Below are 121,896 nucleotides of genomic sequence, written 5' to 3'. Positions count from 1 at the left end.
TACCCCATTCCCAGGCTATAACAATCTGCCCCCAGCTGTCGGCTTTCCCTCTGCTTGTTAACAAAATTAAGCGGGAGCCCACACCATTATTTTCAGAAAAATAATCTTTTATTAAATACATGTACAGTATGCTGCACACACTGCACTAATTGTATTTGTCACAGACATACATATATCTATATACATACATACGATTTTTATTAATCTGGGTGTTTCAAAGTTTAACAAATTCACTCATCAGGGAAAAAAAAAAAATGCGCAATTCATCAGATTTTTTTTATTTTACTGATGAGTTTCTTCATCTCTGAAATTCTTATATTATTAAAACTGCTCTTTGTTCAACATCATCATCTCCATTGGCTATCTTCTTGACCCAGATGCGCAGAAGAATGATAAGTATATACTTTCCTACTATTGCTAAAGGAAATCATGGCTCACAAAAATATATACACTGTTCATCAAAGGTGCATTAAACATTATTATGCATTGTGAATTTAGATTTAATTCAAACGGTGGCGGTATGCACATGTAGGTTATAAAAACTGATGTATGCAAATTAATTTGGCAACAAATGCACTGTACTACAATTATGCAAATTAAAAATGAATCTGTCAGCAGGATTTCACACCGCAAACTATTTATATGTACATGTAGCTTTTTTAAAGACCAGCAATACTTTTACATGGCCAATCCTTTCCTCTGTTACCCAGAAATAAGGGCTTGAAGTGATATGCAAATGAGGCTGAAGAGCTATTGTAGATCTGAAGCCTGTGTCACTCCAGCTCTATTCCTAGCCCAGCGTTGCATCCTCCTGTTTGACTGATGGCTCTTTTGCCTGAAGTCAGTAAAGCAGGAGGAGGCGGCATTGGTGTAATGACAGAGGCTTTAGATCTACAGCCTTTATTTGCATCAGTTCAAACACGGAGTTCTCCGTAATGGAGGAATAGACTGGTCATGTAAAGGTATTGCTGGATTTGTGTTTGAAAGAGTTAAACGTGTATATAAATGGTTGGTAGGGTGAAGTCCTGCTGACAGATTCCATTTAAAGGAAACCTAAAACCAACAGATTAAAGGTGGTTTACCATTAGTGATTTAAAGTCTATGTCCACCTTTGCAGTCAACCATTTTGTGAATTGCTCCAATGCATCTAATATTACATTGTCACTATTGAAGCAGCAGGGAAGACAAGCAATTAAAACATAGCTATAAAGTATATACAGTCCAGGAGGGTATCTTTTATAACTTAGCCTATGTACACCAACATAACAGATATGTAACAAAACCATCAAGATGTGACTGAAGTATTCAGTTTCTGCTTTAAAGGGAATCTGTCACCCTTTTTTTTGCCCTATCAGCTGCCGGCATTGACATCAGGGGCTTATCTACAGCATTCTGTAATGCTGTAGATAAGCCCCCAATGTAATCTGTATAGCTACGAACTCCCTTTGGATTTCTCAACAGGGCAGAGCAGTGCGCCTGCGCCGGAGCTACTACAGAAAGGGAAGAAGAGGACGGCATCGTATGAAGGTGGGAGGAGCCGGACCAGACCGCCCCCTCCAGTGAGTATAATCTAACATGTTTTTCTTATCTTTCAGGTTACATAGGGGGCTTATCTACAGCATTACAGAATGCTGTAGATAAGCCCCTGATGTCAATGCCGGCAGCTGATAGGGCAAAAAAAAGGGTGACAAAAAAAGGGTGACAGATTCCCTTAAATTCAAGGGGTTTTACAAAAATATTGCATCAACCATTCAGGAATTACATTTTTTACATAGTCAATCTATACTATCAGCATGAAAAGTAACTGGACAATTGACCGATAAGATGTTTTATGGTCTGATGTGGCATGTTATCTAATATTAAGGAGATAAAGAGTCTGCAGTTAGCTCTAAGTGATGAAGTGGCATTGTAGCTTGTGGGAACTCTCCATATGCTATACAAAGAGGTTGTCAATGCAAACAGTTCCTAAAAAGAAGGAATGAACTGGAAAAAAAATCCTGAAAGAATAGCAAACAGAACTACAGTCACTGAGGTCCTTGGATCAGAAAAATAACATCTAGTCAAGAAGACTCTAAAAAGGGGGTAGTATGCTTGACAAAATCTAGAGACACCTTAACTAATGTACAGGTTTTCTCTCAAGATATAAACCCACTGGTAACTTTCAAGAACAGAAAGGCAAGATTAGACTTTGCTCTATGGCATATAAAAAAGCCACCCTGTTCTGGAAAAAGGCTCTATAGACAGATGAAACAAGGCTGACAACAGTACTACGAAGCAAAGGAAGAGCTCATTATCAAAACCATACCACAATGTGTCAAATGTGGTGGATGCAGTGTTCAGACATTGTCAAAATAAGTACAAATGTTACCCAAAAAGGGGGAAAAAGCCTTTACTTGTGAGATACATTTCATCCAGTATGAACTGATGATGCAATAGCTTTCTTTTTACAAAGATGCACATTGTGGTTGACATTTCCAACCAAAGGCGTCATTCTTAATTAGGGCTCATGACATTAAAATTTATATACCATTCGTCCCGATTTTCCAACAACTTTAGACAAACTGATTCTTAACACAAAAATTAAATGAATAAAAAGTATAAAACTCTGTATATACATAGCCTTACTGAGAAGCTCTTCAATAGATGCATATAGGTACAGTTGAAGCAGCGTGTCAAAGCACTTGTACACTTTGTATGGACAAAGATAAGGGGATCGATTGTTTTTACACAGAATCTTCAGTTAAGTCAAGTGACTGAACCTTAAATTTTAGCCTCCTGAATTTCTGCTGGGTGATCTTCAGCCTCCTTTTCACACTGTGGAGGCTGCTTAAAGCTTCATCAAGCCTCTTTTTTAGAGCCTTTGGACTGTCTGTAATGCAATAGTCATGTTCCACTATGACACGTTTGTCGGCTGACTCTGGAGTCGGGGACTTCTCTGGAAGGGAAGTAGGTGGAATGGAATACTTTTCCTCAACATCTTCAAGCACTGGAGCAGAAATGTGGAATTTTCGATCCTATAAAAGGCCATAAACAAAAAAAAAAAAAAAATCAAAATCGGAGTACTGGAATTACAAAGTTGCAGGTATGCAAGACAAGAACTTCATACTAGGCATAATATGGACATGTACAGAGTTATTAGTGGTTTACTTTTCAAGGGTAAATGCACACGTCGTTAAGACACTGGAAGAACTGCCATATTTTCCAAAGTGAAAACACTCCAGGAAAATGCTGGCGGTCCTTTTCTGCATTGTGCCCAAAAAGAAGCTTCAGGCCAAGTACAGTGGCATGTAAAATGTTTAAAAAACCTGTTATTGAGAACAGTTATGCAAGCTGAAGCTTAAATGATCCCTAAGGCCTCTTTCACACATCAGGTTTTCGCCGTCAGGCGCGATCCGGCGCTTTTGACAGAAACCGGATCCGGCGAAATGTAATGCCGGATCCGTTTTCCCCCCCATTGACTTGCATTTGCGCCGGATCGCGCCGGATGGCCATGCGTTTCATCCGGTTTTCGCCGGATCCGTCAATGTGTCTCGATCCGGCGTCTGGAAAAAACGGTGACTGTAACGTTTTTTGTCTCCGTCGAAAAAGCTGGACACGCCGGATCCGGCGCGTCCGGCTTTTTCACACAATGAAAGCCTATGAGCGCCGCAATGCGCCGGATCCGGCGAAAGCCGGATCCGTCGGCCGGATCCGGTTTTTTGGTCTGAGCATGCTCAGTAGCTCTGCCCACAAGACATATATAAAAGCAAGACAGTGGGACCCACAGCCACACCCAACATGCCACCCAAGACAGCAACCAGGCGCAGGAGAAGGCAGGAGACCACTGCAGCACCATCCGCACCACCACCACCCCAAATGGAGCAGCAAATAGAACATGCTGAGGAGGGGAGGCCAGCAGCAGATGAGAGACGGTAATTATCAAATCCCCCATTCCTCCAAACTAGGGCTATTGAATATCATGGTATTCATTGGCCCTTTGTTTCTCTTTATTCAACAGCCGCCCAAGAGATGCAGCAGCAGCAGCAGCAGCACTGGCTTCACTGGCAGCAGCTGTAACACCACCCACAGCCATGGAGTCTGGCCAGCAAGAGGACAGCACATCTTCTGGGAGCCCTCCCTCGCATCGTCAGCGTTTGACGGTAAGTTTTTATTTCCAAAATCCATCTTCTCTGTAATATATGTCTATTCATTGCCTTTTATTTCAAAACAGGAATCACAAGATGAAGAGGAGCTCCCAGAAGAAGAAGGAAGGGGTGGACAGACACTTGGAGTGGGCTCACAATTCGTAAGTTTTTTGCATCAAACGCAGAAACACAACATCACACTACACACAACACATAGAAAACAATGTTCTGCAGACCACACACAGCAAACAAATGCCTACATCCAAAGACATAACATTTTTTGTTTTCTTCTCTAGTCTTCCCAATCTGGTGCTTGGCCAAGAGGTCCTCGCAGTGCCTCCCAGGGTCGTCGGCAACAGCAACGCGGCGGTCACCAGCGTGTAAGTATAAATATTTTTGCTTTGTTTTTTTGCACTTTTTATTTCATTTCTTTTGTGGAGGCTAATTATGTTATTTTTGTCTTTTTCTTTAACAGCCTTCACAGCGTGCTCCCGACTCTGACGGTGAGGATGGAGGGATTGATGTGGACCGCCTCATCGATCTCGTCAGAGAAAGGGAGCCGCTCTGGAATATGGCTGACCGCCGCCACGCTGACCTGATTGTTACCCGACGACTCTGGGAGGAAATCTGTTCTCTCCTTGTGGGCCGCTGGGAGGACCTCGAAGCTCGGGCCCAGATTAAAGAGCGTAAGTATATACAGTACCGGTTGCTTGATGTAAACCAGTGTTTCCCGAACTCCAGTCCTCGTGGTCCCCACGGATCATGTGTTCAGGATTTCTATTTACTATAGAAATCATGAAAACATGACCCCTGGGGACCATGAGGACTGGAGTTTGGGAAACACTGATGTTGTATACTAACCACTCCTTTCTTGTTTCAGGGAACAGAATTGTGAATCGGTGGCGGTCTGTGAGGGATCGTTTCAAGAAGGAGTTCAATAAAGAGATGCGGGCCCCGAGTGGATCTGGAGGACGCAGGAGCAAGTACAAGTACGCAGAAGCCCTGTCGTTCCTCCGGGAAACAATGCTCACCAGAAGGTAAATATTACACACCACATGTGAAAAAAAATGTTATATGTAAAAAATTTTTTCAGCCAGGGCCATACCATGTCAGTATTTTAATTGTTTTTTTTTCTCTTTATTCCACAGCACGGTGAGCAGCACTCGGGAGCCGGCACGATTGGACCCTTCTGAGGCGATCCCTGAGGAGACCGGCACCGAGGGACACTTCGACCGCCCCGGTACATCTGCACCTTCCCACACATTCGACCCATCTGTCCCATCCACCAGCACAGGAGCATCGTGGCCGCCTACATTACATGAAGCTGCTGGTGAGGAGATCGCTTTCCCTTTACCCCACCCTTCTGCCCCTGCCACCTCTAGTACACCTGCGGGTACTGGGCGGCAGCGGCAGAGGGGTCAGGAAAAGACTTATGCGCCAGAGTTCTTGCATCTGAATGCATCTTTCCAGAACTGTCTCAAAGTCTTGTCAGAGCAAATATCCGCAGGCTATCAGCAGATCAACTCCAGCATTCTGGAGGTGAAGACACTTCTGCAAACCATGCATTCAGAAGCAAGATCTTCGCCAAACCACACCTTTTTCAGGTCTGTTGTGGAGCGCATGGAAACGCTCTCTCCTGCCCAGCAGATGCATGTAATGCATTCATGCCACGCTGCTCTCCAGCAAGTTACCTCCCAACCTCCTCCTCCTCCCACCACAGTAGTTCCTCCACCTGCACCCCCTCCAGCCACTTTCCATCCTCCCCCTCCTATTACATCTACACCCCCTCCAGCCACTTTCCATCCTCCCCCTCCTATTACATCTACACCCCCTCCAGCCACTTTCCATCCTCCCCCTCCTATTACATACCATCCACCTCCAGCCACTTTCCATCCTCCCCCTCCTATTACATACCATCCACCTCCCCAGCACCATCCACCTCCCCAGCACCATCCACAGTACCTGCAAACTCCACAGTACCAGCAACCTGCCCCGTACCAGACATCTCCCCACTTCCAGCAACCTGCCCCGTACCAGACATCTCCCCACTTCCAGCAACCTGCCCCGTACCAAACTCCTTCCCCATACAACTTGCCATCAACATCATCTGCTCCTACAGTCCCTGCCCAACCCTCCACTCCACCACCCACCACCTCTTCTGCTTCCCACATGTCCACCCATTCTGTAGTTTTTTCCACACCTTCACCTCTAACTGTTCCTTCCCCACCACGATCCCAGTCCTCTCTCCACACTCCCAGTGTCGAAGTGTCCCGCAGCCCCTCCAGCAGTATTTCCACCACACACTACACAGATTTATAATGTGTGTATTTAAATAAAAATGACCAGTTTTATGGTTTCAAAGCTTTATTAAACAAGTTTATTAAAATTTTTAAAAAGTTTACTAAAAAAAACATTTTTCAATAAAAGTTAAATTATTTTACACTGGTTGTCTGTCATTTCTTTCTGCGGCGAAAAAGGTTAAATACAGGGTATTTAAAAGGTGAAATGGTATTCAAAACTAGGTATATAACTGTGGGTAAATTTTAGCTTTTTGCCACAGTTGTGTTCCTGGTTGTGTTTGAAGCAAAGTATTTCACCTAAAAAGTTGTGTTTATTGTTTGTGATTTCCTAACAATGTACACAACTTTTGTTAAAAGGTGAAATACTTTGCATAAAACACAACCAGGTACACACCTGTGGCCTAAAGCTAAAAATAGAGACCATGACAAGATAGCCAACTTTGGTTGGCAAAGGTATATACTGTTGGTCCAGAAGGTACACAAGTTTGGTTAGGGCACAAATCTTTCACACTCTGTCATCCTGCCAGTGTACTCTGCCTTGAGGTGACAAAGTATAGTGCAAAATTGTCCCTCATTACTGAAACCGTCACAGAACTTCTAGTGGTAATGTCATGGTAATCTTGCAAGGTGGTTTCTTCAGAGGTGTCCTCAATGGAAATGGGTTCCTTGCAGATAACAAAATTGTGGAGTACCACGCACGCTTTGATCACCTCGTCCACAGTTTCTGTCTTGAGGTTGATCGCAGTCAATAGGACCCGCCATTTGGCTGTCAGAATACCAAAGGTACATTCAACCATTCTTCTTGCTCTTGTGAGGCGGTAATTAAAAATGCGTTTTGGTCTTGTCAATCCTCTGCTAGAGTACGGTTTCAAAAGGTGTTCTGACAGCTGGAAGGCTTCATCCCCTACACAGACAAATGGCATAGGTGGACCAGATGTTTGCGGCAGCGGTCTAGGTGGTGGGAACTGGAAGGTGTTTCCATACAGTTTACGCCCCATGGCAGACAGTTTGAAAACTTGAGAGTCATTGGAGCGGCCATAGGCCCCAATATCAACCGCAATAAATTTGTATTCCGCGTCAGCGATGGCCATGAGGACAATTGAAAAATATTTCTTGTAATTGAAATATTCCGATCCCGATCCAGCTGGCTTTACAATGCGGATATGTTTCCCGTCCACAGCGCCCAAGCAGTTTGGAAACTGACATATCTGTTGAAACTTGTCAGCAATTTCAATCCACCTCTCTGTTGTGGGCTCTGGTAAAAACTCTTCAGCTAAGGAGTCCCACAGTGCACGGCATGTGTACTTCACAATTCCAGATATGGTGGAAATCCCGAGTCTGTACTGGAAATGCAGTGACGAAAGGGATTCTCCAGTTGCAAGAAATCTGTGGGGAATTAAAAAACAATAAATTAGTTTTAAATCACAGCATTACATACCAAAACTGACCTATAACACTTGGAGATACAAATTACCACCAACAAGATTGCAGTGAAAGTGTGCTCTGATGCGATCACATCCAATAAATGTGGCTTACCTTAAAGTCACCATCAGACGCTCAGTGGGTGAAACAGAGAAGCGGCAATAGGTGTCCGCTTTTCTTATGAGGTGTGCAATGCGCTCCACCAAGTAATCAAAATTCTCCATTTTCATCCTAACATATCCAAAAAATTTATCCGGGTTTCGTCGAAGGTCCATGCATAGTGTAGAATAGACCCCACGCGTCATTCTCTTGGCTGTGATGGGGTGGATCCACAAACGTCGTCTACGATGCCTGATGCGCTGCTGTCTCGCTCTCTCCTTCTCCAGAACAATCACCCTCAAACGATTCGCCTCCACTGTAAAATCCGCCAAATTCTTCAAAATATTTCCAATCACAACATCCATCTTCGCCAGTAACTTGCTCTTCTCTCCAACCTGCACTTTCTCCTCTACAACCTGTCAAAGAAGGGCTGTAGGAACACGCTATATATAGTTTTCCAGTAGCCAATCCCGTTCGGAAGGCCACAAGGGTCAATTTTAAAAACCGGATCCGGCGTAATCCGTCGAAAAAACGGATAGAAAAACGGATGAACCGGATGAGACGGATCCGGTTTTGTCTGTCCAGAAAAAGACGGATCCGGCAGAAAACCGGATCCGTCACATCCGGTTTTCAGAAACATTTGCCGGATCCGGCGTTCCGGCACGACGCCGGATCGCGCCTGACGCCGAAAACCTGAAGTGTGAAAGTAGCCTTAGAGGCCTAAAGTAAAGATGACACACTTCCTTTGTATTTTAGGCAAAAAAAATTTTTTATATGGAAATTTATTACCGTATTTTTCGGACTATAAGACGCACCGGACCATAAGACGTACCCCAATTTTCAGAAGGAAAATATGAAAAAAATAATGTGTCAAATGGGGGTCCGTCTTACAGTCCGAATTCAGCTTACCTGGGAAGGGATCCGGCACAGGTGGAGGAGTGGTCACAGGGGTCATTCAGTGGTCCAGGCTCGTGCGGTGGCGGCTCTGTGCTGGGGCAGGTTGGTTGTGCTGGGGAAGCTGGGCTGTGCTGGGGCAGCTGTGCTGGGGCTGGGGAAGGTGGGCTCTGTGGGGTGAGGGTGGCGGCTCTCTGTGCTCCGGTGCAGGGGCGGCGGCTCCGCCGGCATTTCCTTCAAGCCCGGAGGCCCCCGCACATCCCTTGCTGGCCGCCGAGGTTCAAATCTCGGCAACGAGATCTCGTCTCCCGAGATCTCGGGACGAGATTTGAACCTGTGCATGCGCCGTCCCCGCACCGGCGACCATCTTCCCGGCGTCCATGTTCCCGAAGGCCACCGCAACATGGAGGCAGTCAGCAAGGGATATGCGGGGGCCTCCGGGCTTGGAGGAAATGCCGGCGGAGCCACCGCCCCTGCCCCGGAGCACAGCCCGCTGCCACCACCGCACTACAGAGCCCCGCGGCACCTGCACCAGCCATGATCGGAGGTTAGTATATTGCGACCATAAGACGCACCCCCCCCCCCCCCAATTTCCCCCCCAAAAAGCAAAAAGTGCGTCTTACGGTCCGAAAAATACGGTATATTATATAGATTTTATTTTTGCTTAAAATGCAAAGGAAACGTTATCATTTCATCTTCAACTTGCTGAATTGTGCACAATAACAGCAATTGTGACCAGGGATGCCTAAACTTTTACATGCCCCTTTATGTGGTTTTGGCATACCTAGGAGGTATTCTACAACAAGTCGTGGGGGCCATTTTGTCCAGTTACTGGTGACTGAGAAATTTGGGTCTAAAACATCTTCATGGACAAAAAAAAAAATCCCCCAAAATTTCATTTTTCACTGCCAAGTTTTATAAAATTCTGTGGGTTCAAGATGAATACTACACACTTATATGATTTCCTTGATGTGCATAATAACTACAGTAGGGTCACTTGTCATTTTATGCTTTTGGGGCATCTCAGGGGCAGTTCAAATGCAACACTGCTTCCAAAACTTTTCCAGCTCAAATTGCATGCCAAAATTTAAATAGTGAACCCTCCTGTCACGATCCATTTTTGGATCGGTGTCAGAGTCTGGATTCTCTTTTATAAACCTTTTTCCTTTCAGGCCCTCGGGGTTAATATGGGTTTTTGCCCCCGGTGGCCGCTGGTGTTACTACATATTTAATTAGTCAACAGGTGGTGACCATCCTTCCTATAAAAGCTCATCAGGTGCTGTAGCTCACTGTTGGTAATACTGGTCATTTGGAAGCCAACCGTTCTGGAGAGAAGCTATCTTGAGCAGTGGTGTTTGCAGCTAAGTGTGGTTGTTTTACCCTGTCTGTTATTTTTCCTGGTGTCTCATTAGTACAGTGGTGGTACCAGTGTTCGCACTTGCCAGTTCCCTAGTAAGGGATAGGTGCAGAGCAGGTGAGGGACCTAGGCATCCTGTTCGGTGACAGGTTGAAAGAACCTGTATAGGGAACATGAGGAGAGTTCAGGGCTCTTCCTTAGGAGAGTGCAGGAGGTGTCCACTTCCCCGTTCCCTATTGTGGGGCCCACCGTTGTAATTGTGTCCCCGGTGTCCCCTTGTCTGTCTTGGTTGTTTTAGTGACCGACCGATCGGGTCGTGTCACACAGGGCCAAGTCACATCGTGACATTATTACCAACCACAATTTTTTTCTGGTGAGCCATGGCCCAAATGCAGACCTTTGTCCAATTGCTGCAGACCCTCACTGAGGAGCGTGGGCTGCTGCGTGGTGTGGTGGAGCAGCAGCTGCAGCAGTTGGTGGGGATCAGGGCCTCAGCTCAGGTGCAGGCTCAACCAGAACCCAAGTTCTCTCTCTCAGACAGGTTTTCTGGAGGGAGAGATATTTTTTTGTTTTTTCAGGAGGCCTGCAAGCTACACTTCAGGCTCCACCCTCATTCATTAGGGAGTGAGGAACAGCAGGTGGGATTCATCATATCCCTCCTTCAAGGTGATCCCCAATCCTGGGCCTTCTCCCTGCCGGCCGATTCACCATCTCTACGGTCGGTGGACGAGTTTTTTGCGGCTTTGGTGAATATGCCCTTTTATGAATGGGTCACCGAGGAGGATGGCAGGAACAGACTGATCCTATCCACACAACTTGCAGTAGCCGTGGAGCGTACCTACGATGCCCTAGACGCCTTGGCACAGCCGGAGAGCTAACTCAGCCTAAAGCAAGAAAGGTGAAATCTAAACTGTCCCGGAGCAGACCCCAAAGGAATAGATAGCCCCCAAACATATATTGTCGGTGAGACAAGATGAAAACACAAACTCAGGCAGGAAAATAGACTGAGCGAACGATGGGGCGCAATCTGACTAGACAGGATAGGAAAGACACTGTCTGCAATCACACAAAAAACCCTGAAAAAGCCAACACATCTGATGTACAAAAAACACAGAATTCATACTACCTCCAGTAACCACCGTAGGGAGCAGGGGGGAGCTTCGGCTCAGAAGTCTGAGCCAGGGAATTCACAACAATGCCCCCTGTAGTCCTTGCTAGGGGGGAGGACTCACTGGTGCAGTCGGACGAGCCCAGGGAGGTGGGAGGAGTTGGTTCCCCAATGGTGTTGCCTGCGATTTGTCGTGGTTTGGGGGGCATGTTTTAGCTGTGGGCAGACTGGTCATTTTATCAGGGTCTGCCCGGCTCGAGACAAAATTTCTGTACCACCTAAGAAGTCGTGTCCCCCTGGTCGTGTGGAGGGAGGCAACCAGGGAGTGTATATTTCCTTCATTTTGCTCTCTCAGTGTACTTTGTCAGCTGAAGTGGTGGGTGGCGGGGTACTTGAGGACATACCAGTGTTTGTGGACTGTGGAGCGGGAGTCAATCTGGTGGATGCTCATTTTGTCCAGACCCATGGCCTGAGGTGTAGGACGCTGGCCAAACCCCTAAGCTTCCAGGCCATTGACTCTATCCCACTGAGCCAGGGGAGGTTGACCCAAGTCGTGGAAAATATACATCTGCGTATAGGGACTCATCATGTAGAGTCCCTGTCATGCTACGTCTTGGGGGGAATGCCATCACCTATCGTTTTAGGCCTCCCTTGGTTGGAAAAACCCAACCCAGTCATAGATTAGCAGTCTAGGGAAGTAGTCAGCTGGGATCAGTCGTGTGAGGGCTGCTGCCTGGGGGCTACTATCTATGCCGTCTTTCTACAACCGTCCCCTTCTTCTCCAGTGGGGGCAGCAGAGGTGCTGCAAGGGAGTAGGGGCAAGTCTCAACCCTCGCCATTAGCCAACCCTGAGAGGCGGAGTCCTCATAGGAGGAGGGGGTCGGAGGAGGGTGGTGGTTCCCTGTCTGAATTGTGGGGGTGTCAGTGTTGTGACACAGGGGGACGCCTCTGTTGTCAGTTCCGTGAACAGTTCACAGTCTTATGGCAAACGTGTGTTTGGCAATAAACGTTCAGGTCCAGACCTGTGTGTGAATAAGTACGTATGGGTGTCCACCAAAAACATCCAGTGAAAGTGTGCTTCTGGGGTCTGGAGTTCTCGGGCCGTATCGGGTATCAGCCATTCTCGGACCGGGGACTTACCAGCTGGAGTTACCCCCAATTATGGCCCATATACAACTTGTTACCCAGGTCGGCGCTCTGGAGATTTTTGGAGCCTCCGAAGCATACATTGCCACTTCCATCTGCTCACGTTTGCCATAAACCTGAGAGAGTCAGGTCTTTGCTGAAGTGAACTCTGGTGGATCTAGGCGTCCTCACTGTAGGTGGTTTTCTGGTGAGGTGCGGTGTTGAGGGTCCAGAGGCCCCTCATTGAAGGAGGGGTGCTGTCACGATCCATTTTTGGATCTGTGTCAGAGTCTGGATTCTCTTTTATAAACCTTTTTCCTTTCAGGTCCTCAGGGGTTAATATGGGTTTTTGCCCCCCGGTGGCCGTTGGTGTTACTATAAGTTTAGTGAGTCTGTTGCTGGGTTCCCCCCGGTGGCCGCTGTTGTTACTACATGTTTAATTAGTCAGCAGGTGGTGACCACCCCCATCCTTCCTATAAAAGCTCATCAGGTGCTGTAGCTCACTGTTGGCAATACTGGTCATTTGGAAGCCAACTGTTCTGGAGAGAGAAGCTATCTTGAGCAGTGGTTTTCCTGCTGGAAGCTGTGTTCGTGTGCCTTACTCTGCGGTCCAGTGCAGCGCAAACAAAGTGTGGCTGTTTTTCCCTGTGTGTTATTTTCCCTGGTGTCTTATTAGTACAGCAGTGGGACCAGTGCCTGCACTTGCCAGTTCCCTAGTAAGGGATAGGTGCAGGGCAAGTGAGGGACCTAGGTATCCTGGTCGGCGACAGGTTGAAAGAACCTGTATAGGGAATGTTAGGAGAGTTCAGGGCTCTTCCTTGGGACAGTGCAGGAGGTGTCCACTTCCCCGTTCCCTATTGTAGGGCCCACCATTGTAATTGTGTCCCCTTGTCTGTCTTGGTTGTTTAAGTGACCGACCGAATGTAATAAATTTGGGAAGCACCTGTTGGCCCAAAATGGAAACCACACTCCTAGATAAATTCCTCGAGGGGTGTAGTTTATAAATTGAGGCAGCTAGTTTCTGCTCTTTTGGCACTCCAGGGGCTCTGCAAATGCAACGTGGAAACCGCCATCTATTTCAGCCAAGATTGCTGGAACAGGGAGCTCCTTCCTTTCTAAGTCATAATATGTGCCCAAACAGTAGTTTCCGAACACATATGCAGAAGTACAGGCATACTCGGTGAAATTGCACAATAAATTGTGGGGTCCAATTTCTCCTGCTGACCTTGTGAAACTTAAATTGGGTCTAATGTAATGTTTTTGTGCGTCATTTGCAGTGACACACCTGATGGGTTAACAAATTTCCAGAAAGGGATTTAGAATGCTTTGAGATGTGCAGATATTAAAATAAAGTCTTGTATAAAAAGTATCCTGACATACAAGCACCTCAAAAGTAACTCCTTCACGATGCGGCTAATTTTCATTTTTATTTTGTTCCTCACCTTCTTCCCAGAGCTATAACTCTTATTTTCCAGTCCATATGGACATAAATGAGGGCTTGTTCTTTGTAGAACGACATTTTTTTGCGCTTTACATTTTTGTGTTATTGCAGCGAACAAAAACGTAACTTTGGCTTTCTTGATTTTTTTTTTATTTATGCTGTTTATTGATCGGATTAATAATTTTTATATTTTGATAGATCTGACTTTACTGAGCGCGGAGAAAACGTGTATTTTTTAAAATTGTTTATCATCTTTTTATATTTTTATTGGAGGCGATTTGAATGTTTTTTTTTTTTTACACTTTTCACCGATCTGGCTAGTCCCCTTAGGAGGGCTTGAAGTTACGATCATCTGATTGCTTGTGGTATATACAGCGAAGCCACAGAATTGCTACATACAGCAAAAATCATATTTCCTTTGAAGCCTGGCCACAGGCAGGTTTTCAAGGGAGCTCCACAAGAACAGAGGGTTTTATTACAGACCCCCTGCTGTCATAGTAACCCATCGGTGACCTACGATCATGTCATTGGCATGCCGATGGGTACTTGGAATGACACCCCCCATGCCGGCATGTGTTATTTGCCGCTGTCAGAGTTTGACAGGTTAACAATCACAGGTGACCATAACAGCCATAAACTGCCGAGTAGGAGACGAACTCACCCCTTGATCCCACTCCAGACCTGCGCCGTACATGTATGGCGGATGTAGTGAAGGGGTTAAAGGTGAAGTGATCTTTAAAAATATAAAAATATATTTTTGTTTAACAACCCTTTAAAGAAAAAGCAAAAACAAAAATGATGCGGATGTAAAGTAGACATGTGGTACATGTAAGTTATAACACAAAATAGTTAATAAATATCTGTCTTAATAGCATAACAGTTTGAAAAGTGAACTTTGCCTCATTACAAACACATTTGCTGCAACACTTCCACTCATAGTGCTGTCAGCTCAAAGCTGTGCCTGATTATAACCAACACAGTACAGCACAGTTGAGCTTTGTCTCATTAAGTACAATAACAAATTTGCTGTTGTCCTCTCAGAATACTTCAGCTTCCATTTCACAGATTGGCTGTCTGTAAAATGGAAGCTGAAGTATTCTTGCTCATGAGGGAGGAGCTACTGTACATCAGAACTGACAGCACTGCGAGAACAACTGCAAATAAGTTTGTTGTGCTAGTAATGACGTCAGACTCATCTCTGCTGTACTGTTTTAGTTATAATCAGTACTGCAGCAGAGATGACAGCACTATGAGAGGACATGTGCTGCTGCAAAAGTTTGTAATGAGACCAACTTAAATTCTACTGTACTATATTAGTTATGATAAGGCACAGCTCTGCAGCAGTATGAGAGGACAACTGCAAATTAATTTGTAATGAGACAGTTCACTTCTGTTGTACTGCATTAGTTATAATCTCACTCCTGTGTGTACTTATGAGAAGAGACTATTGATTTAAAATAAGTTCTGGAGGCAGATTCCCAGAGAGCGTTATGTCTGGCACACAGAACTTACCAGCTCACATGGCATCGCAGATATTAAGGTATTATTTTATTCAGCTTCCTATGAGCTGCATGACCATATAGACGGCTTAGGAGAGTTGATCCCCCTGACTGATTCCCTTTAGCAGACTGGCTACAGTGCAATGTCATACATCTCTTCTCTGCTCCCTTTTTTCTGCTACTCCTTCCATTTTATTAGGATTGTAGGCTCCTCACCAGAGACTGCTCTCCTTTTAACCTCTTTGTTCCCCACCATTACCATTTTAAGACTCTTGGCTCTTCTGGATTAACAGTTTGATAAGATGATTTAAACTAATATATATATATTTACATACCTTTCTTGTTTTCCCAGGGAAAGCAAACACCGTTGGCACAGCATCAACCCTCAGGCGAATGGTCTGACCAGTCCGGTCAAAGCAAAATTCCTCAAAATGGTCAGAGCACAGTACTGCTTTACAAGATGGTTTAAATGTGTCCCGTCGCATGTTTGTTACCCACTTTTTCAGAATTTCTGGTCGCCCATGTGGAAACCTAAAAAAAAATAAAAATAAAAATTGTATTATGGGTGTACTACACAGAAATTCTGCAGGTTTAAGTAAAACAGGGAGCTTAACCTCATAGTGACCACCAATATGTCTTTTTACTGACCTGACATACAAGAGACTTGCATCCCCCAATGGGTGACAATCCAGCAGCTGTCGGCTGTCCACTATAGCCGACAACTTGCTGCATCAACCACGACCATTGTTAGTACCGACACTAGTAGTTTAACCCCTTAAATGCTGCTGTCAATAGAGACTACAGCATGTAGATGGTTATGAGTGTGGGGTCTCCCTCTCTAACCCCTTCATGACCCAGCCTATTTTGACCTTAATGCAACAAATATGAACCTAGCACTCAACTGAAAGGTATTTGTAAGGCGGTTTATTGTAGTACACGAAAAAAGACGTTTCGGTCAATGTGACCTTCTTCAGTTACGTGTGGTATATAGATTGTGTCCACCGCATCTGGAGGCACGTTTGCCCCTCTCCTATATACTGACAAGCTCATTACCTTAAAGAGATCATTCTCCTCAATGCCTAAAGCACCATCGTCCTTTCTGATAGATGCCTTATAAGCTCTACACAATCTATATACCACACGTAACTGAAGAAGGTCACATTGACCGAAACGTCTTTTTTCGTGTGCTACAATAAACCGCCTTACAAATACCTTTAAGTTGAGTGCTAGGTTCATATTTGTTGCTTTAACGGTTTGGGAACCTAACCTTAGCACCATCTTAAGTTGTGCTCACGGTGTTCTTTCTATATTTTGACCTTAATGACCTGGCCATTTTTTGCAATTCTGACCAGCGTCCCTTTCTGAGGTAATAACTCTGGAACGCTTCAACGGATCCAAGCGATTCAGAGATTGTTTTTTCGTGAAATATTGGGCTTCATGTTAGTGGTAAATTTAGGTCAATAATTTTTGCGTTTATGTGGGGGGGGGGACAAACAAACAAAAAAAAACCAAACGGAAATTTAGCGAAAATTTTCGCAATTTTCAAATTTTGAATTTTTATTCTGTTAAACCAGAGAGTTATGTGACACAAAATAGTTAATAAATAACATTTCCTACATGTCTACTTTACATCAGCACGATTTTGGAAACAAAATTTTTTTTGTTAGGAAGTTATAAGGGTTAAAAAAGCTGACCAGCAATTTCTCATTTTTACAACAAAATTTACAAAATCATTTTTTTTTTTTAGGGACCACCTCACATTTGAGTTCAGTTTGAGGGGTCTATATGGCTAAAAATACCCAAAAGCAACACCATTCTAAAAACTGCACCCCTCAAGCTGATCAAAACCACACAAGAAGTTTATCAACCCTTCAGGTGTTTCACAGCAGCAGGAGCAACATGGAAGGAAAAAACGAACATTTAACTTTTTGCAACAATTTTTTTTATTTTCTCAAGGGTAAAAGGAGAAAGTGGACCCCAAAAGTTGTTGACCAATTTGTCTTGAGTACGCTGATACCCCTTATGTTGGGGGGAACCACTCTTTGGGCACACGGCAGAGCTCAGAAGGGAAGGAGTGCCATTTGACTTTTTGAATGGAAAATTAGCTCCAATCGTTAGTGGACACCATGTCGCGTATGGAGCGCCCCTGATGTGCCTAAACATTGGAGCTCCCCCACAAGTGACCCCATTTTGGAAAGTAGCCCCCCCAAGGAACTTATCTAGATGCATAGTGCGCACTTTGAACCCCCAAGTACTTCACAGAAGTTTATAACGCAGAGCCGTGAAAATAAAAAAAAAAATCATTTTTCTCCACAAAAATATTTTTTTTTTAGCCCCCAATTTTTTATTTTCCCAAGGGTAACAGGAGAAATTAGACCCTCAAAGTTGCTGTGCAATTTTTCCTGAGTACGCCAATACCCCATATGTTGGGGTAAGCCACTGTTTGAATGCAAAATTGGCTGGAATCAATGGTGGCGCCATGTCACGTTTGGAGACCCCCCTGATGTACCTAAACAGTGGAAACCCCTCAATTCTAACTCAACCCTAATCCCAACCCACCCCTAACCCTAAACCCAACCATAACCACAAGCCTAACCCTAATCCCAACCCACCCCTAACCCTAATTCCAACCCTAATGGAAAAATAATAAATATATTTTCTTTATTTTATTATTTCTCCCTACTTAGGGGGGGTTTATTTACTTTTTTTTTTCATTTTGATCACGGTGATAGGGATCACTGCGATAGCAAATACTGACAGTGGCGATCCGTCAGTCAGTACAAAGCCTCCTGTACATGCGGGTCGGATAACCTTTCAGTGACCCCAGTCACTCGACCCGCAGGAACGCGATCTCCCCATGACGCCACATACGCATCACAGGTCGGATTGGCACAGACTTTCATGACGCTTATGTGGCGTCAAAGGTCGGGAAGGGGTTAACCACATCGGCACCCTGAGATGTTGAGATCTTGATTCTGTGGTCCGGATGTTTGCCAAGGCAGTTCATGGCAACGGCCTTAGAATCTGCCAGCTACAGTGGCCTGTTCAGAAGTTAGCAACCCTTAGGCGATAATACATTTCTTTGTTCCTGTTATGCCACTTTGCATTAATTCCTGAAAAGCATCTGAAGGGTTAATAAACTACCTGAAAGCAATTTTGAATACGTTGAGGGGTTTTGATTTTAAAATGGTCTCACGTTTGGGGGTTTTCCAAAATATAGGACCCCAAAGTCACTACAAAACTTAATAGGTCCCTAAAAAATAAATTTTGCAAGTTTACATGAAATAATGAGAAATTACTGCTACATTGTTAACCCCTTCACGACTGTCGATACGCTTTTAAACAGAGGCAGTTAAGGGTACTTAAACCAGAGCGCCATTGAAGAAAAAGTGTATAGTGCCCCCCAGAGTTGGAATTTCTCTGGGGTCTCGGTTGCCGGGGGCAGCCGAGACCCCAGAGAGCCGGTTTTTACCGACCCCCGGTGTTGCGATCGCCGTTATTAAAGATCTAACGACGACCGTAAAAAAAAAAAAAAGTCTGATTTGTCTAAAAATCACTAAAATTGACAAATCCCCGGGCCTGGATGGGATACACCCCCGAGTACTGCAGGAATTAAGCACAGTCATAGATAGACCATTATTTTTAATCTTTAAAGATTCCATTAATAACAGGGTCTGTACCACAGGACTATGAAGAGGAGGATGAATGAACTCATGGAGATCAACATCTGACACGGCGGAGACACCATCACGTGTTTCTCAACGCAGTGATGCTAGAGCAATGCCCGATGAAAGACCTGGCTAGTCATTGCTTGCGTTGTGAAACACGTGATGGTGTCTCCGCGGCTTCTGTTTTGCATGTTTTACATATTTCCCATAAGGGATGGGGGCAGTGCTCTAGAATCACTGCGTTGAGAAACACGTGATGGTGTCTCCGCAGTGTCGGATGTTGATCTCCATGAGTTCATTCATCCTCCTCTTCATAGTCTTTTTACTAGGCATTGCTCCTACCAGCCAGTTTCCTACTCCACACTGATGAGGGGCAATACACCGAAACAGCTGTATGTGGATGGATACCATGTTTTGGCATAGGTGGTTTCCTTCATTGGAGACTGCCCTTCCCGTGGTTGCTCCTTCCCGGGCAAAGACCTGGCTGGTCATTGCTTGCGTTGAGAAACACGTGATGGTGTCTCCGCGGCTTCTGTTTTGCATGTTTTACATATTTCCCATAAGGGATGGGGGCAGTGCTCTAGAATCACTGCGTTGAGAAACACGTGATGGTGTCTCCGCAGTGTCGGATGTTGATCTCCATGAGTTCATTCATCCTCCTCTTCATAGTCTTTTTACTAGGCATTGCTCCTACCAGCCAGTTTCCTACTCCACACTGATGAGGGGCAATACACCGAAACAGCTGTATGTGGATGGATACCATGTTTTGGCATAGGTGGTTTCCTTTATTGGAGACTGCCCTTCCCGTGGTTGTTCCTTCCCGGGCAAAGACCTGGCTGGTCATTGCTTGCGTTGAGAAACACGTGATGGTGTCTCCGCGGCTTCTGTTTTGCATGTACCACAGGACTGGCGTATAGCAAATGTGGTGCCAATATTCAAAAAGGGGACAAAAACTGAACTTGGAAATTATAGGCCAGTAAGTTTAACCTCAACTGTGGGTAAAATCCTGGAGGGTTTTCTAAGAGATACTATACTGGAGTATCTGGAGAAGAATAACCTCATGACCCAATATCAACATGGGTTTACAAGGGACCGTTCCTGTCAGACTAATCTGATAAGCGTTTATGAAGAGGTAAGTTCCGGACTGGACCAAGGGAATGCAGTGGACGTGGTGTACATGGACTTTTCAAAAGCTTTTGATACGGTGCCTCACAAAAGGTTGATACATAAAATGAGAACAATGGGGATAGGGGAAAATATGTGTAGGTGGGTTAAGAGCTGGCTCTGGGATAGGAAACAAAGGGTGGTTATTAATGGAGCGCACTCGGACTGGGTGTAATGTTTTCGGACTTTTATGCTAGATCCGTTATCTTCGCTTTTAGTGTGTCGGCCATCTTGTTTCCTGGACTGTGCATTGACTTTTGCCCTCAACCAATATGGAGTCCTCAGCTTGTCGTTGGCCATCTTGTTTCCTGGCATGTGCAGTGACTTTGCCCTCAAAGAACATGGAGTACTCAGCTATGATGTCCCTGCCCTGTTTCCTGCCAATTGTCCTTTTAATCAGCTCCAGCTGATTCACCTGTGCTCCTGAATCAGCTCTATTCCCAGTTTGTGACTTGGTCTGTGAAGCCTGGATCTCCTCTGCTTGGAACCATTTGTGGACACAGAACCCTTCTGCTTGCCAGCTACTTCTGACAGGAAAGTAATAGACTCTGAATATCGTTGGTTGTTTGCCTAGCTCTGCAACTATCCTGCTACTGCACTACTTGTATGGAGTAATACAAGAAATGCTTAAGAAGCTTATGTCTCATGTGTCTTATTATACCCATGCGTTAGACTCTAGATAGACTGTATACCACATGACAGATTCAGGAGCCATGATAGAGTCTGCTGGGTCTGAGACACCGCTGCAACCTGTATAGAGATTTTTTTTTTTTTTTTTTATTTTTATTTTTTTTGGATCTTTGCCGTTGGGGAGCCGCTGCAGGCTGTGGATCCAAGATATCGATATATGTGATAGTGGTTGTGGCTTCTCACAACCTTTCCAGGTGAGCACATTCCCTTCTTTTAAGTCAGGAGTGTTACCACAGGTAAACACTATTGTGCTCCTTTTCTTTCTTTCCAGCCTCTCTGCCATACATCTTTGGGGAATATGGAGGACTCTGTTAAACATCTGTGCGAAGTAACCAATTCAATCCTTGCCGATCTACAGGCAGTAAAGGACAGCTTTGCAAGTCTGCGGGATCGGAGTGATCATAATCTACAGGTGTTCGGACAAACCACTCAGGACTTACGAACCCGGATTGAGGTTCTGGAGCGACAAGTCCAAACCCAAACTTCCACCCCGGCAATGGGAATCCCCAAGCTACCACCATTCCGCTTTGGCGGTGAACGGGAAAGATTCAGAGGATTCATTAATCAATGCAAACTGTTCTTTGCGGCTCATGCGCCTCAGTTCCTTACTGAGCGATCTAAAGTATTAACAATAATTATGCTACTCTCCAACAAAGCTCTCGCATGGGCAAACCCTCTAATTGAGACTGACGACGACTGTCTAAATAACCTTGATGCTTTCATTTCAGCTATGGGGAAGGCATTCGATGATCCGAACCGCGGTGCTACAGCGGAATCAGCTATGTTGACTTTAAGCCAAGGTAAGCGCTCAGTAGCAGAATATGCTCTGGATTTCCGGAGATGGGCCCTCGACACCACTTGGGATAGCTCCGCTAAAAGATCGGTTTTTCGGAGAGGATTATCCTCTGTAATTAAGGACGAACTTGCTCGTGTCGACCCACCTACAGCATTAGGAGATTTTATCAACTACTGTATTCGGATCGATGCTCGGCTTACTGAACGCAGACAGGAGAGGTGGTCGGAGCTAAGGCACTCTAATCATTTATTCTCTCCCTCTCCAGCCAAGGAGTCCTTGAGCAGGATTATACGAGAACCAAAACCCGAGCCTATGCAGGTGGACTCTTTACAGAGACGGGTCAGTGATGCACGTAAGGAACAACGACTAAAGGAAAATCTGTGTTTCTATTGCGGTAAGTCAGGACATTTCATCATCAACTGCCCCAGTCGTTCTCGTAAGACAACTGCAGCCATCATACACTGCGAGTGCTGTGAGAGGGGTTCTGTCAGGTCCGCACTACAGACCCCAGAGGGAGTAGAAGATACAGACATTGATTACTCGGACTTGAACTCCGTTATCTCTGAGCCCGATGCAGGTGTTACTGCAGCAGTTTTTCCGGTCCTCTCAGCGGTTTCCCAGCTGAGCTGCAAGAACAACAATTCTCATTGCTTCATTCCCCTCAAACTCAGGGTTCACTCCGTTTGGGTATCTACCTCCGCTATGATTGATTCAGGGGCAAGCGGCAATTTTATGGACATCTCCTTTGCCCAGAGACATAACGTACATTCAGTAAAGAAGGCTACTCCTGTACAGATGGAGACCGTGGATGGCTCACTGTTAAACTCGGGACCAGGAGACGGAACCCCTGAAGGTCCTCATGGGTAATGACCATCAAGAGAGTCTGTCCTTTATGCTCATCTCTTCTCCTCATTTCCCTATTATTCTAGGACTGCCTTGGCTGCAGGCTCAGAATCCTACGATTAATTGGGAGACTAAAGAACTGCACTTTCCGAAGACACAGATAAGTCCAGAAGCTTCAGTCTGCTCCATCCCTAAGGGACCACCATCAGTCTCAGAGCTACCAGCAATATACCGTGAGTATGCTGATGTGTGCGACAAGAAGAACGCAGACCTACTACCCCCTCACCGTCCATATGACTGTCCAATAGACCTATTACCAGGTGCAGGGATACCGTTTGGCAAGATTTACCCTTTGGCAGGGCCAGAGCTAAAGGCGCTAAAGGACTATATAGATGAACAGCTAGCCAAGGGCTTCATACGCCATTCTTCATCTCCCGCTGGTGCACCAATCTTCTTTGTGAAGAAGAAAGACGGATCTCTTAGGCCCTGCATAGATTATCGGGAGCTCAATAAGATCACGATCAGAAACCGTTACCCACTACCTTTGATTCCGGAATTATTGGAGAGAGTACGGCATGCAAAGCTCTTTACTAAGTTGGATCTCCGTGGGGCCTATAACTTGGTCCGCATTAGACCTGGGGATGAATGGAAGACTGCTTTCAGGTCACGCTACGGACACTTTGAATACCTGGTAATGCCATTCGGTTTATGTAATGCCCCAGCAACTTTCCAACATTTGGTGAATGACATTTTTAGAGATCTCCTGGATACATTCATTGTAATTTATTTGGATGATATCTTGATTTTTTCTAACTCCACAGAGGAACATCACAGACATGTGAAGATGGTCTTAGAACGCCTTCGACAAAACCATCTGTATATCAAACTAGAAAAGTGCGAATTCCATCGGACGAAGATCCAATTTCTGGGGTATGTAATGACGTCACGAGGAATTAGTATGGATGAGAGTAAGATCCAAGCCATTAAGGACTGGCCGGTCCCCAAGAATGTAAAGGAGGTCCAGCGCTTTATAGGGTTTGCTAATTTTTATAGGCGTTTTATCAGGAACTTTTCTGAGGTAGTGTCTCCCATCACACGGCTTACCCGCAAGAACTCTGCTTTTACCTGGACCCCCCAGGCTCAAGAAGCATTTTCCCGCCTGAAACAGAAATTCACCACGGCACCTATTCTGGTGCATCCTAACCCTGAACGTGCCTTCATAATAGAGGTGGATGCCTCAGACAGTGCCATTGGAGCTATCCTCTCCCAGAGGACAGGCGAGAAAGAAGTCTTACATCCCTGTGCTTTCTTTTCTCGGCGGTTGTCTCCTGCAGAACGAAACTATGACGTGGGTAATAGAGAATTGTTGGCCATCATCGCAGCCTTCAAAGAATGGAGACACCACCTTCAGGGAGCTGCACAGCAGATAATCGTCTTGACTGACCACCGCAATCTCGAGTTTATCAGATCGGCTAAGTGTTTGACTCCTCGCCAGGCTCGTTGGAGTCTTTTCTTAAACCAATTCAGTTTTGTTATCTCTTATAGACCAGGATCGCGTAATGGAAAGGCCGATGCGTTGTCTAGACTCTACTCAGATGAAACTATCCCACTCACGTTTCATAAGACTGTTATCTCTGATTCCAGGTTCCTGGGGGTGATCCATAATCAAGACTTGCTTAACGATATCAAGGAAGCATACCATACGGATCCCTGGTTGGCACAACCATCTTGTGAAGTAAGTCTTGTATATAAGAATGGTGTGTGGATTCAGGGGCAACGCCTGTATATTCCTGAAGCGGCCAGAGGGAAAGTACTGCAACTCGTCCACGATTCTAAAATAGCGGGGCATAGAGGAGTTCTGAAGACTCAAGAATTCCTGTCTCGCTTCTTTTGGTGGCCCACGTACAGAAGAGACGTTCTGGATTATGTCACTTCTTGTGAAGTCTGTGCTAGATGCAAGACTCCACGTTCGTCGCCTACAGGTCTTTTACAACCCCTACCCATTCCCACCCGTCCATGGGGATCCATATCAATGGACTTCATTGTGGAGCTGCCAACCTCTCAAGGGAAGAACACAGTTCTAGTGGTGGTGGATCGGTTAACAAAGGCAGCCCATTTTATTCCGTGTGTGGGTTTACCCACTGCGAAACACACATCGGACTTGATCATCCAAAATGTGTTTCGTCTGCATGGCGTACCGGATGAGGTTGTATCTGATCGAGGGGTGCAATTCACTTCAAAGTTTTGGCAGCACTTCTGTGCTGCGTTAAACATCAAAGTTAATCTATCTTCTGCCTTTCATCCGCAGACAAATGGACAGACTGAGCGGACTAACCAGACCTTAGAACAGTATCTCCGCTGTTTTATCTGCCACCTACAAGATGACTGGGTGGATTTGCTCCCACTGGCTGAATTCTCTTACAACAATTCGCAGAGCGCTTCCACTAAGCTGTCACCCTTTTATGCCAATTTGGGTTATCATCCTAACATCCTTCCTCGATTTCCCATAGACACACCTCTCCCAGCTGTAGCCGACAGAATCACATCTCTACAACAGAACCTTGATCTACTTAAGAGGAATCTGGAATCTGCTCAGGACAGGTATAAAAAATCGGCAGATAGGTTTCGTAAACCTGCACCAACCTTCAAGGTAGGAGATTTGGTTTGGCTGTCAACTAAGAACCTTAAGATGAGAGTACCATCATCCAAATTGGGTCATAAGTACATCGGGCCTTATAAGATTACTAAGCTTGTCAGTAACGTCGCCTTCAACTGCCGAGATCTATGAGGATTCACCCTGTGTTTCATGTTTCTCTACTGAAGGCTGCAACTCCCAATTCTTTCCCTGGTCGTTCTTCTTCCCCTCCTGCTCCGGTCCTCATCGATGGCCAGGAGGAGTTTGTCGTGGAAAGGATCCTGGACTCCAGGTTGCGTAGAGACGGGGTGCAATACCTGGTACAGTGGCAAGGCTATTCTTCTGAGGACAACTCGTGGGAACCAGCCTCCAATCTCCATGCGCCTCGTTTACTCCGCCAGTTCCAACAGAGGTACCCGGGAAAGCCTGGACTGGGGCCATCCGGAGGCTGTCCTTAAGGGGGGAGTAATGTAATGTTTTCGGACTTTTATGCTAGATCCGTTATCTTCGCTTTTAGTGTGTCGGCCATCTTGTTTCCTGGACTGTGCATTGACTTTTGCCCTCAACCAATATGGAGTCCTCAGCTTGTCGTTGGCCATCTTGTTTCCTGGCATGTGCAGTGACTTTGCCCTCAAAGAACATGGAGTACTCAGCTATGATGTCCCTGCCCTGTTTCCTGCCAATTGTCCTTTTAATCAGCTCCAGCTGATTCACCTGTGCTCCTGAATCAGCTCTATTCCCAGTTTGTGACTTGGTCTGTGAAGCCTGGATCTCCTCTGCTTGGAACCATTTGTGGACACAGAACCCTTCTGCTTGCCAGCTACTTCTGACAGGAAAGTAATAGACTCTGAATATCGTTGGTTGTTTGCCTAGCTCTGCAACTATCCTGCTACTGCACTACTTGTATGGAGTAATACAAGAAATGCTTAAGAAGCTTATGTCTCATGTGTCTTATTATACCCATGCGTTAGACTGTATACCACATGACACTGGGTCACGGTTAGCAGTGGGGTACCACAGGGGTCAGTTTTGGGCCCGCTTCTTTTTAACATATTAATGACCTTGTAGGGGGCATAGAGAGTAAAATTTCAATATTTGCAGATGACACTAAACTCTGCAGGGTAATCAGTACAGAGGAGGACAATCTAATATTACAGGAGGATTTATGTAAACTAGAAGCTTGGGCTGATAAATGGCAAATGAGCTTTAATGGGGATAAATGTAAGGTCATGCACTTGGGTAGAACGAACAAGATGTATAATTATGTGCTTAATTGTAAAACACTGGGCAAAACTGTCACTGAAAAAGACCTGGTTGTATGGTTGGACGACAAACTCACATTTAGGCTATGTGCCCACGGTGCATGTTAAAACGCACACCAAAAACCGGACTCCTTCCCAGAAATCGCGCGTTTTTTTTCCGCGCGATTTCACCGCGATTATGATCGCGATTTTCGCGTGCGATATTCAAGCACTTTCCAAGCGATTTGAAGCATCGCTTGGAAAGTGATTGACAGGTTGGTCACACTCGTCAAACATAGTGTTTGACAAGTGTGACCAGGTTTTTACTATTGAGGCTGCCTATGCGGCATCAATAGTAAAAGATAGAATGTTAAAATGCTAAAAAAAAAAAAAAAAAAAAAAAAAAAAAAAAAATCGGTGTATATTTACCTTCCGGCGTCTCGCGCTGCATTCCCGGGCCACAGCGTTCCCAGTAATGCCTTGCGAGACCTGTGATGACGTAGTCTCGCGTTGCTATAGCGATCTCGCGAGACCACGTCATCACTGGACTGTGCCGCAAGGCATTACTGGGAACGCTTAGGGCAGGAATGCAGCGCGGGACGCCGGAAGGTAAATATACCCCGATTTTTTTATTCTTTTTTTTTACAGGGGTATGGTACCCAGGGCCTGGAGGACAGTCTCCTCTCCTCCACATCGTGGGTACCAACTGCACATGAGACGCTTAACTTCCCGCATGGTGGGCATAGCCACATGCGGAAAGTAAGCAATTCTCATGCATTCCTATGGGTGCGGAATCGCGGCAATTCTTTGCGATTCCGCACAAAAGAATGAGCATGCTGCGATTTTTTTTTTTTCCGCGATGCGATTCCGCTGCGGAAAAAAGCGCAGCATTAGCACAGCATGTGCGGAATGTCATAGGAATGCATGGGGGGCGTTCTGTACACGATTTTTAAACGTTTTCGCGCCGAAAATCGCGGCAAAAACGCTTAAAAAAAAAATCGCTACGTGGGCACACAGCCTTAGTGGCCAGTGTCAGGCAGCTGCTGGAAAGCTGCTGGAAAGGAAAATAAAATAATGGGATGCATTAAAAGAGGCATAGATGCTCATGAGGAGAACAGAATTTTACCTCTATATAAGTCACTAGTGTGACCACACTTAGGGTGGTTTCACATTAGCATTTCAGGGCGCAGCAACAGCCTGCGCACGGCCGCCGCTAAGCCATGCCCCCTGCCGCGCCTACTCCGGTAGCTCCGCCTACAGGCGCATGACGTTGCGTGCGTCCCCTATCTTTATCACTGGGGACGCAGGCCGTGCGCAACCTGTTGCAATTTGGTTGCGCTCGGCGCAACCAAAACCGCTAATGTGAAACCACTCTTAGCATACAGTGTACAGTTCTGGTGTCCGGTGTATAAGAAAGACATAGTTCAACTGGAGCGGGCGCAGAGAAGAGCGACCAAGGTTATTAGGGAACTAGGGGGTCTGCAATACCAAGACAGGTTATTACACTTGGGGTTATTTAGTTTGGAGAATTCAAGGCTTAGGGGTGATCTTATTACAATGTATAAATATATGCGGGGACAATACAAAGACCTTTCTAATGATCTTTTTACTCTTAGACCTGTGACGGGGACAAGGGGGCATCCTCTACGTCTGGAGGTAAGAAGGTTTAAGCATAATCACACGCGGATTCTTTACTGTAAGTACTGTAAGAACAGTGAGACTATGGAACTCTCTGCCATATGATGTTGTAATGAGTGATTCCCTACTAAAATTTAAGAAGGGACTGGATGCCTTTCTTGAAAAGTATAATATTACAGGGTATATACACTAGTTTCCTTAATATTGCGTTGATCCAGGGAGCTAGTCTGATTGCCGTATGTGGAGTCGGGAAGGAATTTTTTTCCCCAATGCGAAGCATACTGTTTGCCACATGGGTTTTTTTTTTATGTCTTCCTCTGAATCAACATGTTAGGGCAAGTTAGGATAGGATATGGGTTGAACTAGATGGACTTAAAGTCTTCCTTCAACCTTAATAACTATGTTACTATTTAATTTCTATCTCCTCCGATGTGATCGCACATTAGGGGAGAAAGAAATAGCCCCCCCCCACAGTACCTCCCGGTGTCCCTGGACCCTCCTGCTCCCCCCCACGGGTGCCGGTGTCTACTTCCAGGAAGAAAATGGCGGGCGCATGAGCATCGCTCCCGCTGAGATCTGCCGGCCGGCACCAATAGGAGATTTTTTCCTATTGGTTCATTTTGATCACTGTGATAGGGTCTATCACAGTGATCAAAATAAAAAAAAATAGTAAATTAACCCCCCTTTTATCACCACCTTCGTTAGGGAAAAATCATAAAATTAAAAAATTCCATTTTCCCATTAGGATTAGAGTTGGGCTTAAGTTAGGGTTATGGTTGGGATTAGGGGTGTTTTGGGGCTAAAGTTAGTTGGGATTAGGGATGTGTTGGGGGCTAGGGTTGGAGTTAGAATTGGGGGGGGGGGGGGGGGGGGGGTTTCCACAGTTCAGGCACATCAGGAGCTCTGCAAATGAAACATGACGCCCCACAGACCATTCCATCAAAGTCTGCATTCCAAAATGTCACTACTTCCCTTCCAAGCCCTGAGGTGTACCAAAACAGTAGGAGAGCAATGATTAAGAGCTTCTAAGCTTGAAACGCGTCTGTTCTGTCCCACTTTCAGTGGTGAAAATATGCTGATATGAAGTTGGATTTTATATACTTAGTCCAATAAAGGAAATTTCTCTAGGAACAGGAAGCTGGATTTCTTCTATTCATTCAAACAGTAGTGTTCTCTCACATATGGGGCACCAGCATACTCAGGACAAATTGGACAACAACCTTTGAGGTCCAATTTCTCCTGTTGCTCTTGCGAAAATTAAAAAAATGGGGGCTAAAAAAAAAAAAAAAAATCACGTGAAACATTTAGGGGTTCAAAGTGCTCATCACACAGCTAGATAAGTTCTTTGGGGGGTCTAGTTTCCAAAATGGTGCAACTTGTGGGGGGGGGGGGTTCCACAGTTTAGGCACATCAGGGGCTCTCCAAATGCAACATGGTGTCCGATTTAAATGCCAGCCAATTCTGCATTGAAAAAGTCAAAACGGCGCTCCTTCCCTTCTGAGCTCTGCCGTGCGCCGAAATAGTGGTTTACTCCCACATATGGGGTATCGGCGTATTCAGGAGAAATTGCACTACAAGTTTTGTGGTTCATTTTCTCTTTTTACACTTGTGAAAATAAAAAAATTGGTTCTGAAGTTTGTGAAAAAAAAAAAAAAGTTAAATGTTCATTTTTTCCTTTCACATTGCTTCAGTTCCTGTAAAGCACGTAAAGGGTTAATAAACTTCTTGAATGTGGTTTTCAGCACTTGAGGGGGTGCAGTTTTTAGAATGTTGTCACTTTTGGGTATTTTCTGGTATATACACCTCTCAAAGTGACTTCAAATGTGAGGTGGTCCCTAAAAAAAAAAAAATATGGTTTTGTAAATTTTGCTGTAAAAATGAAAAAAAAAAAAAAAAAAAAATCGCTGGTCAACTTTTAACCGTTATAACTTCCTAACAAAAAAAAATTTGTTTCCAAAATTGTGCTGATGTAAAGTAGACATGTGTGAAATGTTATTTATTAAGTATTTTGTGTGACATATCTCTCAGATTTTAGGGCATAAAAATTAAGCTTCGAGTAGAGCCCAAAATGCCAAAAGCACTGATTGTACAGCACAGCAACCAGCCAGTGCCAGGCACGGGCAGCAGCGGCTCGCCAGGGGACCTGGGGAACGCGAGAACATGTAAATAAAGCCCCTGTTCATCTTATTAAGTGACCAAGACACTAGGAATGAACTGACAAGACGCGACATTTTACTCCAATCATTCCACCTTCTACGAAAAGGTGAAAAACCAGATGAAGGCCTACATACGCATCAGATAAAAGTCACCCAACCATGTAATGTGTATAGTGACTACTGTCTCATCACTGCCAGGTTACGTTTGGGGGACATAAGGATCAGGCAGTTGGAAATCAATCACCTGAGCCTTTTTTCAGGATGAAGCGGAGCCAATGCCAGAATCATCTCTCTCATAGGCAACAAAGGAGTGTTTGGCCTGTGTGTGATAGTCTGGGCATCTATTCCTATCCTGTGTGATGCAGCTTTAGGCTACAATAGAATGGCGCTGGCTAACCGCAAAGTCAGGACATACTTTGTGGGCACCGTTTGTGCGCAATATGTACGGCCCCTTAAGGAAGGTATAAATAACCAAATTGCCTTTGGCAGAAAAAGATTCCCCACACTGGCCATAGAGGCTGATGAAAAAAAAAAAGTTACCAACAGGTGGCATGGTGGCTCAGTGGTTACTACTGCAGCTTTGCAGCGCTGGAGTCCTGGGATGAAATCCCACCAAGAATAACATCTGCAAGGAGTTTGTATGTTCTCCCTGTGTTTCTCTGGGTACTCCATAAGACATACTGATGGGGATTCTAGATTGTGAGCCCCATCGGGGACAGTGCCAATAATGTATGTAAAGCGCTGTGGAATTAATGGCGCTATATAGGTGAGTAACATAGTAACCTAAATGAGGTATCGCTGTAACCGTACTGACACGAAGAATAAAAGGGCTTTATCAATTTTACCGCATGAAACGCTGGTTTTTGTTCATTCTGCGTCCCAAAAATCGGAATAAAAAGCGATCAAAAGATGTCACGTGCCCGAAAATGATACCAATAAAAACGTCAACTCGTCCCGCAAAAAATAAGACCTCACATGACTCGGTGGGTCAAAATATGGAAAAATTATAGCTCTCAATATGTGGTGATGCAAAAACTATTTTTACAATAAAAAGCGTCTTTAAGCGTGTGACAGCTGACAAATATAAAAACCGCCATAAATAGTAAATCAAACTCCCCGTTATCACCCCCTTAGTTAGGGAAAAATAATAAAATAAAAAAAATGTATTTATTTCCATTTTCCCATTAGGGTTAGGGCTAGGGCTGAGATTAGGGTTAGGGTTGGAGTTATAATTGGGGGCTTTCCACTGTTTGGGCACATCAGGTGCTCTCCAAATGCAACATGGCGTCTGATCTCAATTCCAGCCAATTCTGCGTTGAAAAAGTCAAATGGTGGTCCTTCCCTTCCAAGCTCTGCCATGCGCCCAAACAGTGCTTTACCCCCACATATGGGGTATCAGCCTACTCAGGACCTTAGAAAAATAAAAAATTTGGGGCAAAAATATCATTTTTGTGGAAAAAAATGATTTTTTTATTTTCACGCCCGGGCATTGTAATCTTCTGTGAAGCCCTTGGGGGTTCAAAGTGCTCACCACACATCTAGATAAGTTCCGTGGGGGGTCTAGTTTCCAAAATGGGGTCACTTGTGGGGAGTTTCAATAGTTTAGGTACATTAGGGGCTCTCCAAACGCACATGACACCCGCAGACCATTCCATCAAAGTCTGCATTCCAAAACGTCACTACTTCCCTTCCGAGCCCTGACGTGTGCCCATACAGTTTTCTCCCACATATGGGGTATCAGCGTACTCAGGACAAATTGGACAACAACTTTTGGGGTCCAATTTCTCCTGGCACCCTTGGGAAAATAAAAAAAATTGGGGACTAAAAGATCATGTTTGTGGAAAAAATACGATTTTTTTATTTTCACACCCGGGCGTTATAAACTTCTGTGAAGCCCTTGGGGGTTCAAAGTGCTCGCCACATATCTAGATAAGTTCCTTGGGGGGGGGGGGTCTAGTTTCCAAAATGGTGTCACTTGTGGGGGTTTCCACTGTTTAGGTACATCAGGGGTTTTCCAATCGCGACATGGTGTCCGATCTCAATTCCAGCCAAAAAAGTCAAATGGCACTGCTTCCCTTCCGAGCTCTGCCATGCGCCCAAATAGTCGTTTACACCCACATATGGGGTATCAACGTACTCAGGACAAGTTGCACAATAACTTTTAGGGTCCTGTTACCCTTGGAAAAATAAAAATTGGGGGTGAAAAGATCATTTTTGTGGAAAAAATATGATTTTTTAATTGTACCGCTGTACGTTATAAACTTCTGTGAAGCCCTTGTGGGTTCAAAGTTCTCACCACATATCTAGATAAGTTCCTTGGGGGGGTCTAGTTTCCAAAATGGGGTCACTTGTGGGGGGTTTCCACTGTTTAGGTACATCAGGGGCTCTCCAAACGTGACATGGCGTCCGATCTGAATTCCAGCCAATTTTGCATTGAAAAAGTCAAACGGCGCTTCTTCCCTTCTGAGCTCTGCCATGCACCGAAACAGTGGTTCCCCCCACATATCAGGTATCAGCGTACTCAGGACAAATTGCACAATAACTTTTGCAGTCCAATTTCTCCTGTTACCCTCGGTAAAATAAAAAAAATTGAACCTGAAGAATTTTTTTTGTGAAAAAAAGTTAAATGTTCATTTTTTTTAAATATTCAAAAAATTCCTGTGACGCACCTGAAGGGTTAATAAACTTCTTGAATGTGGTTTTGAGCACCTTAAGGGGTGCAGTTTTGAGAATGGTGTCACTTTTGGGTATTTTCTATCATATAGACCCCGCAAAGTGGCTTCAAATGTGATGTGGTCCGTAAAAATAAAATGGTGTTGTAAAAATGAGAAATCGCTGGTCAATTTTTAACCCTTATAACTTCCTAACAAAAAAAAAAAAATTTGGTTCCAAAATTGTGCTGATGTAAAGTAAACATGTGGGAAATGTTACTTATTAAGTTTTTTGTGTGCCGTATCTCTGCGATTTAAGGGCATAAAAATTCAAAGTTGGAAAATTGTGAAATTTAAAAATTCTTTGCCAAATTTCCGTTTTTTTCACAAATAATCGCAAGTTATTTGAATGAAATTTTACCACTAACATGAAGTACAATATGTCGCGAGAAAACAGTGTCAGAATCACCGGGATCCATGGAAGCGTTTCAGAGTTATTACCTCATAAAAGGACAGTGGTCAGAACTGTAAAAATTGGCCCGGTCATGAACGTGCAAACCACCCTTGGGGGTTAAGGGGTTAATACAAAAATACATTCCCTTTAAACACAAGTTCATTTCTTTTTTTTTTTTTTTAAAACACATAATCTGCAGCTGTGCCTGAAGAGTTTTAAAAGGGGTATTCCCATCTCCAAGATCCTATCACAATACGTAGTAGGTGTAATAATAATAGCAAATGCCTCCAATTAGAAATGTTCTTCTGATTTGCTGTCTCTTTCCTCATATGAAGGCATTGCAGGAACTTAGGTATCCATGGATACGACCACTGATAAAATGACAGTTAGCTGGTTGCTAGTGGTCATAACCATGGATACCTAAGGTCCTGCTATGCCTGCACAAGGGGTAAGCGACACAGCTAATCAGAAGAACTATACAACATTTCTAATGGGAGGTATTTGCTAATATTATTAGACTGACTACATATTGGGATGGTATATTGGAGCTGGGAATACTTCTTTAGGGCAAAATGTCTTATGATAAGAGATATGGAAGAGAACTGTGGGAGTCTGTTTAACGCAGTGTGAAGGCCACATTTTCAATAGTCAATTGTCTACTATTTTAGCCATGCAGAACTCTCCAGAACAAAAATGATGGACAAATAAATGCAAAATGGGGAGAGTCTTAAAACAAAAATGTACTATATGATGTGAAGATAATGTTTTATTGCATATATTAAAATTCTACGATTGGATGAAGCCAATGAAATTCCTTTGGGGTACTTTTTAGGTAAAGGTAAATAGAGCTCTGTGGACTTCAGAGAAGTCTGGAAATCACTCAAAATGTGAATTATTTTAATTCCTAAAATCTGAATCCCAGAAAGTTTCAGCTACAGGGAATCTGTCACCAAGTCTTTATTACATCATTGGACAGCACCATGATAAGGGTAGAGACCTTGATGCCAGCAATGTGTCCCTTACTGAACCACTGGATGCAGTTTTGATAAAATCACTATTTTATCTGCTGCAGCTCTACCACTTCCCTGAATGTTAAGCTCTGTACACCCCCGCCCTCACCAATAAGTGACAGCTTTTTATGTTCACAGTGCATAGACTGAAAGCGGCCAATCAGTGGTGGGGATGGGGTTGCACAGATCTCATGAATATGGAGGACTACCTGGCAGCAGGTTTACTAGTCCTCTAATGACAATCATCTGTTACTAAAACAGTGATTTTATCAAACTAACAGTAAGCAGACCAGTAAATGACATAACTGGAATCAGGGTCTCTGTCCCTATGTTATGCTGCTTTCAGATCAGGTGGCAAAAACCTGACGACAGATTCCCTGTAAAGTGATCTATACTGCAACAGATGGGAATTTAATGCAAAACGGTTATACTTTTATGTTTAACATTACACATACCGGTGAAATGACTTTCCACATCCACGAGTCTGTCGGCTTGTGCAATTGATGGCAGCACATGCGGGCATTGTTAGATGCCATATAAAGCAACCTGCAGTGCAAATGTAAAATGCAATGAACACTCAAGTAATCATTTTTGTAAAAGTTTATATGAATCATTTTGCATTAAAAAAAAACAATACAAACAGTACATGCACTTGTCAACAGCAAAGAAAAAAATAATGAAGTCTGAGATCTTAAAGGAGCTTTCCAGTCTTTGACAATTGATGTCTCATCCCATTGTGCTTGCTCATCGGGTGTGTGGGCTTCTCTCTGACTGCATGATACTGATCGCCATGGTCATCTGCTGTCTGTAGGCCGGCATACACATTAGAAGCTCAGCTGATCCCTCCAAAATGGGCAGATATACAATTTACAATTGAAGATATTTCGAGTTACTGAAAATGCACTCCACTAATCTCTATCCACAGGAGGTGTATGGGTTCCCGCAAACCCCATTCATATAGATGAAAGGGTCACAGAAAGTTTCCATGTCGGCCATGTATGAAGATAAGTGCGACAGTCTGTGTGAATGAATGCCATATGACAAACGTGCTGCATTTCAGATACTAAAATTTAGAGTTCCGTCTGCTCTGTCCCAAAATAAGTCATACCTATTACTCCATTATCTATTCCTGTGGCGAACCCCGGCAGCACAAATCTAACAGCCACAGCATGGGAAAGGTGGCGCCTGCCACAGTGAAAGAGAAGCATATTACAGGAAACGGATCTGAACTGGTACAGAAGAAAAGTCACATCATTTTAGTCAATGGAAAACCTGTAACAGGCGCCTCCACCTACCAGGTGCAATACTGATGACTTATGTAGCAGAGGGACCACTTTTAGACCCCCTCATGCAACCACAGCCTGGGAGGGATTGGCCTTTCCCTTCCCACATTCCAAGCAGAACTAATGATTTGCTTTTTGTCAGTCGCAGCCCTAAACCTGATAACTCCTAGGGGCGCAATGATCAGCCAATGACTGAACGAGTCTCTCCTCTCCGGTGGGATGGTAAAGAGGCACAATGGCCGCATGGATGACTTGGGCTCACTCTGCAGTACTCCATGTGGCACTCTGCTTCTCTTCTATTACCAACTATGAATACCTGTAGATTAAGCTTTCCTAACACGATCCGGCCACCCAGAGTGAAGACTATTACTGGGAACCCGACAGCTAATTATCGCTGCTCAACAACAGGCAGCACAAATCCCACACTGGCTTCATCGCTGAGACCAGGTTCCCTTCGCTCGGAATTGCAGAGGGGGGGTTCATTGAAAATACGCTTTAGGCCCTGTGCACACGATGCAGATTCTGTGCAGTTCTGCAGCAGATTTGGCCAAGCAGAACTGCACGTGATGTACAGTACCATTTAAGGCTATGTAAAACAAAGAACGCTGTGCACATGCTGCAGATTTTTCCGCGCAGATTTGGTGCAGAATAAGGCTATGTGCACACGGTGCGGATTCTGCTGTGGAGTTTTCCACACAGATTTTGCTAAATCTGCAGTTAAAATGACCTGCGCTTTAACTGCAGTTTTAGTGCAGATTTAGTGCGGATTTCACCTGCAGATTACTATAATGGAGCAGGTGGAAAACTGCAGCAAAACCGCACAAAAGAAGCGACATGCTGCTTCTTTTATTCCGCACCAAATATGCGTGGAAAACTCTGCAGCATGTGCACAGCGTTTTTTGTTTTACATAGCCTTAAATGGTAATGTACATCACGTGCAGTTCTGCCTGGCCAAATCTGCTGCAGAACTGCACAGAATCTGCACCGTAAGCACAGGGCCTAAAAGCAGCATGTCGCTTCTTTTGTGCGGTTTTGCTGCAGTTTCCATCTGCTCCATTATAGAAATCTGCAGGGGAAATCCGCATAAAAAACTGCACTAAAACTGCAGGTAAAATGCATGTCATTTTACCTGCAGATTTACCAAAATCTGGGCGGAAAATTCCACAGCAGAATCCGCACCGTGTGCATATAGCCTTAAAGAGGACCTGTCAACACGATGTTGTGTAAAGTACACATCTAGATGAAATGGCGCTGTTACACTGATCCCTTTGGTGGTGAAATCCACTTTGTGGTTCTTCTTTAATCCCCACTTGAAGTTTTCTGCTAATAAGATTTCGGTGCACAGAGACTGGACTGTACATGGGGTCTTCTCCTGTCTGTGATTTCTTGGACCCTCTGCTGCCTCCTCTGTTTGACATCTCAGCAGAGACCTGTCATTTACACACTAGAGGCAGGCGGAGGGGCTGGGGAATCACAGACAGGAGGAGAAGATCCCATGTACTGTCCGGCCCCGGTGTACCGAAATCTAAAAGAAAACTTTAAATGGTGATTAAAACAGATTCACAAAGGGGATTTCTTCATCAAATATATCAATTTATTCAGTATAACAGTGCCATTACAGTAAGGGCTTCACTTTTACAAAATTGTGCTCACAGGTTCTCTTTTAAATTGCTTCACAGTGATCATGTGTATGAGTGGACTAAGCCAAGAGGCTGGTTACTGGGGGCTTCGCCCTGCTTCGTTCCCCTTCACTGACAGGTTTCTCCCTACGCAGGTTTAGAATAGTCTTGGACAGTGGTCCCCAACCTTTCTCACCTTGTGAGCCACATCCAGTCCCCCACACACACACTCCGCAGTGACACCCACAGCCCCCGCTACCTGTGTAAAGCGCTTCCCCACAGAAAGCATGGAGTTAACATTGCAGAGGTAGGGAATCTAGACTGTGAGCCCCAATGGGGACAGCGATGCTGATGGGTGCAGAGCCGTGGAATAATGGCGCTATAGAAGGACAATAATAGGGAACGCAGGATGAAATCCAAGACTGGGATCAGAGCTCCCCTGCCCCCGCACTGCGGCTGGGCTGTACCTCTGTAATGATGACGACCCCTGCGGAGCTGGCCTGCACTGGGGGCACAGTAACTTAGTATGCCAATGATGGAACATCACATGCACATTACTAGCACTAGTGGGGTCTGGATCTGTGGGGGTAGACCCCCTGATGGGTGCAGAGCCGTGGAATAATGGCGCTATAGAAGGACAATAATAAATAGGGAACGCAGGATGAAATCCCAGACTGGGATCAGAGCTCCCCTGCCCCCGCACTGTGGCTGGGCTGTACCTCTGTAATGATGACGACCCCTGCGGAGCTGGCCTGCACTGGGGGCACAGTAACTTAGTATGCCAATGATGGAACATCACATGCACATTACTAGCACTAGTGGGGTCTGGATCTGTGGGGGCAGACCCCCTGATGGGTGCAGAGCCGTGGAATAATGGCGCTATAGAAGGACAATAATAAATAGGGAACGCAGGATGACATCGCAGACTGGGATCAGAGCTCCCCTGCCCCCCGCACTGCGGCTGGGCTGTACCCCTGTAATGATGACGACCCCTGCGGAGCTAGCCTGCACTGGGGGCACAGTAAGTTAGTGTGCCAATGATGGAACATCACATGCACATTACTAGAGCTGGTGAGGTCTGGATCTGTGGGAGCAGACCCCCTGATGGATGCACTGCTCACTCCCCCCTGCCAGCTGCTGCACTCCGCACACACGGCCGAACATGCCCATGTACCCTGGCACAGAGCCGTGCTGCGGCACCCAGCCACCTCACCTGCTCCACAGTGGCCTCTCACACCCGCTTTCCTCCTGGAGTACCACAAGGGGTTACATTTTGGGGAGCCTCGGAGCAGGGTCAGGGTGTACCAAAATGGCGCCCGAGATCAACTTAAAAAAAAGATCCAAACGAGACGTCACCGGCGTCATCACGTCACCTGAGCAGGACAGCGCGTTAGGAGAGCGACGTGTGACGTCACTAAGCAAATACACTTTTTTTCTCCCTCAACAAACTTTATTAACAAACTTCGACTGAAGATACTCCCACCTGATTGCGCGTCTGAGGTGGGAGCGAGGCTGCAATGGGCAGAGGACAGAGGTGAGTGTACACCATGTAATATGTGTGCTGCTCGTGGGTCTGGGCTGGTACGTGCTGCTATCTGGGCTCTTTAGTTTTGCTGGTTGCACACCTGAATAAATGGCTCTGTGTCACTGTGCACACAGTCTGAATCCAGGCACACTTTATAATGCTGCATAGTCCCAGGATAACCATTGCAACCAATCAGATTACAGCTTTCATTTTTGTCAGGCAGGTTAGAAAGTGAAAGCATCAGCCTGATTGGTTGTCACAGGCATCTCCTCCTTCAGTGTTGTCATTATATTTTTTCCATTTCCGGTAGTTCTATATAAGTAAAAATGCCAATAATTTCACCTTTTGTTTACGGTATTGACCCTTACAAATGGTGTTCCAAAGCATGCCACGTCCAAAATGCTAAAGGGGTTTCCCCACTAAGTGCATTATCACTTGTGATGAGCGAATGTGCTCTGATAAGGTGTTATCTGAGCATGCTTGTGTGCTAACCGAGTGCGGCGTGCTCGAAAACTATGTTCTAGTTGCTGCGTGACTCACAGCTGTTTGACAGCCACAACACGTGCAGGGATTTCCTGTTTGTCAGGCAGTCCCTGCATGTGTTGCGACTGTCAAACAGCCTCGAGACATGCAGCCATGGGGACTCGAACATATTATTCAAGCATGCCGAAGTTACTCGGTTAGCACACAAGCATGCTCAGATAACACCTTATCTCAGCATGTTTGCTCATCACTAATTATCACCTATCTGTGCCAAGGGTCCAACCATTGCGACCCCCCCCCCCCCCAAGGGTCATGAAATAGAGTCCCAAAGCTGTCTTTGTGAATGGAGTAGTAGTGTACATGTACGGCCTCTATGTTCACTCCTGATGCAATGGTTACCTACATTAGTCCTTCAGAACATTTCAATCTTGGACCCTTTCAATGGAATTGTGGGAAAGCGACGGGTACCCCCCCCCCCCCATAACTACCCTGTTAGTCCTCTACAGTGGAATTGCAGTCTAGTATGGGCAATCGGATGATCATAGGTTCAAGTCCTATAAAGGGACCCCAAAATATTAATTACCCCCTTTTCCCCTCTTCAAAAATGCTAAAAAATAAACATATTTAGTATCATTGTGTCAAAAAAAGTCTGATCTCTCAAAATGTTAAATTATATAGACTATAAGTTTAAATGCCAAAAAGAAAGGGATTGGAACTACAGAATTGCCTTTTTTTCAATGGAAACCCAACCATCCCCTTTCTCTCATCCTGCCCTCTTCCCTGGAAAATACAATAAAAAGCGATTTTAAAATGTACTTAAAAATTATATAATTGAAACCTTCGGCTCAGGAGAGAAAAAGAAAAAAGTTATTGGTCTCAGAAAATGAAAACCCTAACTATTTTTCTTTGTCTTTACAAAACTCAACATTTTAAACCACTAAATCAATCATAAAAATCTGTTCAGTTTATTTTTTATCGCTTTAACAACAATCAGGTCTCTCAATGTCACTTTTACTGTAGAGTGAACGGTGTAAAAACAACGTCGGACTAGTGTCGTTTTGTTTGCAATGTTAATACACTTGTAATGCTTTTCCCATTTCCAGTACGTTATACTATAAAATAAGTGGTGTAATAAAAAAAGCAAACCCTTAAATGGCTATGTTGACAAAAACATTAAAAAAAACCTTATGACTCTTGGAATAAGGGTAGGAAAAACCAAAAACATAAAAGATCGAAAAAAAATTCCGAAGTCCATAAGGGGTTAAAGTATTGTTTGTTTTTTAACAAACTTTTAACGTATTTCAACAGGATACCTGTAAAGATTAGTATAGTTGTCAATATTTTAAGGGATGTTGGGGACATCCCACACCTACATCTTTGCCCACTCCCAGAAATGCCCCTGCCCCTGGGAAATCTGGGATAGTTGCATGACCTAGTGACATGTATTGCAAAAGGGCAGAGCAGAAATCCTAGGACCTTAGGGTGTCCACCTGAGTCCCCCAATTTACATCTTCTTTCATATATGCAATTTGAGCTTGTTCCTAGTATTAATGAACTGTTTCATGGCATTGAAACCACTACGCATGACAATTTCAGAATTATATTTTCCATATTGATATTTTTTCTTTTTGTATGAGGCCAAAATAACTGAGTCCATTTGTGGAGTCAGCACCCTTGCTCTGTCATTTCTTAGATCAGTGGTCTGAAAAGCAAATTTCCCTCAGTAACTGTGTACATGACCATTATCCTGGGGCACCATTTGGAAAGTTGAGCACAAAACAAAGCCTAAGGCCAGTTTCACACGTCCTGATATTACTGATACCGGAAAAAACTGTACAGGAGATGTCCGTGTGTCAATTTGCCACATTCGTGTGGCATCCGTGTGCTATCCGTGTGTCCGTCTATTGAAACAGTTTGTTTCAAGGTTAACCCTATGACTTTTAAAGCGCACTTGAATGCCACACGGACGCCATCCGTGTGCGGTACGTGTTTACACGGACCCAGTGACTTGTATGGGTCCGTGTGATCCGTGCTGTCGCTCAAAAACGGACATGTCAGAGTGTTTGACACACGGTCCGTGAAAACACGCTGACATGTACATACCAGGGCTGTGGAGTCGGAGTCGTGGAGTCGGAGTTAGTTTTGGTTGGAGTCGGTAGAAATGTACCGACTCCGACTCCAGCTTTAAAAAAAATGTATTAATATTTCATAATTGAACTTTCATATGAATTTTATAAATGTTACTCAAATATATATGTTCTATCAAACTATGAACAACAGTGATAAGCAGTTCTGCTGGAGATAGAGACATTTCTTACTTCTTGTGTGTCACTGTTCTCCACTGCCCTTATCTAATCTTATACTTGGTTAACCTCATGCTGCCCCAACCCCCCTACTTACAATGTATGAAACTGAAAGTGAAAATGTGTTGCAAATTCTTAGTAGTAAAGCTCCTCCTCTAGACTAGATCATACTAGGTGTGCGTCTTCCAAGCATCTCACAGCTGCCTGCTACTCAGAAGAGGAAGACTGTAAGAAGTATTATCCTTTCAACAAACTTTGCATCAGTTAACTGTGAGTACATGAGGAATAATAACAGTATTACTGACCACTATATCAGTTGTACGACCTGGCAATAATTTTGCACAATTGTTTTTAGGAAAAACAATTGTCATTTGGACTGTGAATGCAGAATTAAAAACCTGAGAATGTCAAAGAAGCATCACATTAAATCAGCTGTATTTGAACATTTCACCATCACTCAAGATAGAAAACATTATGTCTGTCAGTGTATGACAAATGATCCAGACGAAAACAAATGCTGTGAAGCCAAGATGAGTGCATATTCAGGCAAAGATAAAAATGCTCCTACCAGAGCTTCTAATCTAAAGAGACATTTACAGTGCTTTCATCCAGAAGTACTGAAAGCAGTGGATGAGAAAGACTGCATCCAAACCAATGAACCAGTGCCCAGCTCTTCCAGCCAAACAAAGGAGCAGAGAACTTTGCAGCCATCAGTTGCAAGATATTTTGTCAGTGACAATGTTACTGTGACAATGACAGTAGATACATTTAAAAAACATCATAGAGCTTGTTGTAAAGGATAGTGTGCCTATTTCATTATTTTCACGACCAGCTTTTATGTGTCTGAATGGGGAAATGGCCCGCAAGCTTGGTGTTTCTCTGGAGAGAGAGTATTAGAAAATTAGTAATCGAAGAAGCTTTTAAACAAAAGGAAGAACTTAAAAAAACTCTCAAGGGACGCTTTCTGTTTCTTAAAATGGATGCCTGCACACGTCACAGAGTGAACTATTTTGCCATCAATGTCCGATTTGTTTGTGACAAAAATGAAATAGTTACCAAGACATTGGCAGTAAAAGACACCAAAGCTCATCACACCAGTGAGTTTCTCCAGGTCTCGGTGGAAAAGGTTCTGCAAGACTATGAACTTAAAAAAGAGCACGTTCTTTCTGTCGTAACTGACAATGCTTCAAATATGATAAGTACTATTAAGCTAATGAATGAGAGTAATGATGGTGACCAGCAGCTAGAAGAACATTCTGGGTCCACAGACACAGAAATGTTTGAAATAGAGGAACACAGTATTGTAACTGAGGAGCAAACTGAAGTTGCTTCAGATGAACAGCAACATGATAGTTTAGATGATCTTGTTGAAACTGTGTCAATATGTTCTTTCATTCATCACATGTGCTGTGTTGTGCATACGCTACAGCTGCCTATAAGAGACAGTCTGCAAGAAGGACATGCTGCTGCACTGATTGGCAAGGTGAGAAAATTGGCTACTGTTGCCAGAACCCCTAAAGTTGACTCAATTTTGAAGAGACGTGCTGGAAAAGGGGCAACTATTGATCAAGCCACACGATGGGGCAGTACTTAATGATTCAGCGCTTGGTTGAACTGAAAACCTTTCTTGTAGACATGGCTAACCCTCAACTGACGCTAAATGAAAGTCAGTGGAATCAGGTGACTGGGTGCTCTAGCAATTTTTCCAGCTCATTTACAGTGACTAAAAAATTACAAGCAGAGGACTTAACTCCAGGTATTTTCTTAAAGGAGTGGAAGAACCTGATGTTTCGCCTGTCCCAAAGAGGAGGGTTAATTGCAAGTGGCATTGCTACATCAATGAAACGGAGAGAGGAGCTACTATTACAAAATAACATTCTTTTGGCAGCTGTTTATGTAGACCCAATGCATCGGATTCTTCTAGATGATCAACAGCTAAGTAAAGGAAAAGAAGCTCTGTTTGAAATAGCAGTAAGGATGAAAGGGTTGCAGAACAGTCAGGAGGAACAAGAAGAATTTGGTCGTCCTGCCACATCTTCACCCTCATCATCAACTGATGAAGAATTTAATTTCGAAAAATATTTGGATCACAAGGACCGTGCAAAGCGTTCCCGCATAGAAGAAGAGTCATCCCCATCAAGGAACACAGCCAGTACATTTCAGCAGAATTTTTCATGTGCACTAAAAGAAATTGAGAAATTTGACCGTTCATCAAAAATAACAGTGCAACAAGCGATTCCTCTGTATCCTGACATTGTCAGAGATGTTGCCCGAGTGGTTACTGCTTTGCCACCAACACAAGTTAGTGTAGAGAGGTTGTTCTCTGCTCTCAAAATAATTAGATCAGATTTGAGGGCATCCATGAAGGAGGATCTGACAGAGGCAATACTTTTTCTGAGGACAAATTTATAGATTTCTTCTTATTAACTGCATAAAAGTGTTTATTGCATATTTACTTACAGTTTAGAAAAGTTATTTGCTATATTCTAATTGTATTCTAATAAATGTAGTTTTTGCTCTAAGTGGTCTGATTACTTATATGATGGTGAGAAACTGAATAAGCACGATGTTTAATATTTTACAACAGTAAATTTGACACATCCATTTGAATGGGTCTACGTGTGTCAGTGTCTCCGATATGTGAGAAAACTGTCACCACACGTAGCGGAGACACTGACGTGTGAAACTGGCCTATCACACATAAGTTCAAACGCTCGCCATTCAGTGGTAAATGGCAATTGCTGTCGAGCATATCATTGGCTGAGAATAAAGATTGCAGAACAACCACAGACAGATTCATGTGGTGCTCTGATTAGGTATTCATCTGTATGGCTTCCCTCAGTGACCTGCCCCTAGGATACATAATGAATATTACAGCTCTGGCAAAAAGTAAGAGACCACTGCAAAATGTTCAGTTTCTCTGATTTTTCTCTTTATAGGTATATTTTTGAGTAAAATGTAAATTGCTCTTTTCTATAAATTACTGGCAATATGTCTCCAAATTTCCAAGCACTAAATTTTGTACCGTATATACTCTAGTATAAGCCGAGATTTTCAGCCCATTTGTTTATGCTGAAAGTGCCCCTCTCGGCTTATACTTGAGTCATTGTCCCGGGGGTCGGTGGGGAAGCGCGGCTGAGAGATCATACTCCCCTTCCTGGAGTGGTCTCTGCAGTCCCTGCTTCTCAGATGGTCTCCGGCACCGCAGCTCTTCCTATGTTCAGCGGTCACGTGGTACCGCTCATTAAAGTAATGAATATGTGCATATTCATTACTTTAATGAGAGATACCACGTGACTGCTGAACACTGGAAGGAGCTGCCAGTGACCATCAGAGAAGCAGGGACTGCAGAGACGCGCCAGGAGGACGGGGGCAATGATGTGATATTCACCTGTCCCCGTTCCACTGCCACGCGATGGTCTGTCCTCCGCACCCTCTGGCTATGACGTTCAGGTCAGAGGACGCGATGACATGGTTAGTGCGTGCCCTCTGCCTGAGCAGTCACTGCAGGGAGCCGGAAGACAGAGCGGCGCGTGGCGGTGGAAAGGGGACAGGAGCAGCATATGGGCATATTCTGTGGCACATCTTATTGGGTCTTCAAGATATATGGAGCAGCATATGGGGCATATTCTATGGAGCATGTTATGGGGCCATAACCTTTATGGAGCATATTATGGGGCATTTTATGGGGCCATCAACCTTTATGGAGCAGCATATGGGGCATATTATTCTATGGAGCATCTTATGGGACCATCATGAACTTTATGGCGCATTATATGTGGTGGATTTTGTATTGAGCATCTTATAGGGCCCATCATGAACTGTATGGAGCATTATATGGGGCTCCTGATTCAATATGGATATTCAAAAACATGTAACCTACTGATGTCTCAATTAATTTTACTTTTATTTGTATCTTTTTATTTTCTCTTTCCCAAGACAGCACCCACTGAGACAGGGGATCCGCCCCTAGGAACAGGAAACCTACAGAGAGATAAAAGGGGTGGTCCCCCTCGCTCCCTCAGTTGGTTTCTTGTTCCTAGAAGGAACCCATAGAGAGAAGAGGATACCTGGCCTGGTTGTCGCCTATAGAGCATCCATATGAGCTACAGGGGCCCCAGAGCTGGAAGCAGCGTCGGGGGAGATCTGATATTCAATTCCCCCCCTCAGCTGGTAATGCAGCGTGAGGCTTGGTAATGGTGTGCCTGGCTCACGTACGGTGCATAGAGCGGCAGGAGACGGCACATATGGAGACTCCCCTTGGGGGATGCAGCATTACGGACCAGAGCATCCTGGCTCAGGGTGAGAGCGCAACTCAGCGTCAAGGCTACCGGCATCCCCAGGTATGATGCGAGGCCAGGAATGGAGCACCGAGCTCGCAAAGGACGGGGTAAGATGCTGAAAGCTGATTCCATACCTGACTCCTTGCCGATGGTCAGCGGTATGGTCCGGTCCGACAGCACAGACCGGAAGAGGCCGTCCTGGCGTGTATGAGATGCACAGAAGGCCAGCAGCCGAGGGACTGGCATGGTGGGCCTGAGTCCCAGAGGGACGATGAGAGTCGCAGCAGTTTGGCTCCCCCCTCGGTTGATAATGACTGCGTGAAGCAGGGGTCCGGATAGGGCTGTCCTCGCTCACGTACGCAGCATGGTATGACTGGAGTGGAACTGACGCGCGTTTGCGTAGATGGTCTGCAGTTGAAGCCTCGTATGGCAGTGCAAGGTACACCCACATGAAGTGGTGGAGGTGCCACTGCAGAGCAGCAGAAACAGTGGACGCTCCAGACAAAGTGGTTCCATGGAAAAAAGTGGTAAACGGGAAAGCGAACCACGTCTTAGGTTGAGTTTCCACAGCCGGTACCATGTGTTAATCATTAAGGAGACGCTGGGCTGCTCTCTTTAGATGGCTGCTGAGCGGATGAAGGCCGGACAATTACCGGAGTGGGAGAACAGCAGAAAATCCCTGGTCCGGTTGATGTGTGTAATAATAAAAATAAAAAAAAAAAAAATGCACAGGCCGAAGGTCTACCCTCACCCTGCTCCCTGGAGGGGAAGCTCAGTATAGCTGGACCCTCAGCTTGCAATTGGTGGCTACAGCACCTGGCAGGGGTCAGTGAAGCAGTGTGCAGGAGTTCACTCCTCCTGCTCTCCGAGGCCGGCAGCCATTCTAGGCTGAATGTGACTGCTCTAGTCAGATGGCGGCAGCAGCTGGAGGCCAGGCAAGTAACAGAATGGAATACTAGTTTTAGATCCTGGTAAACAGCAGCATACTGGTAGCAGTCCTAGCGCACAATTTCATGTGCTGAGGTATGCTTACAGAGATGGGCTTCTAGGCCTTGGTAAGGCTACATCTTTTGATCTGACTTCAGTTAATTGCATGTTTCTCTGCACAGAGCCTTATGGGTGACTTCAGAATGACTCTGTGAAGTGTATGTTTCAATTTTATAGTTCAGACCTTTTCTTGCAAGTTAACTGCTCCACCCATAAAGGACATAATGGGTTGATCCAGCACATTGTCTCCATGAAGATTGCCCGCTGCGGCGCGTTAATTGGCTCCTTCGGGTGAGGTCACTCTCACAATTGAGATGTACCATTCAGAGTAGAGGTTATCTGGAACTCTGAGAGGGTGTCCCCTTAAATGTAACTGTGGGCCTGGTCTCTTGTTTGGCACCTTCAAGCGGGGCCGTAAGTCTATCTGTACCCCATGGAGCCTATGTATATCATATGGTATAATAGAGTCTGGATACATCGTATTACACCATAGCGCCTCTATGAATCATACTGCATCATAGTATGTCATAGTGCTTCAGAATACTTCATAATACGAAAGATATGCAGTGAAACGTGGACACCACTGTATAAATTACCAAATACTACGGCTGGTGCAAACATGTGCCAAAGATGAATAAAAAGAAAAAAAAAAGCGCAACTAGTGATGCACACACAGCCAATGATATAATTCATTGTACGTCATGATATGTCATAGTACTTCATCGTATGTCATAGTACTTTATGGTACTTCTGCTTGCATCATAGTGCATCATAGTATACCATAGCACATCATATTGCTTCATGGTACTTCATGATATGTCATAGTACTTCTTGTTGCATTATAGTACATCATAGTATGTCATAGCGCATAATATTGCTGCATGGTACTTCATGATATGTCTTAGTACGCCATCGTATGTCATAGGACTTCATAGTGCTTCAGGGTACTTCATAGTACTTCATCATATTTAGTATTGCATCATAGTACTTCATATGGCATCATAGTACTTGAGATGGCATAATAGTACTGCATAGTGCTTCATAGTGCATCATTTTGCCTCATAATACTTCATATTGCTTCATGGTACTTCATAGTACTACGTCATACTTAGTATTGCATCAGTACTTCATATTGCATCATAGTACTTCATATTCTTCATGGTACTTCATAGTGCTTCATATTACTTCATGGTACTTCATAGTGCTTCATATTACTTTATAGTACCTTCACAGTACTTCATAGTGCTTCATAGTACTTCATGGTACTTCATATGGCTTCATGGTACTTCACATTGCCTCAGAGTACTTCATGGTACTTAGTGCTTCATGGTACTTCATATGGCCTCATATTACTTCATGATGCTTCATGGTACGGTATAGTACCTTCATAGTATGAGGAGGAATGCGGTCAGGAACTCTGATATCTACCGCAGAGAGAATCCTGCAGAGAGCCAAACCACACCTGTTGGCCCTCCTCGTCAGGGTAATAACTTCAGAACCTGTCCCTGTCTGCTCTCCATGTCAGAGGAGTGGACAACTCCAGAACACACTTCCTCAGCCACCGTACCCTGCATCAAGGGGAATGGGTGCTCAGCCAGCGAATCTTCAGGATGATAGCAGCTATGTGGGGCATGCCGGATATAGACCTGTTCGCTACAAGGCGAAAGGTTCGCTCCACTGTACAGAACAGACAGTTCGGATGTACTCGACGCCCTTCGAACCCCTTGGACGGTTCACCAGACCCTCCGATGTTACTGTCACTGACTGTTACCAGGATGATAAGGTAATAAGGAGCGAGAGTCATCTTAATAGCCTGTTTGGGCCTAAAAAGCTGTGGGTTTCATGGCTGAGAGCCATGTCATGGGTTCTCCCTCTTGATCGGGACCTACGCTCGCAAGGACCGTTACCACCCTCAGGTCAAAGGTCTACGCCTCACGGCATAGAATTTGAGAGGCAGTTACTGAAGCTAAGGGGATTCTCATAACTTAATCGGCACCCTCTTGCAGGAAAAATTTTAACTTTTCATTCAGCAGGCCTTTCCGGGAAGGGTCCTATCACTGCCATATTAGAGTTCCTGCAGAAAGGGCGTGAGTTCGGACTTGCAGTGAACATAATAAAAAAAACAAGTTTCGGCTCTGGAGGCCTTGTATAATTATGATGTGCGGGCAACGAAGGGGTAGATCGATCTATCTGCCTGCCAGCAAGCAAACCCGGTTCACATTCTTCAAAAAACCACCTCGGGACCTTAGCTTAGTCCTAGATGCTTTCACACAGGGTCCATTCGAGCCCATACACTCGGCCTTACTAAAGTGCGTTTCATTGAAAGCCGCCTTATTGGTAGCTTTAGTATCAGCAAGGAGAATGCATGATCTCCAGGCCCTGTTAGTAGATCCTCCTTCCTGACAATATTTCAGGACCGAATAGTGTCAAAGACGGACCCGTCCTACCTCCCTAGAAGGGCTGCTAAATTCCATAGATCCAAGAAATCTACCTACCCTCTTTTTTATGATAGACTAGCAACACCAGAGGAGGAAGGATATCATTGCCTAGACGTAAAGGGGTCCGTCTAAGTCTATATAGATAACTCTAAGGCTGGTTTCACATTCGCGTTAAAACAACGCTGCGCCCTGCGTCGTTAAGCCCCGCCCTGAGCCGGCTCCCTGCCCGCCCCATCCGGGATCACCGCCTACTTTCGCATTTGCACGCATGCGATCGGCGCACCCTATCTTTAGCATAGGGTGCGCAGATCATGCGCTGCCAGTGTGAAAGTAGCGTGCTGCGCACTTTTGACGGTGCGCCGTGCGCGCCGAAATGCAACATGCTGCATTTCGGCGCGCACGGCGCACCGTCAAAAGTGCGCAGCACGCTACTTTCACACTGGCAGCGCATGATCTGCGCACCCTATGCTAAAGATAGGGTGCGCCGATCGCATGCGTGCAAATGCGAAAGTAGGCGGTGATCCCGGATGGGGCGGGCAGGGAGCCGGCTCAGGGCGGGGCTTAACGACGCAGGGCGCAGCTTTGTTTTAACGCGAATGTGAAACCAGCCTAAGCCCCGGAGACAGAGCAGGGTTCCTTTTTGTCTCTTTTTGTCTCTTTCCAGGGTAACAAGAAGGGGTGGAGAGTTACGAGAGGCACACTGTCCCGATGGATCAGAAATGCAATTACATTGGCATATTCGGCAAAGAGCAGAAGACCCACCACAGGGCTTGAGGGCACATTCTGCATGAGCCATATCTTTCTGGGCCGAAAGGGCGGATGTCCCAATCGAGCTAATATGTATGGCCGCAACCTGGTCTTCTCCTTCTGCCTTTTATAGACATTGCAGGCTAGATTTAACTTCTTCCGATGACAGCCTTTGGTAGATCTGACCTTGACACGGTGGGCCCTCCCAGGTGATTATCTCTGAAAATCTCTCAGTGGTTGCTGTCGTGGCAAAGAGAAAAAAACGGATTACTTACCGGTAATACTCTTTTATAGAGCCACGACAGCACCCGCTCACTTCCCTCCCTTAGTATATGAACACGTGGTTCACTCTGGTGGGTGAAGGATAGAGACTGTATATAAATATGTGAAATGTATACAGCAAAAGATAGATGTGTGTATGTATGTATGTATGTATGTATATATATATATATATGCTAGAATTGCTTACTGAACAAATTGACTAAAGCATGTGTGGCGGTTCCTCTTGTTCTCTGTAATTCAACTGAGGGAGACCGTCCCTTTTATCTCTCTGTAGGTTTCCTGTTCCTAGGGGTGGATCCCCTTTCTCAGTGGGAGCTGTCGTGGCTCTATAAAAGAGTTTTACCGGTAAGTAATCCGTTTTTTTTTTAAGTTTACCAGTAGCTGTTGCATTTTACACCCTAGGCTTATACTCGAGTCAATAATATTTTCCCGTTTTTTTGTGGCAAAATTGGGGGCCTCAGCTTATACTCGGGTCGGCTTATACTCGAGTATATACAGTATTTTCAGAAAATGAGAAATGATGATAATAAAAAAATGCAGTGCTTGCAGACCTCCAATAATGCAAAAAAACAATTTCATAATCCTATAGAAACAACAATACTAATGTTTTAACTCGAAGAGTCCAGAAATCAATATTTTGTGGAATTACCATGATTTTTAATCATAGCTTTCATGCGTCTTGGCATGCTTTCCACCAGTCTTTCACACTGCTTTTGGGTGACCGTTTGCCACTCCTGGTACAAAAATGTAAGCAGTTCTTCTTTGTTTGATGGTTTGTGACTATCCTTCTTCCTCTTGATTACATTCCAGAGGTTTGGAATGGGGTTCAGGTCTGGAGATTGGGCTGGCCATGACAGGGATTTGATGTGGTGGTCCTTCATCCACACATTAATTGACCTAGCTGTGTGGCATGTCGCTTTGTCCTGCTGGAAAAACCAGTCCTGAGAGTTGGGGAACATTGCCTGAGCAGAAGGAATCAACTGTTTTTCCAGGATAACCTTGTATGCGGCTTGATTCATACGTCCTTCGCAAAGATTAAGTTGCCAAATTCCAGCCTTGCTGAAGCATCCCCCAGATCATCACCGATCCTCCACCAAATTTCACAGTGGGTGCAAGACACTGTGGCTTGTACGCCTCTCCAGGTCTCCATCTAACCATTAGATGACCAGATGACTCCAGTCCTCTGTGGTCCAATCCTTATGGTCTTTGGCAAACTTTAGCCTGGCTGTCCTTTGCTTCTCATTGATGAAAGGCTTTTTTTCTAGCTTTACATGACTTGAGCCCTGCCCCCTTGGAGCCTGTTACAAACTGTTCTTGCCGTGCACTTCACCCCAGCTGCCATTTGTCATTCCTTTTGTAGGTCACTTGATGTCATCCTGCGGTTGCTGAGTGACATTCGAATAACATGACGGTCATCCCGATCAGTGGAGAGTCGTTTTCGCCCTCTGCCGGTCTGTAACTTTGTTGTCCCCAATGTCTGCTGCTTGACCTTGTTGTAATGGACTGCCATCTTAGAAATTGGAAGTATGGAGGCATCATGACGCTCACTACATCCCTCTGCTAGTAAAGCCAGAATTGAGCCCTTCTTTTTCTCACTGAAATAATAATATCCTGTTACTTTTGGGATATTCCGAACATCCAGCTTGTCCTATTGTAAGAGAATTGTGAACACCACAGCAGGGTTTTTTTTTATACTATCCTTTGTTAAATAAGATTTGGTTCAGGTGATCACCTAATCAGAAGCACATTAAGTAGAATGAGATGTAGAATTCAACTGACGCTGGAATGGAATGGCTGTCAGACATGTAGAGAAGCTGATTTTTATAAAACTGTGCAGTGGTCTCTTAATTTTTGCCAGAGCCGTATATACATCTTGGGGGGGGGGGGGGGGGGGGGAGCATGAATTCTGCTGTCTTCCAAAAAATCCTGAAGGAGAATGCCCTGCCATCTGTGACCTCAAGCTGATGTGTACTTGGGTTATGCAGCGGGTCAATGATTCAAAACACACCAGTAAGTGAATGGCTTAAGAAAAACAAAATTAAGCCTTTGGAGTGGCCCAATCAAAGCCCTGCCTTTAATCTGATTGAGATCTGTGGAATGACCTTTTGAAACGGTTCATGCTCAGAAGCCCTCCAGTGTGGCTGAATTACTACTCTGTAAAGATGAATCGGCCAAAATTCCTCCAGTGCATTGTAAAAGACTCATTAGCAGTTATCACAAACAATTGACTGCAGTTCTTGCTGCTAAAGGCCCCGTCGCAGATTTTATGACGCCACAGCAATCTCGCCAGCGAGATCGCTGTGTGTGACGGGGATCAGCGACCGGCCCCCCTGCCGGGTATCGCTGATCGTGCTCGATCGGCCTGGGCCATTTTTCGATCGCTGGTCTCCCGCTGGCCACGCATCGCTGCGTGTGGCAGCGAGAGACCAGCGATCAGCGACGCTGGTTTCTTTTTTTTTATTTAACTGTGTATTTTATTAACATTTTTAAACAGATACAGAAATAGTACATGAATGTATAGATATGTCTCACAAGCTTGTTAGCAATAACTGTAAACCAGAAATCAGTATACATATCCTAATATCCACTAATACAATGAAAACAGGGAATATGACAAGACGAACAATACAATACTAGACAGGGAAATATAAGGAGGGGGGGGAGGAGAGGGGAAGGTGAATATTTCATGCTTCCATCAAGGCCAAACTTCACTGTTATTCTTTATTGGCCCAATAAGTGTCCCAGAGTGACCAAACACTTTCAAAAAGATCAGCGACGCTGGTTTCTAATGTAAACATCGGGTATCCAGGAGCTGTGGCTCTTGGATACCCACTTTTTACCTTGGAAACCGGCGTACACGCTGGTTTCCAAGGTAAACAGCGGGTATCCAGGAGTCTCGTGGCTCTTAGATACCCGATGTTTACATTAGAAACCAGCGTTGCTGGTCCTGATTGCTGGAGGGGCTGTCTTGTGACAGCTCACCCGTGATCATCCTAACAATGTCCCAGCGATCCCATCATGTTGGATCGTTGGTGGGATCGCTGGGACATCGTTATGTATAACGGGGCCTTAAGGGTGGCCCAACCAGTTATAAGGTTTAGGGGGCAATCGCTTTGTCACACAGGGCCTTGTAAATTTGGATTTCTTTTTCCTTTAATAATAAAGACCTTCATTTAAAGACTGCATTTTGTGTTTACTTGTTATCTTTGTCTAATATTTAAATTTATTTGGTGTTAAAATATACAGTGGGTACAGAAAGTATTCAGATCCCTTTACATTTTTCACTCTTTGTTTCATTTCAGCCATTTGGTAAATTCAAACAAGTTCATTTTCTCAGTAATGTACACTCTGCACCCCATCTTGAAGGAAAAAAACAGAAATATAGAACATTTTTGCAAATTTATTAAAGAAAAAACAAAATATCACATGGTCATAAGTATTTAGACCCTTTGCTCTGTACTGAGTAGAAGCACCCTTTTGAGCTAGTACAGCCATGAGTCTTCTTGGAAAGTGTTTGATATAGATAGCTGATTTTGGTACACTTCAACTGTGAGAGACAGTACGTAAAAATAAACTGAAAATCACATTTTATGTTTTTTACCTAATTAACTTGCATTTTATTGCATGAAAATAAGTATCTGATCACTTACCAACATAATCCCAAAAACATGGTCTCAACCGGGAAGCATGGTTGGGGAAACATCATACTTTAGGGGTGCTTTTCTGCAGAGCGGAGAGGACGACTGCACCGTATTAAAAGGAGGATGGATGGGGTCATGTATCGTGAGATTTTGGCCAACAACCTCCTTCCTCAGTAAGCATTGAAGATGGGTCATAGCTGGGTCTTTCAGTATGACAATGACCCAAAACACACAGCAAGGGCAACTGAGGAGTGGCTTCATGAGAAGCATTTTAAGGTCCTGGAGTAACCTAGCTAATCTCCAGACCTAAACCCAATAGAACATCTTTGGATAGAGCTGAAGCACAATATTGTCTAGTGACAGCTCTGAACCCTGAAAGATCTGGTGATGATTTGTATGGAGGAGTGGACCAAAATCCCTGCTGCAGTGTGTGCAAACTTGATCAAGAACTACAGGAAATGTCTGATCTCTGCAATTGCAAGCAAAGGTTTCTATACTAAATATTAATTTCTGTTTTTCTATTGTATCAAATACTTATTTCCTTAAATAAAATGCAAGTTAATTATGTAAAAATCATACAATGGGATTTTAGTTTTAGATTCTGTCTCTCACAGTTGAAGTTTATCTAGGATAAAAATTACAGACCTCTCCATTCTTTGTAGGTGGGAAAACTTGCAAAATGTATGCTTGTTTTCCCCACTGTATGGGATATTGCCTTGTTTGGTAGAAATTGTGTAACCAATTTATTGGGCCACTTTCATCTATTTACTGTATTTTTGGAACTTTTTTCCCCCCAAATTTAGGAAGAAATGGGGGTGCGTCTTATAGTTCAAATGTAGCTTACCGGGGAGATGGTGGCGGTAGGTCAGAGTCGCCTCTGAAGGAAGCCGTGGGCCCTGGGCTAGGAAGAGGCGTCCTGGCAGTGCAAGGCAGGAGGGGAGTCCCTGTAGCACACATTGACCTCGTGGTAAGCCTCAGGAAAATGACGCCTGTTGGCGCATGCGTAGATTTAGAGCTCAACTCGATAAAAAGCTGAGAATCTCAATCTGCGCATGCCCCTCTTCTGGCGCCATTCTTCTGAAGACTGCTGGGAGATCAATGTGCACAGCCCGGACTCCGCTCCTGACTTGCACAGCCAAGACACCCTCGTCTTCTAGACCAGGGCCAGCAACATTGCACCACTCATGCTGTGAAATGACCTAAATGTGACCCTACTCACTCCTCCTGGGAACCCATTTCTACTGCCGCTGATTCTTCCCGGAAAACTACATTTGGACTGTCATCTCTGTACTTGTGAAACACTTCACAACGACTTGTGTTTTTTTTTTTTTTTTCTTCTTTTTCTTTTCCTTTTGTTAGCTTTGTGAAAATAACCTATTTGTGGCACAAGGAACATTTTAGCAGGAAAAAAAACATTTTTTTTAATTCTCCCTCCCCAATGTTATAAAACTCTATCAAGCACCTGTGAGCTGAAGATGCCCATCAAACCTAGATGAATTTTGTGAGGGCTGTACTTCCTAAATTTAAGTCACTTGTGATGGGTTTCTACTATTTTGCTATGTCAGAGGTTCTGCAAGCATGACATGGTTCAATCTAGTCCAGCCAAAATGGTGTTCCGAAATTAAAATAGAGCTCCTTTCCTTCCAAGCATTGCCATGTGCGCAAACACTAGTTTCTGACCACACATGGGGTATTATCATGTTTAGGCAAAATCGGCTAACAAATATTGGGATCCACTTTGTCTTACTACTCCTTGTGAAAATAATAAAAAAAGGATGAAAAACATTTTAGTGTAAAAAAATTTTTCAAAAAATTCGCTGAAGCACCTGTTGGTTCAAGATGCCTACCAAAACCCTAGATTAATTCCTTGAGGGGTGTAGTTTTTAAAATGAAGTTGGTTGTGGGGGGAGTTGTGCTTATTTTTGTATATCATGGGCTTTGCAAAAAACCGACATGGCACCTACAATTCACTAAAGCTAAAAGTTGTGCTTCTTCCCTTCCATGTGCTGTGCTAAACAGTAGTTTTCGACCATATATAAGGTGTACTTAATATAAATTGCCCAACATTTTTTTTTTTGTTGCCTTTTTATATTTGTGTTACCCTTGTGAAAATGAAAAATTCAGGGCTAAGGCAACATTATTATTTATTTTTTTTTTTTTTCCTTTTTCCTTCCACTTTTCCATTGTTTTCTGTGATGCACCTGAATGGTTAAAGGGAGTATCTGGGAATTTATTAAAAAACAAAAAAAATATCTAAGAACTAACAGGCAAGTACCGTAATTGCATCTTGCCTACCTGTTGTGCAAGGCAGTGTTCTTCCCCGGCACAGAGCGTTGACAGAGGCTGAAGAGCGGAGGCTTCATTTCCGCTGCGCTCTGAAGGGACAGAACTTCTGATGTTTTCTGATAGGCAGCGGGGATCCGGCTATCAATCTGGGGAGCTGGATGTCAATTAGAATGACATCTGAAGTCACGCCCCATCGCGTCAGCTGAATCCCCGGCAGGAGCGATTTGTGACTGCTCTGTGCTGGGGAAGAACGACGTTGTGCACAACAGGCAAGTAAGTTTCAATTACCTGCCTGTTAGTCCTTAGGTAATTATATTATTATATATATATATATATATATATATATATATATATATATATATATATATATATATATATATATATATATATATATATATTATATATATTTTTTTTTTTATATATAAAGGACTGGATAAACCCTTTAAACAATCTCCCATGAATGAGGATTTGAATACCTTTTTAAGAGTACAGTTTTTAAAATGAGGTCAGTGTTATTAGGTTTTTATGTAAGCCCCTCAAAGTCACTTCAAATGTAAAATGGTACATTGAAGAAAAAAAAAAAAGAAAAAATGTTTTGTAAATGTCTTTAGAGTAATGAAAAATTGCTGCTAGACTACTTCTAACATGTTAACAAAAATTTTTTAATGCTGCTGTAAACTAAACATATGGTAAATGTTAGACATAATGCACAAAATTATTAATAACTATCTGTTTAAAAGTACTAAAAATTCAGTGACTTAGAAAGATGCCTGGTTATCGGTGCTAAATTACATGAGGCCTGTAATTCGTTTACTGGTAGTCTTGAGATGTTGAGCATATACCGAGAATTATGAGATCACAGACTTAACATCCAACAAAAAGGGGATAATGTGTATGTAATTAACCCTCATAAAAGGGGTCAGGAGGATGTCCACAATTGTTTTAACACAGGCGGTACACTGTCAAACAAATTGCTGCTGAGTACAGCACTGGTGCTCCAACTAACAATTCATCGTTCCTTAGCAGAGCTGGTCAAGGGAGACAGGAAGGATAGCGTCCAATGGGCAAAAGGAAACAAAATTTAGATTGATAAGCAGTGGCAAAATATTGCTTGGTGAAAGAAATTCAGATTTCTGTTTTAAACCATGCTTATGGGAGGCAGTGGAGCTCTGCCATGTGGCAGCAGTCTACGTGACCTCTCTCGGGGCCCGGTGCTGAAAACCATCAGGCTGGCATCCTCCCATTTCATATAAGTTGGAAGGATCTACGGTATACAAAGTGGTTTCACATGCTGAACCAACTCCAAAGCTGGTGTGTACACCCTATTTTACACCTTAGACTCCTGTGGGCCAACAACGACCATGGCATTTTCAGTGATTAATAACCAGGGTAAGAGCCCTCTGTTACCCTCCATTGGGGCCTCCCGCTAAAGTGAGAACCCAATGGCACCTGGGAGTGCAGTGCATCCAATTCAAATTTCTATGTATGTCCGTGATGGCAGCTTCAGAAATTTGTACATGCTGCATGAATCTATAAAACCCTCCTGCTGGGTGTTTGTTCAGACTCGATAGAGTCGATAGAGTAATTGCATGTAGAATATTTTCTTGGCATGAAATTGTGGTCTGGTTCCAATAACATGACAGTGAGTATTCCCCCTGTGGTGGCCTTTACAGTCCCCAGATCTTAATCCTTTATCGATATCTCTGAAATGAGGTAGAATAGGTCAACATTCCTACTGAATGACTTCAACAGCTAACAAAATCTTATGTAATGACAAATTGTTGCGGAAGGCCAAAGAAGGTGCAACATGTTACTCTGAGTGTCTGTCACAACTCAGCTGTCGGGTGACCTGGGACCAGGGGCTCCTTCCCTGGCCCTAACACTAGGGGGAGCCCTAGCTCGCCCTATTCTCCAGGATACTTTTGAAGGTGAAGATGCCGGGGCCTCCACCCTTGCCTTATCTTCTGAATCAGCCATCTGTCTGTACTCTTCCCCCACCCAGGGAAGAGGGGACCTGCTGTGCACCACAGTACACCAACCCAACTAACAAGGCAACACAAACAAGGTAAATTGAAAATACCAGAAATACAAATATTCACTCACATATAACAGAAGTATGCACCAGGGAGTGGAGGATGGGGAAAACCAAAGTAAGAGGAGAGAAGGGAATTATCACACTTACAAACCCATGCAACAGTCACAGATAACTCCTTCTCGTATAACACCAAAACACCTCTTCTCCAAGCCATGCAGCATAAGCTAGCTCTGACGGTGTCTCAATCAGGACCCAGATTATTATGGGGATAGGATTGGCTAACCGAGCTCCCAGCATGGCCGATTAACCCCTGTTCTGCCAAAAGAAATAAACACCATTTAAAAAGGTGAACTGCTTCTTCTCGGGGCAGGAATAGGAGCAATTAGACGCTGCGGTCTTCTGGCTCCTCTGTGTTGCGGTAACCCCGTGACAATGTCTCTAATAAAGTGATCTTTCAGTGCATGTCTCGATCTGAATGTTTCTCTAGAAACCTATGATGGCAAAGAAATGTGTAGAAAAACATACATACACAAACATCAATATATATTTTATAAGAAAAATGTCTAAAAATGTTTTCTGTTTTTTTTTGTAGGTTTAGTGCCTCAATTTTTAACTGAGTGACGGTACTTTTAACTTGTCCTTTTCAAATTGCACAAACAGCATGGATCCTATGTCTCCAGAAGCACATGGGTGGTCTATTCTCCAGAAATTGAATGAACAAAAATCTATGGGCCTTTTTTGTGACGTTTCCTTGATGGTTGAGGGTAAAATTTTTCTTGCCCATAAAAATGTTCTTTCAGCGTGTAGTGAGTATTTCTATGCAGCACTAAGCAGAAATGAGCAGCAGCAGTTTTTGGTTTTGGACAATGTGAGCTTGGAGGGTTTTAGTCATCTTCTAGATTTTGTATACACCTACAAAATCCCTACTTGTCATGTACAAGACTTTATGCAGGCTGCCCAGCTGTTGCAAGTTAGTCTCCCGCTCACAGTTCAAGTGGTCAATGTATCCAGCAGTCCACATAACAGTAGTCCAAAGGAAGAAATCTGCGTCCCAGATGATGATGATTATAATGTGCCAAATCAAGATTTGGCACTGAGAGAAATTGAGAGCCAACCAAGACGAGAGAGAATCCGACAGGATAACCTTCAGATTAATAACAGTCTTTATAAAGGGGAAAGAAGACTGATGGAAACCATGACTTCAATAAAAGACAAAACAAAGATACAAAAAAGGCCGACGTTTTATAAAGAAACATATGTTGTTCGAAAGCCTGGATACTATATGCGAACACAACTTTCAAAGCCTGGACGGTTGGGGAGAGAAAGTCCTGTGGTTGACAGTCCAGAAAACTCCTATAGGAACCCTGGCTATACCAGACAGGTGCCTATTACAATTCACAACGATGGTTCCTCAGAAGAAGCCGATGATGAAGCCGCAGATATTTGCATTAATTTATGTGATGATGCTGATACTCCTGATGGTTCAGGACCTTTGAATGATTTGAGGTTACAAGAAGAACCACTCAAGCCTACTATCTATTCCACCATAGTTGGATTGGAGAATGCTAATGCAATGGAAAGAGTAGATGGGAGCGAAAACCTTGCCGGAATGGTACACAAATGTGACCGATGTGAACTACTATTGACGTACTCCGAGTTTCTAAATCACCAGGATGATCCAGGAGTGAATCTTCTCCAGTGCAGCTTCTGTGATAAACAGTTCAATTACAGGTGAGAGCAGTGTGTCATTGATCATTGCGTTGACTTGTTATGGACATGTATGTTGTACTTTTGGATTCTTATGCTCTTTATGTGGTAAACGGAGTCGGTAGCAGTATTAGCCATTTCCTGCATCTTTACATATCTGTACTAAAAAAAAAAATGGGGCGGCAAACATGCTGATCATTTATGAAAACTGTCATGCAATGGAGAATTTTGCATAGCAATATTTTGCATTTGTATGAATGTACAATAATTATAGCTAAGGTCATAGAAAGCTTACATTCCTATCTAAAGTTACCATCCTCTTCTATTTTTTTTTTTTTTTTTTTAGTAGGAGATAAGTTATATGCCTCTCTAAGTTGTGGCATCATAGGGTTTGGGGGGGGGGGGGGAATAGAGTATGACAAGAAAATGAGAGAGCAAAGACAACTGCAAGTTTGCAGATGCACCCTAAGGACTACTTGGATCATTAAGTGATATATTGGTAATGAATTTAGATGAAATTTCCACCATGTCCTGTGAATCATTCTTGAGTTATCAAGCTTATTCCAAAATCGTGGATGGTAACTGTATACTTTTGGACAGCTTTCCAAAAACCATTCTGACTGCCGTTTCTGTCTCAAGGAGCTACGTTGTAAATTCAAGGTCAGCTTTTGTTAGTAGGTGAGTTAGCAACTTTTGGATTAGCTAGTCATCTCTGTGAGACCCCTTCATTGTGTAAAGCCCCCTTCACACATAGCGAGATCACTAGCGATATCGCTAAAGCGTCACCGATTTTGTGACGCAACAGCGATATCGCTAGCGATCTCTACATGTGACACGTACCTGCGACCCGGCCCCCCGCTGGATATCGCTGATCGCGCAAGATCGTCCTGGTCCATTTCTCATCGCCGGCTTCCTGCTAGTGCCGACGAGCGACACATGGACGCGGGCGGAAGATGTCTTCAGAGCTGCGTGTGACAGGTAAGTAACGACTGCCGACCGCTGCTACATCGCTGGTGAGATCTGCCTGTTTGGCAGCTCACTAGCGACCATTTATCAATGCAGCAGCAATCCTGATCAGGTCATATCGTTGTTGGGATCGCTGGTGCATCGCAAAATGTAACGGTACTCGTGTCTCCGCAAGATAAATAGACCTGCTGCGATCGGGAAAGACGCGCCGCATGTCCGTCTCTGCAGGTAAGCCGCGGGCGTCTGGACACATAGAGCAGTGGATGGGATTTCAAGAAATCCCATGTCCACTAACATCTGGCCGCTGCAAGTTGGACGCTGTGTATGTATGTCCAACCCGCAGCGTTTACTGACTGTGGGAACATACCCAAACAGTTCCAGTGTCTGATAACTTTTTTTTTTTTTTCCCCCTCTCATTGCACAAAGACACTTTTCCACAACAGTGCAATTGTACTACACTGCTCAAAAAATAAAGGCAACACTTAAGCAACAGAATATAACTCCAAATAAATCAAACTTCTGTGAAATCAAACTGTCCACTTAGGAAGCGACACTGATTGGCAATCAATTTCACATGCTGTTGTGCTAATGGAATAGACAACAGATGGAAATTATTGGCAATTATCAAGACATACTCAAAGGAGTGGTTCTGCAGGTGGGGACCTCAGACCACATCTCAGTACCAATGCTTTCTGGCTGATGTTTTGGTCACTTTTGAATGTTGGTTGTGCTTTCACACTTGTGGTAGCATGAGACGGACTCTACAACCCACACAAGTGACTCAGGTAGTGAAGCTCATCCAGAATGGCACATCACTGCGAGCTGTGGCAAGGTTTGCTATGTCTGTCAGCGTAGTGTCCAGAGGCTGGAGACACTACCAGGAGACAGGCCAGTATACCAAGAGACGCGGAGGGGGGCTGTAGGAGGGCAACAACCCAGCAGCAGGACCGCTACCTCAGCCTTTGTGCAAGGAGAAACAGGAGGAGCACTGCCAGAGCCTGCAAAATGACCTCCAGCAGGCCACAAAAGTGCATGTCTGCACAAACGGTTAGAAACCGACTCCATGAGGATGGCCTGAGTGCCTGATGTCCACAGATGGGGTTTGTGCTCACAGCCCAACACTGTGCAGGACGATTGGCATTTGCCAGAGAACACAGTGTTTGGCAGATTTGACATTGACGCCCTGTACTCTTCACCACAGCCCTCCATGTGCTAACCAGAAATACCTTGGCTGCATTAGGCACCAGGATGAGATCCTAAGACCCCTTTTGAAACCACATGCAGGTGCTCTGGGTTCCTTATGATGCATGACAATGCTAAACTTGAGGTGGCTGTAGTGTGTCAACAGTTCCTGCATGATGAAGTCATTGATGCTATGGATTGGCCTGCCCTTTCCCCAAAATTGAATCCAATCGAGCACATCTGGGACATCATGACTCGTTCCATCCACCAATGCCACTGTGCACCACAGGCTGTCCAGGAGTTGCCTATTGCTTTAATCCAGGTCTGGGAGGAGATCACTCAGGAGAACACCCGCTGCCTCATCAGGACCATGTCCACGCATTGAAAGAAGGTTGTACAGGCATGTGGAGGCCACACACTACTGAGCATCATTTCCTTGTCTTGAGGAATTTCCACTGAAGTTGGATCAGCCTGTAATTTAATTTTCCACTTGGATTTTGAGTATCTTTCCAAATCCAGACCTCCATGGAATATTAATTTTGATTTACATTGATCATTTTTATGTTTTATCATTCTCAATGCGTTCCACTATGTAATGAATAAAGATTTATAACTGGAATATTTCATTCAGTGATATCTAGGATGTGGTATTTAGTGTTCTCTTTATTTTTTTGAGCAGTGTATGTTAGGCCTCTTTCACACTTCCGTTTATTTCCAATACCGGAAAAAACGGTACTGGAGATGTCTGTGTGTATACTACGTGTGCTGCATCAGTACGACACAGACAGCCCCCGGTGGCAGGAGCTGTGACCGGCTTTCATCATTCTCCCCTGCTCTGCCGGTGCGCAGAGGAGAATGATGAGTGTTATATTAAAGTCCAAACGATAGCAGGTGGGGGCTGTGGAATACTCCTATCATCCACACCTACTGTCACTGTTATTAGCGGCAGCAGGTGTAGGTTTAATGGGGGTAAGAGTCCCAAAAGCCCCCCCTTCTGTTATTCAGACTTTAATATAACGCTTATCATTCTTCTCTGCTCGCTGGCAGAGCATAGTAACATAGTTTTGAAGGCTGAAGGAAGACCTTATGTCCATCTAGTTCAGCCTATTTTTAGTGCAGCTGTTCTGCATTGTTGATCCTGGGGAAGGCAAAAAACCCACAGAGTAGAAGCCAATTTTCTCCATAGGGAAAAAAATTCCTTCCTCTAAGCTGGGTCAACCATCTACCTATAATATTCTGTTATTCGTAACCTTCTATACTGTTACTCACAAGAAAAGCATCCATTCCTTTCTTAAATTCATTCAGTGAGTTGGCCATCACCACTTCCTCAGGAAGAGAATTCCAGAGCCTCAGAGCAGGGTAGAATGAAAACAGTTTTCAGCACCTGCCACCGGGGAACAGCGCTTACTGTAGCGCTTCTTCCCCGGAGCTGATGCATAACACACTGAGGACATCAATGTGTGTTCACCGTGTGCACATGTGTGGGACATGTCAGCATGTTTTGCCCACGGACAGTGTCCCTGGAAACACTCTGACATGTGCACAGACCCACGTGTTGTGAACTCCCTTGCTCAGATTTCTGAGCCGAAGCTCCCTCTGGTGGTTACGGAGAGTAGTGGAGCTGGCCAGGTGGATGGAGGTTCTCCACCTGATGATAATTGGCAATCTGGGATTGCTGGCTGGGAGCATATAATGGAGCTGGCTGCTCTTTAAGGTTGCTGGTGATTTTTTTTCCTCTGTGTGCATTTGGAGCTCTTTTGTCCCCTGCCTGATCTGCATGTTCAGCTAAGTGATTCTTTTGCTAATCCTTTGCATTTAATCTGGTAGTGTTGTTTTTTTTTTTTGCTTTCCGTTATGCTGTTAGGGTTCAGCGTGCTCCCTGCTGGGGGCAGCGCTGGGCCCTGCATCATATGTTTCAGCTTGTTCAGTCCCCTGTTATGTTAGTATCTTTTTGCTTGCTGCCAGTTTATACCAGAGTGCTGATCTAGCGGGGGTGAGATCGTGTGATCTCAGGTTTTCTTGTATACCATAAGTGTTGGACTTTTTCAGGGTTTTGTGCGTGATTGCAGATAGTATCTTTTTCTGTCCTGTCTAGACAGCTTGGGCCCCACCGTTTGCTCAGTCTGTTCTCTGCCTGTGTTTGTGTCTCATCTTGTCTCACCGACGATATATATTTGGGGGCTGTCTATTCCTTTGGGCATCTGCTCTGGGGCAGTTTAGATTTCATCTTTCTGTTTTTAGGCTTAGTTAGTCCACCGGCTGTGACGAAGCGTCTAGGGCATCGTAGGAACGCTCCACGGCTACTGCTAGATGTGCAGCTAGGATCAGGGGTCTGCAATCCGCTTAGTTACCAAGCTCTCTGGTCTACTGGTGGCTTAGCCTGTTCTTGGCATCTTCCTCGGTGACCCATTCATAACACCCACGTGTCTCCGGTACATGTGAAAACTGTCACCACACTTACCGGAGACATGGATGTGTGAAAGGGGCATTATGGAACTCTTCCTGGAAAATGACAGTGAGCTTTCACAGCTTTGCTGGCCTTCACAATCCCCTTATCCTATTTGTATAGAGGGATGTGGTGGAGGAAACTGCTCAGAGCATCATAGTACCTCCATTTAATTTGTGTCAACTGTGATTAGCTCTCCTGTCTGCATGGGCCATGACAATTCCTGAGGCTCTGATGGCCAAAGGATCCAAAAAGTGTACTAGAGGAGTGTCTCTAGTATTGTGCCCTTTCTGTCTGACTTATGTTAAATATAGACACCTCATTTTACGTATCCTTTTCATAACTATTTATTCTGTTTTTAGATTGTCCATCTGTTAAATGGTACAATTTTAAGAGTGGAAAGGATCTATCTGTATTGTAGGTTTTTGGGTTGGTGGGAAGATTTTAACTCGTAGATATGCAACTTGAGGGTTTTTTATAATACAGCTGGCCATACACATTAAATTAATGTCAGGCCATCTAATGTGTGTGGGAGCCTCCCGTCTTTACCCTGGGAGTGTTGTGAATGGTGGTGGTGAAGGTGTAGGCATCTGAAATGTTAACATCCCATCATTTTGTTGTTTAGCCAGATAAGGTTATGTACACATCACGTTGTGTATTCTAGTCCTTTTCAACAGTATCTGGCTACTTGGGCGGTCACCAAATGAAGTCGAAACCTGCCTCGCATATCTGGATACTTCAGAAAATGATTTCCAAGCATAGGCCAGGGTCACACTTGCGAGAAACTCTCACGAGTCTCGTGTCTCAATACCCGGCACTGCCGCTGGCACTCAGACCAGAGTGTGCGGCTGCATGTATTTCTATGCAGCTGAGCGCTCCGGGCCGAGTGCCAGTGGCAGTGCCGGGTATTGAGACGCGAGACTCGTGTGAGTTTCTTGCAAGTGTAACCCCGGCCATAGAGTGACTCTGTCTACTTCATTAAAGATGGTGGCCCTGGCGCAAACCTGCAGTTCCCACTTTTCAAAGCTTCAGACATCAGCTCAAATTGAGGGACTGATGAGGATATAATGTGATGTGAACATGTATTGCCTGAGCCACAGCAAGTAGATGTAATAATATTAGCAAATACCTTCAGATAGAAATGTAGTTATCCATGGGTATGACCAGTAGCAACTAACTGTCACTATATGAGTGGTCGTAACCATGGATACCTGAGCTACTGCAATTCTCTGCACATGTGATAAGCAACATTGGTTATCAAGAGAACTATATAATAATATAATAGTAGTGTTTCATCTGCCCATTTTGGCAATGTCATGCTTATTTTGTATTGAGTGATGCGATTTTTTTTTTTTCTTACCTGGATTATAACATGATTCTCGCAATGTGTTTCCCTTTCTACCTGCATTGGGGAGTGTTTAGGGTATGTGCACACGTTGCGGTTTTTGATGCATTTCCGCTGCGTTTTTGGACGCGCGGAATTGCATCAAATCCGCAGTGCGTTGTGCACACAATGTAAGTCAATGGGAAATCCAAAAACGCTGTGCACACGCTGCGGAAAAAAACGCGCAGATTCGCAGCGTTTTATTTTCCGCAGCATATCAATTCTTTGTGCGGATCTGCAGCGTTTCTGCACCCATTGACTTGCATTGAGTCGGTCACTTCCGCAGCAAAACAGCAGGTCTAAAAAAGATCTGTGGTTTTGCTGCGGATGAAACGCTGCAGATAGGCAGGAAGGAAGAGTGTGGGTGGTGACTGTGTATGGGGGGGTGTCTGCGGGGCTGTACGGGGGGGGGTGTCTGCGGGCTGGGGGGGGTCTGCGGGCTGTGCGTGGGTGTGTGTATGCAGGCATCGTCCGAAGGGACTACAAGTCCCATCGGGCTATACCTGCTACAGTGACAGTGATTGACAGATTAGCCAATGATGGGACTGTAGTAGTCCCATCATCCGGCTAATGTGTTGAATGTAAAAAAAAAAAACATACACACACATATAGTACATAGTTACCATATACTGCTAATCCTCGAAGCCATTGATCACCTGAAAAAAAAATAACAAACACTATACTCCCTGTCCGACATAATCCAATTAATACGATTGTCCCACGACAATCTCCCGTGGAGAGCTGTCCCATCAGCTGATGCAACTGCTCTCCAGGGGCTCCAGAGATAAATGACAGAGATAATCCTCCGCATTGTATGATGCCCCTGCCGACAGGTCATCGGAGTTCACCTGTCACTTTGCTTCACTACAGAGTGAGAATTTTCTCACTCTGTAGTGCTGTAAAGGGAGAGGCTTATCTCCTTTCAGTGTGTTGTCGGAGGCCTATAGAGTGAACACATCTGCTGATGTGAAAGCGCTATAGGGGAGATTGTCCCACAACAATCGTTATTAATGGGATTATGTCAGACAGAGATTATATTGTTTTTTTTGTTTTTTTTTTGCAGGTGATCGAGGGCTTCGAGTGGCTAGGCGTGTAATAACAATTATGAAAAAAGTGTTGTGTTTTATTTAATTAAAATTCTTTATTCTTATGTGTTTTTTTTTTTAACCCTTTATTACTTAGATTAATAATGGATAGCAAGGTGACATTATCCCCTTATTACCCCATATGCCACCGCTGCACGGCATTGGGAAGAGAGGGGATAAGTGCCAGAATTGGTGCATCGTACAGATGCGCCATTTCATGAGCACCTGCGGGCTGGTATTTGTAGCCAGTGGGGGGACAATATCCATGGCCCTTCCTAGGCTATGAATATCAGCCCGCAGCTGTCTGCATAGCCTTTCTGGCTATAAAATATAGGGGGACCCCACGTCTTTTTTTTTTTGGGGGGGGGGTCCAGTAAAGGCTATGCAGACAGCTGCGGGCTGATATAGCCTGGGAAGATCCATGGATATTAACCCCTACCCAGGCTACAAATATTGGCCGTCGACTTTCCCCCCCCCCCCGGCGCAGAAAATTGCACGGGAGCCCACGCCATTTTCTTTACTGTGTGTGTTTTGTTTTTTTTTTTGTTTTTTTTTGTTTTTTTATAAATTTCAACACATTGTTCAGTAATAAACATCGGCGTTGCTATTATTTATCTATCTATATTTATCCATAGATATATCAAAAGATAGATGTCTATGGATATATTTATCTTTTGCTATATCTAGGGATAGATATACACCATGTTCCAAATTATTATGCAAATTGGTTTTAAGTGTCACATTGTATTATTTATTTTATTTTTTTCAATGAAACCCATTGATGGTATTGTGTCTCAGGGTTCTTTAGATCACTGAAATCAATCTCAGGTACCTGTGATAATTAGTTTGCCATGTGAGCCCAATAAAAGGAAAACTGGATGTTCCACACTATTAAGCAGGCCAGAGTTTTCAAGTAACATAGGAAAGAAAAAGTATCTCTCTGCTGCTGAAAAGCATCAAATAGTGCAATGCCTTAGTCAAGGGATAAAAACATTAGATATTTCCCTAAAACTTATGCGTGATCATCATACTGTTAAGAAATTTGTAGCTGATTCTGAGCACAGACGTGTTCGTGCTGATAAAGGCAGAATGAGGAAGGTTTCTGCCAGGCAAGTTCATCGGATTAAGAGAGCAGTTGCTAAAAAGCCATTACAAACCAGCAAACGGATATGTGAAGCTGCTGGTGCCTCTGGAGTCCCTCGAACCTCAAGGTGTAGGATCCTTCAAAGGCTTGCTGTGGTGCATAAATCTACTATTCAGCCACCCCTAAGCAGTGCTCACAATCAGAAACGGTTGCAGTGGGCCCAGACATACCTGATGAATAATTTTCAAACATTCTTGTTTATTGATGAGTGTCGCGCAACCCTGGATAGTCCAGATGGGTGGAGTAGTGGATGGTTGGTGGATGGCCACCATATCCCAACAAGACTGCGACGTCAGCAAGGAGGTGGAGGAGTCATGTTTTGGGTTGGAATCATGGGGAAACAGCTGGCAGGGCCCTTTAAGGTTCCTGAAGGTGTGAAAATGACCTCTGCAAAGTATATAGAGTTTCTGACTGACAACTTTCTTCCATGGTATAAAAAGCAGAAATGTGCCTTCAGGAGCAAAATCATCTTCATGCATGACAATGCACCATCTCATGTTGCAAGGAATACCTCTGAGTCATTGACTGCTATAGGCATAAAAGGAGATGAACTCATGGTGTGGCCACCATCTTCCCCTGACCTCAACCCTATAGAGAACCTTTAGAGTATCATCAAGCAAAAGATCTATGAGGGTGGGAGGCAGTTCACATTAAAACTGCAGCTCTGGGAGGCTATTCTGACTTCATGCAAAGAAATACAAGCAGAAACTCTCCAAAAACTCCCAAGTTCAATGGATTCAAGAATTGTGAAGGTGATGTCAAAGAAGGGTTCCTATGTTAACATGTAACTTGGCCTGTTAGGATGTTTTGGAGTTAAATAGCTTTTTTTGTTCGGTGAATGTGACCTCCTAATGCTGCAAATTCCACAAATGAACATTTTCAGTTCTTTAAAACATATCAAATGTTTAGAAATTCTACTGTGCCTAATAATTTGGAACAGTGCATTTTGAGTTTTTATTCATTTTGGAGATTATACTGTTATAATTAGGAGGTTTTATCAATAAAATTCGATGTATACTCTAAGCGGTGATGACTTTTATTAGACTGACTGTCATTTGCACCGACCACTTAGGTAAATCAGAGAAAAATATCATTTGCATAATAATTTGGAACATGGAATGTGCTGGTCAGGTTTTTTTGTATAGCTATACCAAGTGTGAATAGGTGCAAGCCGCAGTGACTGCAAATCATATATAAAAAAAGCACAGCAGCACCCTGTGAATGCCAAGACATATAATGTCAATGGAAATAAAAACTTCCAAATACTCTGTCCCTCAGCAAGATGTACTTACATGTACTTATATATGTTTTGCAGTCACTGCAGCTTGCACCTATTCACACTTGGAATGTGCTGGTCAGGTTTTTTTGTATAGCTAAATATAGGGGGGGTGTGACTCCCTCTGCTTGATCCTTGCACTCCTCCCGTTAACCTGCAGGTGTTCTCATCCAGCTCTACTAGCCCATTCACTTGTAGGCTTGCAGCCCAGGAGAGACATGTTTGTCCTTGATAAAGGTTTTTTTTTAACCTGAAAGTGGCATATATGGTAGGGTTCAGACAGGACCCATCAGAGAAGTGTCACCTTGCCGCGGTTGACGGGCACACATGAATTGGCCAAATCATGCGCTAAGAACCATTGCTTTTGTAAGTACATCTTGCTGAGGGACAGAGCGTTTGGAAGTCCATTGACATTATATGTGTTGGCATTTACAGGGTGCTGCTGTGCTTTTTTTATATAGGGATAGATATAGATAGATAAATAATAGCAACGCCGATGTTTATTAATGAACAATGTTTAATTTAAAACATGGCGTACGCATGGTCTTGCGTTTGCCTGCATTCGTCTGCGTTTTCTTGCGCATGCGTTTTTTCAAGGTGTGCGTCTAGACGTGCCAGACGCAACCTGTTGCATTTTTGGGTCCGTCCAAAGGCGTCAAAACGCATTACAGTCTGTGGGACATAGGCGTGCGCATGGACATGCATACGTTTGCGTACGCATGCATTTTACGAGTAAACATGTGTAGACACTGGTTTGACATCTAGAGAATGAATGCGCATAAACGCATGCAAAAACGCATGATGCGTTTTTGCATGCGTTTCTACTTGCGCACGATGCGCAGCGCACAAAGACGCTAATGTGAAAGTAGCCTAATCTGAAACGTGTGCACATACCCTTAGGGTACCGTTACACCTAGCGATGAACCAGCGATCCCGACTAGCGATATGACGCGGTCATGATCGCTGGTGCATCGCTAGGTGGTCGCTAGTGAGCTGCCACACAGGCAGATCTCGCCAGCGACATCGCTGGGGACGGGGATCGCTACTTACCTGTCAGATGAGGCGATCCTGCATCCTCCCGCCCGGCTCCACGCGTCGCTCGTTGGCGCCACAGGAAGCCCAGCACGAAGTGGCCGACGAGGAATGGTCCAGGGAGTTCTCGCGCGACGAACGATGAGCAGCGGGGGAGCGGTCGGAGGTAAGTATCACATGCAGCGATATCGCTAGCAATATCGCTGCAACGTCACAAAATCGGTGACTTTACAGCGATATTGCTAGTGATATCGCAGTGTGTAACGGGGGCTTTAAGATCCGTGGATAGGTGTTTCCCTCTCTGTCCTACTAAGTAGCTGTTATCTAGAGCTTGCAGTGACGGTGAACATTACGCTTTTTCACTAATACTAAATTGCTAATTGGAGGTATTTGCTAATATAATTATTACACCTACTTTATATTGGGATATGATCTTGGAGATGGAAATATCAATTTAAAGTCTTATTTATAAAGCATGATTCATTGCATAAAGCTGTTGAGAATCTAGACGCCAGTGAAAATCACTTACTGGTGGGCGCTTGAAAACCCACTCGATCTGGCATTTAACGGGAGTCCTTCAAGCTTCTAGGACCCATTTGTTCATGATAATTATGCAGTCTAAACAGTGGCATGAACTGATCTTTTAGTTTGCTCAAAAGATCATCATTTTCAGGGCATATCTTCCTGTGTAGACAGGATCACGATGCTGAGTACAGTGGCAATCTATGCACACGAGCAATTTATTACACATTGGTCAGTGCACATCTAAAGCAGAATCTGTGTAAACAGGCAATTAAATGACCAGCAAATATGTAATACACCTTTTACTTTCCTGGTTCTTCTAGACCTCTTTATGAGGAGGGCAGGAAGACAAACAGTTACAATTGAATGTATGGACACCTTAAATGTCACAACTCTGTTGTCAGAATACCCAGGGCCAGGGACTCCTTCCCTGTCCCTAACACTAGAGGCACCCTAGCTATTCATGCTTTCCAGATTACTTCTGATGGTGAAGACACTGCGGCCATGTACCTTGCTGAACTCATGAATCGTCCCTATATACAGGTGCATCTCACAAAATTAGAATATCATCAAAAAGTTAATTTATTTCAGTTCTTCAATGCAAAAAGTGAAACTCATGTTATATAGCCTTTACAAACTGAGTGATCTATTTCAAGTCTTTATTTCTATTAATGTTGATGAACTTACAGCCAATGAAAACCCAAAAGTCATTATCTCAGTAAATTATAATGCTTTATAACACCAGCTTGAAAATATAATTTTAAAATCCGAAATGTTGGCCTACTGAAATGTGTGATGCGTGGCATGGAGGAAATCAGCCTGTGACACTGCTGAGGAGTTATGGAAGCCCAGGTTGCTTTGATAGCAGCCTTCAGCTCGTCTGCATTGTTGGGTCTGGTGTCTCTCATCTTCCTCTTTACAATACCCCATAGATTCTCTCTGGGGTTAAGGTCGGGTTAGTTTGCTGGCCAATCATGCACAGTGATTCTGTTGTTTTTAAACCAGGTATTGGTACTTTTGGCAGTGTGGACAGGTGCTAAGAACTGCTGGAGAATGAAATTTCCATCTCTAAAAAGCTTGTGGGCAGAGGGAAGCATGAAGTGCTCTAAAATTTCCTGGTAGACGGCTGTGCTGACTTTTGTCTTCGTAAAACTCAGTGGACCTTCACCATCACATGACATGGCTCCTGAAACCATCATTGATTGTGAATACTTCACACTAGACCTTGGAAATCAAGGTCCCAGAGCCTGGAGGAAGAGTGGAGAGACAGACAATCCAAGCTGCTTGAGGTGCCACAGGCTGATCCCTGCCACGCCGCATTGATGCAGTAATTGATGCCAAAGCAGCCCCAACTAAGTATTGAGTGCATTTACTGAGCATACATTTCAGTAGGCCAACATTTTGGATTTTAAAATAATTTTTTTCAAGCTGGTGCTATAAAGTATTCTAATTTACTGAGATAAGGACTTTTGGGTCTTCATTGGCTGTAAGTAATATTCATCAGCATTAACAGAAACAATCACTTGAAATAGATCACTCTGTTTGTAATGACCCTATATAATGAGTTTCACTTTTTGTATTGAAGAACTGAAATTAATTAACTTTTTGGTGTTCTAATTTTGTGATATGCACCTGTATAGATGTCCACTCCTCTACCCAGGGACTGGGGAGGAATAGTGTATGTAGATTCACAAATCAGACTAATGAGGGAGGACGTGCAGGGATAACTTAACTACCGAATATACAAATATGCACGCACAAACACAGAGGTGCATTGGGGAGAAAAGGAAAGAAAATAAAATGGGAGAGGATTAGGATTTTTACACAGCCCGAAACGCCAAGCAACTGTCACAGATCACTCCAAACGCCTCTACCAACAACCGACTCCTCGACTTTACACCAGGCAGTACAAGACTAACACTGGCAATTCAGTTTGCCAGAGGTGAGTGCCTTATTTTCTGGACTATAGGACACACACAGGTTTTAGAGAGAGCAGACACTGCTATAGGGGTAATATCCCCCATCCTGTTATACATCCCCCTCTCGCCACCATCCCCATCCTGGTATACATGGCCACCATCCTGGGCTCCCATCACGCTGCACACAAAAAAAAAAAAAAAAACAATTCTACTTGCCTTCCCTCTGCCCCCTCGCACTGCTAACAAAAACCTGCACCTTTTAATATGAAGGGGGGAGTGCTTCTAATCTGTGCAGGAGTAAGTGAAATAAGCCACAGCGATCTTCTGTGGTCAATTAACTCTGTAATCACAATCTCTTAAACTATGCAAAACTAAATATATATAATTAGTACAGAAAGTATTCAGACCCCAAAAATGCAAAAAAAAAGTTCATTTTTTTTTCTTATTAATGTACACTCTGCACCCCATCTTGACTGAAAAAATCAAATATAGAAATTTTTGCAAATTTATTAAAACTAAAATATCACATGGTCATAAGTAGTCAGACCCTTTGCTCAGACACTCATATTTAAGTCACATGCTGTCCATTTCCTTATGATCCTCCTTGAGATGGTGCTACTCCTTCATTGATAGGACTTGATTTGGAAAAGGCACACACCTGTCTATATAAGACCTCACAGTGCATGTCAGACCAAATGAGAATCAAGAGGTCAAAAGAACTGGCCAAGGAGCTCAGAGACAGAATTGTGGCAAGGCTGGCCTACGTTGCAAAAGAATTTCTGCAGTACTCAAGGTTCCTAAGAGCACAGTGGCCTCCATAATTCTTAAATGGAAGAAGTTTGGGACCACCAGAAGTCTTCCCAGATCCAGCCAAACTGAGCAATCATAGGTGAAGAGTTCCTTACACTTGCCAGTCCTACTCTAACATGAAAACCACAGAAAGAGGAAAGAACAAAACAGGCAGAGATGCTTACTTGTATAAACAGGCCTCTATACAAATGCCCTAACAAGGTGCAGTGGACCCAAGTAAAATGGCAACTGCACAGGTGCAATAATACCTAATGAAACAGCCAGCTTACAATCAGGGATTGGCCGTGTGGCACACCAGTGCAAAAAAATAATCTGTATGTGGCAATGTTCACACAGGGAATGCAGAGCATCTGGTTCACAGCCTCTTAGTAACACCATATAGGGGGGCTGCCCAGTGCTAACTTTAATGCATCCTTTGTGAACAGAGGCCACAGTTTACAGAACCATTTGGGCCCAACTGCACCCTGAAAAGATAAAAAGTGTGAAGAGTCTTGGTGAGAGAGGTAAAGTAGAACCCCAAGATCACTGTGGCTGAGATCCACAGATGCAGTAGGGAGATGGGAGAAAGTTCCACAATGTCAACTATCACTCCAGCCTCCACCAGTTGGGCCTTTATGACAGAGTGGCTCGACGAAAGCCTCTCCTCAGTGCAAGACATGAAAGCCTGCATAGAGTTTATTAAAAAAAACACATGAGGACTCCCAGACTATGAGAAATAAGATTCTCTGGTCAGATGAGATGAAGATATATTTATTACCAAAAAGTTCTAAGCTGTATGTGTGGATAAAACCAGGCACTGCTTATCACCTGCCCAATAAAATCCCAACCGTGAAACATGGTGGTGGCAGCATCATGCTATGGGGGTGTTTTTCAGCTGCAGGGACAGGACGACTGGTTGCAATTGAAGGAATGTGGCCAAGTACAGAGAGATCCTGGATGAAAACCTCTTCCAGAGTGCTCTGGACCTCAGACTTGGCCGAAGGTTCACCTTCCAGCAAGACAATGACCCTAAGCACACAACTAAAATAAAGGAGTGGCTTCAGAACAACTCTGCGACCATTGATGACTGGCCCAGCAAGAGCCCGGACCTAAACCCAATTGAGCATTTCTGGAGAGACCTGAAAATGGCTGTCCACCAACGTTCACCATTCATCCTGACGGAACTGGAGAGGATCTGCAAGGAAGAATGGCAGAGAATCCCCAAATCCAGGTGTGAAAAACTTGTTGCATTATTCCCAAGAAGACTCATGGCTGCACTAGTGCAAAAGGGAGCTTCTCAGTACTGAGCAAATGGTCTGAATACTTATGACCATGTGATATTTCAATTTTTCTTTTTTAATAAATTTGCAAGCATTTCTACATTTTTTTTTTTTTTTTGTTTTTTTTTTTTTTTGTTTTGTTTTTCAGTCAAGATGGGGTGCAGAGTGTACATTGAGAAAAAAAATGAACTTTTTTGAATTTACCAAATGGCTGCAATGAAACAGAGTGAAAAATGTAAAGGAGTCTGAATACTTTCCGTACCCACTGTATATAATGTGTATGTTGTATGCGTGTCACTGACCTCTTTATATTGATCTATTCTATTTTGTTTGGTCTCGCTGTGATTTTACTGTGTGTAGCAGATGAATTGTTGGATATTCAAAGGACATTGGTGTGTAAAAAGCGGACGACACTCGCATGGTCCGAGTTCTGTGCAATTTTTTTTTTTCTTTCAAATGATCTTTATTGGTATTTTAAAATGTTTAAACGGTATGGGTAAAGGGTAGGGAAAAGAGGTAGGAAAGTAAGGTGATAAGGAGGAAAGGAACAAGGGAAAGAAGGGATGGGGAAAGAGGTAAAAAAAAAAACCCTATAAAGATAGGGGAAAGACAGGCATACATATATACACTATCATGGGTTATATACAGTTGAACACGTAAAGCTTAATAAAGTATCCAGTAAAGGATTGTGCACATATCATTCAGTAAATCTGCACAAGGTATAAATTGCTTATTACCAAAACCTGTAAATAAAAAGCAATACACATAATATACCTCAATGAATCCTATGTTACTCCTAGCAAAACAGTTTAATACAGAAGCTGAGAAAGTTGTTTATAAACTTCAACACTTGTTAAGAAAGAAAAAGACAGTACACAAGTATATAGTTTTGCAATATTTGAGACTACAGATCACTGCAAGTAATTGCTTAATAAATATATGTAGACCTGTCACGTCCGGGTGCACATATAAGTGACCCTTAGACCTTGGGAGGTAAAGTCCGGTTCATTCAAAAGCCATAAAGTGGAAAATACTTCTTTGCCAATCAAAATCCTAAAATAAAAATATTAAAGAAAAACAGGGTACTTATAAAACTCAAGACACTCAGTTTGGATGCCGATCTGAATTGGGCGGCGAGGAGGATCCAGCAGATATTAAAAAGTCGATTCCCTCTTCTGGTGAGGAAACAGGAATTATTCTGGATGCAAACTTCACTTGCAAAGTAGAAAATTGAGTCCAGTTATAAGAGATTCCGCTACGCAGGAGCTTATGCAATTTTGTTTTCTTGCACCCATTGACTTGCATTATTTCGTCCTAGATACAAGGACAATCGCAGCATGCTGCAATATTTTTTTTTTTTTTTTCAATCCAAAAAAATCACAGATGAGCTGTGACTCATAGCTTAACATTGGCCAGAGTGCAGACCAATTTTTTATTGGATTGGACTTGTCCGTTTTCCTTGCAGATGAGTCTAAAGCGGACAGTGAGGTCTGTCACCTAGAGTGCCACTCATTAAGTAAGAAATATCCGCTGGGCTTAGAGACAGTTGGTGCGTGGTTCAGAGAGAAAAGTAAAATTAAGGTGAAGTTGGGCCCGTTCAGGAGATTTGAAGTTAAACGCCTGTATGGCTGCATCATGGGGTGCGTCGTAGTAATTCGCATGAGGAGTGCACGTCCTCACTGTCAGACTTTGTTGCATTATCTGACTTTGTATAGTTGATTGTACTATATACAGTATGCTTGTGAAATGTAATGGCTACTAAAAGAAATGCTGTATGGAAGATTAGACATTTTCTTCAAAACATGACTGATTAAAAATGGACTTTGGGTTTCTGAATGGCATTTGGATGGTAACAGTCGAATAAAATAATGATACTGCAATTAGTATAGCAACATTTCTGTCATTATGAAATTTTATAAAGTGTTTCTTTTCTTGCTCACTTTTAAGTTGTCAGCTGTCTTTGCACCAGTCAAGCCACCATGACAAGAAGTTTTACCAATGTGACCAATGTGGGAAGGAGCTGACTACTCTTAAGAAGTTACATGACCACATTGCCTACCACTCTGATGACAGACCTCACAAATGCCATCTCTGTGACAAGGCATATAAAGTAAAAAGTATGTATAAGAGCCGTATTTACTTCTAGTCGCTTTTGGTTTGATATTTTCTATAGGAAAAATGTACATGGTGTATTACAGTATTTAAAGGGGTTTTCCAGGCTTGAGGTAGATTTGTGAAGTCAAAAGCAACATAAGCCAGCTCACCACACTTCCACCGCAGACCTCGGAACTCCGTCTGGACTGACGTGAGACAAGTAGGAGAGAGCAATTAGTTCCAGCTGCGTGTAAAATTCTTTCTTTATTCCTTCAATAAAAATGCATAAATCTTCATAATGTGTGCCCCAACATGGACAACAGCAACACGTTTCGATCTAAAAGATCTTTGTCAAAGCCATAAAGACACATTGGTCATGTCTACTTTATATAATACATGTAGTCCAATGGCATTCAAAGAATACAATCATGTGACGATCTATAAAACTACAAATCACAAATTTAAATATAAAAATTAAAACAGATTTGTGAAGTCCCTCTTTGACTGCAGATTAGTGTACTCTTGACCACGTGCGTTACGCACACTTGCAGGATTCCCCTCAGATTTCCATATTGAACACGGGGTCACGTGAGTGCAATTTGCACCCCGGTGGTCATGTCGTGCCGACTAGAATCTAATCTACTTGTCTCAATCGAACATTGAGTGAAGCAGATGAGTGACTTGATTACCCTCTCAAGCTGGCATTTGAGCGGAATTCTGACAGTGTTTGTAATGCACGCTGTCGGGGTTCATTAATCTGCAGTCAGAATAGAGTATGCTATGGTCTCAGCTGGTGAGGTGGGTTATTTAAGCTGTAGGTCAGGGTGTGCAACATTGGGAGAAGGCTATGGCATAACTGGCAGGACTTGCTGGATGGCACATGGAACAGTGAGGACCAGGACTACAGGTTATGGAGGATGGCATTCAGACAAGCATAGAAGGAATCCCCAATGGAGATAGGGCCAGGAGTGTGGATTTACACAGTAACTATATGTATGATCAGTCCAGGACTTGCATCAAACATATGGTTACTGGTAGCGTTGTGTGCCTTCAGTAAACAGATGGCCAGAGGCACAGCCATTCGACAAACAAATAGTTAACCTCTGGCAGAATTGATGAATGGGCAAACTGGATACTTTCTAGCAGAAAGAACAAACTAAAACACTGCTGCAACAGGTGTGGCAGGTGTATAGCAGAGGGTAGTTTATGCTTACAGCTGAAGAATGGTTAACTGCATGTCTGAGCCAGGAAGTAAATGCAGATGGTTGATAAACAGGCTGGAATTTGCTGAAGACATGGTTAGCCAGCTGAGAGTAATGGATGTTGAGACAAACGCCAGAAGGACACATGTCACTGAATGTACAGCCTACTTAACGCGAACCTGTCACCTGTTTTGGCTGCTATAAGATGCAGCCGCTGCCTTTCAGAGCTTATCTACTGCATTCTATCGTGCTGTAGATAAGTCCCCGATCCGACCTTCAAGATAAGAAAAATATGTTTTATTATACTCACCTGCAGGGCGGTTCGGTCCGATGGGTGTCACAGCTCCTGGTCCGGCGCCTCCCATCTTCTTGCAATGCCGCCATCCTGCTTGCTTCTTGGTCCCCAGCATCACGCTCCTGTGCAGGCGTACTTATCTGCCCTGTGGAGGGCAAAGCAAAGTACTGCAGTGCGCTGGGCCTCTCTGACCTTTCCCGGCGCCTGCGCACTGCAGGAATTTGCTCTGCCCTCAACAGGGCAGATAAGTACGCCTGCACAGGAGCGCGATGCCAGGAGTGAGGAAGCAAGCAGGAGGGCGGCGCCGCAAGAAGCTGGGAGGCGCCGGACCCTGACCTGCGACACCCACCGGACCGCCCCACGGGTGAGTACAATAAAACTTATTTTTCTAATCTTGCAGGTCGGATCAGGGGCTTATCTACAGCATTATAGAATGCTGTAGATAAGCCCTGAAAGGCAGTGTCTGTACCTTATAGCGGCCAAACCTGGTGATGGGTTCCCTTTAATACTGAGACAGAACATGGGTGCCTGAGACAGCCATAGAGTAATCTGTTATCAAGTTTTTGCTGTCGTATCTGAGAGCAGCATGATGTAGCAGACCCTGATTCCAGCAATGTATCAGGTACTGGGCTGCATGCTGTTATTTTGATAGAATCACTGTTTTATCTGCTGCAGATATGGCAGTTCACTGACCCTTGAGCTCTATGTAACCCCTCCCCTGCCAGCAATGTACAGTGTACACAGAGAGCTGCCAATAAGTGGTGGGGGCTGAGTTATACATTGCTCCCTAATACTCTTGACTACCAGGCAGCTGGTTTACTAGTCCTCTAGTTATAATCTCCCAGACGATTAAAACAGTGATTTTTATCAAAACTGCAGCAAGTGACACGTCGCTGGAATTAGGGTCTCTGTCTCGCCATCTTAATCATCTAATCTGAGAGCAGAATGATGTAAAGAACCTGGTGAGATTCCATTTAACTCCTTCATGAAAGGGTCAGTTTCCACTTTTTTTTTTTTCCATTTTTATTTTTTCCTTCACTTTTTCCAAGAGTCATAACTTTTTTTTTTTTTTGTTGTTGTCTGTCCACATAACTGTATGAGGTTTTATTTTTTTGCGGGTCAAATTGTACATTTGAATGACCTCATTCATTTTATCATGTGCCGGGGGTAGCCGAGACCCCAGAGAACATGATACGGGTCGGTTTTTACCAACCCCGCTTTTGCGATCGCCGTTATTAACCGTATAATGGCGACCGCAAAAAAAAAAAAAAGCTGCGATTTTGCATTAACTTTCTCTCTCCTCTAATGTGATCGCACATCAGTAGAGAGAGAAATAGGGTCCCTGATTCCCCCCCGGTACCTCCCGGTGGTCCTCGGTCCCTATTGCCTCCTCCGGTGGGCGCTGCCATCTTCTTCCATTCATTCATTGAACATACATTTTGATCATTGTGATAAACTCTATCACAGAGATCAAAATAAAAAAAATAGTAAATATCCCCCCTTAGTTAGGGAAATATAATGAAATAACGTAAATATATTTTCATTTTTCAGTTGGGGTTGGAATTAGGGTTGGGGTTGGGATTAGGGTTAGGGGTGAGTTGGGATTAGGGCTGGTGTTAGAATTGAGGGGTTTCGACTATTTAGGCACATCAGGGGGGTCTCCAAACGCGATATGGTGCCACCATTGATTCCAGCCAATTTTGCGTTCAAAAAGGTGAAATGGTGCTCCCTCCCTTCCGAGCCCAGACGTGTGCCCAAACAGTGGTTTACCCTAACAAATGGGGCATCAGCGTACTCGGGACAAATTGCACACCAACCTTGGGGGTCTAATTTCTCCTGATACCCTTGGGAAAATAAAAAAAAATGGGGGCTAAAAAATCACTTTTGAGGAAAAAAAATGATTTTTTATTTTCACGGCTCTGCGTTATAAACTTCTGTGAAGCACTTGGGGGTTCAAAGTGCTCACCACACATCTAGATAAGTTCCTTAAGGGGTCTAGTTTCCAAAATGGTGTCTCTTGTGTGTTTTTTTTTTTTTTTTTTTTTTTTTTTACTGTTTAGGCTCTCCAAACGCGACATGGCGTCCAATCTCAATTCCAGCCAATTCTGCATTGAACAAGTCAAACGGTGCTCCTTCCCTTCTGAGCTCTGCCGTGCGCCCAAACAGTGGTTTACCCCCACATATGGGGTATGGGCGTAGTCAGGACAAATTGCACAACAACTTTGGGGGTCTAATTTCTCGTGTTACCCTTGTAAAAATAAAAATTCATTTTTGTGGAAAAAAAATGTTTTTTTTATTTTCACGGCTCTACGTTATAAACCTTTGTGAAGCACTTGGAGGTTCAAAGTTCTCACCACACATCTAAATAAGTTCCTTAGGGGGTCTAGTTTACAAAATGGGGTCACTTGTTGGGGGTTTCCACTGTTTAGGCACATCAGGGGCTCTCCAAACACAACATGGCGTCCGATCCCAATTCCAGCCAATTCTGCATTGAAAAAGTCAAACGGTGCTCCTTCCGTTCCAAGCCCTGCCGTGCGCCCAAACAGTGGTTTACCCCCACATATGGGGTATCGGCGTATTCAGGAAAAATTGCACTACAAATTTTCTGGTTCATTTTCTCTTTTTTACTCTTATGAAAATAAAAAAAAAATTGGTTCTGAAGTAAAATGTTTGTAAAAAAAAAAAAAAGTTAAATGTTAATTTTTTTCCTTCCACATTGCTTCAGTTCCTGTGAAGCACCTAAAGGGTTAATAAACTTCTTGATTGTGGTTTTGTGCACCTTGAGGGGTGCAGTTTTTAGAATGGTGTCACTTTTGGGTATTTTCTGCCATGTAGACCCCTCAAAGTGACTTCAAATGTGATGTGGTCCCTAAAAACAATGGTTTTGTAAATTTTGTTGTAAAAATGAGAAATCGCTGGTCAACTTTTAGCCCCTTTCCTACATTGGACGTAATATTCCGTCCATGTGACCTGGGCCCTAAGTCCCATGGACGGAATATTACGTCATAGTGATCAGCGGCCGGGTGTCAGCTGATTATCACAGCTGACACCCGGCACAATGTGTCAGGGGCGGTCACGGACTGCCCCCGACACATTAACCCCTTGCACACCGCGATCAAACATGACGGGGACCTTCGGGGGCCTGCAGGGCGCTGACTTCCTCAGTGCCTGCAAAGCGCAGGCATGAGGAAGTCTGCGTCTATGCCTGTGACAGATCGCTGATCTGTCACAGTGATCTGTGATGTGATAGATCAGCGATCTGTCACAGGACAGTTATGTCCCCCCTGGGACAATGTAATAAAGTTTAAAAAAAAAAAGTGTAAAAATTATTTTTAAAAAATCGCTAAATTTAAAAAAAAAAAAAAAAAAAAATCCCCTAATAAATTCATTTTTTGGAAATAAAAAACAATAAAAGTACACATATTTGGTATCGCCACGTCCGTAACGACCTGCCCTATAAAACTGTCCCATTAGTTAGTTCCTTTAGCGAACCCCTTAAAAAATAAAAATAAAAAACGAAGCAAAAAAATGATTTATTATCGTACCGCCGAACATAAAGTGAAATAACGCGCGATCAAAAAGACGCATATAAATATCCATGGTACCACTGAAAACATCATCTTGTCCCGCAAAAAACGAGCAACCATACAGCATCATCAGCAGAAAAATAAAAAAGTTATAGCTCGCAGAATAAAGCGATGCAAAAATAATTATTTTTTATATAAAATTGTTTTCATTGCATAAAAGCGCCAAAACATAAAAAAAGACCTAAATGAGGTATCGCTGTAACCGTACTGACCCGAAGAATAAAACCGCTTTATCAATTTTATCGCACGCGGAACGGTGTAAGCGCACCCCCCCAAAAGAAATTCATGAAACGCTGGTTTTTGTTCATTCTGCGTCCCAAAAATCGGAATAAAAAGCGATCAAAAGATGTCACGTGCCCGAAAATGATACCAATAAAAACGTCAACTCGTCCCGCAGAAAATAAGACCCTCACATGACTCTGTGGGTCAAAATATGGAAAAATTATAGCTCTCAATATGTGGTGATGTAAAAACTATTTTTACAATAAAAAGCGTCTTTTAGCGTGTGACAGCTGCCAAAAATAAAAACCGCCATAAATAGTAAATCAAACCCCCCGTTATCACCCCCTTAGGCTAGTTTCACACTAGCGTTTATTTCCTGCAGCGCACGGCGCCGCTAAGCCCCGCCCCCTCCCGGCACCCTGCCCACCCCATCCAGTCATCGGCACCTACTAGCGCACATGGACGCTTGCGATCTGTGCACCTTATCTTTAGCATAGGGTGCGCAGATCGTGCGCTGGCCGTGCCCTAGTAGGATTTTAGTGTGCGCTGCGCACTTTTGAAGGTGCGCCGTGCGCGCCAAAATGCAACATGCGTTCGGCGCGCACCTTCAAAAGTGCGCAGCACACGCTAAAATCCTACTAGCGCACGGCCAGCGCACGATCTGCGCACCCTATGCTAAAGATAGGGTGCGCAGATCGCAAGCGTCCATGTGCGCTAGTAGGCGCCGATGACCGGATGGGGCGGGCAGGGAGCCGGGAGGGGGCGGGGCTTAGCGGCGCCGTGCGCTGCAAGAATTAAACGCTAGTGTAAAACTAGCCTTAGTTAGGGAAAAATAATAAAATTAAAAGAATTTTGTATTTATTTCCATTTTCCCATTAGGGCTAGAGTTAGGGCTGAGATTAGGGTTAGGGGTGTGTTGGGGTTAGGGTTGGAGTTATAATTGGGGGGTTTCCACTGTTTGGGCATATCAGGTGCTCTCCAAATGCAACATGGCATCTGATCTCCATTCCAGCCAATTCTGCGTTGAAAAAGTCAAATGGTGCTCCTTCCCTTCCAAGCTCTGCCATGCGCCCAAACAGTGTTTTACCCCCATATATGGGGTATCGGCCTACTCAGGACAAATTGCCAAACAACTTTTGGGGTCCAATTTCTCCTGTTACCCGTAGGAAAATAAAAAATTGGGGGCAAAAATATCATTTTTTGTGGAATAAAAATGATTTTTTTATTTTCACACCCGGTCGTTATAAACTTCTTTGAAGCACTGGGGGGGTTCAAAGTTCTCACCACACATCTAGATAAGTTCCTTAGGGGGTCTAGTTTCCAAAATGGTGTCATTTGTGGGGGGTTTTCACTGTTTTGGTACATCAGGGGCTCTCCAATCACGACATGGTGTCCGATCTCAATTCCAGCCAAAAACGTCAGATGGCGCTGCTTCCCTTCTGAGCTCTGCCATGCGCCCAAATAGTCGTTTACACACATATATGGGGTATCAGCGTACTCAGGACAAATTGCACAATAACTTTTAGGGTCCTGTTACCCTTGGGAAAATAAAAATTGGGGGTGAAGAGATTTTTGTGGAAAAAAATGATTTTTTTAATTGTACGGCTGTACGTTATAAACTTCTTACCCTTGGTAAAATAAAAAAATGAACCTGAAGTATTTTTTTTGTGAAAAAAAAGTTGTGTTCATTTTTTTTTTTTTTTTTAAATATTCAAAAAAATTCCTGTGACGCACCTGAAGGGTTAATAAATGTCTTGAATGTGGAGCACCTTAGGGTGTGCAGTTTTTAGAATTGTCACTTTTTGGTATTTTCTATCATATAGACCCCTCAGAGTGACTTCAAATGTGATGTGGTCCGTAAAAATAAAATATTGTTGCAAAAATGAGAAATCGCTGGTTAACTTTTAACCCTTATAACTTCCTAACAACAAAAAATTTTGGTTCCAAAATTGTGCTGATGTAAAGTAAACACGTGGGAAATGTTGTTTATTAAGTTTTTTGTGTGCCATATCTCTGTGATTTAAGGGCATAAAAATTCAAAGTTGGAAAATTGTGAAATTTTAAAAATTTTCGCCAAATTTCCATTTTTTTCACAAATGCAAGTTATTTGAATAAAATTTTACCACTAACATGAAGTACAATATGTCACGAGAAAACAATGTCAGAATCACCGGGATCCATGGAAGCGTTTCAGAGTTATTACCTCATAATGGGTCAGTGGTCAGAATTGTAAAAATTGGCCCGGGAGTTAACGTGCAGACCACCCTTGGTAGTGAAGGGGTTAACCCTTATAACTTACGGTACTAAGAAAAAAATTTTGGTTCCAAAATTGTGCTGATGTAAAGCAGACGTGCGAAATGTTATTTATTAACTATTTTTGTGACTATCTCTCTGATTTAAGGGCATAAAAATTAAAAGTCTGAAAATTGCAAAATGTTACAAATTTTGGCCATATTTGTGTTTTTTTCATAAATAAACGTAAGTCATATCGAAGAAATTTTACAACTAACATGAAGTAAAATATGTCACGAAAAAACTCATAATCAGTGGGATCCGTTGAAGCGTTCCAGAGTTAATACCTCATAAAGGGACAGTGGTCAGAATTGTAAACATTGGCCTGGTCATTAAGCTGCAAATTGGCTCTGTCACTAAGGGGTTAAAAGTCACAAAAGTTACTCGCAACTCGGGGTTGTGCCAGGATTTTGCGACTTTTGGTGGTTTCACAGCCTTTTCCCCCAGATCCATCAAATTGGGTGGAATGGGGATGCGGCAAGGGTGTTACGCCACAACTTGTTTACTTCGTGACGAGCTGTAACGTTCCCTACTCCAGAAATCTGTGGCGGACAGAGGTTCACACTGTTCGTCGGATGCTTCAGATTCATGAAGAGGCGTTCAACTTTTCATAAATCAGGAGCATATGACTCCAGCACGCCCCCTCATCAAGGCCGGCATGAACAACTCTGGTCTTGATGAATCTGGCCCCCAAAATTTTGAATAAATAGAATATTGTCACACTGAATGCTTTTCCTCCAATCACCAGGGCATTTTGGTCTGCTAACTCGTTTAATAGCTTTATCCCTAAAGGAACCACTAGTCCCATGGTTTTCATTGCTAAAATGCTATGAAGCTCCAGACAGGCTTGTGCATTCCAGTTTAGGGATGTGAGCAAGATGTTTGTTGGTTATCACTTTCATTCTACACGTCGTTCATCCTATGTATTGAAGGCTACATTGTGAACACGCCAATAAATAAACTATGTTGTATTACAACTTATGAATATCTTCATAGTTTTGATACAATTTTTATTAGTGGCATTAATAGATTTTCGTTTTTATGAATGTTCAAATCTTACAACTATGAAAGACACACGTATACAGACCCCTGCAATCTAATCACGTCTCAGAATAACCTTTTATAAGAAGCGAATATAGAGGAAAATTGTCTAATTTATGGCTGTCAGAATATGGCAACACAAAAAAAACTAATGTATTTGTTGTACAAAATTATAAAAATTGGTCAACACTATAAAATAATATAAAAAAAAAAAAGCTATGGCTCCTAGAATTAAACAATACAAAATGGGGAAAAAAAAAAACTTGGCATGGAGAACAAAACTGGCTGTTAATGCCAAGGGGTTAAAATACAGGAGGTGGTAATATAGCTTGTGGGTATGCTGCTGGTAGTTTGTCTTTAGGACAGGTGTGCACAACTTGCAGTGTAGAACCACATGTGGCCAATAATGACCACCTGTGTGGCATCCATTGGTATACAGTGGCTTGTGAAAGTATTCACCCTTTTGGCTTTTTACCTCTTTTGTTACATTACAACATGTTTAAATGTTTTTGTACTCCGATTTGTATGTGATGCATCAGCACTAAATAGTCTAAATTGGTGAAGTAAGACAAATATATGCATAAATTAAATTTATGGAATAAAGTAAATAAAAATTGTCATGTGCATAAATATTCACCCCTTTTACAATGAAGCCCCTAAAAGTTTCTGGTGCAAGCAATTGCCCTATATACTCGTATATAAGCAGAAATTTTCAGCACATTTTTTTTGTGCTGAAAGGCCCCCATTGGCCTATACACGAGTCATTGTCCAGAAAGCCGGCGGAGAAGAGGAAGCAGCGGCAGAAGGCTGCGGTTGTAACTGTGCTGCTGCTAAAGAGAAATGAATATTCATTTCTCTTATAGCAGTGGCAGCTGCCGGTTTCAAGAAGACATCATACTCTGCCTCCTCGCGCTGTCGCTGCATCTCCGTTGTTCCTGGCACTGGCAGCTCTTCCTATGCTGAGTGATCCGTCCATTCCACCGCTCATTATTGTAATGAATATGCACTGCTCTCCACTCCCATAGGCATGGAGCGCATATTCATTACCTTAATGAGCAGTGCCACATGATCGGTCAGCACAGGAAGCGCTGCTGGAAGCCGGAACAAGGTGCTTCGCCTGTGATGGCACGCTGGACGAGGGTGAGTAGGAAGTTTTTTTTTTTTTTTTGTTTGTTTTTGAAGCATGTATAAAAATCCCATCTCCACTATCCATCCTGTGACGCCTCCAGCTTCCTTGCGTTGACGCACATGTGGCACGTCTTTCCAAACCGCAGCATGTCAATTTCTGTAGCGGAGACCCTCTGTCTCCACTGTGTGGAGACACAGTGACTCCACTGTCACTCTCATTAGATGCGGTAAAACCACATTATCTTCTTAATACACATGTGACTAAGGAACGCAGCTTACTATGCATGTGTATTAATTTTAATAATGTCGTACCTTGTTTCATCCGGAAGTCTGCGTACACTGTAGTTCTTGCGATGAGCTGAGCTGATCGCGAGAACTGCCGTGCTTGTGAGCTCCGGGAACCAAGTTATCTCCGGTCATCATCTTCAAGCTCCGCTGTGTCTGGATGTCAGGCTGAGTGCTGGTATAATGCCACCGTTCAGTCAAAGGCATCCAGATGTAGCAGACCTGGACTCATCGTGGGACAGTATGTATATCTTCTTGGTGGACAGGTAAAGATATTGTTGCTTTTTTATTTTGATTCTCTTCCAGGAGACGAGGGCATCGGTGGAATAGGTGATGCAGTAGGTATGGTTTAATTAAGATCTGTTAAAGGAGTCTGTGTCATTATTTCAATTAAAGGACTTTATTCTGGCTGTCTTTATTTACCATGTAATTATAGGTTTAGTAATGGATAGGTGTCTTATAGACACTTCTCCATTGCTAAGCCGTGGGCTTTTTGTCCCCTCACAATACAAAGGTGACATCAACCCCACAAATATTACCCCACTTGCCACTGCTACAGTGCAAGTGGAAAGAGCCAGGTAAAGTGCCACAATTAACACAATTAACATCTTCGGATGTACCTATTGTGGGGTGGCTGCTATTTTTAGGCTGGTGAAAGCCAAAATCCATGGGCCTCGGCAGTCTGAGAATACCAGGCCGCAGCTCTCTGCTTTTTCCTTGGCTGGTTAACAAAAATAGGGGGGAACCCACCCTATTCTTTTTTTTTTTTTTTTTTTTTTTTTTTTTTTTTTGGGAGGGGATCCCACTATTTTTGCTAACCATCCAAGGTAAGCAGACTGTTGCGGCCTGGTATATAGGCTGGTAAGGTTCATGAATATTGGATCCTTACCAGCCTGAAATACCAGTCCCAGTAGTCTGCTTTACTCTGGCTGGTTAACAAATATAGGGGGACCAACGCTATTTTTTTTTTAATTATTTATTTATTAAAAATGTCCTCCACTTTGTGTCATGTACTTCTGGCTGTGTCACAAGATTCACTGTTTAAATTAGCACACATGCATAGTAAGCTGCGTTCCTGCACTTAATACTCATGTGACTAGGAAGATAATGCAGTTTTACCGCATCTAATGAAAATGTATGGGTAATTTACGCAGCGGAGACTTAGTGTCTCCCTCCACTACATAAATAGACATGATGCGGTCTGGAAAGACATGCCGCATGTCTGTGTCAAACAGGAAATCGCTTTTTCTTCCTTCCCAGAAGCCAACTTTCAATTAGCTTTATTTCAAATGACAAAAAAAGTAATAAAAAAAGCACGAGGAAAAAACGTATCAAAAACTCATGTAAGGCTACTTTCAGACTTGCATTAGGAGGCGCAGGGCTGCCGCTAAGCTCCGCCCACGGCCGCGCCTCCGGTCAGCTCAGCTGCTCCTCTGGGCGCATGACACTGCATGCGACCGGCGTGCCTTATAATTAGTGTTGGGTACGCTGGCTGTGTGCTGGTATGTTTTTGCCGGCGTATGCGCCCTTTTTGCGCTGCGCCGAGTGCACAAAAATGCAACACGATGCGTTTGGCGCACGTCGGCGCAGCGCAAAAAGGGAAACTACATGTGAGCATATACAGTACTGAGAAGAGCACTGACACACGGATCAGGATCAGGCACACGCAAGTACCAACTAGGTGTTCTGTAGATATCTCTGAATGCCTCACATGTCCAGGACACTGGGAACAGTTTAGCACTACAGAAAGGAGTTTATAAATTGGTCTACATTCATACATCCATGTCTAGTTTCATTTCCAACTAGCAATCTGTATTGCCTCTGTTTCACATTCATTTTTCTCTTATCTGTTTTTAGAAACTGAAGGAGAGAGCATGTACTTTTTTTTTTTTAATCCATTGACTCTTAATAATGGATGAGTGATAACAGTATGGCCTGATTCATCAAAGCTTTTAGGCCTGAAATTCTGCTGTGAAAAGCATTGCAAAGTCACCAAATTTTCACTAATAAATGTTGCAATTTTTGCTATTTTCACACGAATTCCACCCAGCTCATCCAAAGTGGGCTGAGCTAGTTTTGAGCAGCATGAATTAGATGACCATTTTCCTTTTGATATCTAAAGAAAAAAATTGTAACTTTTTTTATGGTCTCCTTTTGGGACTTGAACATGCAATTAATGTTGCAGTATATAAGAAATATTTAGTTTTCTATGAAGTTCAATCTTTGCAGGCCCCCCCAGCTGTCATGATACCCATCAGCACTCTGTGATCACATCATGGAAGGGGGTTGCCAGGGTCAATGGGCGCATGAAACTGCTTGCGTCCCTCAGACCATGTGCTTTGAATGATGCAGTCTGACAGGGACGGCAGCAATCGAAGCTCAGAGTGCTGCTGTTATAGGCAGATGCAACTGTGTTACACAACCCGCATATGCTAAGTATTGAACGGTTTCAGCTCCTGAGCCCGCGTCATAGTCCCGAACCTGACATATAAATCCTCATCAAAAAGTTTGGGAATAATAGTGCTGATTAGGGAATACACCTAAGGCGGTCCAGTGGTTATGGCCTAAGTTAAACTGTTAATATGTATATTAACAGTATATTTATGTATAAAACCGCATAATATCGGTAGAATCCATCAGAAAGAAGGCAACAATGCTTACCTGCCCAGGCCTCCAGACAAATGCACTATCAGGATGCAGCAGACCCATCTAGTTAAGATGCCATGAACACTCACAAGCGTGAGGACCCTTGATGCGGATTGCGAGCTTGCATATCTTGGCAATATATCGACTAATACATCAAATATTTTTATATATATTTTCTGCACTTTATTTTTCAGAATGCAGCCAGGCCCATTCAGTCTTGTAAAGTGTGGTGTCTGTTCACATGGGATGCATTTAGGTAGCGCTGGGCAGCCCACCTGATCTAATAGTATGGGTGTCACTAATAGGCTGTTAACCTGGATGCTGTGTATTACCATTGTGTGAACAGCGCTGCATACAAGTCTCTCTTGTGCGGTAACATACTAAGCAACCACCCCCTCCATGGATTGGTAGGCCGTGAGTCGTTGTCTCATCATTCTCTTTGCACCTGTTACCGCCATCTTATCCACGTGGGTCTGCTGCATCCTGTAGTGCATTTGTCTGGAGGCCTGGGCAGGTAAACATCGCTGCATTCTTTCTGCTGGCTTTTGAATTTTTGGAGAATTTCAGTCCACTCTTAGTTGCTTTGCTGTATAATATCGGTAGAGAAAAAGAACATGGTCCAATCAGTACACTTATGTCCACCATATCGTGACGCCTTGGCTTCTTCACTGGTAACATGATGCTGTTATTTAAAGAGTGCCTTTCTTCTGTTTATGGTAATTTTAAAGAAAGATAATCTCTAATTCTATGAAAAGGCGTTCATAACTTTATAGAGATAAATAGGGAATAATGGATTTACCGTGATTTTCAGTGAATTTAAAGAAACCTGTTAAATGTATTGCATACCATCCAAAATCTGCGATGTCCTCCTGGAGCATGAAGCTGGCATACTTGGCTGAGAGACTGCAAATCTTGGGAGATGTCTTGAGTTTTTAGGATTAGTTAAAATGATTTCATAATTACATTGCCAATCTCTAATGACTGCAGTTTAATTTAGTTCTGCTGCATCCCAATAGAACATCTGTGCAACCTTATGAGTAACTCTTCGGCAGTCAGTGCAGGTCTTCCATTAAAAAGGGAATATAAAGATGAGTGGCAATATACTGACAAATACTTTGAATAGGAAAATGAGCCTACTTCCAGACAGAAACATGGTATTAAACTGTTATTGCACTTTGCTTTAAGGTTTTTTACTTTAAATGGCATCTGTACTTTACTGCAACAAACGCTGCTTAAATCAATAGTACAAGCGAGTATAAGTACCGTAACTATGCAATATATCTTATTGCATAAAATTAGAAATTTACTTCATTCTCCACTAATGAGCCACTTCTTATAATATATATTTTGATCAGTACGCGGAGTATGGTATAAAAAGAAAACCATAACCCCAGATATCGCTAGAAGTTCTTTCAATGTTTTATGTACTTGTATTTCTAGCATACTTTAGCAGGGTTCTCTCACACTTTTAATTTTCTTTCCACCATGTCCTGGAAGGTCTTGACTGATCCATGAGTTTCAAACATCTCATTAACATATTGTTCTTTTGAAGCTGTGATGAAAATTTATTTTGTGATAGTGTTGCACCTTTTTAAACTACTATTTCTGGTGTGGTCAGACTATATTGATATAGCCCCCCCCCCCCCCCCAGCCTAAAAATAACAGCCTATCCATTAGTAATCCTATAGTTACATGGTATATAAAAATACAGCCAGAATAAAGTATTTTATTAGAAATAAAACAAAACAAGTTTTCCATTTTTATTTAAAAATGGCAAATGCAGGTGAGTATAACGCCTAGTTTCACAGAATCCCTTGTCTCCTGTAATAAAACCAAATAAAAAACGATATCCCTCACTTCTCTGTCATTCTGTCCCACGCCCGTAGTCCATGTCTGGGCAATGAATAGCTTTCAACCTGGTGGGTGCCAAGATGCGACCGTCCAGGCTGAGAACCACAAGTGAATGAGCTGCTGCGAGCGCGGCATCATTGACAAGTGACCTCATCGTGATTACCGCCGGTTAGTGAGGCGGCATTCCCAGCAGGGCTGAAGCGTGGTGACCTTAGTACTGTGGTAAAAAGTCAGTAATGAGGTCACTGCAGTCCAAGCTCAGTGTCTTCACAGCAAATCACTGGGAGAATGGTGATCTGTTGTGAAGACACAGAGCTTGAACTGCGGTGACCTCATTACTGACTTTTACCCATGGTGCTGAGGTCACCGCAGTTCAGCCCTGCTGGGAATGCAGCCTCACTGAATGGTGGTAACCACAATGATGTCACCACTGGTCAATGATGCTGCACTCACAGCAGCTCATTCACCAGTGGTTTTCAGCTAGGATGGTCACATCTTGGCACCGAGGGCTTTCTGGGGAATTAGGCATTAGGTGAGTATAACTGTGTTTTTATTATTTTTAAATAAAAATGGAAAACTGTGTCTTGTTTTATTTCTAATAAGACTTTATTTTCGCTGTGTCTTTATTAACCATTTAACTATAGGATTAGGAGTCTTATAGACCCCCTATAAAATTCTAATCCATGGGCTTGATGTCACCAGACAATACAAAGGTGACATAAACCCCTCAAATATGAGCCTCACTTGCCACAGCTAGAGGGCAAGTGGGATGAGCCTGGCAAAGCGCCAGATTTGGCACATCTAATAGATCTGCTTATTCTGGGCAGCTGCGGGCTGCTATTTTTATGCTGGGAGGTCTATATCAATAGCCCCTTACCAGCCAGAGAATATCAGCCCCCAGCTGTCAGCTTTAGCAAGGCTGGTAGTCAAAAATGGGGAGGACCCCAAGCCATTTTTTTTTTTTTTTATTAAATTATTAAAAAAAAAAAAACAGCGTGGAGACCCATCTATTCTTGATAACTCTGAACTGGAGTTCGTGGCTGCATGTATTTCTATGCAGCTCAGCGCTCCGGTCCCGAGTGTCGGTGGCAGTGCCAGGTATTCAGGTGTGAGTTTCTCGCAAGTGTGACCCCGTCCTAAGTCTGATTTTGTTTTTGCTCCAATCTTAACAAACAGGACCATTTGTATATATCAAAGCGGTTTTATTAAACCTTTTTTATTTCACCATACGTTTTACGTGGGATGCCAATAATGTTGACCACAACCTATCCCACAGCACCTTGACTTTTTTTTGTAATATTTTCAATTGTTGGCTAAAAATGTCATTTAAATCATTGCAGTTCCTCTGCCCATGTTTCAGAAGGATTCTGTAAGTGTAGTTAGGGTGGGACCTAGAGGTAGAATAGTTACGAGAGGCAGCTGTCTTCCCTGCCTGAGAGTGCAAAATAATTCTCTCTCATGTGGTCCTCTGAAATAGTTGCATATTTCTCATGATAAGCAAGGTAAGGTGAGAAATGTTTCTCAAAATTACTTTTTTTTTTTATCGTGGTACAATTAGGCTTGACCGAAATCCTTTAAAATGAAACATCCATTTTTTTGTTCTCACTAACTAGTGTGCTGCCTATTTTGGTAGAATGGATGGGTAGATTGTTCAGAGGGTTGGGAACCAGAAGTTCTACATTTGTACTGATTTTTTTCCTTTGGATTGGTGCTGCTTCTCTATCTATCTGTCTATCTATCTATCTATCTATCTATCTATCTCATTGTCTCTCTAACCCAGATAGATAAATGTCAACTAAGCTTTTGAGTTCCCTTTTCCTTATGTATGACTTGACAGAAAATGAATAAACATTTGTGGTAATGTGTTAGGACTTCCTCTAAACACACAGTGGTTTTGATTTAATGTCTCCGTACTTCTTCTCCGTTCCAGGATTCCCAGGATGCAGAATTGTAATAGATTCACAGACGCGCACAAAAACCCCCTTTTACATTGCTTTGGAAAAGCGGTGCAGCTTTACATGGCAAAGGGCAATTAGACACAGTCAAATATTGTCCAGGTTAAAGACTATTTATTTTCCCACATCTGTCACAGTGTAATCTATTTTTTCCTTGCCTATTTAAACAATAATTCATTGTTATACTTCGACTGCTTTTTGATATTTAAGAATTAAATTTGCTTTGGTAATGAACTGAGAAGTTAATAATCATTTTGCATTGCAAAAAAAAGGCAATTACAGGCTGTCAAGATGTTTAGTGTCGGAGTTCATCTGAGTACTGCAGATGTCTTAGAGGAACATTTGGTAGGTGAAAGGGTGAATTCTAATTAGAAATAAAAAAAGGGGTTTTGCAACAGCCATTATAGAGTCGTGAAGACAAAGAAAGCGCCCTCCCCTCCCCTGTCCATTTGTCAATTGCATGGTGTATTCACTTGTCATGAATGCAGCTTCTTTAAACCTGCAGTTTTGGCACAGGAAAGAATCTGCTTCCTCTGTGAAATGTATGTGTAAATGGGGATAAAATTCACATGAATTCCCCTCTCTGGTTTCTCATATATGGGCTTCTCTTTGGACATGGCTTCACATTCTTGAAGATACACTATTCAAACTTGCAACCAAATGAAATGGAGAGTGTTTAACTAGTACTACAAGTCTGGAAGGGTGCCAGGTGACCCATTAACATCGGGCAGCTGCCATCAAGATCCAAGTCCTTTACTAATAGAACTTCGGCAGCCAATATTTTAGGGTATGTTTCCACGCTGCGTACTTGCAGCGCTTTGGATGCAGCGGAAACCCCGTTCTGCCCAAAGCGCCGCCCTCTGTTGTTCGAGCAGTGATTCCGGATGTGTTCATTGAACACAAGCGGAATCACTGCATCCTATCCATACACTGGGTTGTTTCTCTTCCGGAGACGGAGCGTCTCCGTAAGATAAATAGACATGCTGCGATCTGGAAAGATGCGCCGCATGTCCGGATACGCAGGGCCGCTGGATGCAGCTCTGCACGCATAGTGGAGACGGGATTTCATAAAATCTCCTCCACTATGCTGTAACATCTGGACGCTGCGGATTGGACGCTGTACGCAGCGTTCAGTCTGCAGCAAATCCAGATGAATTACGCCATGTGGAAACACCCTAAGGGTATGTGCACACAATCCTGCTGCAGGTTGGACTCTGTCTAGTTTTAGATTTGATATAAACAGTGATTTTATCAAAACTACAGCAAGTAGCCTAGTCAGTATCACATCACTGGAACCCTGGGCTCTGTCTCTACATTGTGTTTCTCACAGATTAGTTAATAAAAACTTGGAGAAAGATTCCCTTAAAAGGATTTTACATGGTAATTTCTTGTACTGTTTTATCTTCTAATCCGGTGGACAAGTTTGGAGAAAAAAATTAATATACACAGATTTTTTTTTTTTTTTTTTTTAAAGATCACAAATGGATGGCCTTGCAGGTTATACCAGGTACCAGTAAGGTGACATACATAGTACCTGGCACACTCCGCAATAGGCCATGCTTATGGGTGAAACCCCTTTTTGTAGAGAGTGACACACGTCACAGCATTTGTTGCAGTCGCTTTATCACTAATGTTCCAAAATGAAACTGTTCTTTTTTTTTTTTTGTATAAAAGCTGTAAGTACCATGAAATTCTCTTTCTTTTTTCCCTCCAGATGACCTCACTCAGCATGTTCGGACAAAGCACATAGAAGCTTCAACAGGGAAAACGCCACTGCTCCAACTTTGTGAATTTTGTGGCCAAGCTGTGAAGCATTACAAAAGCCACAAAATATTTTGCAGGTACTGATTAGTAAGTGGAACATATGTAGAATTATTCACCGGCACAGACCAGTGCTTTATTTCAGTAGTAATAGAAGGGATCGTTCAAATGTCAATGTCCAGCTCTTTATAATCTTGGTAACTGAAAAGACTGAAGAAGTCAATAATGTATTTCATAATCTACAAACATGTCATTCTTAATCCCCAGACCCTCTTCTGTACACCAGTCTTCGTTAAATTGTGGATTAAAAGAGTTATCTGCTTTTTTTTTTTTTTTTTTTTAATTGATGCCTTTTTCTTCTAAGCTGCCATGGTGGTATGATTTTTGGCACCCCATCAAACAGTTGTTGAAGGGGCTACAGTTCTCCCACAGGCGCTGCACATGCTGTACTTTTAGTAGCAGTTGTGCTTAGTTTTGCAGGTTTTTCCCATTTTACAAAAAAAAAAAATGTAAATGCATTCTGGCAAAGTTTATATTATACTGCAGAGTTTAAGTGAATTTTAGTAATTTGCTTCATCCTTTGTTAATCTGCTTTACAGTGGAGTGAAGAAATTTAAATGTGACTTCTGTGTGCAGTCATTCCATCGGATATCGGAGTTAAAGCGGCACACTTGGACACATACTGGAGAACTTCCATATCGCTGTAAAGTAAGTTGGCCTAAGGTGCACATACACCTTAAATGGCTGTATAGCTATCTCTCTCAACTCCCCCATATTCTACACACCCTTGTTAATGACATGACAACCCATTAGCACCCCGAGATCATGTGACAGGCGCGCCAGTGTGCGGGATGTATAATGCACTTCCTGGCAGCACGTGCTAAATCCCGCTGTAAGTGATTGATACCAGGATTTAACTGATTAACAGATGCTGTTAAATTCCAATGACATCAGGATTAAACACGCTAACAGGCGCACGCTCATATCCACGCGGCCGTGACCATGGTGCGCCAATGTGTTGTCACGACAGCTGGGGGTCTGCTGACGACTCCGTGCCTGTCATTACAATCCACCTGTGAACGCCGGCCTGTGGAGATCGTAATATCTGCTATGTATAGCACAAGTGATCGGACAGTCGCGGACTTCAAGTTCACTATTAACTCTGTTACCTTGTGGTTTTCCATTGTTGCGCTATTGTTTTTTCCTTACCTTATTCCAAAAGCCATAACTTATTTTTCCTTCCCCATAGCCGTATAAAGGCTTGTTTTTTGTAGGGGCAGTTGAACTTTTGAATGACAACGTTCATTTTATCTTGTGATGCACTGGAAAGTGGGGAACAAATTCTAAGTGTGTTGAAATGGCAAAAAAAAGTGCAATTCAACAATTGTTTTTTGTTTTACAATCTTCACTATATGGTGCAGCTGACCTGGTAATCTGATCAGTATGACTACACAGATACCAAACATGTATAGGTTTAGTGGTGAAAAAAATTCAGAAATTTTAAAGAAGAAATGATTGCGCTTATGTCACCATTTTCTGAGTCTTGGAAAACGGCGAGATTTTTTTTCTCATCATATCGTTCACCAATCAGATTAACTTATTTTATATTCTGATGCTTCTGAATGCAGCGATTCCAAATATGTGTTTTTTTTGTTTTTTTTTTATTGGGCAAAAGAGGGGAGATTTAAATTCTTGTGGGTTTTTTTTAGTTTTTTTTTCTATTTTTACTGACTTCAGTTCACTTAGGAGACTTGAATCTGCGATCACTTGTTCTGTACATAGCAGTGTTCAGTCGGCGCGTGTTGAATCCAGCTGTCAGTGATTGACAGCGGGATTTTACTGGTTGACAGCCGCAGGCTGAGCACCGCTCCACTTGCGGCTGTTAAAGGTACATAATGACCGATTAAATCAGGCGTCATGTGTGAGGAAAGATGTGGGCTCTGTGTGCAAACCCACATCAAAGTCGGGGACACAGCTTCTGATGTAAATATCTCCAAGGTTGTGAAGGGGTTAAATACAGAAATCTAAAAAATAAAAGTTGAAATCACCCTCCTTTTGTCACATTGAAAATAAAACCATTAAAAACAAAATAAAAATACACATTTGGTATAGGTGCGTTCAGGAATATCCGATCTATAAAATTAATTTAATTGGTAAATGACGTAACGGGGGAAAAAAAATTGAAACATCAGAATTACGTTTTTTTGGCCGCTTTAACATTGCAATAAAATGCAATGAGAGGTGATCAAAACATAGTATGTACTCCCAAATAGTATCAGTAAAAATATCAGCTCAGGGCACAAAAAAATGAACCCTCACACAGCCCCGTATCCCAAAAATGAGAACGCTACGGGTCTTGTGAATTGGCGACAAACCCCCCCCGTTTTCCCGGGGAAGTTAAGTTCGGTGGGGTTTATTTCCTTTTTTTATTTATTTATTTATTTTTTAACAAACTTCAGATTATTAAATACGGGACAAGCCATTTAAACATTTACAGACTAACCATTTGCAGATTCACCATTTTATCACATGGATGATGGGAAAACTCTGGCTCCTCGTTTGAGGTGGGGAAAGATCTTGCCCAATGGATGTTTTGCCAATTTGCTGCCTTCTGTGATGCATTAATGAATTAATTTCCCATGCAAAAATTTTTACATCTGTGTTTTCTTTTTCAACCAAGATGGGGTGCAGAGTATACATTAATGAGAAAAAATGAACTTTTTTGAATTTGCCAAATGGCTGCAATGAAACAGAGTGAAACATTTAAAGGGGTCTGAATATTTTCCGTATTCCGTTTTCGATTCCAGTCCAGTGGCCACATAGATAATCCATTGTCATTTCACTGGGCCTACAACAAGAGGCCACTGGGATGTTGGCTTTTAGAAGGAGGTTTGGAGGGCTCTGGACTACCAACATGACTCTTGGACCATTGTTCTATGAATTCTTTTGATCATCCCTACTGTACTGTGGCTGCTGATCAGAGGCCTGTGGGTTTACTCCTACCTGCTGGCATCCCTGACTGTTCCTAATTTGTAGACCTGGCGTGACGTCAATGGTTGTTATATAAAATTTGCTTGCCAATTTGTTATTGCAGATCTGCGGGAAGGGATGCAGACATCCAAGTAACATGAAGAAGCACATTCGTACTGTGCACAAAGCAGATATGCGGGTGCAAATCAATAGAGAACATGCCTCTCCACGATTCTTCAAAAATAGGAGGCCGGCAGCTTTATTTACACCACACGCTCTACCACAGGTCCTACCTTCCAATGACTCTTTACCAGTTCCAGCATCGGCTGGGGATCTCAGCATCCAGACCGACTCCTCAGTATCTCCTGTTTCTCTTTCCTATATCTCCATCTTTGCAGGTGAAGAAACTGCAGCCAATGATTTTACTCTGCGTGAACCACAGGACTCCCAGACAGCAGGTTGTCCGTAACAGCAACCTCAGCACTGTATTTGTCTTGGTGCTACAAAATAAATTTATTTAAGGACATTTTATTAAATAAAATATTACAGGGCATTATCCTATAATTTTGTTTTTTTTGTTTGTTTTTTTTCTATGGTAAAAGGGGCAAGAATCTTGGCAAAGGATATTTCAAGATCTGCTGCTGGCAGCTCCGTCTGCAATTTGCCGACCCATGATGACTGAGAGATGCTCGATACAAGACAAATCTGGAGATGCTGCAGGCCATGGTAGCATGTTTAGGCTACACAGGCTTTTCACAGTAGCATGAGCAACATGCTGCCTTGTTGTTGTTGTTTTGTTGTAAAACTGCTCCTGGGATACTTAGGTGAAATTTTATTTCCATTTCTTCATCGTTATCATGTATAGATCAGTGGTACCCAACCTTTCTGACCTTGAGAGCCACAGTCAGGTTAGAGAGAGGGTCGCGAGCCACATCCAGCTCCCACCCCCCTCAAAGTAGTGTCAACCAAAGCCCCCATTACAGGTATAATGATAACCAATGCGTTTCCACATAAGTCACTCCAAAGCAGTACACTGAGATCCAGGGGTTGTTCCCACCATACCCCAATTCCGTATTCTCCCATCAAGGACTCCCAACACACTGTCGCATTCAGCTTCAAGAACCTCCTCTACCAGGTAGTATCATCCTCCAACGTACCATACCTAAAACATCTCTAAACCCCAAAACATTATATGTGCATCCAGATGTGCTCTTCTGTGCAGGGCTACTCACAAAATTCACCATTTTGAGATGTACTCTTCATACAGTGCCTTGTGAAAGTATTCGGCCCCCTGGAACTCTTCAACCTTTTCCCACATATCATGCTTCAAACATAAAGATACCAAATGTAAATTTTTGGTGAAGCATCAACAACAAGTGGGACACAAATGAGAAGTTGAATGAAATTTATTGGTGGTTTTACATTTTTGTGGAAATTCAAAAACTGAAAAGTGGGGCGTGCAATATTATTCGGCCCCTTTAATTTCAATGCAGCAAACTCACTCGAAGTTCATTGTGGATCTCTGAATGATCCAATGTTGTCATAAATGACTAATGATGATAAATATAATTCACCTGTGTGTAATCAAGTCTCCGTATAAATGCACCTGCTCTGTGATAGTCTCAGGGTTCTGTTTGAAGCACAGAGAGCATCATGAAGACCAAGGAACACAATAGGCAGGTCCGTGATACTCTTGTGGAGAAGTTTAAAGTTGGATTTGGATACAAAATGAATTCCAAAACTTTAAACATCCCAAGGAGCACTGTGCAAGTGATCATATTGAAATGGAAGGAGTATCATACCACTGCAAATCTACCAAGATCCGGCCATCCCTCTAAACTTTCATCTCAAACAAGGAGAAGACTGATCAGAGATGCAGCCAAGAGGCCCATGATCACTCTGGATGAACTGCAGAGATCTACAGCTGAGGTGGGACAGTCTGTCCATAGGACAACAATCAGTCGTACACTGCACAAATCTGGCCTTTATAGAAGAGTGGCAAGAAGAAAGCCTTTTCTCAAAGATATCCATAAGAAGTGTCGTTTAAAGTTTGCAACAAGCCACCTGGGAGACACACCAAACATGTGGAAGAAGGTGCTCTGGTCAGATGAAACCAAAATCGAACTTTTTGGCAACAATGCCAAACGATATGTTTGGCGTAAAGGCAACACAGCTCATCACCCTGAACACACCATCCCCACTGTCAAACATGGTGAAGGCAGCATCATGGCTTGGGCCTACTTTTCTTCAGCAGGGAATGGGAAGATGGTTAAAATTGATGGGAAGATGGATGGAGCCAAATTCAGGACCATTCTTGAAGAAAACCTGTTGGGAGTCTGCAAAAGACCTGAGACTGGGACGGAGATTTGTCTTCCAACAAGACAATGATCCCAAACATAAAGCAAAATCTACAATGGAATGGTTCACAAATAAACGTATCCAGGTGTTAGAATGGTCAAGTCAAAGTCCAGACCTGAATCCAATCTGTGGAAAGAGCTGAGAACTGCTGTTCACAAACTATCTTCATCAAACCTCACTGAGCTCGAGCTGTTTGCCAAGGAATAATGGGCAAGAATTTCAGTCTCTCGATGTACAAAACTGATAGAGACATACCCCAAGCGACTTGCAGCTGTAATCGCAATAAAAGGTGGCGCAACAAAGTATTAAGTTAAAGAGGCCGAATAATATTGCACGCCCCACTTTTCAGTTTTTGAATTTTCACAAAAATGTAAAATCAATAAATTTCGTTCAACTTCACAGTTGTGTCCCACTTGTTGATTCTTCACCAAAAATTTACATTTTGTATCTTTGTTTGAAGCATGATATGTGGGAAAAGGTTGAAAAGTTCCAGCGGGCCGAATACTTTCGCAAGGCAATGTACCTGTTTGCTAGACCTGGAGCTAACGCACCAAGCTGGCAGACAGTCGCGAGCCACATCTGGCTCCAAGCTACAGGTTGGGGACCCCTGCTATAGATCCTGTGATTTCCATAATTCCACAACCTTTCCTTCTTGTAATTTCAATGTTGAGTGCACTTTTCCAACATAACAATCCATAACACACATTTTGTTTATTTCTGAAGAACAGTTTGAAAGTGATTCAGTGGCCAAGTGTCTCCTGATCTGAACCCAATTGAACACCTATGGGGAATTCTGAAGAGACAAGTTGACCATCACTCTCCATCCAGCATCTAGGCTCCAAAAGAAGTCGTTCTTGAAGAATGGAAAAAAATGTTGCAATATGTCGCCAACTTGTTCATTCCATGCCTAGAAAACCTGGAGATCAGACAAAATACTAGATGTAGTTGTTTTTGATGTAGAGTGTATTTAGTTTTACAAAAATGAGTTGATGTAAAATTTAACACTTTGTAATGAAAATTATATTAACTTTACATTCATGGTATGGGTTACCAAAATATTCTATGAAGCTCAGACTTGTCAAAATTTGTGAAATGTTTCTTATATTCAGTGAGATATCGATTAAAATCTTACTTTTCGAAAGCGGTATATTCGTTTATGCTGACCACTGTCAGTTCCCATCATGTAGTAATACTGGAAGTATCAGATTAAAGATTACGCCCTCTTACAAAGTAAAGCCCCCGTCACACACAGCGATCTCGCTAGCGAGATCGCTGCTGAGTCACAAGTTTTGTGACGCAACAGCGATCTCACCAGCGAGATCGCTGTGTGTGAGACTTGCCAGCAACCGGCCCCCCTGCCGGGTATCGCTGATCGTCCTGGAATGGCCTGGACATTTTTTTGATCGCTGGTCTCCCGCTGGCCAGCACGCATCGCTGCGTGTGACAGGCGGGAGACCAGCGATCAGCAAGCTGGCGCTGGTAACTAAGGTACACATCGGGTTTCTAAGCAGCGCTTAGAAACCCGATGTGTACCTTAGTTACCAGCGCTGTTGTGAATTCGCTTTCTGGCCTACCTCTGGTTACTAGAGAAGGTAGTGGAGCTGGTTATATTGACAGAGGGGTCGCGAGTTCTCTCTCTGGGCTCCCTCTGGTGGTTACTGGAGGTAATGGAGCTGATCTAATTAACAGAGGCCTGCCACCTGATAATGAGGAGGATGACTGGAGATCTGGAGTTTCTGACTGGATTTAAGACAGCCGACTCCCTCTATCCCTGCTGGTGATTTTTTTTTTCCTGCCTCCTGAGGTCTTGGTTTCCAGCTCAGTCCCTGCATGCTCAGCTAAGTGTTCTTTTGCTATTGTTCACATTTGATCTGGTTTTTTTCTATTTCAGTTTTGTGTGGTCAGCCAGCTGCGGCTGGGGCTGTGCTGAATTTCCTTCCTTATGTTACTGCTTGTGCCAGTTTGTTTTTGTCCCTTCTTAGATTGGCCTCTTTTTGCTCTGATTTCCGAATATAGAGTGCTGATGTAGTGGGCAAAGTCTAGTGACTTCAGTATTTTTCTATCAGATGTGTTGGGCATTTTTTGCAGGGTTTTTTGCGTGATTGCAGACAGTCTTTCCTTTCCTGTCCTGTCTAGTTAGGGTGGGCCCCATCGTTTGCTCAGTCTATTTTCCTACCTGCGTTTGTGTTTTCATCTTGTCTCACCGACAATATATGTTTGGCGGCTATCTATTTCTTTGGGGTCTGCTCTGGGGCAGTTTAGATTTCCCCTTTCTTGTTTTAGGCTTATTTAGTTATCCCACAAGGGTTGCCGTGACGTGGCGGGATGGCTTGTACATTATTTTGATCAAAATTATGTTTACTAAATACCCTTTATTATTATTATTATTATTATTATTATTATTATTATTATCTTCATGCATTATTTGCAGTTTATTTTTTACTTTTTATTTCAGGATATTTGTGCTTTTTGTTTATTTAGTTCTCCGACTGTGTCGAGGTGTCTAGGATCATCGTAGGTACGCTCCACGGCTACTGCTAGTTGTGTGGATAGGATCAGGGGTCTGCAATCCGCTTAGTTACCAACCTCTCTGGTTTTCTGTGGCTTAGCTTGGTCTTGCGTTCCTCCTCGGTGACCCAATCATAACACAGCGCGCTGGTTCAGGGAGCTGGTAACCAAGGTACACATCAGGTTTCTAAGTGCCACCCGTTGCTTAGAAACCCGATGTGTACCTTGGTTACCAGCTCCCTGCACCAGCGCGCTGGTATCTAAGGTACACAGTGGGTAACTAAGCGACATGCGTCACTTGTTACCCTCGTGTCGCTGGTGCTGATCACTGGTGAAGCAGCCTGTTCGGCAGCTCACCAGCGATCATGTAGCGACACACCAGCGATCCTGACAAGGTCATATCGTTGTCAGGATCGCTGGTACGTCGCTATGTGTGACGGGGCCCTTAGTCTCCAGGACCAACTCTGTACGGAAATGCAATGATCAGAGATTGTATGCTTCGAACACAGAATTATGTGGTGGCTGAACCTTGGCTGTTCCAGGACTTCTGTGTATTTATTTAAGCATTTTGCATAGTACTTGGGTTTGCTGACTGTTTTTAATCAACAAGAGGCTCTAGCTTCAAGGTTTAAGTTAAGGGGGCCCCAAACATTTAGGTCACATTTACATGAGTTGATTTCAGCAGCACGTCTCCAGGTCAGCGCTCACAGCAAGTGAGTAAATCTGCTATATAGAGGCGATCTGATCATCACCTCTATGTAGCAGAGCCAATCGGATTATGGCAGCTTCTACTCTCCCATGGAGACTATTGAAGCATGCCAATAGTTAAAGAAAATGTTTTTAAAAATATTTAAAAAATATAAACGTTCAAATCACCCCCCTTTCGCCCCATTCAAAATAGTAAAAATAAAATCAGACATACACACATTTGGTATCGCCTCATTTAGAATCGTCCAATCTATCAATAATAAAAAAAAAAAGGATTAACCTAATCGCTAAACGGCATAGCGAGAAAAAAATGCAATAACTGGTGATCAAAAGATCGTATCTGCACCAAAATGGTATCATTAAAAATGTCAGCTTGGCACGCAAAAAATAAGCCCTCACCCAACCAGAGATCACGAAAAATGGAGACGCTATTGGTTTCGGAAAATGGCGCAATTTTTTTTTTTTTTCTCTAAAGTTTGGAATTTTTTTTACCACTTAGATAAAAAAGAACCTAGACATGTTTGGCGTCTATGAACCATGTAATGACCTGGAAAATCATAATGGCAGGTCAGTTTTTAGCATTTAGTGAACCTAGTAAAAAGCCAAACAAAAAACAAATGTGGGACTGCACATTTTTCCCGTTATTTAGTACACCACATGGTAAAAACCAATGGTGTTGTTCAAAAGTACAACTCATCCTGCAAAAAAACGCCCTCACATGGCCATATTGATGGAAAAATAAAAAAGTTATGGCTCTGGGAAGAAGGGGAGCGAAAAAGGAAAACGCAAAGCTGAAAAAAGCTCTGGGGGTTAAGGTGTTAATGGTGTACGGTAGTTTTCAAAATGGGGTCTTTCTGCAATTTAGACACCTTGGAGGCCCTGCAAATGCAACATGATGTCTGCAATCTATTTCAGCCATATTTGTGTTCCAAACTTCAAATTGTAGTCCTTCCTTTCCGAGCCCTGCCGTTTGTCCAAACAGTGGTCTCTGACCTGTGGGGTATCGGCACGCTCAGAAGAAAAAAGGTAAGTTGTGAGGTCCATTTTCTCGTGCTATTTCTTGACAAAGTTGAGGCTAAGACAACATTTTAAAGGAAAAAGTAAAAAAAAAAAAAGTTTCATTCCACTTTACATTAACCCCTTTCTGACATTGCACATAATATTCTGTCATTGTGCCCTGGGCCTATTTGACCATGGACAGACCACTCCCACCACTTTAACCCCCAAAATGCTACGTTCGAACGCGATCGCAGGATTCTGGGAGCAGGCGGAGGGCTGACAGCCCCTCTGCCTTTGGTTCGGAGACCCCGCGGCAGTGCATGGTCAGTAAGTCTGTCAGTGCAGAGCTGACAGTTTCTGCAGCACGGAGATGCTGCTTAGTCTCCGTTCTGCAGAAGCGATTAGCCTGCAAAAATAATACAATATCTTTTGATTTTTTTTTTATCTCAAAATAAATATTTGAATAAAAAAATGAAATAAAAGTACACATACGTGGTATTACCACATCCGCAATGACCCGACCTATAAAACTGTCCCACTAGTTAACCCCTTTAGTGAACACCATAAAAAATAAAAAACAAGGCAAAAAATAATGCTTTGTACCACCGAACAAAAAGTGAAATAAAATGCTATCAAAAGGACAGATATAAATAAACATGGCACCGCTGAAAATGTCACTTTGTCCCACAAAAAACAAGCCATCCTATAGCTCCATCAGCGGAAAAATAAAGTTATAGCTCTCAGAAAAAAATCGATGCAAAGAATTTTTTTTCTATAAAATAGTTTTTATTGTATAAAAGCACTAAAACACACAAACAATATAAATAAGGTATCATTGTAATCGTAACGACCCAAAAAATAAAACTGCCTTATCAATTTTACCACACATGGAACGGCATAACCCCCCTCCCCACCATCAAAGAAATTCCTGAATTGTTGGTTTTTGTTCATTCTGCCTCACAAAAATCAGAATAGAAGGCAATCAAAAAATGTCATGTGACTAAAAATGGTACCAATAAAGCCATCAACTCGTCTCGAAAAAAGCAAGCCCTCGCATGACTGTGGGCTAAAATATGGAAAAATGATAGCTCTCAAAATGTGACGATGCAAAAACTATTTTATACAATAGAAAGCGTCTTTTAGTGTGTGACAACCGCCAAGCATAAAAACCTGATATAAATCTGGTGTTGCTGTAATAGCACCGACCCGAAGAATAGTCGCCTAATCACTTATACTACACGAGGAACTTCGTAAAAAATACACTACCGTTCAAAGGTTAAGGGTCACTTAGAAATTTCCTTATTTTTTAAAGACAAGCACAGTTTTTTCCAATGAAGCTAACATTAAATGATTCAGAAATACACTCTATACATTGTTAATGTGGTAAATGACTATTCTAGCTGCAAACGTCTGATTTGTAATGCAATATCTTCATAGGTGTATAGAGGCCCATTTCCAACAACCATCACTCCAGTGTTCTTATGGTACTTTGTGTTTGCTAACTGTAAGAAGGCTAATGGATTGTTAGAATACCCTTGAAAACCTTTGTGCAAGTATGTTAGCACAGCTGAAAACAGTTTGACTGATTAGAGAAGCTATAAACCTGACCTTCCTTTGAGCTAGTTGAGAATCTGCTGCCCTTCCTTTTGAGCTAGTTGAGAATCTGGAGCATTACATTTGTTGGTTCCATTAAACTCTCTAAATGGCCAGAAAAAAAAACTTTTATGTGAAACTCGACAGTCTATTCTTTTATTAGATATAAAGGCTGTTCCATGCGAAAAATTGCAAAGAAACTAAAGATTTCCTACAACGGTGTGTACTATTCCCTTCAGAGAAGAGCACAAACAGGCTCTAACCAGAGTAGAAAGAGAAGTGGGAGGCCCTGCTGCACAACTGAGCAACAAGACAAGTACATTAGAGTCTGTAGATTGACCCATCACAAGTTCCCACTTGGCAGCTTCATTAACCCCTTCCCGACCCATGACGCCGACGTAGGGGTCATGATATAAATCGTGTTCCTGCGGGTCGGGTGACCGGGTCACTGAAAGGTCACCCGACCCGCAGATACAGGAAGAGTTGTGCTTCACCCCAGGGGGGTGGCTTTGCCCCCCCCCCATGGCTACGATCGCTCTGATTGGCTGTTGAAAGTGAAGCAGCCAATCAGAGCGATTGTAATATTTCACCAATGAAACTTGGTGAAATATTACAATCCAGCCATGGCCGGTGCTGAAATATCATCGGCCATGGCTGAAGACAGTAATCTGACCCCCCCACTGACTGACGGCGGCGATCTGCCGCCCCCATCAGCATCTGCCCCTCCTGTACCTCCCAACTCCTGGTGTCCCTCCGTCATCGATCATGGGCGCCACCATCTTCCAAAATGGTGGGCGCATGTGCAGTGCGCCCGCGGAATCTGCTGGCTGGCAGATTCATTCATTCAGGGACATTTTGAGCACTGTGATAAACCCTATCACAATGATCAAAATAAAAAAAAGTAAATAACCCCCCTTTATTACCCCCATAGGTAGGGACAAATAAGAAAATATTTGTATTTTTCTGTTAGGGTTAGAGTTATGATTAGGGTTGGAATTAGGGTCAAGATTAGTGTTAGAGGTGGGTTGGGATTAGGGTTAGGAGTGTATTGGGGTTAGGGGTGTGTTAGGGTTGAAGTTAGAATTGAGGGGTTACCACTGTTTAGGCACATCAGGGGGTCTCCAAACGCAACATGGCGCCACCATTGATTCCAGCCAATTTTGCGTTCAAAATGTCAAACGGTGCTCCCTCCCTCCTTTCCAAGCCCCGACGTGTTCCCAAACAGTGGTTTACCCCAACATATGGCGTATCAGCGTACTCAGGAAAAATTACACAAAGACTCGGGATCTAATTTCTCCCGTTGCCCTTGGGAAAATAAAAAATTGGGGGCTAAAAAATCATTTTTGTGGAAAAAATTTTTTATTTTCACGGCTCTGCGTTATAAACTTTTGTGAAGCACTTGGGGTTCAAAGTGCTCACCACACATCTAGGAAAGTTCCTTGGGGGGTGGTCTAGTTTCCAAAATGGGGTCACTTGTGGAGGGTTTCTACTGTTTAGGTACATCAGGAGCTCTGCAAATGTAACATGACGCCTGCAGACCATTCCATCAAAGTCGGCATTTCAAAACCTCACTACTTCCCTTCCCCCCACATATGGGTTACCAGCGTACTCAGGACAAACTGGACAACAACTTTTGGGGTCCAATTACTACTGTTACCCTTGTGAAAATAAAACATTGCGGGCTAAAATATCATTTTTTGAGGAAAGAAAATGATTTTTTATTTTCACGGCATTATAAACTTCTGTGAAGCACTTGGGGGTTCAGAATGCTCACCACACATCTAGATAAGTTCCTTGGGGGGTCTAGTTTCTAAAATGGGGTTACTTGTGGGGGAGCTCCAATGTTTAGGCACATCAGGGGCTCTCCATACGCGACATGGTGTCCGCTAACGACTGGAGCTAATTTTCCATTCAAAAAGTCAAATGGCGCTCCTTCCCTTTAGAGCCCTGCCGTGTGCCCAAACAGTGGTTTATGACCACATATGAGGTATCGGTGCACTCAGGAGAAATTGCCCAACAAATTTTAGGATCCATTTTATCCTGTTGCCAATGTGAAAATGAAAAAATTGATGCTAAAAGAAAATTTTTGTTGGAAAAATTAAAATGTCCATTTTTTCCTTCCACGTTGCTTTAGTTCCTGTGAAGCACTTGAAGGGTTAATAATCTTTTTGAATGTAGTTTTGAGTAGCTTGAGTGGTGCAGTTTTTAGAATGGTGTCACTTGGGTATTTTCTGCCATATAGACCCCTCAAAGTGACTTCAAATGTGAGGTGGTCCCTAAAAAAAAAAAAATGGTTTTGTAAATTTTGTTGTAAAATGAGAAATGACTGGTCAAATTTAACCCTTATAACTTCCTAACCAAAAAAATTTTGTTTCCAAAGTTGTGCTGATGTAAAGTAGACATGTGGGAAATGTTATTTATTAACTATTTTGGGTCACATAACTCTCTAGTTTACAGAATAAAAATTCAAAATTTGAAAGTTGCAGAATTTTCGCCAAATTTCCTTTTTTTTTTTCCACAAATAAACGCAAAAATTATCGACCTAAATTTACCACTAACATGAAGCCCAATATGTCACGGAAAAACATTGTCAGAATCGCTAGGATGCGTTTAAGCGTTCCTGAGTTATTACCTCATAAAAGGACACTGGTCAGGATTGTAAAAAATGGCCATGTCATTAAGGTCAAAATAGGCTGGGTTATGAAGGGGTTAAATAGTAAACGCAAAATGCCAGTGTCAACATCTACAGTGAAGAGGTGACTCCGGGATGCTGGCCTTCATGGCAGAGTGGCAAAGAAAAAGCCATATCTGAGACTGGGCTAATAAAAGGAAAAGATTAATATGGGCAAAAGAACACAGACATTGGACAGAGGAAGATTGAAAAAAGTGTTATGGACAGACGAATCTAAGTTTAAGGTGTTTGGATCACAAGCATGGTGGAGGTAATGTTATGGTCTAGGGTTGCTTTGGTGCTGGTAAAGTGGGAGATTTGTACAAGGTAAAAGGGATATTGTATAAGGAAGGCTATCACATTTTTCAGCGCCATGCCATACCCTGTGGACAGCGCTTGATTGCAGCCCATTTCATCCTACAACAGGATAATGACCCAAATCACACCTTCAAATTATGCAAGAACTATTTAGGGAAGAAGCAGGTAGCTGGTATTGTATCTGTAATGGAGTGGCCAGCGTAGTCACCAGATCTCAAGCCCACTTAGCTGTTGTGGGATCAGCTTGACCGTATGGTATGCAAAAAGTGCCCATCAAGCCAAGCCAACTTGTGGGATGGGCTTCTGGAAGCATGGGGTGAAATTTCTCCAGATTACCTCAGCAAATTTACTGCTAGAATGCCAAAGGTCTTCAATGCTGTAATTGCTGCAAAGGGAGAATTCTTTGACAAAAGCAAAGTTTGAAGGAGAAAATTATTATTTCAAATAAAAATCTCCTTTTTGAACCTTGTCAATGTCTGGACTAGATTTTAAATTCATTTGGCAGCTCATTTGATTAATAAAAGTATAAGTTTTCATGGAAAACACAATTGTCTGGGTAACCCCAAACTTTTGAACGGTAGTGTAAATAAAACCAATTCTTCACCTGCTGTTGATTTTATTTTTCATTCTGCCTTCCAAAGATCGCAGTAAGACTCGGCACACTTATCCTGCACACTACGCTGATCTCTTACACCAAGGTTTCCGTGTAAATCTGAAATGGGTGATTCAGACGGAACCTCTGGTGGAAGAATCCCTAAATGAGGCAGATGGAGGCACTGTGGGCGCCAACTGACCTGTGATCCGGCAGTGTCTGTCTTTTTAGGATTGCATAAAAGTGCATTCGGCCACACTTCTGTGCACTTCTTAAAAGTAGGACATCGCTGAACAGAGGCCAGACGGAGTCCAGCGTAACTCTGCTGCCTCATTATAGTGAATGGATCCCTCAAGGGTATCATCTGAATGACGTCACTCGGAAACCCCAAAGTAAGTGCTCAGCGTAGAGCACCGTACAAATGTGATCCCAAATGTTATGTAAAATGTTCCAAATAAAAGCTTCAACTCAATCCTGTCATTATCCAGGACAGGATTTCGCTTTGGCCCGTCCTGGTTAGACTATGGGTTAATTGTGCTGCCTCTCTCTGGCAGAAGGAGGCTATTTAATGCTCACTGGACCTAGATCCGGTGTCACTTATACTCCTGCCCTCGGCTGAGTTAAGTGACCTCTTGTATACGTGTGCCTTGTGCCTGATAACTTGTTTCTTGTTTGGTTGTGATCTGGTTCTGTCCCTGTTACGAGTTCTGCCTGACCCCCTTGTACCGCACTGTCCTCTCGTGTATGACTCTCTGCTTGTGACTCGACTGCTCTCTGCTCGTCCCTTTGGTACCGCACCGCCCTCTTGTGTATGACCTTTGGCTTCGTCTGACCTCCCATCTGCTTGTCCCTCCTGTACCTTGTTCGCCTGTATTGTGTATGATCTCTGGTTTGCCCGACTGAGTGTTCTTGCATTTCAGTAAGCAGAACGCTAAGCCCCGCCCCCTTGTGGTCACGTGACCGTAGGTCCCGTGCCTGCTTGCTAATACTTCAGCGTGCAGGTCCTGTGCGTCTGTACTCTCCAGCTGTTACTGTTCCCGGGACCCCTACAGCACTGGTGAGTCCCTGCTCAGCGGAGGCTGCATGCCGGCGCTGTCAGGAACCTGATAAATCCACAAAAAAGCAAGCCCCCACTCAGGTCTGTCATCTGTTAGTGGAAATATAGGCTTCCACGTTACTGGTAGCACAAAGGCTCTGGAAAAGCCAAATGGCTCCTCACCCGCCTCCCAAATCCAACTGCCCCCTCTCTTCTGAGCCCCACAGTGTACCTTAACCACATATTGCGTCCTTATTTGGCATTTCTGAAGCGATGAGAGCCTGCCTAATTTACGGGTGCATGCCTCCAGAAGCACGGGCTGGGCATAACGTACTGGTGACTGAAACGTACTGGTTACTACAACATACTGGTCACTACATGGGCAGTTTGCAATTTTTACTCTGCAACATTCATTGCTGCTTGTTTCTGGAAAATACCCATGGAGTCAAAATCAACACTACATCTGTAGATAAATTCCCCGAGGGGTATAGTTTCCCAAATGGGGTCACTTGAGGGGGGATTCTGCTCTTCTAGCAATTAGTGGCTCTGTATGTGGAGTTCACAAACTGTTCTGGGAAAATCTGTGCTCCGTTCCTCCCGAATCTCTCCGTATGGCTAAGCAGTACTGTACAGCCACATATGAGGTATTGCCATGTTCAGTAGAAATTGTGGTACACATTATGGTGCCATTTTTACCCACTTTTTGTGCGAAAATATAAAATCTGGGGTTAAAACAAAATTTAGGTGGTAAAAATGTAGTTAGTTTTTCTTCATTGCCCAATGGTATAAAATTCTGTGATACACCCATAGTGTCAATATAATCACTACACCACTAGATGAATTCATTGAGAGGTGTAGTTTGTAAAATGGGGTCACTTGTGGGGTTTCTGCTGTTTTGGCACCTCATGGGCTCTCCCAGTGGGTTATGGCACCTGCAAACCTTAACAGTAAAATCTGGCGCTCCTTGCCCTCTGAGCTTTGCACTGGGCTTGAAAAATATTTCCCGATTACATGTAAGGTGCACTCAGAAAAAAATGAAGCTCAGTTGTAAAAAAAACTATTAGCCCTTAGAAAAAATAAAAACTTGGGGCTAAAACAATATTTTAGTGGTAAAAATGTAATTTATTCTTTCTTCACCGCTCAGTGGTATAAAACTCTGAGGCATATGTGGTGTCAATATGATCACTGCACCCCTAGATGAATTCATAGGGGGTTTCTGTTCTGGCACCTCACGGGCTCTGCCAATGTGACAAGACACCCTCAAACCATTCCAGCAAAATCTGAACTCCAATGTGGAGCCTCTTCCTTTCTGAGCTTTGCACCGTGCCTCAAAAGCAGTATTCCCCCACCTATGGGATATCTGCATACTCAGGAGAAATTGCACCTGAGGGTTTAATGTGCTCACCACACCTAGATCAGTTCCCTGAGTGGTCTAGTTTCTAAAATGGTGTCACTATTTGGGGATTTTTACTGTTTAGGCACATCAGAGGCTCTCCAATCATGACATGGTGTCCACCAATTGTTCCAGCAAATTTTGCATTCAAAAAGTCAAATGGCGCGCCTTCCCTTCCGAGCTCTGCGGTGTGCCCAAATAGTGGTTTTCTCCCTCATATGGGGTATCTGCATGCTCAGGAGAAATTACACAAGTTTTGGGGTCCATTTTTTTTCTTTTTACCCTTGTAAAAATAAAAAAAATTGGATCTTAATTCAATTTTTTGTGAAAAAAAATTGAGTGTAATTTTTTTTTTTTCAAAAAATACCTGTGAAGCACCTGAAGGGTTAATAAACTTCTTGAATGTGGTTTTGAGCACCTTGAGGGGTGCTGTTTTTAGAATGTAATCACTTTTGGGTATTTTCTGTCATACAGACCCCTCAAAGTGACTTCAAATGGTTTTGTAAATTTTGTTGGAAAAATAAAAAATTGCTGGTCAATTTTGAACCCTTATAACTTCTTAACAAAAAAAAGTTGGTTCCAAAATTGTGCTGATGTAAAATAGACATGTGGGAAATGTTATTTATTAACTATTTCATGTGACATATCTTTTTGATTGAAGGGCATGGAAATTCAAAGTTTGAAAATTGCTAAATTTTTCAAATTTTCTCCAAATTTCCATTTTTTTCACAAATAAACACAAATCATACCAAAGAAATTTTACCTCCATGAAAACATATGAATGCCATCCTGATGGAGTTTTTATCAAGGGGTTTGCAATTTATTTTAAAGCATGATTTGTTTGCCTTTAAGGATTCACTCTATTGACAGAGGCCCGGGACCGTGATGGGGACGCGGGTCGCCCCGAGTTTTGCTAATCTCTTTATGAGACGATTTGAGTCCCTATCTGCATTATCCAAGCCTTTTTTCAAAGAAAAAATTTGGCTCTATAAACGCTACATAGATGATTTAGTGATCCTGTGGAAGTGGTCAACAGAACAAGCATGGGAACTAAGCGCAAATGAATGGAGGATTACTTTTACTGCAAATTTAGACAAAAATATAATCATTTTCTAGACCTTGAAGTTAGCCACAAAGACTGTTGCATAGTGACAAAAACCTTTTTTCAAAAAAGTGGATAGTAATGGCTTTTTGGATTTCTGTAGCACACACTATTGCAGTATAATTTTACCTGATGAAGGTTTTCCTCTTTTTAAGCCAAAACTTATCCCCTACCTATATGATCTTTTAAAATATTTCAAATAAATTTGAGGATTTTATCTATTTTTGGGACTCGCCAAAATTTCTTTCTTATAAATTGAGACTGGTCAAAACTGTAAAATTTGGTCTGGTCATTGTAATTAAAATTGTCGCTCTTACGAAGAGGTTAAAGACTGGGCAATTTTTTTTTTTTTGAACTTTCACTTTTTTCCTTTCCTTATTCTAAAGGGACCGTCACACATAGCGAGATCGCTGATTTTGTGACCCGCTAGCGATCTTGCTGTGTGTGGCACGCATCAGCGACCGGCCCCCTTGCCGGGTATCGCTGATTGTGCAGGAATGACCTGGGCCATTTTTTGACTGTTGGTCTCTCGCTGGCCAACACGCATCGCTGCATGTGGCAGTGGGAGACCAACGATCAGCGAGCTCCCAGCGCTGTATCGGGTAACTAAGCGCGTGCGGGGCTTAGTTACCCGCTGTGTACCTTGGATACCAGTGTGCTCGCGCTGGGAGCTGGTATCCAAGGTAAACAGCGGGTAACTAAGGGCCGCGCGCTTAGTTACCCGATATTTACGTTGGATACCAGCTCAGTGTGAGCACGCTGGTATCCAAGGTACACAGCGGGTAACTAAGCGACGCGCTCGCTTTGTTACCCGATATTTACCTTGGATACCAGTGTCTTCGCTGGTCCTGATCGCTGGTGTGTCTGCCTGTTTGGCAGCTCACCAGCATTCATGTAGCGATGCACCAGGTCGTTTGGTGTGACAGGACCCTAAAAGCCATAACCACCTTATCTTTCAGACAACACTGCTGTGCTTGAGGTTGTTTTTTGGGTGATGAGTTGTAGTTTTAAATGACACCACCAATTATATTGTGATACTTGAAAGAGGAAAAATGTTGGGAAATAGCAAAAAAAAAGGTAATTCTCAAATATTATTTTTTGCTTACACTGTTCATATTATGGTAAAAAAAATGACCTGACAATATGATTTCTTCAGGCCAATAGGATTACGCAGATACCAAACATAAACAGTTTTGTTTATTTAAATGGTGAATCTTTTTTTTTTTTTTTTATTAAAATGTGATTGTGACTCTATTTTCTGAGAGCCATATTTAGAGCTGGGTGAGGGCTTAATGATATTTTGTGATACATTTTTTTTTATTTTTTTAATGCTGTTTGCCAATCGGATTAATTTATTTTACATTTTGATAAATCAGAGTTTTAGAAACACAGCAATTTCAAATATGTGTATTTTTTTTTATTTCTTAATTTTTATTGTGTGAAAAGGTAGGTGATTTGAACTTTTATGTTTTTTTAATATATTTTTAAAAGTTTTGTTTTTTACTTTTCACTATATTTGTTACTAGTCCCCATAAATGTCATGTCGGACGCTGTTCACACCACAGCGTCCGGCAGGCAGAGGTAGTTCCACCTCCAGCCACTATAGCCTCAGTGGCGCCGGCTTGATCTTCAGGCTCTCGGGGGTTAATCCTGCTGGAGACCAGGTTGGAAGGTTAGTCACGCCCACGGTCTTTAAATAGTCATACTGGTATATGGGCGTCGCCGATTATAGCTTGTGTTTTCATACCAAGTGGTTCCGGTCTGGAGTGGAGGTGTTGCAGAGAGAGAGATTCGTATCTGGTGTCGTATGATCCGTCGTTATCCTTTCTCCTTCCCATATTTGTGTTTAGTTGTGCCCTGTTCACATTACTGTATATTCCTGTGTGTGTGCGGCGCAGTGCAGTTTAAGTTCTCCCTGTCTGTCTTATTTGTGTGGGAGCTTTGGTGGTGTGTCTCCTCACTGGGTGGAGGGTGGAGGGTTAAGTGCAGGGCTGAGCAGGAGATAAGGAAAGGGTGGAGGCTCAGGCATTTGCACCTTCAGCAAAAACCCTGGGTTGAGGGTCAGACAGGGTTTCCCCTAGTGAAAGGGACACCGCAGGGGCCCCGGGTATTTCTGCCTTAGTTGTCCTAAGCCCCGCGTGACATTATAATCGGCCCACATTTTTTCAGGAGTCCATGGATCCCATGGATTCCATAACCCGCCAGTTGGCGGCGCTGTCCTTACAGGTCTCCGAGTTGAAAGGGGCAGTTCAGCAGCAGGGCCTGGTAGTAGCAAAGGTGCAAACGGCATCTGCAGGTATCGGTGCAGAGCCGAAGTTTCCGCTGCCAGAACGATTTTCAGGCGATCGCAGCAAATTTGTCGTATTTCGGGAGGCCTGCAAATTATACTTCCGCATGCGGCCAATCTCCTCAGGTAATGAGGCCCAGCGAGTAGGGCTGGTGTTGTCATTACTGAGTGGTGACCCTCAAGCATGGGCATTTTCCTTACCAGCTGACTCTGCTACATTTTATTCGGTCGATAATTTTTTTCTGCCCTCGGGCTCATTTACGATGACCCTGACCGACTGGCTCTAGCGGAATCTAAAATCCGCGCCCTCCGCCAGGGGGAGCGCTTGGCAGAGGACTATTGTTCGGAATTTCGCCGCTGGGCTGTAGACACACAGTGGAATGACCCAGCACTGCGGAGCCAGTTTATTCATGGGGTATCAGGGAGGGTGAAACAAGCCCTCCTGATGTATGAGACTCCGGCATCATTGGAGTCTGCCATGAGTTTGGTGATACGTATTGATCGCCGTTTTCGCCAGGGGGCACAGGAGACGCTACCTCTGTGGGAAAGCAGAGGTGCAGGTGTGGTTGAAGTAGATGAGTCCCCTGAACCTATGCAGATTGCTGGCGTGGCACAGGTTCAGCCTCGCGCTCCGGGATTCCGGAAGCCCGGAGCATGTTTCTACTGTGGTAAAAGAGGTCATTATGTTAACGTTTGCCCGGTACTACCTAAGAGGGTCACATCGGCGGAAAACTGTTAAGCTCAGAGGGTATGGAGGAGACCCAACTGAGCGTATGCATATCCTCCATGATGGTATCTCAATGTATGCTCCCTGCCAAGGTTATTATCGCCGGCAGAGAGCTACCTATATCAGTGTTTGTGGATAGCGGTTCCGCTACCAATCTCATAGATGAGGAGTTTGCACACACCGCCGGGTTTAAGATCGAAAAACTTCCTCACCCCATACAGGTGGTGACCATTAATGCTGTTCCCCTCCCTCAAGGGGAGATTACTGAGTTTGTGGCAGAGGTGAAACTCCACATTGGGGTCCTACATTCTGAGTCGGTTACATGTAGGGTCCTCCGTAATCTCCCAGCTCAAATGGTCCTGGGTTTTCCATGGCTGTCCAGGCACAACCCGGTAATTGATTGGAAAACTCAGGACATAGTGCAATGGAGTGGTTTCTGCCAAGACAATTGCTTGGCCACATGTGTGTCCGCCGTGACGCCCAGCCTGCCGGAGGCTTTGCAGGATTTCGCGGATGTTTTCTCTGAGAAGGGTTGCTCAGAACTGCCTCCACATAGAGCCTATGACTGTGCGATTAGGTTAAAACCCGGGGCCAAATTACCTAAGGTCAGGATGTTTAATATTTCTGGTCCTGAGAGGCAAGCTCTGAAAGACTACATCGCGGAGAGTCTGAGCAAAGGACACATCCAGCCTTCGTCCTCGCCTGTAGCCGCGGGGTTTTTCTTCATTAAGAAGAAAGATGGGGGGTTACGCCCGTGTCTGGATTTCCGAGAGTTAAACCAGATTACTATCCGTGATCCCTACCCAATGCCGTTGATCCCGGATTTGTTCAACCAGGTAGCGGGGGCGAAATGGTTTTCCAAGCTGGACCTCAGGGGGGCGTATAACCTCATAAGGGTCCGTCAGGGGGATGAGTGGAAGACGGCGTTTAACACTCCTGAGGGTCATTTTGAGAGTCTGGTTATGCCGTTTGGGTTGACCACCGCGCCTGCCGTTTTCCAACATTTTATTAATGATGTACTTGCTCATGTCCTGGGGAGATTTGTGATTGTATACCTGGATGATATCCTCATTTATTCTAGCGATCGGGACACTCATTTGGAGCATGTTAGGCAGGTGTTACAGTTGCTCCGGGAGAACCAGCTCTATGCTAAGCTGGAAAAATGTTTATTTTTTGTCCAGGAGTTGCCCTTTTTGGGATATATTGTGTCCGCAGCCGGTTTTAAAATGGACACCGCTAAGGTGCAAGCGGTGCTGCAATGGGAGAGGCCGGAGAGTCTGAAAGCACTCCAGCGGTTCCTTGGGTTTGCGAATTATTATAGGAAATTTATAAAACACTTTTCGACTGTCGCCAAACCGCTCACGGACATGACAAAAAAGGGTGCCGATCTGGCGAACTGGCCTGAGGTGGCTATACGTGCATTTGAGCGTCTGAAGAATAGTTTTGCTTCAGCCCCCATTCTGGTGCAACCAGACGTGTCTAAACCTTTTGTGGTAGAGGTTGATGCGTCGGAGGTGGGAGTGGGGGCAGTACTGTCTCAAGGCTCGTCCTTGAGCGAGATGCATCCATGCGCCTACTTCTCCAAGAAGCTGTCGCCAGCCGAACGGAATTATGATATCGGCAACAGGGAGTTGTTGGCCATCAACCTGGCTTTTGAGGAATGGCGACACTTCTTGGAGGGGGCGGCTCACCAGGTCACAGTTATCACCGACCATAAGAATCTGCTCTATCTGGAGTCGGCCAAGCGTCTGTCTCCTAGGCAGGCTCGCTGGGCATTGTTTTTTACTCGTTTCAATTTTCTTGTGACGTACCGTCCCGGGGCTAAAAACACCAAGGCGGATGCTTTGTCTAGGTGTTTTCCGGGGGAGAACCTCGGGAAGAGCCGGTACCCATCCTCCAGAAAGGGGTAGTGGTCTCGGCTCTCACGACGGAGGTAGAGGCGGAGATTGCCGAGGCCCAAGAGGAGGTACCACCAGGACTTCCCACCAACAAATCATTTGTACCCCTGCATCTTCGGCTTAAGGTGTTGAAGGAACACCACGATTCGGTACTGGCTGGTCATCCAGGGGTGAAGGGCACCTTAGAGCTGGTATCGCGTCGTTTCTGGTGGCCCAAAATCCGGCAGGACGTGGTCTCGTACGTGGCAGCTTGCATCACGTGTGCTAGGGCTAAGTCACCCCGAACCCGTCCTGCTGGCACGCTACAGCCTCTGGGGGTACCCAATAGGCCATGGACAGAAATCTCCATGGATTTTATCATTGACTTGCCAGCCTCGGCAGGGAACACGGTCATCCTGGTGGTGGTTGACCGTTTTTCAAAGATGGCGCATTTTGTGGCGTTGTCTTCTTTGCCCAATGCTAAGACGTTGGCTCAGGTATTTGTGAAGGAGGTGGTCAGACTCCACGGAGTACCATCTGACATAGTATCTGATAGGGGTACGCAATTTGTGGCGAGGTTTTGGAAAGCTTTTTGCTCAAGGTTGGGGATCAAGTTGTCACATTCATCGGCGTTTCATCCACAGTCTAATGGACAAACTGAGCGCATGAACCAAAATCTAGAACAGTATTTACGATGTTTTGTGTCCGACAACCAGGAGGAGTGGTCTACTTTCCTTCCTCTGGCCGAATTTGCGTTAAATAATCACCGCCAAGAGTCATCAGGAGAGTCTCCATACTTTTGTGTGTACGGTCAACATCCTCAGTTTTGTACCTTACGTCAGGGTGACTCCGGGGGTGTCCCGGAGGAGGATCAGCTAGGAGCCCAATTGTCATCAGTCTGGAGGCGGGTGAAACAGCGTTTGTTGAGCATGAGTGCCAGGTACAAACGGGTGGCTGACAGTAGACGCGTGCCAGGTCCGGACCTGTGTGTGGGTGAATGGGTGTGGTTAGCTACGAAGAACATAAAACTCAAAATTCCATCTTTAAAACTGGGTCCAAGGTTTATTGGGCCTTTTAGGATTTCTGCCATCATTAACCCAGTGGCTTATCGGTTGGAACTTCCTGCGGTGTACAAAAGACATAACGTTTTTCACAGGGCTTTATTGAAAAAGGTGGTAGGCTTGGTGGACACGACGCCGATGCCACCTCCAGTCATGGTGGATGGCGATTTAGAGTTCGAGGTCGCCAAGGTAGTGGACTCTCGAGTATTACGCCGTACTCTTCAGTATTTGGTGCACTGGCGGGGGTATGGTCCGAAGGAGAGGTCTTGGGTTCCAGCCTCAGACATACATGCGGATCGGCTGGTCAGTTCTTTTCACCGTCGTCATCCGGACAAGCCGGGTCCTATGAGTCTTGAGGGCCCTGGGGTCCCTCGTAGAAGACGGGGTACTGTCATGTCGGACGCTGTTCACACCACAGCGTCCGGCAGGCAGAGGTAGTTCCACCTCCAGCCACTATAGCCTCAGTGGCGCCGGCTTGATCTTCAGGCTCTCGGGGGTTAATCCTGCTGGAGACCAGGTTGGAAGGTTAGTCACGCCCACGGTCTTTAAATAGTCATACTGGCATATGGGCGTCGCCGATTATAGCTTGTGTTTTCATACCAAGTGGTTCCGGTCTGGAGTGGAGGTGTTGCAGAGAGAGAGATTCGTATCTGGTGTCGTATGATCCATCGTTATCCTTTCTCCTTCCCATATTTGTGTTTAGTTGTGCCCTGTTCACATTACTGTATATTCCTGTGTGTGTGCGGCGCAGTGCAGTTTAAGTTCTCCCTGTCTGTCTTATTTGTGTGGGAGCTTTGGTGGTGTGTCTCCTCACTGGGTGGAGGGTGGAGGGTTAAGTGCAGGGCTGAGCAGGAGATAAGGAAAGGGTGGAGGCTCAGGCATTTGCACCTTCAGCAAAAACCCTGGGTTGAGGGTCAGACAGGGTTTCCCCTAGTGAAAGGGACACCGCAGGGGCCCCAGGTATTTCTGCCTTAGTTGTCCTAAGCCCCGCGTGACAATAAAGGATTTAAACCTGTGATCATCTGATCGCTTGTACTAAATACATCAGTGTCACAGCTGTAATGAGATGCAGGAATAAGACAAGTCTAATTCATTAATATGCGCCGGTCACTTAAAGAATTCGGTGTCCTGCACCTCCGAGACATGCAGCAGGGGCGACTCAAGCATAGTATTCGATCGCACTGAAGATACTCCATTATGACACAAGCGTCCACTGATAACACTTTATCCTAGCATGCTCGCTCATCACTAAAGCAGGGCCCTCACTCCTCCTGTAACTGTTGAACTATGTGTTACTTTGTATTGTTTTTATTGTCAATTTTTATTATTTTGTGACTTTTAAAAAATATATTTTTACAATGTTTTTATTAACTTTTTTTAACTTAACGTTTATTACTCTGATCTCATTGTAATGTATTTTGCATGCCAGTATTACTCTGACCAAAGTCTCTAAAACCATGAACCTGGCATGGTCTGAGCAAGCCACCATCACTGGCAGACCCAGAGGTCGTCATTACAACCTTGGGATGCCATGATGACTATAAAGCCCTCCTGATGAAGTCGTGGGGTTGCTAATCGGACAGGACAGGGAGATCCCTCCCTCTCCTAGCCTCCTAAATATTATGATCAATGTCTATTTAGGCATTTAGTGGGTTAAACAGCCGGGGGCGGTGCGGATACTGCTCTTGGCAGTGACAGCCGTGCCTTGGCTATCATGTAAGCCGATCTCCCTTCGGGGATCTCGCTGGCACAACTCTTGTGGCACACACGATCACCATAATGTACCTATCTGACCATGATGTATAGGTATGTCAAATGTATAGGTATGTCAAAGTTATCTGCAAACCCTGTCTTATGAGGAAAGGTTGCAGGATTTGGGAATGTTTAGCTTGCAAAAGAGAAGACTGAGAGGAGACTTAATAACTGTCTACAAATATCTCAAGGGCTGTCACATTGCAGAAGGATCATCTTCATTCTCATTTGCACAAGGAAAGACTAGAAGCAATGGGATGAAACTGAATGGGAGGAGACACAGATTAGATATCAGAAAAACTTTTTGACAGTGAGGGTGATCAATGAGTGGAACAGGCTGCCACGAGAGGTGGTGCGTTCTCCTTCCATGGAAGTCTTCAAACAGAGGCTGGACAGATATATGTCTGGGATGATTTAGCGAATCCTGCTTTGAGCAGGGGGTTGGACCAGATGGCCCAGGAGGTCCCTTCCAACTCTACGATTCTATGATTCAAATGTCATGAAGTTGTTAAGGTTGAAGGTAGACTTAAGTCCATCAAGTTTAACCTATTGCCTAACATCTAGTATTTAGCTTGATCTAAAATAGTTTCCACTGGCAAAATGAAATGTGGGTTTATACCACACCC

General features: G+C 43.6%; 2 protein-coding genes across 3 annotated transcripts; one reads left to right on the top strand and one right to left on the bottom strand.

Annotated features, from left to right (window-relative positions):
- Positions 1–342: 342 nt before the first annotated feature.
- LOC141052432 (THAP domain-containing protein 2-like) lies at positions 343–38,582 on the bottom strand. 2 transcript variants are annotated; one of them, XM_073549662.1, is made up of 5 exons: positions 38,431–38,581; positions 34,771–34,861; positions 15,705–15,900; positions 14,532–14,603; positions 343–3,014 (listed from the first exon to the last, which is right to left on the bottom strand). In XM_073549662.1, the coding sequence occupies exons 2-5, from the start codon at positions 34,836–34,838 to the stop codon at positions 2,724–2,726; spliced, it is 627 nt and encodes a 208-aa protein (XP_073405763.1). In that variant the 5' UTR covers positions 34,839–34,861; positions 38,431–38,581; the 3' UTR covers positions 343–2,723. The 2 variants fall into 2 exon arrangements, with proteins under 2 accessions (XP_073405763.1, XP_073405764.1); XM_073549663.1 differs by lacking the exon at positions 14,532–14,603 and having other exon boundaries at positions 38,431–38,582.
- A 24-nt stretch (positions 38,583–38,606) lies between these two features.
- Positions 38,607–98,852, top strand: LOC141052431 (uncharacterized). The gene is made up of 6 exons (XM_073549661.1): positions 38,607–38,751; positions 58,820–59,958; positions 76,907–77,076; positions 95,272–95,398; positions 95,918–96,026; positions 98,413–98,852. The coding sequence occupies exons 2-6, from the start codon at positions 58,889–58,891 to the stop codon at positions 98,755–98,757; spliced, it is 1,821 nt and encodes a 606-aa protein (XP_073405762.1). The 5' UTR covers positions 38,607–38,751; positions 58,820–58,888; the 3' UTR covers positions 98,758–98,852.
- The last annotated feature ends 23,044 nt before the right edge of the window (positions 98,853–121,896 follow it).

The sequence above is a fragment of the Dendrobates tinctorius genome, unplaced genomic scaffold (assembly GCF_039654945.1).
Source record: "Dendrobates tinctorius isolate UK_male_01 unplaced genomic scaffold, ASM3965494v1 ptg000160l, whole genome shotgun sequence".
In the NCBI taxonomy this organism is placed as follows: Eukaryota; Metazoa; Chordata; class Amphibia; order Anura; family Dendrobatidae; genus Dendrobates; species Dendrobates tinctorius.
Note: the sequence above shows the minus strand (reverse complement) of the source record. Positions and strands in the feature narration are given on the sequence as shown.

Excerpts from the sequence above, each read along its gene's own strand:
- LOC141052432 (XM_073549662.1), bottom strand. The coding sequence starts at position 34,838 with ATGCCCGCATGTGCTGCCATCAATTGCACAAGCCGACAGACTCGTGGA. Across the intron at positions 15,901-34,770 it reads TGTGGAAAGTCATTTCACCG|GTTTCCACATGGGCGACCAG; the intron begins GTATGTGTAATG and ends ATTTTTTTTTAG. Across the intron at positions 14,604-15,704 it reads TCCCTGGGAAAACAAGAAAG|ATCACTTCACCTTTAACCCC; the intron begins GTATGTAAATAT and ends ATATTTTTAAAG.
- LOC141052431 (XM_073549661.1), top strand. The coding sequence starts at position 58,889 with ATGGATCCTATGTCTCCAGAAGCACATGGGTGGTCTATTCTCCAGAAA. Across the intron at positions 77,077-95,271 it reads CAAGGCATATAAAGTAAAAA|ATGACCTCACTCAGCATGTT; the intron begins GTATGTATAAGA and ends TTTTCCCTCCAG. Across the intron at positions 95,399-95,917 it reads AGCCACAAAATATTTTGCAG|TGGAGTGAAGAAATTTAAAT; the intron begins GTACTGATTAGT and ends TCTGCTTTACAG.